The sequence below is a fragment of the Hyla sarda genome, chromosome 10, assembly GCF_029499605.1.
Source record: "Hyla sarda isolate aHylSar1 chromosome 10, aHylSar1.hap1, whole genome shotgun sequence".
NCBI lineage: Eukaryota > Metazoa > Chordata > Amphibia > Anura > Hylidae > Hyla > Hyla sarda.
In genome coordinates this window covers 65,649,179-65,785,578 of record NC_079198.1, presented here as the reverse complement: position 1 = coordinate 65,785,578, position 136,400 = coordinate 65,649,179, and the positions used below count along the sequence as shown (strand labels likewise).

Genomic DNA, 136,400 nt, shown 5'->3' with positions numbered 1-136,400 from the left:
ACCTGATGGCCCTTTATGTGGCGTGCCCTCCAATGGCGCATGAGAGTGGTCCGAACGCCGCGCGGAAGTCGCGCGGCGTTCGGACCACTCTCATGCACCATTGGAGGGCACGCCACATAAAGGGCCATCAGTTCCTCACTCCCATGAGCCTCTTGAGAAAGGGATTGCCCGAAACACGTGTCGAGGTGGTAGGAGCGTGGGGACTTGTTCAGCATGCTACCGACAGGTACAGTACTTGATCTAATTATTACATGATGGCATGCTGATAGGGACTTTGTACATTTCATTGAATCTATATATTGGGTTCCCCACATCCTGCCTTTGTGTGTGTGTGGGGGGGCATTTTTAAGGGTGGGTATTTTTTATGTTGTTTTTTTCTACCTATTGTTATTGATTGTGATTAATAAAGAGATGTTGATTACATAAATAATTCTTCTGGGCTAATTTTTGTAGGTATATAATAGCTTATTGACAACTCCAGGAATCCAGAAATGTAAGTATGAATAACTTGTGATATTGATGTTTGGTTAGGTCACAGGTCAAATCGACTCTTCGAGCAATGACCACAAATATATATATATATATATATATATATATATATATATATATATATATATATATGTATTAGAAACTTTAGTTATTTTGTTATATTTCAACTTGTCTTTTTTTGTTTTAATTACTGATGTGCTTTAAAATATTAGCTTATTAACACATTTGATAAAGTGTGTTCCATAGGTTAGCAGATTCCTCATTGCTAATGGGAACAATTTTGATACATGCACATACACATGAACATTCAGCATGGCCAAGCATTCGTGTTTCCTCTATTGGCAGGGGTAAGCCACAGCTAGACAGCTCTGAAAGGGGCTTATATATTCCTGAAAGTCCAAAAATCAAAAGGGCCAAATTCTCTCCACCGACAGATGATGTGGGGAGGTCGCTATGCACTTTGGAGAGTTGGCCAAACCTCCTGGTAGAGGTGGGTTCAACCGACTTCGGTATAAGCTGTATAGGCTCCTTTATAGTCCAGAGCAGGATAGGTTTGCTATGGGGATTTGCTCCTACTCTGGACAGTTCCTAAAATGGACTGAGGTGTCAGCAGAGAGCACTGTGGTCAGACAGAAAGGAAATTCAAAAAGAAAATAATTTCCTATGGAGCATTCATCAGCTGATAAGTACTGGAAGGGTTTGTCTCAGGAACTGTCCAGAGTAGGAGCAAATCCCCATAGCAAACCTTTAATGCTCAAATTCAGGAGTTAATAACTACTGGAAGGGTTAAGATTTTTTAATAGAAGTAATTTACAAATCTGTTTAACTTTCTGGCACCAGTTGATTTTAAAAAATTTTTTTCTAGTAGAGTACTCCTTTAACCCCTTAAAGACCCAGCCAATTTTCACTGTAGGACCCGGCCATTTTTTGCACATCTGACCACTGTCACTTTAAGCATTAATAACTCTGGTTTTACCTGCTTTTACCTTTCATTCTGATTCCGGGAATGTTTTTTTGTGACATATTCTACTTTATATTAGTGGTAAAATTTTGTCGATACTTGCATCATTTCTTGGTGAAAAATTCCCAAATTTTATGAAAAAATAGAAAATTTTGAATTTTTTTTTACTTTGAAGCTCTCTGCTTATAAGGAAAATGGATATTCCCAAAAAATGATATATTGATTCACATATACAATATATCTACTTTATATTTGCATCATAAAGTTGACATGTTTTTACTTTTGGAAGACATCAGAGGGCTTCAAAGTTTAGCAGCAATTTTCCAATTATAAAAACTGCACCCCTCAAAGCATTCAAAAATGACATTCAAAAGGTTTGTTAACCCTTTAGGTGTTTCACAGGAATAGGAGCAAATTGAAGGAGAAAATTCAAAATCATTTTTTACACTGGCATGTTCTTGTAGTCCCAGTTTTTGAATTTTTGCAAGGGGTAATAGGAGAAAAAGCCCCCCAAAATCTGTAACCCAATTTCTCTCGAGTAAGGAAATACCTCATATGTGTATGTTAAGTGTTCAGCGGGCGCAATAGAGGGCTCAGAAGGGAAAGAGCGACAATGGGATTTTGGAGAGTGAATTTTGCTGAAATGGTTTTTGGGGGGCATGTCACATTTAGGAAGCCCCTATGGTGCCAGAACAGCGAAAAACACCCCACATGGCATACCATTTTGGAAACTACAACCCTCAAGGCACGTAACAGGGGGTATAGTGAGCCTTAACACTGCACAGTTGTTTCACGACTTTTTGTTAAAGTTGGATGTGTAAATGAAGAAAAAGAAAATTTTCACTAAAATGCAGTTTTTTCCCCAAATTTTAAATTTTTACAAGGGGTAATAGGAGAAAATGACCTCCAAACTTTGTAACCCCATTTCTTCTGAGTATGGAAATGCCCCATGTGTGGACGTCAAGTGCTCTGCTGGTGCACTACATTACTCAGAAGAGAAGGAGCGCCATTGAGCTTTTGGATAGTGAATTTGTTTGGAATGGAAGTCAGGGGCCATGTGCATTTACAAAGCCCCCCCCCCCGTGGTGCTAGAACAGTGAACCCCCCCCCCCCACATGTGACCCCATTTTGGAAACTACACCCCTCACAGAATTTAATAAGGGATGCAGTGAGTATTTACACCCCACTGGTGTTTGGCAGATCTTTGGAACAGTGGGCTGTGCAAATGAAAAATTACATTTTTCATTTTCCCGGACCACTGTTCCAAAAATCTGCCAGACACCTGGGTTGTAAATTCTCACTGTATCCCTTATTAAATTACATGAGGGGTGTAGTTTCCAAAATGGGGTCACATGTGGGGAGGGGGGGGTTCATTGTTCTGGCACTATGGGGGCTTTGTAAACACAAGTGGCCTTCAATTCCGGACAAATTTTCTCTTTAAAAGCCCAATGGTGCTACTTCTCTTCTGAGCATTGTAGTTCGCCTGCAGAGCACGTTACATCCACATATGGGGTATGTTCTTACTCAGAAGAAAAGGGCTTACAAATTTTGGGGGGCTTTTTTCCTATTTTTCCTTGTGATAATGAAAAATTTAGGGTAACACCAGCATTTTAGTGAAAACATTATTTTTTTCATTTTCCCATCCAAATTAAACGAAAATTCGTCAAACACATGTGGGGTGTTAAGGCTCACTATACCCCTTGTTACGTTCCGTGAGGGGTGTAGTTTCCAAAACGGGGTCACATGTGGGTATTATTTTTTTTGTGTTTATGTCAGAACCGCTGTAAAATCAGCCACCCTTGTGCAAATCACCAATTTAGGCCTCAAATGTACATAGTGCCCTCTCACTCCTGAGCCTTGTTGTGCGCCCGCAGAGCATTTTACGCCCACATATGGGGTATTTCCGTACTCAGGAGAAATGGCGTTACAAATTTTGGGGGTCTTTTTTTCATTTTAATAAAAAGTATGGGGCAACACCAGCATTTTTTTTTACACTAACAGGCTGGTGTAGCCCCCAACTTTTCCTTTTTATAAGGGGTAATAGGAGGAAAAGCCCCCCAAAATTTGTAGTGCAATTTCTCCCGAGTACGGAAATACCCCATATGTGGCACTAAACTGTTTCCTTGAAATACGACAGGGCTCCGAAATGAGAGCGTCATGCGCATTTGAGGACTACATTAGGGATTGCATAGGGGGTGGACATAGGGGTATTCTACAGTGATTCCCAAACAGGGTGCCTCCAGCTGTTGCTAAACTCCCAGCATGCCTGGACAGTTAATGGCTGTCCGGAAATGCTGGGAGTTGTTGTTTTGCAACAGCTGGAGGCTCCATTTTGGAAACACTGCTGTACAATACGTTTTTCATTTTTATTGGGGGGAACAGTGTAAGGGGGTGTATATGTTGTGTTTTACCCTTTATTATGTGTTAGTGTAGTGTTTTTAGGGTACATTCGCACTGGCTGTGTTACGGTGAGTTTCCCATTAGGAGTTTGCGTTACGGCGAAAAATTTGCCGCAGCTCAAACTTCAAGAAACTTACTGTAAACCTACCAGTGTGAATGTACCCTGTACATTCACATGGGGGGGGGGGGGGGGGGGCAAACCTCCAGCTGTTTCAAAACTACAACTCCCAGCATGTACTGACAGACCGTGCATGCTGGGAATTGTACTTTTGCAATAGCTAGAGGCACACTGGTTGGAAAACCTTCAGTTAAGTTCTGTTACCTATCTCAGTATTTTTACAATCAGTGTGCCGCCAGCTGTTGCAAAACTACAACTCCCAGCATGTACTGGTTGCCGAAGGGCATGCTGGGAGATGTAGTTATGCAACAGCTGGAGGTACGCAACTACAACTCCCAGCATGCTAAGACAGCTGTTTGCTGTCTGGGCATGCTGGGATTTGCAGTTTTGCAACATCTGGAGAGCTACAGTTTAGAGACCACTGCACAGTTATCTCCAAACTGTGACCCTCCAGATGTTGCAAAACTACAACTCCCAGCATGCCCAAACAGCTGTCTGGGCATACTGGGAGTTGTAGTTTTGCAACATCTGGAGGGCTACAGTTTAGAGACCGCTGTATAGTGGTCTCAAACTGTAGCCCTCTAGATGCTGTAAGGCAACTCACCAGCTTCCGTAGAATTCAGGGAGCTGCGTTGCTGTCCTCTTCTGCCGCTGATCTCCGTCACAGATCGTCGCCTCCGCTGCCACGGATGGGTAAGTGGACTTCGGCGCCGGTCCCCGTCGGTTTCGCCATTCTGCCCCGCCTACAGTGGGTGGGAAGAACGGAGAAACCGAAATGTAACCCCCCTGCCCCCGATCTGCTATTGGTCACTGCGTCTATACGACCAATAGTAGGGATAGGAGGGGTGGCACCCCTGCCACCTCACTCCTATCCCTTCAGGGGGACCAGGGGTGTCTTTGACAACCCCGATCCCCCTTATTTTCCGGGTCACCATAGACCCGTATGACCCGTAATTGTTTAAATCGCAGGTGTGTATTCACCTGCGATTTGCCGCGATCGCTGACATGGGGGGGGGGGGGGTCTGATGACCCCCTCCCCTGGGCATTTGCACAGGATGCCTGCTGAATGATTTCAGCAGGCATCCCGGTCCGATCCTCGCCCGGCATGCGGCGGGGACCGGAATTCTCCATGACGTACACGTACGTCATGGGTCCTTAAGTACCAGGGTGTCATGATGTACGCGTACGTCAAGGGTCCTTAAGGGGTTAAAGGCCATAGCTTTTGTGTTGGCCAGTTGCAGGCATCTATGATTAAAGCCATGGATGACGCTTCTAAATATGATTTATGCAGTTTTGCATGAAAACTATTTTGTTGGTGGTCAGTGTTCTCAATTACAATGGCAACTTTAAACCTCATGGACACATACCTGTTTTTTTGCTTTTTGGCATCTATTCTGCTCCACACACTTTCATCAAGGTTGTGGTAGCTGTTGTGGCACTTCATCGTACCATATCTGGATGACTGGCTCCTGAAGGTCTCATCATTATCAGTCCTCACCTAACACCTTCAGATAGCTCCACCAGGTAGGTTGGCTCATCAATTGTTAGAAGTCGAATGTCAACCTATCAACTTCTGTGAGTTATCTAGGGTTCATCATCGATTCCATCAGCATGACACTCCCTCTTACTCCAAAAAAAAAAAAAAATCAACAAGGTTCAGAGCACAGTAGAGTTCCTTTCTGTCCCCTGGAGGGTAACCACAAGGACACTCATGAAGATGTTAGGGCTCACATTAGCAATCACTGGATTGGATCCTTTAGGCTCTTAGGCTCTTTGGCACCTCTGCCTTCTTCACACAGATGTTCTATCCAAATGGAATCACAGCCTGAGGGGGCTTTAAGTCCTGTCCTCCCTATCCTATCAGTCCTGAATTTCCCTCAGGTGGTGGTGTCACCTCAAGGATGGAAAGACAAAATGTTGTTGTTAATTTGTTTTCCCTTAGTCTCCTCAGCAGCACAAACGGGGTTCCCGCCCCTTTGTGAGCCAATAGGACACAGGAATTTTTTAATGAATAATATAAACGAAACACCTCCCCAAGTGTGTATATAATGGCCGTCCGCCCACAGGACAGTGAGTAAATTATAAAGTACAAGAAAGAAAAAACTATAGGGAGGGATGCTTGTGCTGCTGAGGAGACTAAGGGAAAACAAATTAACAACAAAATTTAGTCTTCCCTGTCGTCCCTCAGCAGCACAAACGGGGATTTAGCAAGTATAACCCCTAGGGAGGGCCATCATGCCTTGCAGAATTTAGTACAGACTTAGCAAATAATGTATCTTTAGAAAGAAATGATGTAACTCTATAATGTTTAAGGAATATGACTGGAGTGCTCCATGTTGCAGATTGGCAAATTTGCTCTAGGGGGACAGAACCTCGTTCTGCCCAGGATGTAGAGACTGATCTAGTCGAGTGGGCCTTGGTAAACTGGGGTGCAGTTAATCCTTTTGAAGTGTTTCACAAGTTAATGCAATCACAAATCCATCGAGAAATGGATGGTTTAGAGGCCTTAGACCCCTTCTTAGCTCCGTGAAATAGAACAAGGAGGTTTTCAACAGTACGAAAAGACTTAGTTCTTTGAATATACATTTTCAGGCATCTTACCATATCTAGGGTTGTTAGGTCTTCGTGTGGTGACTCAGGCTCTGGAGAAAACTGAGGAAGAGAAATTACTTCATTAATGTTAACAAAAGATGCCACCTTTGGCAGTAATGATGGAAGGAATCTCATCAGGACCTTTCCAGGCAAAAAGATTGTATAAGGCTCATTGGCAGCTAGAGCCTGAACACGCGTGGCCGTCGTAATAGCTAATAATAGAGATATCTTTAGAGTGAGGAACCTCAGTTCCAACTCCTCTAGAGGTTCAAGAGGATAAATACACAATTGCTGGAGAACCAGAGAAAGGTCCCAAGGGGCCACTGGAGAGATAGCTCTAGGGCGTAGTCTGGTTATAGCCTTAATGAAGGATTTAACATTTGGATCCTGCGTGAAACGTATGTGTAAAGAAGCTGATAAGGCTGCTAACTGTACCTTGATGGAGCTTGGAGAAAAACCTTTATCGAAACCGTCCTGGAGAAATTCTAATATGGCTGGAATGGAAGGATTGTTAGGGTTAATGTTCTTACCAAGGCACCACTTATGAAAGATCCCCTTTATTCTGGCATAAGCTTTGTTGGTATACTCACTCCTAGAGTGAGATAGTGTGCTCAGAATACGGTCCGAAAACCCTCTGGCTTTCAATAAGGACCTATCAACCTCCAGGCTGTCAGATTGTAGGTTCTGAGGTTGTGGCAAAGCTGTGTACCTTGAAACAGCAGATCCTGCCTGAGGGGAAGCTTCCAGTATACTCCTCTGCTCATCTGGATGAGCTGGGAGAACCAGGATCTCTTGGGCCAGAAGGGAATGATCGCTATCAACGAGGCCTGATCCTGTCTGATCTTCATCAATACCCTGGGTATCATGGAAGTTGGTGGGAAGACATAAGCCAGGTTGAAGATCCAGGGAATTGTCATTGCATCTGTCCAGCAGGGGTTGTCTGAAGGATATAGGGAGCAGAAATCTTCCACTTGGCGATTTTCCCTGGTTGCAATCAGGTCTATGTCTGGGACTCCCCAGAGATCCACAATCTGGCAGAATATCTTCTGGTTGAGAGTCCATTCTCCTGGTACTGTAAGATCTCTGCTGAGGTGATCTGCTATGGTATTTTCTATACCCCTTATATGAACAGCTGACAATTTGGCACGCTGGCTTCTGCCCACCTGAAAATCTTTCCTACTTCTTGAAGTAGTATAGAAGATCTTATTCCTTCCTGCTTGTTTAGATAGTATACGGCAGCCATATTGTCCGTTCTTACCTTCACCGCCTCCCCCTTGAGTAGAGGATAAAAATGCAGGAGGGAATAATAAATTGCTCTTAATTCTTTGATATTGGAAGATAGGGGAGTTCTTCTGGACTCCACCTTTCGGCTACTTTCCTTCCCAGAAGATGAGCTCCCCATCCTGATCCTGAGGCGTCTGTTGTTAGAATAAGCCATCTTGGTTCAAGGAGGGACATTCCGTCCCGAGGTGTCCCCCACCAACTGAGGGATCTGCGTACTGGAGGGGAGAGTCTGATGCAAGTATTCAGGGAGGAAATTTTCCTGTCCCAGCATTTCAGAATCTGGGACTGGAGAGGTCTCATGTGCCAGAGGGCCCAAGGCACCGCTTCTGCCGAGGAGGATAGGAGACCTAGGAATCTCATAAGAGTCCTCAGAGAAACACTGCGAGGAACTCGCAGGAATTGATACCCCCTGGAAAATTCTGTCTTTCCTCTCGGGGGAGAGAAAGATGGTCATACTGTGGGAATCTATGATGAAACCTAGAAATCTCTTCAGTTTCTCTGGCGTCAGTTGTGACTTTTCCAAATTTACTATCCACCCTAACTTGTGTAAGAGGCTCAAAGTTAGATTGGTATGGTGGAGACCCTCCTGTTGAGAGCTGGCTAGAAAAAGCCAGTCGTCCAGGTACGGAACTAAGCGTACTCCCTGAATCCTGAGTACTGCCAACATTGAAGAAATTACCTTTGTGAATACAAAGGGAGCTGTGGAGATCCCAAATGGAAGCACTCGAAACTGAAGGTGAAGAAAGGTACCTTTGACCCGAACTGCAATTCGGAGTAGATTCCGGCGATTGACTGCAATGGGAACGTGGAAGTAAGCCTCCTTGAGATCCAGGGATGTTATGAAATCGTCTTGTTGAATTAAAGAGTACCTGTCATCAACAAAAACTTTTAATATGTTTTTCATAATCATTAATGAAGAGATATTGTAATATATCTTCATTAAAAAATATTAATATTTATACCAGTTTTTTCTATTCTATGCCTGGTCTGCAGGCAGCTTCCTATGCTTTTCATAGTAAGTGTACAGCCTTTAGGACTAATGCTGAAAGGGTTCTGGTCCTTCCACCGGAAGTTCAGTACTCTCAGCTCAGGACTCGCTCCCAGCCTGTGAGCTGAGAGTACTGAACTTCCGGTGGAAGTACCAGAACCCTTTCAGCATTAGTCCTAAAAGCTGTACACTTACTATGAAAAGCATAGGAAGCTACCTGCAGACCAGGCATAGAAGAGAGACCCCTAGTGGCCAAAAGTATAAAATGAAAAAACTGGTATAAATATTAATATTTTTTAATGAAGTTATATTACAATATCTCTTCATTAATGATTATGAACAACATATTAAAAGTTTTTGTTGATGACAGGAACTCTTTAACATCTTTACTGATTTTATAGTTTCCATCCGGAACCTTTTCTTGATTATGAATCTGTTCAAGTAGCGGAGGTCTATAATGAGCATCCACTTTCCTCCTGGTTTTGAAACTAGAAATACTGGGGAGTAAACTCCCCTGCCTCTCTCTAGGAGAGGCACTGATTCCACTGCACGTATGGCCATAAGTTCCAGAATGGCTTCTTCTGGAAACTCTTGTTTTGGCAGCTTTAGTACAGTGGATGCAAGGTATCTTTCTGGACGCTGGGAGGTTAGGGGTGGGGAGTACCCTGACTGGATTATGTTTAGTACCCACACATCCTGTATAGTCTGCCTCCATGCAGGAAGAAAGTGGAGGAGACGACCGACTACAGGCAGATCGTCAGAATTCTGGCTTTCTGGCATCCTTTCCTCTAGGTGCTCCTCTTCTGGAGGAGCCAGCACCTCTACCGCGTGAGGAACCTCTACTGGGTCTGGAGCGCTGAGGGGAACGGTCACGCCTAGCTTGACTGTACTTCCCCCGAAAGGACCGATAAGGAACAGGAAGGTTCTTTCCCTTTCTATTAGATAGTTCTTCCATTATCGTGTACAGTTCTGGACCGAAAAGTTTGTCTGGTACGTATTCCAGATCGCACAGGCTATATTTGGAAGAGGTGTCACTGGGCCAGTGCTTAATCCAAAGTGCTCGCCTGGCGGCACAGGATAGAGACATGTTACGTGCAGCCAGCTTAACCTGTTGATTATTTGCATCACCAAGGTAATCCATGCCAAGATTAATATATTTGAAGGATCCTAAGATATCCTCCCTACTAACGCCAGAATCTATGTCATCCTGGATCTTAGAGAGCCAAGACTTCATGGCTTTAATGACCTCCGAGAGCGCACAAGCTACTGTAGTTTGGCTAGTAGCGGTGGTATATGCACGTCTTAATGTCACCTCTATCCTGCGGTCCATAGGATCAGACAAGTTAGATCCATCCTTAGATGGAATAATAGTCCTCCTAGATAGCTTCGCAATAGCGAAGTCTACCTAAGGAGGGGATAACCAGGACTTACACTTTGTCTGATCCAGAGGAAAAAGCATCTTGAAACGCTTGTTCAAGACAGGCGCCTTCTCTGGATTGATCCATTCACCTTTGATCAGATCCATCATAGTGTCATCTATGGAAAATGTTCTGGGACCCCTAGAAATTGAAGGAGCCTCCTCCTGAACTTCTGGCAGATTTTCCGTCTGTACGGCTCTGATAAATCTAGGAAACTTATCAATGGGAAAACTTTCTTTCCCTAGAACTTCAATCTCTTCGAAGGAGGAAGAATTAGCTTCATCCACTACTCTAAACTCCTTCTCAGAGTGGACTGCAGTAGAAGTTTCGCCCCTTCGAGTTTTAGCTGTAGGGGGGGCTACAGTAAGCGAATCCTTCAGCTCTTTAATAGAGGATGCCACAAGATCCTTCACCCAGATATAAATGTCCTGCATGGATGGTTCCTGGTTAGGAGGTAACCGAGCGCGACATGTACTGCAGGTAGAGAACTCGAAGCCATCTGGCAGAGAAACATTGCACACAGAACATTCAATGTGCTTTCTTTTATGAGTGGACTTTCCTCTAGAGTCCCTGCGATCACCAGAGACCCCAGAATCCATTAGGAATATCTGATAGAAACACATGTAAAAAATTATTTAACAAGTAGACAAACTAAACCTGAGAAAGAAACCATAATAAAAGAAGCAGAGAACATACAGCAAGGGTTCTGAGGCCAAGATTAAGAAAATAGCAAAGATTGTTAAAGAATAGTAAGTGCACAGCAATGGGTAGACACTATACCACTCAGAGAGACTGAGCAAAGGCAGAAAGGGGTTTAAATAGAGAAGAATTGGCACCAAGGGATAAGCCACACCCCCTCACTTCCGGTCCGTTAGGGCCGGCAGGAAGAGAAGAAGCTGACTGCAAAAAACTAGAATAACTACACTTCTTAGGCATATATAACATGAGTTGTGTTTAAGACACAATACAAGAGAAACAAACATTTAGAAATTTAAAAGCTCCGTCCCGCTCGAGAACCGGAAGCGACTTCCGGTGACGTCAGCGGAAGTGACGTTGCGCATGCGCACACTCCATCAGTGCAGCCGGGCTCCGGGAAGATGGCGCCGTGCATCAAGATGTTGATAGAGGTTAGTATGAGCGGCTACCAGAGAAAATAATAAGTGCCCTGAAAGGAAAAAATAAACTCAGGGCTGGGAGCGGAAAGAGACAATGCGTCCGGCTCACAGGACAGAAAAAAACTCAATGGCGGACGGCCATTATATACACACTTGGGGAGGTGTTTCGTTTATTTTATTCATTAAAAAATTCCTGTGTCCTATTGGCTCACAAAGGGGCGGGAACCCCGTTTGTGCTGCTGAGGGACGACAGGGAAGCCTCTGATCAAACCAGACTGAAAAATATAGACAACAGAAGCATCCCTAGTAGGCTGGGGAATGCATCTTCTAGGAGTCACTGTATAAGGAACCTGGGCACCTCAAGAGCAGCATCGTCCAATCTCCTCGAGATCTGGGCAGTCGGGCTTGTCCTCTTTTACTTTTCTCCTCTCAATTGAAGGAAAGCAATAAGAGTTCAGTGAAACAACATGATGGCAGTACTCTCTATAAACAAGCAGTAAAGCACAAGATAACAACCCCTCTTGAGAGCCGGATCCCGGCGATGAAGGCAGCGGCGGCGGAGGGTGAGTTCCTCTTCAGCCGCGGTCGGGCCCTTTACAGCAATGCACGTAGCCATAAAGCGACATGCATTGCTGTATTGGGACCCTGTATACTACAACTCCCAGCATGCCCAGACAGCCCTTGGCATCTGGGCATGCTGGGAGTTGCAGTTTTGCAACTTCTGGAGGTCCACAGTTTTGGGACCACTGTGCCCTTCCAGATGTTGCAAAACTACACATCCTCAGCATGCCCTTACTGTCAAGGCATGCTGGGAGTTGTAGTTCTGTAACATCTGGCCCTTCAGATGTTGCAGAACTACAACTCCCAGCATGCCTGGACCATTTTGGCATACTGGGAGTTGTAATTTTGCAACATCTGGAAGGGCACAGATTGGAAACCACTGTATTAGTGGTCTGCAAACTGTAGTCCTCCAGATGTTGCAAAACTACAACTCCAAGCATGCTGGGAGTTGTAGTTCGGCAACATCTGGCTCTAAAGATGTTGCCGAACTACTACTTCCAGCATGCCTGAGAATGTTTGGAAGTTGTGGTTTTGCAACAACTGGAGGCACACTGGTTGGGACATATTGTCTGTTTCCTAACTCAGTGTTTCCCAACCTGTGTGCCTCCAGCTGTTGCAAAACTATAACTACCAGCATGCACTGATAGACTGTGCATGCTGGGAGTTGTAGTTTTGCAACAGCTGGAGGCCCCCCTCCTTTTAATGTACAGGGTACATTCACATGGGCAGGGGGCTTACAGTGAGTATCAGGCTGCAAGTTTGCGATGCAGCAAATTCTGCGCGGCAGCTCAAACTCGCAGCGGGAAACTCGCTGTAATCCCCCGCCCGTTTGACTGTACCCTAAAAACACTACACTACACTAACACAAAATTAAATAAAAAGTAAAAAACACTACATATATATACATACCCTTACACAGCCCCCCTCCCCAATAAAAATGAAAAACGTCTGGTACGCCACTCTTTCCAAAATGGAGCCTCCAGCTGTTGCAAAACAACAACTCCCAGTATTGCCGGACAGCCGTTGACTGTCCAAGCATTCTGGGAGTTTTGCAACAGCTGGAGGCACCCTGTTTGGAAATCACTGGCATAGAATACCCCTATGTCCACCCCTATGCAAATCCCTAATTCAGGCCTCAAATGCACATGGCGCTCTCACTTCGGAGCCCTGTCGTATTTCAAGGCAACAGTTTAGGGCCACATATGGGGTATCGCCGTACTCGGGATAAATTGCCTAACAAATTTTGAGGGTCTTTTTCTCCTTTCACCCCTTATGAAAAGGTGAAGTTGGGGTCTACACCAGCATGTTAGTGTAAAAAAATCAATTTTTTACACTAACATGCTGGTGTTGCCCTATACTTTTCATTTTGAAAAGAGCTAAAAGGGAAAAAAAGCCCCCCAAAATTTGTAATGCAATTTCTCCCGACTACGGAGATACCCCATATGTGGGCGCAAAGTGCTCTGGGGGCGCACAACAAGGCCCAGAAGGGAGAGTGCGCCATGTACATTTGAGGTGATTTGCACAGGGGTGGCTGATTGTTACAGCAGTTTTGACAAACGCAAAAAAAACAAAACCCCACATGTGACCCCATTTCGGAAACTACACCCCTCACGGAATGTAATGAGGGGTGCAGTGAGAATTTACACCCCACTGGTGTCTGACAGATCTTTGGAACAGTGGGCTGTGCAAATAAAAAAAATTTGTACAGCCAACTGTTCCAAAGATCTGACAGAGACCAGTGGGGGGTAAATGCTCACTTTACGCCTTGTTACGTTCCTCAAGGGGTCTTGTTTACAAAATGATATGCCATGTGGGGGGTTATTTTGCTGTCCTGGCACCATAGGGGCTTCCTAAATGCGACATGCCCCCCGAGCAAAATTTGCTCTCAAAAAGCCAAATATGACTCCTTCTCTTCTGAGCATTGTAGTTCGCCGGTAGTGCACTTCAGGTCAACTTATGGAGTACCTCCATACTCAGAAGAGATGGGGTTACAAATTTTGGGGGGTCTTTTCTGCTTTTAACCCTTGCAAAATGTGAAATTTGGGGGGGAAACACACATTTTAGAGAATTATTATTATTATTTTTTTACGTATGCAAAACTCGTGAAACCCCTGTGGGGTATTAAGGCTCACTTTATTTCTTGTTACGTTCCTCAAGGGGTCTAGTTTCCAAAATGGTATGCCATGTGTTTTTTTTTTTGCTGTCCTGGCACCATAGGGGCTTCCTAAATGCGACATGTCCCCCGAGCAAAATTTGCTCTCAAAAAGCCAAATATGACTCCTTCTCTTCTGAGCATTGTAGTTCGCCCGTAGTACACTTCAGGTCAACTTATGGGGTACCTTCATACTCAGAAGAGATGGGGTTACAAATTTTGGGGGGTATTTTCTGCTATTAACCCTTGCAAAAATGTGAAATTTGGGGAGAAACACACATTTTAGTGAAATTTTATTTTTATTTTTTTACATATGCAAAAGTCGTGAAACACCTATGGGGTATTAAGGCTCACTTTATTCCTTGTTACGTACCTCAAGGGGTCTAGTTTCCAAAATGGTATGCCATGTGTTTTTTTGGCTGTTCTGGCACCATAAGGGCTTCCTAAATGCAACATGCCCCCCAAAAACCATTTCAGAATAACATACTCTCCAAAATCCCCTTGTCGCTCCTTCGCTTCTGAGCCCTCTACTGCACCCACCGAACACTTTACATAGACATATGAGGTATGTGCTTACTCGAGAGAAATTGGGCTACATATATAAGTATAAATTTTCTCCTTTTACCCCTTGTAAAAATTAAAAAATTGGGTCTACAAGAACAAACGAGTGTAAATAATGGAGATTGCGAATTTTCTCCTTCACTTTGCTGCTATTCCTGTGAAACACCTAAAGGGTTAAAACACTGACTGAATGTCATTTTGAATACTTTGGGGGTTGCAGTTTCTATAATGGGGTCATTTGTGGGGTATTTCTAATATGAAGACCCTTCAAATCCACTTCAAACCTGAACTGGTCCCTGAAAAATTAGGAGTTTGGAAATTTTGTGAAAAATTTGAAAATTGCTGCTGAACTTTGAAGCCCTCTGATGTCTTCCAAAAGTAATAACACGTCAATTTAATGATGCAAACATAAAGTGGACATATTGCATATGTGAATAAAAAAATTATTTGGAATATCCATTTTCCTTACAAGCAGAGAGCTTCAAAGTTAGAAAAATGCAAAATTTTCAAATTTTTCATCAAATTTTGGGATTTTTCACCAAGAAAGGATGCAAGATACCACAACATTTTACCACTATGTTAAAGTAGAATATGTCACGAAAAATCAATCTCCGAATCAGAATGATAACTAAAAGCATTCCAGAGTTATTAATGTTTAAAGTGACAGTGGTCAGATGTGCAAAAAATGGCCGCGTCCTAAGGTGTAAAATGGATGGGTCCTTAAGGGGTTAAGCATTAATAACTCTGGGATGCTTTTACTTTTCATTCTGATTCCGAGATTGTTTTTTCGTGACATATTCTACTTTATGTTAGTGGTAAATTTTCGTTGATACTTGCATCATTTCTTGTTGAAAAATTAAAAAATGTGATGAAAATTTTGAAAATGTTGCATTTTTTTTTACTTTGAAACTCTGTTTGTAAGGAAAATGGACATACCAAATAAATTATATATTGATTCACAAATACAATATGTCTACTTTATACTTGCATCATAAAGTTGACATGTTTTTACTTTTGACATCAGAGGGCTTCAAAGTTTAGCAGCAATTTTCCAATTTTTCACAACATTTTCTAAATCAGAATTTTTCAGGGACCAGTTCAGTTTTGAAGTGGATTTGAAGGGCCTTCCTATTAGAAATATCCCATAAATGACCCCATTATAAAAACTGCACCCCTCAAAGTATTCAAAATGACATTCAGTAAGTGTGTTAACCCTTTAGGTGTTTCACAGGAATAGCAGAAATATGATGGAGAAAATTGTAAATCTTCATTTTTTACACTCGCATGTTCTTGTAGACTCAGTTTTTGAATTTTTTGAAGGGGTAAAAGCAGAGAAATCACCCTAAAATTTGTAAACCAATTTCTCTCGAGTAAGGAAATATCTCATATTTGTATGTCAAGTGCTCTGTGGGTGCACTAGAGGGCTCAGAAGGGAAGGAGGGACAATAGGATTTTGGAGAGTGAGTTTTTCTGAAATGCTTTTTTTTTGGGGGGGGGGGCATGTCACATTTAGGAAGCACCTATGGTGCCAGAACAAAAAACATGGCATACTATTTTAAAAGCTACACCCCTCAAGGAACGTAACAAGAGGTACAATGAGCCTTAACACCTCACAGGTGTTTGAAGAATTTTCGTTAAATTCGGATGTGTAAATGAAAAAAAAAATGTTTCCACTAAAATGCTGGTTTTTCCCCAAATTTTACATTTTTTGAAATGTAATAGGAGATAATAAATTTTTCATTTTTATTGGAAACTAACTGTAAACCCGCTCTTGTTAATGTACCCTGTACATTCAAACCTCCAGCTGTCACAAAACTACAACTCCCAGCAACAGCTGGACGCACACTGGTTGGAAAGCCTTCAGTTAGGTTCTGTCACCTAACTCAGTATTTTCCAACCAGTGTGCCTCCAGCTATTGCAAAACTACAACTCCCAGCATGTACTGATCGTGAAGGGCATGCTGGGAGATGTAGTTATACAACAGCTGGAGGAACGCAACTACAACTCCCAGCATGGTGAGACAGCCGTTTGCAATTCGTGCATGCTGGGGGTTGTAGTTTTGTAAGATTTAGATGGCCACAGTTTAGAGACCACTGCACAGTGATCTCCAAATTGCAGCCCTCCAGCGGTTGCAAAACTACAAATCGCAGCATGCCCAAACAGCAAACAGTTGTCCGGGCATGCTGGGAGTTGTAGTTTTGCAACATCTGGAGGCCTACAGTTTAGAGACCACTGTATAGTGGTCTCCAAACTGTAGCCCTCCAAATATTGCTAGGCAACAACTCACCTGCTTCAATAGTCAGCAGGATTGTAGCACATCGCACCAGGGAGAGCATCGCTGTTTGCCGCCGGTAAGGGACCTCCACTGCCGCCGCCGGTCACACCACAGTTTCCCCGTTCTGCCCTGACTACCATAGGTGGGCAGAATGGGGGAACCGAACTTTAAACCCCCCCCCCCCACCCCCAATCTGCTATTGGTCGGTCACCAACCAATAGGAGGGGTGGCACCCCTGCCACCTCACTCCTATCCCTTCAGGTGGATTGGCGGTGTCTTGGACACCCCTGATCTCCCTTAATTCCGGGTCACCGGAGACCCGTGTGACCCGGAATCACCGCAGATCGCCGGTCTGAATTGTCTCAGGACCCCCCTCGGCGATGTGCCGGGATGCCGGCATCGGCAGGCATCCCAGAATTCCCACGTGCGTACCTGTACGCCCTACGTCCTTAAATGGGCACTGTCAGGTACAGATACAGATATGTTGTAAAGCATGTATAACCAATAGGTTTTGCAATTGCTTTCATTAGAAAATTTTCAGTATTTCATATTGAAAAAGCCAGTCAAACAACTGCACCCCCTACCTATTTGGACACATACTAATCCTGCTATGACCATGCGTCATCACCTATGTCATTGACACACTTCCTTGGTTGATAGGGCTCACAGCGAGAGGAAAAATCCTCCCACTGTCAGCTTGTGTCCCGCTACTGTCAGTGAGGTCAAGCTGGGAGTTGTAGTTTTGCTAATGCTAGGGGAGATGTGAGCAGACAGCATACTGAGGGAGGGGCGGAGACCTGCACAGTGAGGCCACGCCCCTTCCTTTGAGAGGAATTCAGACTAGTGAGCTAAATTAAAAGTGTAATAAAAAAATAAATAAAGGTGCTAAACACATAAAAATTAGATGTACATGGTCAGAATTAGGTACTGAGTGATATATTAAAAAAATGATTTTTTGTTGGATCTGGCAGGTACGCTTTAAGGACTCAGGGTGCAGGGCGTATGCATACGCCCTGCGTCCTGAAGAGGTTAATGTTACACAATTACTCAATTTATATAATATAATCATGTATACCCTTATGAGAGATTTAAAAAAAATGTAATTATTTCATAATTCACCTTTGTGTCACTGTATATTTTGCATCACGTTTTAGCTGACCGCTTCTCCCCCTTCTTTTTGACCGATTCTATACTTTACAAAGTTTTTCCCTCAGTGGTGAATTCTCCATTTGGAAGTTCTGAATTTTAATATGTAGTTCTTCTATGCAATTCTTTGATCAGTTTGTTCCAGCTTTGTTGTTTAATGCCCAATTTCTCTTGTAGGACCTGTTGTATTGACTATTTCTGAATAGTTAAAATGTTTAGTTTAATTTCTTCCACCACAGCTCTGGCAATTTACATTACAGGGGGAGGTGAGCAAGTATGCCGCAGGCTTTGGAGTTAGCTATTACTGACAACTGCTGGTAATGACAGACATCGGAGATCAGTCCAATGTCCATCATACAATTGTTGAGTAGTGTTGAGCGCGAATATTGGAAATGCAAATTTTGTGAATATGGTCACTTCGAGATTTTGCACATATTTAGAATATAGTGATATATTCGTAATGACGAATATTCATTTTCTTTTGTTTTTTTTTGGCGAATATCCAAATAACCGAATATGAAAATATTTGCGAATATGCAAATATTCGTGAATCTTGGCACTTCCAGTCAGAGGACACTGATCCCTCCCTTTTTTTAGGTGAAAGATATTATCGCATATGGGCACTATGCAAATTTCATTGCAAATTTTCGCATGAAATAAAAAAGAGAACGAACATAGCGAATATGCAAGTTTTACGAACATAGGACAAATATTCGTCCATATATTCACGAAATATCGCAAATTCGAATATGACCCCTGCCGCTCATCACTATTGTTGAGATCCTGCAATCAATAACAATCAATAACAAGTGTAGAGCCACTGGATACTCTTACTGCTCCGAGTGCCCAGACCCGTCTCCCCCCCCCTGGTTTGCTCCGGTTATTTTGGGTTCAGACTCTGGATATATGACCCAGGCGGATGTCTGTGTTGTATGTTTTTCTTTTATTTTGTTACCTAGATTGCAAGCCATGGTGGACTTGGAGGCTGGATATCCCCCGCTGTGTGCCTTCTAACATCCGTGGGTCACCTCCACTGCATTACTCCAGCTGAACCCTCCCCTGTCCCCCTTTCCTTCCCTCCCCCCCTCACTGTTCTGTTATATTGATTGTAAAATGTTCAAAAAAACAAGTAAAAAAAAATATGTGCAGATAAATCAAATGGAAAAAAACAGTCAGTATAAGTTCTTATTTTAATGTTATTTTTTTGTCCTTTTTGGCAAACATTGTTTTGGCGAACAAACACCATTTTGAATGAAAAATTTTTTTTTCAATTTGCACTTAAGAACAGCAAATGTATCTATTTACAGACAAAATTGTCAAAATACATCACATTTTAACCATGTAAAAATAATGTGAGTTTCTGAGAGATAATACTGCAGTCTTTATGGTTTCTTACATATATATAATTTTATACTCTTTTTATCCATTTTATACATGATGGAAGGGGCAGTATTCCCTTATTTACTAAAGCTCTCCTATTCAAGATCTTACTGAATCTAATGAGAAACCAAACAGTGAAAAAAGTAATTCCGGATTTCTGACGTCTGCCTAAAACCTCGTCTTAATAATTGAGAAACCTTGGTAGCATAACATAAAAAAAACGCATAAAATCAGTTAGTGGTGGCACTTACTATAACTTCCAATTACGCTAAACCTTCACTGAGGATGGCCAGTCTGTTTTAGGGTTTATTCAGACGTACAGTATTCTGCGCAGATTTGATGCACAGGATTTCAAGCTGTGTTCAGTCATTCAGTTTACATCAAATCTGCGCAGAATACTGTACGTGTGACTAGACCATTAAGTTACCCTAAATTCGCATGCTATTTACTTTAACATGGAACTAAAGGTGACTTAAAGTCATCCAAAAATATACAGTAGACTACAGTGCCTCACATTCAACAAAGACACATGGGTGGACATTTATGAATACTGTTGCATAGGACAAAGTGCTGTATCCCAGACCAACCAATAGGTGTCTCAACATATGAATATTCCTGGGGGCTATAGCAATGTCCCAGAGTTGATTTGACACACCTAGTCTTCATTTCTGATGACAATATAGGACATGACCATACACATGTGAAACATAGATCAAAACAAGATCTCAATTGCAGATAAAGGTCTGTACACACCTGACTTCAGTACTGAATCCTTCAATCCAAGCACTTTCTGATTTCAGAAGAAATGGTCAAGGTTTGCCTATCTCACCTGAGCTGATGATAATTCATTTATATTTTAAATAAAAAAAGAATAACCCATATACATCAGCTCTAGTTCACACTAACAATTAATATAGGGGAAACATTTCTGTTTAAAGCCTTCATTTATTTCGATGGAATGTGTCTAGAGGCAAACACCAATGGTTTTCATCTGAGAACTTTGTTATTGTTGGGTAGAATAGCACAGCCTGCTACACTATTCAAAACACTAACAATTGAGAAACCCAATGTTCCATTTTTTTCAACCAGTAAAGTCAATAAAAGTGGGATCAAAAAGCAAGAATCCTATTATCAGTGTGAACAGAGTCCATGAGTTGTTCTCATCTGTAGAGGTTTTTCAGTTTAAGCTCATTTTACATTGTTTTTGCAATGTCCATTTTCTATATTCACTATGAACATTCCTAGCCATATGTCAAACATATCCACAGGCCCCTGATTCACCCAAATGGGAGTCAAAGCATATACTTGGGGCTCTATTGGGTTGGAATACCACTGTAAACTTTTGGTATAGGTCAAAGGCACCAATACTAAAGTATATGTCCATTCTTCAAACATAAACCTCCAATGTACACTACAAACATTAACCTTTAGTACTGTTTCTTGGAATGCTTGATAATATGCAAGATGGTTAATATAAGAGCCTTGCTATTTCTCACTAAGCTTCCCTAGAATTCTTAATGGTCATCTGCCAAGGAAAGAGGCCATTCAGAAGCCTAGAAGGTGGTAAGAGGGTCAACATTGGTTAGCAAAATAGTTTTCTCGAATTAGCAAATAGATAAAATTTTCAATGGTTTAACAGATGAGAACAACTTAAGGGCTTCGGTTTCATTTTGATTTTGTTTATATCTATGGGAAAATTATTTACGAGGAGACCCTATCGTCATTTACACCTACAGATTAACATCTATCACTGTGCAACATTTTGAACAATGAACAGACATCTGGTTCAATTTGACTTTTACCACTATTAGGTTTTTAAAAGAAGCAGTACTAGATGATTGTTCATATAAAAAGATTGGGTATAGCAGATAGTGTTCATGTCTGTAAACTGCAATTATACATATACATGCATATATAATATATACACATATATACAGTATATATACATAGTATACACACTTGTAGCTTTTAGCTATATATTTTGATGTCTCAAGCCACACATGTAGGATATAGTATACATATATAGCAAGATATTTTATCTTTGAAAGAATAAAGTGTTAGATCAATCTTATTTCCTATAAACCACATAATAAGGCTTCCTTATATCCCTATTGCCATCAGTGGGGTAAGCAAGATAGAACAGGCAGAGAGATTTTCAGTAATTGGAGACCTACAATTGTTCCATTACGGGGTGGTTAAATGGGTACCTAAGCGCCCTGGCTCTACTCTAGTCATGTACTTAGCAGGGTTGTCTCGCCCGCTCCATGCATTCTCCATGGAAGCATGGGAGACAGCCATGTGCTGCACTTGGACCCCCTGCAATTAAACCCTGGAGTAACCCTTTAATTCTAAATACGGTTTCATTCTAATATCATTTCCCTGGAATTTCAAATGCATTTTTAAAGAGAACCTGTCAAATTAAAAGTTCTGTCTAATTTGCAAGCATCATGGTACAGAGTAGGAGTAGATGTCATATTGATATAAAGTTTTGTTATATACAGGATAACGTGTTATTTATTCATGTAAATCTTTGCCCATTCTGGGGCAACTATATAACTATATATCAGTTCAGCTCTTACTGCTCTATAGCAGGTTGCCTGCAGATTGGATTGCATTTTCAATGTGATAGGCTCCGTTTAAAGTGTCCATATAATTTACCAAAACTTTTGACACATCACATTGTGAACATATGGATGTTTTGATCGTTTGGGGTCTGAGTGTTCAGACTCTGTTGATCATTAGAATGAGCCGCGAAAAGTGCGATAGGTGCTCGCTGCTTGCTTCGGTTGCACTTCATAGGCTCTATAGACTTATAATGGGGTCATCTAGTAAAGCTGAATGGAGATCATTGCAAGAAGGGGAGTAAAGCACTTAGGTGTGCGCTTCTCCTGGCTCATTCCAATGATCGGTGGGGGGGTCTAAGCACTGAGGCTCTGACTGATCAAAACTTTTGACATGGCTCGCTAATATTTAAAAACTTTTGGTAAATGACAGGCTGGGTGCTTGTTTTTCTATATGTTTCCTTCCTTTTGCATCTACTTGTGATTTTGGCTCAAAAACTGCATCTGTGTATAACTGTTGTATTAGTATGGTTCCAGTTCCAGTCTAAGGGAAATGCCCCCAAACATGCCCTTGATAGCTCCCCTATATATATATATATATATATATATATATATATATCACAACAATATGTAGCATGTAAGTGTCAACTAAAAGCACCCAAAAATAAATAAGATCTAACAGAATAGCTGCACCTTAAAGGGATACTCCGCCCCTAGACATCTTATCCCCTATCCAAGGATAGGGGATAAGATGTCTAGTGGCAGAGTACCCCTTTAAATAATAGCTAAATAAATCTCACAGTACAAGGACAGTGAATATGTATATGAGTATTACTGTCCTTATACCACCAGTGTTTTGACTTGATTCATCAAGAACTGAGTTCTGCATAGAGAGATATGAAGCTCTTCAGTCCATCAGAACTTATCATAGAACAAAAGATTTTCCTACTTTTGTTAAACCACATCTGCTAAAAAAAAACAAAAAACGATATGTAGAAATGTTGTGATATAGTCTTATGTTAAACATCAACTTGGGCTCTATTCACACGTGTTCTTTTCTGACACATTATAAATAGGAAAATGCCCATATTAAAGAGGATCATGATGGTTCAGAATAGATCTGTAAAACAGATTGTAATAGATTGTAACTTCTCATTCCTAACTTTCTTGGATCTGTTAAAAACTACATTTGAAATCAGTATTTGAAAGCCCAAACCAGAAATGCAGAGAAAAAAACAACAAAAAGATTTGTACCTTTTTTGTGTTTTTAGTCCCTGTCCTGGTCTTGGCCTACAAGTACTGATACAAAACACTAAGTCTAATGCTGTCATGCAAATCCAGCCTTATACAGGGAGATGTGCAGCAAAAGGCCAAATTTAGTTTGATGAGTCCAAAGTCCTGATCAGCAGATAAATGCGTTAGTCAGCTGACTGCTGTCCCTAATACACAGGGATTGGCCTGTTTGGTCGATAATCGTCCCAAGTAACAGGGTTGCAAATTTTTTTTTTTATGTGGAAGTACTGTATCACTATGATGTCAGATTGTGATCACACAGGAGTGCTAATGTACATGCTTTAAAGCAGCAATATATAGAAATGTATCAAACTAAAATGCATTTTACTAAATGAAAGTCTATGGTCTAGAAAATACCAGTGGTTGCACTTGCTCTATCTAGTACTGCTTCTTTAACAAGGAGAGAAAACATACTGCCTACTAACAATTACCTTTCTTTAGCTCACAGTTGTTATTTAACAAAAAATAAATAAAAAATGAATGATAATAAAAATAACATAAAGTAACATACAAACACACATTCATGAATCCTGGATTCTACGATGCATCATAAAAGCCATCTATATTTTGTGGTAGTCGCCATGATAAGATGCTGGGTATATGCTGTGCCGCTCAACATGATCTCTGGTTAAGGAGTGGATTCAGTGGAATTTTAAAAACACAAACCAAAACTTTAGTATAGTCTTTAGCTTTCATCAAAGAGTAAATCCGGCATGAAGTAGGTAAAACTAGAAAATTCCCCAATATCGGAAAATCTCCTTAAAATGAAGCAAAATTGTTCTGAATGTCTCTGGTAGAGAAGCCAATCTTTTATTTTTCATTGTTGCAGCAACAGTCTTCTAGCAAGGGATTAGCCAGTTCATGTGTTCTGTATTGTTGTCATGTCAGCTTGGCCATAATGATCTAATAAAAAAACCTACCCCCACCAGTCATTGAAAGCAGCCATTTGTATCCCAGTGGCCGATAGCACAGTCAACACTATTATCTATTTATATGCAACTCCAACTATGTTTCACAGTAAAATTCCAAAATCGAGCCTTGTATTTATTTATATTGCCGATTAAGTCTCACTACCAACAGTGCAACAAAAAAACATAGTAAAAAAAAAAATCGTTGTTGGAGTGAGTTATTTCATTGTACCATTTGCTTTTATAATAGTTCTCTTTATACCAAAAGTCACTTATTTCATTGCTTTATCAATAAGGCTCCATTTTGGGTACATTTTGGCACTAGGAGTAAACCAGATTATCACCAGCAGCAGGTTTACAGTCAGCAGTTACTTTGCAGGAAATAAAACAGTGTGGACTATATGCAAAGAAAGATTGATGAAGAACGGAGCAAAGGAAAACAATGACAGTGCACAAAACAACTAATTGAACCTTCCTGCCATTCCTGTAGAACAGTCATAGGCACACATTGAGGAGAGGTGGCATCAGAACAAATATAAAAGGCTTTTCCATCTAAAACTTACTGACTGCCATCAGGATAGGCCATTATTAGTTAATTCAAAACAGAATGACCATAAGTTCAGGAGTTAGTCCGGCGCAAAGAGGAACCATCAGGGAGCCAGATAAAATCAATGGATTATTTAGATGCAATGCGTTTCGCTGCGCATGCCTGATGAAGCTACACATGCGCAGCAAAACGCGTTGCATCGAATAAATCCATTGATTTTATCTGGCTCCCTGATGGTTCCACTTTCCGCCGGACAAACTCCTGAACTTACGGTCATTCTGTTTTGATTCTACTTCCACACAGGAGGGCTGCAGTGGACCAACACATATATTCATTCTATGCTTTACCTTGTTGTGTGTGGGCGCACAACCAACTCTGGTAAGTGGCTTGGGAATTACCTTCCCCTTCCCCCACTAACAAGACCTGCTGATCCTGCATATGAGGCGCCTTCCTCCCTCTCTCTAGATTATTAGATAATTGGCGAGGTGCCGACACCTTGCACCCCAGCCGATCAGTTCATAGGCATAACCGTGGTACCGGAAATAGGCAATGTATGTGAACCACAAGTCTCGGCTTATAACACTATTTTACAAGGTGGTGCTGGGTTTTTGAAGCACAACTCCTATTGAAGTAAACGGGAGCTGTGCTGCAATAACCCTGTTCCACCACTACAATGTATGGAGCCAATGTTCTGGCTCCCATACATTGTTTATTTCTGCTGCCGCAGCTGTGCCGGTCAGCTATTTGGCAGGGGTGCAGGGTATCGACACCCTGCCAATCAACTATTGATGGCCTATCCTGTGGACAGACTATAAATAATTTAAGTTTTATTCTTACACAGAAGGACCCAATGCTACTTTAAAGGGGTTATCCAGGAAAAAACTTCTTTTTTATATCAACTGGCTCCAGAAAGTTTAATAGATTTGTAAATTACTTCTTTACATTTTTTTAACCCTTCCAGTAGTTATTAGCTGCTGAATTTGAGCATTAGAGGTTTACTATGTGGATTTGCTCCTACTCTGGACAGTTCCTGAGACAGACAGACAGACAGACAGGTGTCAGCAGAGAGCACAACTCAACTTCATGGTCAGACAGAAAAGAACAACTCAACTTCAGCAGCTGATAACTACTGGAAGGACTAAGATTTTTTAGTAGAAGTAATTTACAAATCTGTTCAACTTTTTGGAGCCAGTTGTTCCAAATGAGCCATCATTTGTCGAATCCATCACATGTTGAGGGATTCATGCAATGTAAAGTATAGGAAACTGTACTCACCTGTCCCCGCCGCTCGTGATGGTGACCCCAGGCCTCCGCTGGGCTCTCCTGGTCATCTCCGGTCCTCCGCTGTCTTCTCCGGTCCTCTGCTGTCTTCCGCAAGGCCTTACTGGGCCTGCGTAGCGACGTCATTACGCCACTGCGTACGCCATTCCTATTGGATGAGGTGCGCAGCAGTGTATTGATGTCATCGGAGAGGGCCGAGAAGACACCGGAAGACCAGCGATGGACCCGGAGGGCACCCCGGAGCATCGTGGAGGGGTAAGTAATACTTACCGCACCACATGGGGAACATTAAGCTGCTATCCGGCAGCAGCTTAAGCATTTTGCGCTGCCGGATAGCACTTAATGCGATGGCCCCGACATAAAAAAGCATCGTATGTCGATGCTGACATCGACATGCGATGGCCTCTGAGAGGCCATCGTATGTCGATTTGATCATATGCCGGGTCCATCGTAGGTCGGGGGGTCACTATATATATATATATATTTTTTTTTTATATAAATATATACGGTTTTTTTTCCAGGAATCCACCTTTAAATCTCTCCCCACACTTTTGCAGCAAAGAAGGGCCAGCATCTTTGCCCACTTTCTTATGTTGTGTGGGAATGGGACAGGGGCTAAAATGACTCAGGCTGTCCCTCTCCAGGGTACCCCTTTGACATGTAGTATACTTTAAAAAACATATCAAATGTCTGAAGAAATTTTATGGGTATCCCTAATATTTATTATGATGACTTTTCAAAAATGTACCCTAGCACGTGCAAATGTAAAATTAAACTTCTTTAGCAAACACCCCCCCCCAATATACATTGATATGTCACTGCTTTCCCTCAGGACCATTGAAATCTACCTACTTTGAGAATATGATAAAATACACATCAATTTCTTAACTTCACAGTTCTTAGCATTCAATAGTATAGATCAGTGATCTTCAACCTGCGGAGCTCCAGATGATGCACAACTACAAATCCCAGCATGCTGGGAGTTGTAGTTTTGCAACATCTGGAGCTCCGCAGGTTGAAGATCACTGGTATAGATAATATAGATGCTCTACACTCAGCACAGAGCTTTTAAAAGGAAGCCATTGGCTTTTCTTTTCCCATCTCACCTGCACTATAAAATGTCTGTCTATGAATAGATCCTGTACATACACAGCTTACATTCCCCCACTGCATCTGTTCTTGATAAATGTGTCATCCGCTGTCAATTACCGCGCTGACAGTTGTTAAGACTTCTCAAACACCTATGTTATATTTCTATCTAATGCACTTTGCCAGCCCTGCCCCCAGCTGGTAGAAAATGTCTGAAGGTGTCAATTCTCTGCTTCTATGTGAAAAAAAGACTGCAAGGTACAATTCAAATACAAAACCCATATTACGTCATAAAGGTATTACTGTAACCCTCTCATTATAAGCTTCTTGGCCAGGCATAATGAACTGTAAAGGGTTGGATACATCTTTTGGCACTCTGAGAATAAGGCGGATTTCCAACATAATATTCCACAAAAAAAAAAAGTTTCATTTCCCAGTTTTAAGTCCGACTTTCCAACATTGGAACATTTAAACGGCACTGTGCCGATGTGGGACGCACATACATAGCAACATATTGGAGCAAGCCAAAGAAAAATATATGGATCACAAGGCTTACTTGATTTGCATTGTATTGGGAAGTCAATATGACTGGTGCTTTTGTGGCCCGAATACTCATGTATGATAAAAAGGGTCTCTACACTTTACAATGGATTTCAGTTTAGGAAGCTAAGAACTTCAAATAAGATGGTTAAAAAAGCAATAAAAAAGGACTGTAAACTGAAGCTGTAAACTCTGCAGTCCGATTCACTTGAGCCCAACAAGACACTGACGTACAGACTGAAGACCAAAGCTGGAACTGGACATCAAATAAAATGGCGTCAGTTTGGCACATTATTTTTTCAATATGAAGAAACCATCTTGCACGATAGACAAGATAAGAACTGATTATCCAAAATATCTGATGAAGAGTTCCCGTGTCGGCTTGATTATGAAGAGCATGTATAGGACGGCCGAAGCTCTCTTTTAAGCCAGTCTATGTTGCTCGTCTATGCATGGATCTTGATAATCCAGAGAGAACGAACGGTTGTGGAAAAGAGTATATTTGCTCAGGCCTAAAGTTGGCCAAGCAGGAAAAATAACCATAGAAAATGTATAGAAAAGTAGTATGAGGCTTCACTGACTCCAGTATGACAGCCAGATCTCTTAGCAGGAAAAATTTCTTCAGTTTTCAATGGCACCTGCGGAAAAAAAAATATACATATACAATAGTCATGTATGGTTATCGGTTAATAGAATTGTTAAAAAAAAAAATGGTTTAACTGGTAATATGAGTTTTCAGGTTTAAATTCAAGTCTTCATTGAATCAATGTAGGAATGAATATAAGCCAACAAAAATGCTAACCTGCAGGTGGAACTACATCTGAATCGCATAATGGACCATGTGGTTCTACAGCAGGTGAGACAGTGAATCGAGTGAACCTCAGCGAGTCCATCAGGTTTCCGTCCACTCGCTTCCCTTGAAGTGGAGGAGGTACTGATGTAGTAGGACTTATTGGTGACTTGAGAGCTGCACCTTCAGCTGCCATGGGAAGGAATGTGGAGTTTTGGGTCATCAAGGGAAAGTCGTCGTCCCATTCAAAACTTCCACCTATCAGACATAAAGACACAATGTGAAATAGAAGTTCAAAATACTTTAGTGCCACATCAGATGCCATGTCCTTTATGTTAGTAGGGTGATCGTGGCTTTACTTGGGAAACAGCAGGTCAAACCATTGTATTTTTTTAGGACCAGTTAGCCAAGCTCTTTGTGGACTCCAGGGACTAAAGGGGTCTTATGGAGTCCAATAAGTCATTCAATGCTTCATTGAAAAAAGAAAAAAAAAGTATGCAAAGAAGCACTCCAAAAAGGAAAAAAAAAGCTTTCTCCATTACATGTCATTAAGTGAAAAGGAAAGACAGTGCTTACTGAAATCATCAGTTGATGAAAAAGCATCCAAGCTTGACTCCAGTGATGGATTCTGGGAAATCTGATCATTTTCTGGAGTGTTCTGATTACTCAGTTCATTGGTGGGTGTCTCCTAGAATACAAAACAAGACATTACCCGATGGGCATTGGGTATGTGGAGGAAGTTGCGATAGTGGTACCAATAATGTATGTTAATAATACTAAGTCTCAAGACACAAGGCAGTGAAGAGCATCTTTGACATTTATGCCTTGGAAAAAGTCTCTCTATCCACCTGTGGAGGGGACCTCAAATGACTCCTGATGGGGAGAAGCCTATTGGGTTTTTAACCTTAAGACTTGTTATTCACATGGCCTTAACTCTCAACATGAATTTAGCTTTCATTACTGACATGTTGCTGTTCTTCTTGTACCAATTTGTATTTCCCTTTCTATTTTTTGTATTGCCTTTTTCTACGTCGTCAGGCATACTTTCATGTTTTACCTCATCACATGCCCTAAAAGAATTCTCTTAAAATGGAGAAGTGCCTTTAGTAGATAGCCATGGGTGCAGCTTAGGCACCAGAAATGTGTCAGTTTTAGTAAGGTACACACGTAATGTGTCTGATTCTAGCATGATATTTTAGAAATATTTTAATAAAGAATTTTATGTGGCCTTGTCTTCACTAGATCACTTTTCTGTTTTGATAGTAAGGCTTTTCTGGTAATAGGAATCCTTATGAATACAGTAAATGAACTGCACTTGTGAATTTTCCTGTATTTTGATGCACTCAAGTATTTGTTACTTTTAATGCAGTTCTGCTCACCAATGGATTAAAGTGTGCCTTATATACAGTAACAGGATGTTTGCTATAAAATGCTCTTATATATATTTTAAAGGCATGAGCAGCGGCTTAACAGCTCACTTATAGGCACACTGTATCAATTGTCAAGTTATGGGCAGACACCGAGCCCTAGTACAGGTATAAGTCTGCCCAGTCAACTGATCAGAGCACCCTGCCATTACATTGCTGGGGTGATAATCAGACCACTAGACACTAAGGATGTGCAGAAAAAAAATGTTTAAATGCTGCAATGGCTATTGATGTTTGGTCGTGCCGATCATGCCCGGCTTTAATCTTGCCATACTCCCTCGTCTGACCTATGACTTAGATGTATGTCATGGGACAGAAAGGGGTTAAACATATACATTTTTTGGTATCTTTTTCTTGTATGGTATCTGCTAGAGGCATTCATTTAATATATATGCCCCCAAATATATGTTAAAAGGAGGCCATAAATGTGAATAGAGCATGAAAGGGTTGGTCCAGTCTTGTGTAAATAAACATTAGGGCCCCATTTTACATCCCATGTTGGTTCTATAACCAAGGCTTAAAAGGGAAAACTGACAAAAAGATATTTTGATGCACACTGTGGTGTACCTGTAAGGGGCCAATTAACTTTAAAGGGATATTCCAGTTTAAGAAAATTGTATTTAAAGTCTATTACGCTAAGACATGTAAATTATTAATACAGTGTTATCAAAAATTGTACTGTTTCCCCATTTTTTGCGTGATTCACCCCTGACAGAAAGTTGTGTACTCCTTTAGTTTTCAGAGTGGTGTTGTCTCCAGCTCCCCGGCTTCTCCCTTTCTCCTGAAACAACGCATCATCATCTCCTGTCGCAGGAGGCATTGCTGGATCTTGTTTTGGAGCTCTAGCCCCGGCACCTGAGTGAGGTGCAGCCGACAACCTACATCAGCCTCTCCCTGTCATATACACATATATATTTATTAGGACATTCAGGGAGAATAAGGTGTTTACAGCATACTGCATGGGTGAACAATGCCACAGACAGAGGAGCAGACGGGAATGAGTGCAGCAGGTTCTGCAACCTCATTGTGCGATAGTCTGCTGTGACATTAGATATTCTACTAAAGACCTGGACAAGAAATTGGCAAGAGTGCTGTGAGAAGGGAGAAGGCAGGATGAGAGGACTGTGATGAAGAGCTGAGGGAAAGCAATGTATTCTTAGAATTGTAGTACTGGGCAACTGCTCAACCAGGAAGTACAGGACTTAAACCACCAATGCAAAAAGATTTATGGTGGTTCAGGAACTGGTTCAGACAGGTCAGTAATGCCATATGCTCCTGCAAACATTTTTATTTTTTTTACCTGATGCCGCAGTACCCCTCTAATTGGGCAAACATAGTCTACTACACTTTTGAGTCTTGTAAAATAAAAATATACATTTGGAAAATAGACAAAACATCACTAGTAGACTACATTTGATTTTTTTAAGTTTATTGGCCCACCATGGTAATATGGTCAGTATATACCATGGTCAGTATATACTAATGTATACCTCAGACACAGCACCGACACATGTTGTGAATGGGGCCATATACATATTTTTCTACTCATTAAAACTATGTTCACATGCACTTTGGAAGTTCTGTTCAGGGCCTCTGTCACAGAATCCGTTAAACCTCTTCCTGACATTAAACGCATATGTACAGCACGGCCGCCTGGGACCCAACGATACGCATCATGCAGTGCAGGAGGTCTATGAAGTTAGCACATAAGCTGCACTGGCTTCATAGATGGTGAAGGATGGCTGCTATAAGCAATCGGCACTCACAATCAGTGACCGACATCAGCGATTACACTGATGCCTGTCATTTAACCACTTAAGTGTCCCCATGCTCAATAGCTATATATTTTCAGAGTGTTTATTGCTTTCTATGGCAGCTGGAGGCCTTTACTAGGCCTTGTGTCTGCCACAAGGCGCTCTACTAATAGTTTCTGTCTCAGGTAGACTCTACTAACAGAGCACAGATATAACTTATTTATAATACTCAATTGTATAGCTTGATCACTATAAGCAATCCAAGCAGTCCCCTACAGGGTCTTAAAAAGTTAATGGCTTAAACAAAAAACATAGACAGATGCCAGAACTGCTGATTTCTGGCCACATCATATATCAGAATAAAGCAAGATCAAAAACTCCCATCTAAACCAAAATAAACCAATAAAAACTTCACATGACGGCACAAAAAAAAAAAAATTTGCCCTGAAACAGCCATGTAGATTGAATTTTTAAAAGTAGCATAAAGTACAAAAGCTATGTAAATATGACCCAAAGAATCAAAATAGCATGTCAGTTTTATTGTGAAGTGCACTGCGTCAAAATTTCAGGGGTTTCTTTCAATTTACCCCCAAAAATCATATTTTGGGGGTTTTGCCATACATTTCGTGGTAAAATGATAGGATGTTATTACAACATACAGTTGGTCCTGCAAAAAACAAGCCCTATGTGGATGGAAAAAATAAGAGTTATGTCTATTAAAATGCAAGAAAAAAAAAACTAACACCCAAAAATAAAAATTGTCTTGTACCTGAAGGGGTTAAATAACCAGTCCAAAAAAACATAGCCAGCAGTATATTTTTCTGTCCCGTTATAATCCAGTACAATGATGGACACCAGACAGAAACCTGACACACCCCATTAAAGGGGTACTCCCGTGGAAAACTTTTTTATTAAATCAACTGGTGCCAGAAAGTTAAACAGATTTGTAAATCACTTCTATTAAAAATCTTAATCCTTCCAGTACTTTTTAGGGGCTGTATACTAAAGAGAAATCGAAAAAAGAAATGCATTTCCTCTGATGTCATGACCACAGTGCTCTCTGCTGACCTCTGCTGTCCATTTTAGGAACTGTCCAGAGCAGCATATGTTTGCTATGGGGATATTCTCCAGCTCTGGACAGTTCCTAAAATGGACAGCAGAGGTCAGCAGAGAGCACTGTGGTCATAGCATCAGAGGAAATGCATTTATTTTTTGGATTTCTCTTTAGTATACAGCCCCTAAAAAGTACTGGAAGGATTAAGATATTTTAATAGAAGTGATTCACAAATCTGTTTAACTTTCTGGCACCAGTTGATTTAAAGAAAATAAATAAAAAAATAGGTTTCCATGGGAGTACCCCCTTAAAGTCAATCAGGTCTCTCTGGATTTGTTGGACTCAATTGTGCAGTGGATCAGCCTCCATTTACTGCTGCTAAACAGACATTGTGATGGTGGCCCCAAATAAAGTCTACCATTACAGTACCGTACATGTAAAAACAAATAGATACACTCATATACTTATACACACATTTATTTACACACACACACACACACATACACCCAAATCTACTTACACACACACTTTCATAAGCACACTAACCTCTAATGCTGCAGTCTCCTCACTTGGCTGAGGCTAAGTTACCACTTGTTTTTTTTCTGGCAGTTTTTGGAAAAATGCCACTGCAGTTTTTGAGCCAATGTCAGAAGTGGATCCATAAGGGAGGAGAAGTATAAGTCCTTCCTTTATATTTCCCATTCCTTTTGAATACACTTCTGGCTTTGGCTCAAAAACTGCAGTGGCAGTATTCCAAAAACTGCCGGAAAAAAAACCAAGTGGAAACTTAGCCTTACTCTTTCCATCCTAGAGGGGCTGTATGGGGAGTGAGGACTTACATAAGGCTGTTGTCATTATGTAGGGGAGGTAGGTTCAACACAGACAGCACAACACTGCACTACAGAGCTCTACAGCTTTGTGCTTTAGCTCTGCTGGCTGCCATGCTGTGAGTCCTCCCCACTCCAACCTCTCTGACCGTACATTTGGAGGAAGCTCAGGGGGCTCAGGTAAAATAGGACTGTGTTGGGTGTAAAGCGTACAAATATTATGCTGCACTTCCTTCATTCAGGTGCCAGGTGAAGAAGCCAAAAATTACAAAAAGTTTTGTTCTCCTACCTTACATGCTACACTTCTGGGTGGGGTCATTTGGACACTGACTGAGCCCCTTCTGTCCACTGGGCCCCAGAGCAGGTGCGTGGTCTTCCTCTATAGTAGGTACACCACTGGACATGATGTATCCTTCTATTTTGTATAGATTTCCATATATGAGAAGTGTACCATATGTAGACTATCTACTTGAGCACACAGCACTCTTGTGATGTTAATGGGCAACCACCTCTCGTGCCTTATTCCGGTGTATAACTTGATACACACAATAAAATAAACACAGAACACAACCCAGAGGAATTTTTTAACCAAGCAATGAAATGTTACATGAAGGCAGAAACAAAGGTGACAACAAAATACAAGGTTGCGATATCATACACAGTTACAGAGTTAGTACGGTTGAAAAAAGACACATGTCCGTAAAAGTCAACCAAAGACTGGCGGGGATGAATGAAGGAAAGGGGTATGGGAGCATAAAGGGGGGGGGGGGGGGTGATGTGATTCTATTTTATTACATACACGTTTATGTTATCTTTTTGTAAGAGTTTGTCTGTTTTAAAGCCCTCAACTGTTCCTGCTGTGACCAGTTTCTGAGGTAGACTGTTCCACAGATTCACAGTTCTTATGGTAAAGAAGGCTTATGGCCTCTGCAGACTAAACCTTTTTTTTCTCCAGCTGGAGGGAGTGCCTCTTGTCTTTTGAGAGGGTTTTACTTGGTACCACTAATAGTGCTCTTGGTGGCAGTATATGGCAAAAACATTGGTATATGGCCAAAATATTGCTTGCAGTCTATCGGGATATGGAGATGGAGTTGCCGGAAGTCTTATAGACTTGTATGGGACATCCGGGAGCTCCGTCTTCAGATCCCTATAATCTACTAGCAAGTCACATGATCAGAAGAAGCCCCGATATTTTTGGCCATATTCTGACATCGGGAACACCATTAGATGTACCTTTTAAATAAGTTTATCATGTCCACCCTTAAAAGTCTCTACTCAAGACTAAATAAGTTTAATTCTTTTAATCTATTCTTATAACTAAGATGCTCCATGCTAACTAATTAAATTAGTTGTGTGCCTTTGTAGCTTCAGGACATTCTTTCTATCATGACTAATATGGTTGGTGTCATAAATGTTAAAGGGGTACTTCGGAGAAAGTTTTTTTATACAGATGCCCAGGGTGTCTGCTTAAACAAAAAAAAAACTATACTTACTACCTACGCTCAACCACTGCCTCCAGTATCTCTGCTCCTGGTCTCTGCCACATTCCACTTTTTTCAATCTTTAGCAGAGGCAGGACACTGCTGCATCCAGTGATTGACTGATCGGCACTCTGACGAATTGACCACTGACACCAGGAAGTGGAGCATGTCGGAGTCCTGGAGCAGCAATACCGGAGGCAGCATGGGAGGTAAGTATAGTTTGTTTGTATTGTTTAAGCAGGCACACTAGGCCCCTTTATAGAAAAATACTTTTCCCTGGAATACTCCTTTAAAAGATTAATGACGCCCTCAAAGTTTTTTTTTTACCTGGTCAAACAAGTAAACTGTTACATCATCAAAAAAGGACACCATTTTTCTCTTTCGATCAAGCTCATCATCCACTTCATCAGCAGATTTTGGAGACTTCAACAGACTTCGGAGGTTACGTCCATCATCCATCTCTGTTACCACAATAGGGACTCCTGCCACCTCTCCTTCAGCTTCTGACCCTATTCTTTGATGCCCTGGAAGACCAAAGCCTTCATCTTCCTCGTCCTCATCATCTTTGTTGTAATGTGCATCTCTTTTTTCTTCATCATTGTCAAAAAAAGACTTCCGCCCACTGGAGCTTTGGAATGCTTGAAGGTTTAAGGGTGGGAGAGACAGGGAAAGCCTTGCCACTTTTGCTAAAAACAAAACAAAAAAAAATATAAACAACATTTTAGCAATTAACAGTCCTTTCAACCTAACCTCAGTACTAAAAATATATTCATTTTCAGTTATGTCCACATTTTACTCATCTACAAATTGTCATAGAAAAAGAAATATAAAGAAATAAAGAAATACTGTATATGAGACACTAACGAACATGGACAATATGAAAATTGTTTTCAATATTGCTCCTTTTTATCCTGGGTTCACTTATGCCCAGCGATTTGCACCTTTTTCCCATTTTTGTATAAGTTTGGTATCAGTGGCAGCACAAATAACTGAACCTGAGTCACATAATAAATGAGAACCGTGCTTTATCAGTACTCTCATGATAATCAGGTCTTCATGATAACACTTTCTGAATATACTTTTGCTTTTTCAGCCATACCATAGGGACATCATAAATGCAAAACCCTAAGCACATTAGTTTGTACATCCTGGCAATTTACTTAACATCCCTATAACAAGGGCAGAAGACAAAAGGACATTTAACATGTTGCTTTGGGAAAGTACAGAAGATGTACAGCAATAATAAAGTTATCCTCTATCTGGGGATAGGGGATAAGTGTCTGATTGCGGGGGGGGGGGGGGGGGGGGGGGGAGGGTCTTGACTCAGCTACTATGTGTGATGTTTCACACACACAGTAGGTCAGCTGATCCAAACACCCCCCCTCCATTCATCTTTATGGGAGAGGCGGAGACACAGTGTTTGTGTATCTCTACCTCTCCCATAGAGATGAATGGAGGGGGTGTGTTTTGACCAGCTGGCATGCTGGGTATGTAATACGCTCTAACAGAGCATAGTTGAGGTCGAGCCGGGTCCTGTATGGGAAATAGCGGGGAGTCCCAACAATCCTGTGGATAGAGTATAAGTTTAATACCACTGAACATCTTCTTTAATGTGCACAAGGGTCTACTGTTGTGAATGATCAATGTTGATTTACCTTTTATAGCTTCACTTCCACTATTCGCCGTAGAGTCTAGAAACAGTTTAGATTGATCTTCTGACTGGTCTTCTGTTTGCTCGACAGGAGTTTCTTCCTGTTTGTTTCCACAATTTTCAGGGGCTTGTTCTGATGATAGTTCAACAGCATCTTCACAGTTTTCATTTTCACAGACTTCCCCTTCTCCTCCATCTACTTCTTTGTGGGTCTCATCACAGCTTTTCTTATCCGCATCTTTTTGCACCATCAGCTCTGAAGGATTACTATCTGAGGACTCATTCTTGTTGATGTCATCTGTGCTTGGATCACATTTATTAGGCTCATTTTCAGAAGGATCTTTGAAGATAGGTTTATTATTTAAAATTCCTTCAATGACTGCATTTGATTTAGGCTCCATAGACCACAACTTCAAAACAGCTTGGTCCTTTAAGACACATGAGTTCACAGTCCCAGACTCAAAGGTGGATAGTACATTCCTGGTAACATTTTCCCTCAAGGAAACAAGTAGCTGCTCTTTACAAACCTGAACTACAAAACCACTTTCTGGTTGTTTCTTCAGTATATTCTCATTTGAATTTTTGTGATCTATAATTGTTTGAGATATTTCATGTTTCTCTTGCGTTACCTCAGTTGTATTACTGTGAGAAACCGGATTACTCAAGACCTCCTCAGGAATTAAGTTTATCCCACCATTGCAATTCAACACTCCAGCTTCACCACCAGGGACTTCATCTTGAATACACTCTAAGTTATGATGGTTTTCCTCTTTATCCACTGCTTTTAAAGGAAAATCTTCAGGTATCTCCTTGACATTTATATTATTTTCATTATTATCCTTTGTTGTATTTTCATCTTGAAAGTTTGGAATGTCTTCAGCCGTTGATATTACAACTGTTATTTCTTCATTGCTAATTCCATTAAGATTTTCACCATCCGGTTTTTGCCGAGATACTCTGTTGTGTTTATCAGGTTCATTGTCGTAGTCAGAAAAATATGCTGAATCTCGATGTGGTGTGGCAAGATTTAAAGTTCTAAGGAAGCCATCTTCTTCCATAGGTGTAGCCTGTGATTCAGAGAAGTCCTCTGTTAAAGTCAAATCACTAGTTGATTCTGATATAGGGGTCAAAGGTACCTTCAGATCTTTAACACCTGTTTCTTCTTCCTCTTTCACCTCTTTGAAAATAAATTCTGGGGAAAATGTATTTTCTGTTTCATAGCCACTATCCCCAAACTTCTGTCCAGGGGATGAGAAATGAGAAGCTGGGCTACATACATCTGATGAACTTGTGTTAGAGGGAATGTCCAGAGAATCAACAGAGTCTAATGTTGCTCTAGAGACATGTGGTGGCTTTTCGGTTGGCAATGTGCAATGGTTCACAGGGAACCTATTTAGTACATCTGGAATGATTTCTATTGTCTCCTCTTCAATGCTTTCTGCTAAGGTAGAAAGAGGTGGGATTTCAATTGGAACAATAACACTGCAGTTGGCCATTGAGTTTGAAATTCCAATGAAAGGGGAAGGAGGGTGATTAGAAATACTCTTCTGCAATGATTCATAACTTTTCACCTGACGGTTACGATAGTCTTGAATGTCATAACTTTTCACAGCTGCTCCCATTAAAGGATCATAAAATTCTTGGTGCTCTGCTGCACAAAGACTATCTCCAAAAGGACCAGCATAAAGGTCCCCATCACCAAAAGTTCTTGCAGGTATAGAGCACTCTGATAAGGAACCCTGTTCGACTTTTAGAGAAGAATCATCATCCAGGCCATAATGGTCTTGATGCATGGCAACATGTGTGGTCCAGTCAATTACAACATCTCCACGTAGCATTGCACAAGAACATCTCTGTAGACTACCCATCACCCCTCTACTACAAAGGGGACAGGAAGGCATGTTGCGATGACTGCTGTTATCTGTGCTACTACTACTGCTTTCAGTGCTTTGATCTTCCATTAATGAAGGTTCACAGTCCCAAGGTGATGCACGATCATCTAAAAATTCTGCCAAAGACTCTGGATCTCCAGCAAGGGTTTCTCCAGCCCCTCTCTCTTCTAAAGTGTCTGAATCCCAGCTCCTCCTATGATCTTCTATGTCTCTATAAACATTTAAAATTGAATCAGAAGAAAACACATCAGACAGAGAGGGCTCCATTAGGGACGTCTCCTGTACTTGCCTTGATAAGTCTCTATCAACTGGGCCACGGAAAGGATTTACATAGCGAGGCAATTCTCTTCCTACAGTAATAAAAGGATTATTGTTACTAGGTGTCCATCGATCTATGAGTTTAGGAACTTCGTGTAAAATAAGATGAGCAGGGGGATCATCTGGACTAGTTCTGCCACTCTCAAGTGGGTCCCAGTCAGAGGGAAACAGTGGCTCCAGCGGTGAAGATGGACTTCCAAGTGATAAGCGTTGATGTAGTGATCGCTGCTCCTGCATGTCATACTTTCTTTCATAAATGGGACTAGGAGCACAGACAGTACAGTCCACCCCACTACCCCTGTCTGTATGTTCCTCTAACCGTATATAATATTCACTGCTTACTGAAGGGCTACGGGCACTGATGACAGGGACAACACTTGGAGTCTCCAAGCTTTGGCGAGAATGTTGATGGCTGGAATCATAGAAAGGATTGGCAGGTACAGTCAAATTTCCATTATTTGGCACATAGTCTTGACACTGAGATGTTGCTTTCCAGCGTCCTAATCTGGCTTTCTCCCACATGTACTCAAAATTGAGTCCACGACTGCTCTCTGTAACAGTTAAGATGTCATCCATGTCTGCATGAAAACCATCCCCACCACTAAAGTTATCCAGCAGTGGAAATGCCGAGATCTCATCGGAGTGTCTCAAGGGACCCACTGATGACTTTGTTGGTTTGAGGGCATTCCAGCGCCATTCAAAGCTTTCTTCTGTCTGGTTGGAGCATTCATTTAACAAGTAAGTGAGCTGCAGATGAAGTTCTTCTACTGTAGGTCTTTGTTCAACGGAAAGCCAACAGGACTGCATCACCTCATACCTAAGGAAATTAAAAATAATCATAATTATATGTAAAACAACTTGTGCTGCATAGTTTCAAAAAGTATTTTATTCCAGAAATACAAAAAATTAGGGAGATAGAAAACATAATGGTCCAAATTTACCATGCAGACGCACAGTCTTCAGATGCGCCAAATTTACCAAAGTGGCTCAAGCTGATTGATAAATCATGCCCATCTGTAGATTGTCTAGTTTGATCTTGCACTTCTGTTCTAAATTTAAACAACTTTTTTTTGTTTATTTTAGGCCAAAACAGTAAGCCAAAAATGTGATGCATTTGTTGTGCATGGCATCACAGTATCGACCATACCTCACAGTATAGGCCCTACTTTCAGCCACATATCTTTTCTGATAAGCCCTGCCCCTAGCTGTGTGCTACAATTCTTGCATTTAAAGGGAACATGTTATCAGGATTAGGATTATACAACTATGACCAGTAAGTAGTACTTGAAATACTACTACGTCCTTGTAGTGTAGCACATGCAATTCTACCATGTCCTTGTAGTGTGAAATGAGCGATGTAAGTGCCTTACAGGTGCCAGAAAGTTAATCAGATTCTATTTAAAAATCCTAATCCTTCTAGTATGTATCAGTTGCTGTATGCCCCAGGGAAAGTTGTGTAGTTCTTTCCAGTCTGGCAGCAGTGCTCTCTGCTGACACCTCTGTCCATGTCAGGAACTGTACAGAGCAGGAGAGGTTCGCTATGGGAATTTGCTCCTTCTCTGCACAGTTCCAGACACAAACAGAGGTGTCAGCAGAGAGCACTATGGTAAGACTGGAAAGAACTAAACAACTTTTTCTGTAGGATACAGCAGCCGATAAGTACAAGAAGGATTACGATTTTTAAATAGAAGTAATTTACAAACCTGTTTAACTTTCTGGCACCAGTTGATTTGAAAACATTTGTTTTCCACCAGAGTTTCCCTTTAAATAAACACTGGTGTGCAGGGTATACTACTGAACAGCAAGTAGTCCAGGCATAGGGAGAACTAGTCAAGACTCTCTGCCAGTAATCATACTCAGCAGCCATTATTGACAAGCAGAGAGGCCTCTATTTCAAATGCTGCCGGGATGTAAAAGCCTCTTTGCCTGTCAATAATAGCTGCTGAGCGTGATGATAGGTAAAGAGCCAGGACTAATTCTGCCCTGCCTCCCACCCCTTGGACTACTAGCTGTTCAGTAGTATACCTTGTGCGCTGGATTATAAGTGCTTTTTCAGGCACCCACATCTCTTGGTTCACGCTACAAGGAAATGGTAGGAAGCATATTTTTTGATCTGCTCAACACTGGTCATAGTTGTATAACCCTAATCTAAGTCTCCTGGGTATTACATGAGGCGCCCCTCGTTGGTCTCCTTTTTTCTCTAACAACATAATCCTGATGACAGGTTCCCTTTGAATGTCCTTAATAAATATGTGCCAATTTCTATGGAGTCTTAATTGATAAACAACAAAAATTCTTCAATACATTTTTACTTTATAAAAAAACAATTCTGATTTATATTCTTACCAGTAGTCAGAGTGAGGTAGCTTGAGACGTGGTTTGGCCAATTTCATTTGCTGTTCTTTAATTACAAAAGCTAAGACCTCTTCATCTGATAGGTGACGATATGGTTGACTTCCAAATTCAAAGAGTTCCCATATCGTTACTCCTAGAGACCTGTATTGGATTAATAGAAATATTGTTACACTTGTTATTACTTATATATGAACACTTGGCACCTGAGTCTATGTTTATTCTTACAATAAGGAGTTATATAACAGATGGTCAAGGAGAAGATGTGATTTTGTCGGAAGAAGCCATCGCCAACTTGCTACACATGACGGATCAAACCTACCATGTTATTCAGTTTTTTATTTTTGCTTTTTTTTAACCTGCAGACAGCAGGTTTCGGTTTGCCTTTGGAATGGATCCATGATGGATTTTATTTGCATCTGGCTATTTGTGGGGCTTGTGTCTTCACAAGGATATTTAAAGAACCATTTACTTCTGTGCAGGTGCTGGTGATTTTATCTTTCAGTGTCGCTTTGCTTTATGTTCTATTTGATTGGAGTAGCCAGCATCTAGTTTGTTACCCTTGGTCTGCTGCCTGTCTTAGCTGTCTGAATATTACTGTACGGTTGTGTTGTCTTGTATGTAGTTTGCATGAATCATTTTGTGAGTACTACTTGAGTATTTGCTCACTTATCCTGCTCCTGCCTGGTGTAGCCACCCTCGGTCTCTCACAATCATCCTGGTGACCAGTTGCTCAATATTTCCTACTTGATACAAGCCAAGCTTGTATGTATGTCTTGCACTGGTGGGTCTTTCTATCCTGATCTACAATTATGATCTGGGGGCATCTGAATATGGGAGCCATTATTAGGATCCCACACTTTGCACCTTGCCTGACAAATGATCCGCTTTGGACCAGAAACGCATTGCCTTTGTGCTAATAAAATTACTTTTAAGGATTAATACAATGTGTTTTAGAGAATGAACAGGACCAGCACCAGAAATGGTTTCTTTTTTCCTGCCTTGTCAAATTATTAGGACCCCGGAAAGGCAGCTGCTATACATTGGAGCAAAAAAGTATTTCGTCAGCCACCAATTGTGCAAGTTCTCCCACAAAGATGAGAGGCCTGTAATTATCATCATAGGTATACCTCAACTATGAGAGACATAATGAGAAAATTAAATCCATAAAATCACAGTCTGATTTTTAAAGAACTTATTTGCAAATTATGGTGGAAAATAAGTATTTAGTCACCTACAAACAAGCAAGATTTCTGGCTCTCACAGAGCTGTAACTTCTTAAGAGTCTCCTCTGTCATCCACTCGTTACCTGTATTAATGGCACCTGTTTGAACTTGTTATCAGTATAAAAGACACCTGTCCACAACCTCAAACAGTCACACTCCAAACTCCACTATGGCCAAGACCAAAGAGCTGTTGAAGGACACCAGAAACAAAATTGTAGACCTGTACCAGGCTGGGAAGACTGAATCTGCAATAGGCAAGCAGCTTGGTGTGAAGAAATCAACTGTGGGCACAATTATTAGAAAATTGAGACATACAACACCACTGATAATCTCCCTCAATCTGGGGCTCCACGCAAGATCTCCCCAGTGGTGTCAAAATGATCACAAGAACGGTGATCAAAAATCCCAGAACCACACGGGGGACCTAGTGAATGACCTGCAGAGAGCTGGGACCAAAGTAACAAAGGCTACCATCAGTAACACACTATGCCGCCAGGGACTAAAATCATGCAGTGCCAGACGTGTCCCCCCGCTTAAGCCAGTACATGTCCGGGGGCTGTCTGAAGTTTGCTAGAGAGCATTTGGATGATCCAGAAGAGGATTGGGAGAATGTCATATGGTCAGATGAAACCAAAGTAGAACTTTTTGGAAAAACCCCACTTGTCGCGTTTGGAGGAGAAAATATGCCGAGTAGCATCCAAAGAACACCATACCTACTGTGAAGCATGGGGGTGGAAACATCATGCTTTGGGGCTGTTTTTCAGCAAAAGGACCAGGGCGACTGATCTGTGTAAAGAAAAGAATGAATGGGGCCATGTATTGTGAGATTTTGAGTGAAAACCTCCTTCAGTCAGCAAGGGCATTGAAGATAAAACGTGGCTGGATCTTTCAGCATGACGATGATCCCAAACACACCGTCCAGGCAACGAAGAAGTGGCTTCGTAAGAAGCATTTCAAGGTCCTGGAGTGGCCTAGCCAGTCTCCAATTCGCAACCCCATAGAAAATCTTTGGAGGGAGTTGAAAGTCTGTGTTGCCCAGCGACAGCCCCAAAACATCACTGCTCTAGAGGAGATCTGCATGGAGGAATGAGCCAAAATATCAGCAACAGTGTGTGAAAACCTTGTGAAGACTTACAGAAAACGTTTGACCTCTATCATTGCCAACAAAGGCTATATAACAAAGTACTGAGATTAACTTTTTTTATTGACCAAATACTTATTTTCCTCCATAATTTGCAAATAAATTCTTTAAAAATCAGACAATGTGATTTTATGGATTTTTTTTCTAATTATGTCTCTCATAGTTGAGGTATACCTATGACGAAAATTACAGGCCTCTCATCTTTTTAAGGTGGAGAACTTGCACAATTGGTGGCTGACTAAATACTTTTTTTGCCCCACTGTAGGTAATGTCTGGTTCCAGCATTTTTCTGCCACATCTGATGTGAGGCAAATTTAGTATTTCATGATGGCTATTTAGATGAAGAACTGTCCTTCAATACTTGAATGGCTTGAGTCTGACAGAGTTAAAACAGTGGCTTTTAGAGGTTCTATGTTATGATTAAAGAGTACCGGTCATTAAACCATACTTTCTAAACTAACTAAAATTATATTTCCTAACTACTCCTAACACCCCTCCTGCCCTTCATTTTTTTCCCCAAGCTTTAAAAAGCTCTGTATCATACCTTTGCCCTTGCTCACATTGTGTGAGCTCCCAGCAAGAGAAAGTGGGCGTTCCCCAGCAGGAGCGACATCACTGAAGCCTGCAAGAGCTGTGCTTCGCCATGCCCCGCACACACTTCCTCAGGTTGGTCTCCTGCCAGGCCAGGAGGAGACCAAACTAACTGTTTGACTTGTGGCAGGGAACAGAACAGAGCCACCTATTGGCCGTTTTTTCAATCACATTAAAAACATATAATTGCAAAGTGTCTTATAATTACATAAGGAACAATATATTAAATGTATTGTTTGGGACAGGTAGTCTTTAAATAAATACTACTGCAAGTACTGCAACCAGCTTCTTAGAATAGATGAAATTACACAGTATTACACAGAATACAAATGATACATTCTGACAATGAATTGAGAACTATCAGATATTTATAAGATATAAGCCCATACATTGATCTTACACTCTGCTTAGACCTCATTGGTAGCTCCTTTTATAGTTAAATAGTGCAATCTCTCCTGTTATTTTGAAGTGGGTGATGGTATCTAGGGTATCCCAATTACAACATGAGACTCATGTCCCTGTTTCTTCCTTCCAATATACAGTAAACAAAGACAGTTCTGGAACAGCCGGCAGTCAGAGTCATAATAAGTGTGTAAGTTCTGATGTGCTGTCCTAAATAATGCATCACATCTGTGCATATAACTTGTGTATAATGAGCAGATCAGCTGTCTTCAAATAAAGCAAAAGAAGAAATCTAGGACAAAACAAAAGTGTTGAGAAGAAATAAAGAGACTCACCAGACATTGCTTTCTTTGCTTTGGTCTACCACTACTAAGTTCCCGTGAACTTCATCTAAAAGTTCTGGTGCAACCCAGCGCAATGGGATCCAGAGTCGATCCGGAGTAATATAGTAGTCCTCCTACATGCAAATAAATAAAATAATTGCTACAATTTACAAATGACAATGTTAATACTACATGAGACACAACAGGAAAAAGATATACGATCAAATAAAAGCACATGCCAACGAAGACTGGTTTTACATTAGCTGCAAGTCCGAGCTGAACTGTCATCATAGATCACGTGCAACTGATCAGGGACTTGCAGCCAAAATATAGGGAAAAAATTAGTGAGAGATTAGGCTCTAACCAAAAGCTTGTAGACAACTAAAAATTAGAGATGACATTTGCAGATGGGGAAATATGATACAAAATGTCATATAAGAGTTGGATAATGGGCAAAAATAATGGTACTTCTATGCAGGACAGTTTATTCATTAAAGAAAGAAGAGGTACGCTTAAAACTACAACATTCTCTGTCCCAATTTCTGTACCCTTTTGTTACAGCAAGCGCTCCGGGTCCCCGCTCCTCCCGGGAGCGCTCACAGCGTTCTCCTATTCGCAGCGCCCCGGTCAGAACTGCCGATAATGTTCCCAGCCGGGATGCGATTCGCGATGCGGGACGCGCCCTCTTGCGATGCGCATCCCGACTCGCTTACCAGACCCGTTCCCCGTCTGTGCTGTCCCGGCGCGCGCGGCCACGCTCCTTAGGGCGCGCGCGCGCTGGCTCTTTACGATTTAAAGGGCCTGTGCGCCACTGATTGGCGCATGAGGTTTTAATCAGTACCTTCACCTGTGCACTTCCCTATTTATACCTCACTTCCCCTGCACTCCCTTGCCGGATCTTGTTGCCATTGTGCCAGTGAAAGCGTTTCCTTGTTTGTTCCTAGCCTGTGTTCCAGACCTCCTGCCGTTGCCCCTGACTACGATCCTTGCTGCCTGCCCTGACCTTCTGCTACGTCCGACCTTGCTCTTGTCTACTCCCTTGTACCGCGCTTATCTCAGCAGTCAGAGAGGTTGAGCCGTTGCCGGTGGATACGACCTGGTTGCTACCGCCTCTGCAAGACCATCCCGCTTTGCAGCGGGCTCTGGTGAATACCAGTAGCAACTTAGAACCGGTCCACCGACACGGTCCACGCCAATCCCTCTCTGGCACAGAGGATCCACCTCCAGCCAGCCGAATCGTGACACCTTTATTCTCCATTAGTCAATATTCAGACAGCAGAATTTAACCAGAAATTCTCCCTAAATTTACTGCCCATAGACTTTAATGGGATTCCGCTCTCCCATTCAAACAGCTGAATTTCCATTCTTTAACCGCTTCCCTCTTTGACGATTTTTCATTTTTGCACTTTTGTTTTTTCCTCCTCCCCTTCTAAAAATCCTAACACTTTCACCTACAGACCCATATAAGGGCTTGTTCTTTGCGCCAACAATTTAACTTTGTAATACCATTAATAATTTCACAACAAAATCTACGGTGAAACCAGAAAAAAAAAATTTGTGGGGCAAAATTGAAAAAAAAAAAAAAGCCATTTTGTAATTTTTAGCAGCTTCCGTTTCTACGCAATGCAGTTTTCGGTAAAATTGACTACTTTATTTTGCAGGTCCATGCGGTTGCAAGAATACCCAATTTATATAGGTTTGATTTTATTTTAATACAAAAAAAATTATATGTACGAAAATTAATATTTTTAAAAATGTCCTCTTCTGACACCTATAACCTTTTTATTTTTCCGCATATGGGGATGTATGAGGGCAAATTTTTTGCACTGTGAGTTTTTATCAGTACCATTTTTGGTTTTGCTCTGACTTTTTGATCACTTTTTATTCATTTTGTAACTGTATAAAAAATGACCAAAAATACACTATTTTGGACTTTGGATTTTTTTTTACATGTACGCCATTGACTCTGCAGTTTAATTAATGTTATATTTTTATAGTTCAGCATTTACGCACGCGGCAATACCACATATGCATATATTTATTTTTATTTACACCGTTTTTTTTTTTAATTGGGAAAAGGGGGTGATTCAAACTTTTATTAGGGAAGGGGTTAAATCACATTTATTAACCTTTTTTTACACTTTTTTTTGCAATGTTATAGCCCCATAGGGGACTTTAACATGCAATACCTTGATTGCAGACACTGATCAATCCTATGGCATAGCATTGCATTGATCAGTGTTCTCGGCGCTCCACTGCTCCTGCCTGGATCTCAATCACGGAGCAATGAATCGGCGAACGGACAGCAGGAAAGAAGGTAAGAGACCTTCCTCTGTGCTGAGCAGCCCACTGAGATAGCCGGGAGTTAAATTAACCTCTTTTAGATGTCGCAATCAACTTTGATCGAGGCCTCTAAAGGGTTTATGCCGGACATCAGCTTGATCGGTGATGTCCGGCATTAGCCGTGGGTCCAGGTTGCTTATAGCAACCGGGACCCACCGGGTACAATGCGCGCTCACTTGCTGAGCCTGCGTCATACCTCGGGAGCCGCAATGGACATACCTTAACGTCCATTTGCGTCAAGGGGTTAAAGACCAGTCTTTAATTTTGTGGAATTCCACTGCAGAATACCATTGAAGTCAATGGGGCTTTGAATTTCAGCAGAATTATGTGTGTAGAGAACACAGAATTCCGCTGAAATCCTGACGCAATTCCAATCAGCAACCTTTGCGAAAGGGAAATTGTCTGGAATAGCGGAAATTCCATCATCTGAACATAGCCTCAGAAAGACATGATCAGGGCTTGTTTTTTCCTCTAAGTACCATCCCACTTCATAGTGTTCACATAATTATCTAATATTACAATTTCTACTGACCTTATAGTTGTTATGAGATATGCCATAGTCCCCAATTCTGACAGTGAGGTCAGAGGTGAGAAGGCAGTTTCTTAGGGCGAGATCACTATGTAAAATAAGAGCAAAATAAAATCAATTTCTCAAACTGAAAGTAAACAATGAACATTAATTTTAAATTTTAGTAATTATATATAGGTTAAGGATAGATTCACTTTGATAATAATTCATTTTAAATGTGTTTCAGAATTTAGCAATAACAGAGGCACTGTCTCCTTAGCACCCGTGTCAAGCATGAGACCTGTGCACACAGCTAAGCTTAAAGGGGTATTCCAGGCAAAAACATTTTATCCCCTATCCAAAGGATAGGGGATAAGATGTCTGATCGCGGGGGGCCCGCTGCTGAGACCCCCTGCGATCTCCCTGCAGCACCCGCATTCTATGCGGGTGCTGAATCTCCAGTTTTGGAAAACTCCGGGTTTTCGGGACTGGGGACGTGATGTCACGCCACACCCCCTCCATTCATGTCTATGGGAGGGGGCGTGACGGCCATCCCCAGACATAGACATTAATGGAGGGGGCGTGGCGTGACGTCACATCCCCAGTCCCGGAAACCCAGAGGTTTCCGAAACTGGAGATTCAGCACCCGCATAGGATGCGGGTGCTGCAGGGAGATCGCGGGGGGTCTCAGCAGCGGGCCCCCGCGATCAGACATCTTATCCCCTATCCTTTGGATAGGGGATAAAATGTTTTTACCCGGAATACCCCTTTAAGCTTAGCTGTGTGCACAGTGCTGCACGATTTTCATAAAAATTACAAAAACATAACAAGTACACTGTAAATATCATAGACATATTGTATTAGGCATTCTCTTCAGGAGCCAAAGCCATAGGATGACACTGGATTGCATACTGAAAATGGTAGCCTGTGGGGGAGATTTATCAAAAATTGTGCAGAGAAGAAGTTTTCCATAGCAACGAGTCAGATTCCAGTTTTCATTTGTCAGAGGCTTTTTATAAGGGTAAGAAGACATCTGATTGGTCCACTGTTCCTCTGCGCAAGTTTTGAGCCATTTCCCCCTTTGTCTACTACTAGCTAGTTAAAGTGAACATGTTATGTTAAAAATGCTTGGTTATCATATTATATAGATAGACATATATACAGTATTTGTTAAAAAATGCAATATGGATTCTGTCCCCTCTCACTAGTCTTTCTTTTAAAGTAATGTTTGATCTGAGCCTGCAATAAGCATCATGATGGATTAACATGACCTAATAACTGGTTTTCTTGGCTTCGTAAGTAGTGATAGACCATATTCAAATTTGTGATATTTCGTGAATATATGGACAAATATTCGTCATATATTCGCGAAATTCGCATATTCTTTATATTCACTTTTTTTTGCGCATATGCGAAAATGTATGCGCATATTCGCAAATATTGAGCCCTCCCTTCTTTAATGGTATAGGGAACTATGACTAGTGCATTAACTCTGTGATTTTTTGCCAATTGAAACCAATAGGACCATTGTGGTCTATGGGGATCTCATGACATGTAAAACAGTAAGATAAGCAGGACTGTCTTGGCAGCACAGTGGAATGGGAGACCACTGCTGGTTTGAGTCCTGGGGTGGGACAGAGTGTTGCAGTGTTTTGGTTAAACTTTACTTTCCTGGAAAAGCTGCTGAGTTGCCCATAGCAACCAATCAGATTGCTTCTTTCATTTTTGAAAAAGCCTCTGAAAAATGAAGGAAGCAATCTGATTGGTTGCTATGGGCAACTCAGAAACTTTTCCAGGAAAGTAAAGTTTAACCACAACACTGTAACACCCCAGGACTCAAACCAGCAGTGGTCTCCCATTCCACTGTGCTGCCAAGTCAGTCCTGCTTATCTTACTGTTTTACATGCTGTGAGATCCCCATAGACCACAATGGGCCCAATGGTTTCAAAGGGCAAAAAAACCACAGAGTTAATGCCCTAGTCATAGTTCCCTAAACCATTAAAGAAGGGAGGGCTCAATATTCGTGAATATGCGCATAAATTTTCGCATATGCGCAAAAAAAGGTTAATATTCGTAATGACGAATACATAGTGCTATATTCGCAAATATGCGATATTCGCAATTAAAATTCGAATTGCGAATATTCGCGAGCAACACTATTCATAAGGTGGTTACTATTGGGAATTACTGGGCATTGTATCCATTGCTGTTCTAAGCATGCAAATATATGACTGATTTAGAATTCTGGAACAGCTTATCAATTTTCATATAAATCAGGAGAATATTTCAGTAGGATATTATCTAGGCCCATCAGAAAGTCAGGCAGCAATTCAATATGAAAAGCTTTGTTAATCCATTAAATATATGACAGAACATTCTGAAATGTTCATCCCTCTACCATAATCCATAAAACTATTTCAAGCCCCCATGGCAACATTAACGGTTACCTACCTTTCTGCTCAGAAGACCTTAATCCTGTTAGGTATAAGGCATTAAAAGTGTTAGAACACAGAATATACTCTACCTGTGTATGTAATTGTTTTTATGGAGGTGCATAAGTCCAAGAGTTATTTCATATGCCATTCTTTGCAGGGTTGTAAGGTCACATGTTAAGAGGTCAGGGGTCATGCCATCTGCCTTTCGCTGTGCCCTGAGATATCTTTTCAGATCTCCCTACAGAAAAAGCAAGTGCAAAAAAGATAGTGTTGAAAGTCTTTTCTGGCATGTAGCACTGCATAGAAAGACAGAATCCGTGAGCCAATCATGTGTCTAGATTTACTATTCTACATACAAAAGAAATATAGAACGGAATTCGGACGCTACTGTCCCTTTTCTCTCTCACCTCATAGGGTTCACTTCTGGGAGATAATGTTATCCTTCTTGATGACAACTAAAGGTCCTATCACATGGGGTTACTACTGTCTGAACAGGCCGATATTTTCATATGTAATAGGATCAGCAATCGGCCAACAAATGGGCAAATGCTTGACAAATGATCACATTTCTTGTGTAAGCCTAAAATCCATTGTTCATTGGCAGCACATCTTCCCGGGTAAACGGGTATGTGCGGCCAACAATGTTGGAAGTAAAGAGTCACATGAACAATCCAGCGATCATTTGTGTGTCTCTTGCCACACAATAATTAATCGATCCTTACTTCCTAAATATGTACCAATCTGTTAGGTCTGCCCATATGAAAGTACTCTTAGTCTAAGTTTCTACTTGTTTTTTTTTCTGGCAGTTTTTGGATATCTGCCACTACAGAGCCAAAGCCAGAAGTGTATTCAAAAGGAATAGGACATATAAAGGAAGAACTTACACTTCTCCTCCCTTATGGATCCACTTCTGACTTAGGCTCAAAAACTGCAGTGGCAGTATTCCAAAAACTGCCAGAAAAAAGCCAAATGGAAACTTAGCCTAAGGCCACATTATAAAAACTAATTTTTCAGTTACAGAAAATCAATGTGGATTCTGTGACAGAAATCTGTGGCACACCCTTGGAAACTACAATATAGAGGAGGAAGATAGAGTAGATAGAGAACTGGGGATAGGTAATAAACTGTGGGTGGAGAGGGGTTAGAACAGCAATAGGAGAGGTGTATGTATACTAATGCCAGAAGACTTTAACTACCCTGATATAGAATGGAAAGTCTATAAAACTGCAGGTCCAGCAAAGGAAATACATTTTTGTCAATAATAAAGGACAGTTACCTTTCTGAACTAAAGCACTTCTCAACAATACACTTGGTTAAATTGTGGGTGAACAGGAGTCCAACAAGGGGTCACTTACTAAAATACGTCCATTAGGTCCTGAGATATGTCCCCCAGAAGATCCTCTGCTACATTCAGTGAATTGCACGCTAGAGGTGGGTCTTTGCCTGCTCAATTTGCATATTCATAGTCTGTGGCTCCACGTTCTAGTGACGTGGAGTCACTGTTCACGTAAGCGTTCTGCTCATTACGACATGAGAGCTGAATATAGTCATCGCATATGCTCTATGCAAAGAGTAGAGCGCTCATGTGTCCAGCGACTCCACGTCACTAGGACGTGGTGTCACAGGCCATAAATATGTAAATTAAGCCGGCTTGGCCGCTTCACTAGCACACAATTCATGATTTTAGCAGAGGATCTTCTGGGAGACCTATCTCCAGACCTACTGGACATATTTTAGTAAGGGACCCCTCGTTGGACTCCTATTCACCCACACTATGACCCAGTGGGTTTAGTATAGGTGAACCGGCTGACAGTTTTCCTTCAGACTTTAGGAAGACCAATTTTCACCAACTTAGAGGACCTTTTAAAAGTACACAAGTTATTTGGGACATTTTGAAGAGCAAGATCTTGAGAACGACACATACCCTACGGAATTAAATGTGTTAGAAATTGGAGAAAACCATTGTGGTTAACCAAAACAATTAATGATGAAATAAATGATAAAAAGGAACTGTCCAGACTACTGAAACAAGAAGGTAGTGGGGAGTACTACAAAATGTATGGTCTGTGCGGTGGAATGGGGCACATTAAAAAGCCTGATGGTAACTGCAGCAGTCAGTACTGCCGGATAGCGGTTTTGCGTGATGGCCCTGACATACAGAGGGATCCTAAGTTGATGCTGTATATAACTTACAATGCACTCTCAGAGCACATCATAAGTTTAAACTATTGTAAATCTAGGGTCCACTGTATATAATGAATCCATAGCTGGGGAAACAACATAATCCTTTTGTGGGTACAGTATGTGGTAGGGTTATATAAATGGTACAGGGTATGGCAGCATTTTATTCAGAGCACCAGAGGATAATGTGTGTGGTAGGGTTATATTTATAATTGTCTTTACATAGAAGATAAGAATCAATGACAAAATGTGAAACCCATGGCGGTGTGGACTAGATAAAGAAGGAGAAAACGTCACCTGTGAGTCACTGATATTGTGTATTCTGTCTATGTCCCATAAGAACTATAACCACTTCAGTTCTGTAGTGATGATGGGTGAAACAACAGCTCCTAGAATACCCTTTACCACTGCTAAGGGCAAACTGGGAGTTGTCATTTGAAATGGTGGAAACCTCAGTGGTGTTTTATCCTTACTTGACAATTGGCATATTTGATTATTACAGTTGAAAAAAATTTCCGTGATGCGCTACACTTCGCATGTCTGTCACGGCAAGAAGGGAACCTGTTAAAAATATGAATCCCACATCAGGATAACCTTACACTTACCAGCTGGCAAAACTCCATGATGAGGAGGAACGGGATAGTTTCTGTGCACAGTCCAAGGCATTGTAGGATGTTTGGATGTTGCAGGCTTCTTAAAGGTAAAAAATAATACCCTTCAATAGAATTATGCTCAAATAAACTGAACAGAATATTATAATTCTACATAGGAAATCATTTGTGTTCATTTTAAAAATTGTAGAACATAGTGTAGAACAAGCTGATAAACACACTGAATGTTTACTACTTAACCCCTTAATGACCAAGGCCATTTTCACCTCAAGGACCAGGCCAATTTTATTTTAGCGTTTTCGTTTTTTCCTCCTCGCCTTCTAAAATCCATAACTCATTAATATTTCCATGCACAGAACCATATAAGGTCTTGTTTTTTGCGTGACCAATTGTACTTTGTAATGAAACCTCTCATTTTACCCTAAAATGTACGGCGAACCCCCAAAAAATGTTTTTAGGGAGAAAATTTTAATGAAAACCAAAATTTTGCACATTTTGGAGGGTTTTGTTTTCACACTGTACACTTTACGGTAAAAATGACATGTGTTCTTTATTCTGTGGGTCAATACGATTAAAATGATACCCATGGCTAGATACTTTTATATTTTTGTACCGCTTAAAAAAAGTCTAAAACTTTTTGTACAAAATCAGTAATATAAAATTGCCCTATTTTGACCACCTATTACTTCTTCATTTTTCCGTATATAGGGCGGTATCAGGGCTCATTTTTTGCGCCGTCATCTGTAATTTTTTTTAGATACCACATTTGCATAAATAAAACTTTTAGATAATTTTTTATTAATTTTTTTTTGAATAAAATGTGACAAAAAAGCAGCATTTTTGGACTTTTTAAATGTTTACGTTTACGCCATTCACCGTACGGGATCATTAACATTATATTTTCATAGTTCGGACATTTACGCATGCGGTGATACCAAATATGTTTATTAAAAAAATGTTTACGCTTTTTGGGGGTAAAATGGGAAAAACAAACAATTTTCATTTTTATTGGGGAAGGGGATTTTTTCATGTCCCCATAGGGGACTATCTATAGCAATCGTTTGATTGCTAATACTGTGCAGTGCTATGCATAGGACACAGCCCTGCTCAGTATTATCGGTGATCTTCTGCTCTGGTCTGCTTGATCGCAGACCAGAGCAGAAGACCCTGGGAGACGGCCGGAGCCAGGTGAGGGGACCTCCGGCTTTCATGCTGGATGATCGGATCCCCGTGGCGATTCAATCATCCAATCAAAGTGCCGCAATGCCGTGATCTGTATTGATCACGGCATCGGAGGGGTTAGTGGCGGACAGCCGCGCGATCGTGGATGTCGGCCATTACGCTAGCCGCCGGAACCTGCCGTGTATGACGTGAGCACCCTTCTGATGCTTGCGGTCATACACAGGACGTAAATGTACGTCCTGGTGCGGGAAGTCCCGCCAAACCAGGACGTACATTTACGTCCGTGGTCGTTAAGGGGTTAAAGGGGTGGAATTTAACAGATTTGTAAATTACTTCTATTTAAAATCTTAACCCTTCCAGTACTTATCAGCTCCTGCAGCTATGCTGCAGCAGATGTTGTATAGTTCTATTCAGCCTGACCACAGTGCTCTCTGCTGACACCTCTGTCCATGTCAGAAACTGTCCAGAGCAGGAGAGGTTTGCTATGGGGATTTGTCCTGCTCTGGACAGTTCCTGACATGAACAGAGGTATCAGCAGAGAGCACTGTGGTCAGACAGAAAAGAACTATACAATTTCCTTTGTAGCATACATCAGCTGTGAAGGATCTGAAAGGATTCAGATTTTTAAATAGAAGTAATTTACAAATCTGTTTAAATTTTTGGCACCAGTTCATTTAAAAAAAAAATTAGTTCCACGGGAGTACCCCTTTAAAGTTTTGTCTTGAAGAGGAACTGTACAAACATGATCTGTTACCATACAAAAAGATCTGTTATCATACTGTTTTGCCCTGTTTATAAGAAGCATAATTTCTTGCTACACACCTTTCCCCCTTTCCCGAGACACTACAATTAAACATAATAATAGGTTTGCTATCTGTACTTAAAGGATATCTGTCATCAGTGTCACCTTCACTAACCTGTTGATACAGACAGGTAGCGCAGGTGACACTGATGTCAACGATACTTACCTGGTCCTGTCCCCTGCTGTAGTTCTCCTTGGGCAGAGCTTATTGAGGTCACCACTGCTGTTTGCTAGCAGCAGGATCCAGCAGAGAACAGCAGCAGTAACGTCACTTAGTTCTGCTCATGCTCAAAGTTGGCCCCAAAATGGAAGATACGACGGAAGATTGGGGGAAAACCACAGCATGGAACGGGACCAGGTAAGTATCATTGTCATCAGTGTCACCTGCACTACCTGTCTGTACCGGCAAGTTAGTGCAGGTGACACCAATGAAAGATTTCCTTTAACTTTATTGCAAAATGGGGTGTCAATGCTCGACTTAGGACCGAGGGGGCGTGATTCATGTTTGGGGTGTGTGATTATGCAGCTCCTTATCACCCCCCCCCCCCCCCCAGAGCCTAGCATTCACAACTCATTTTGCAATAAATGTCCCATCCATCTGACTATTCAGAAAAAAGTACAGATAGTCAACCACATAATAAAACCTTTATATTTTGCAATAAGGGGTGTAGCATGAAAGTACAAACACATTTAAAATCAGAGCATCTGGTCAATCAGGTCAAAATGGTATAACCCATGTAGTTTCTGAGTTGCACATCCATGGGCTTACTGAATAAGAATAAACGTTAGTGTTGAATATGAATAAGAGACCTTTCTGGCATGTATAAAAAGTAAAACAAGGCAAGGCTAGAGAACTTGAGTAAAGCAAACAAATTTTTGCTTTCAGTGAAGTAAATAAAATGACAAAAGTTATTAAGTTGCCATAAGCAGCGGTAATACTTTTTGTCTAAGCTAATTTTACCCATGATGCCCAGTACAATTCCTCTGACATATCATATAGCTTTTTCAGCAGCTCTATAGGGATGCAGATCCCAAGACTCTCTGTGCATTTATGTGCTGGGAGTTATTTTCTATACAAGGTACAAGGCAGCTCACGGAAATATGATGAAATCTCAATATGATGAAGGTAAGGCCTATGTCAAGAGCGTCATGGCTCTCCATAACATTGGGAACTAGGCAGATATGAAACTATGGAGTAGGATGGACACCCTTTCGATTTTTCCCAGAGGGTCACTTGTACATGCTATATTACTTATATTCTATATGCATAATTCTAATTAAGTCCCTGATAACATGCCTAATGAAGAGTCTGGTACAGACTAGAAATGTGTTGCGGGTGCTTTTATAATAGATTTTTATAGTTCCAGCTATTAATAAACAGTAGCTTTTTTGCCACTCTTCAGAAACATTGTTTATGTTTGCATTTGAGCCCAGTGGTTTTGGAGGGGCCCATGAGGCAGCTGACCTATCTACTTACATCATACAAGCCTTCAGGTTGCTGTGCCCTGAGCACAATTCCATTTGGTAAACTGATAAGCTTATAACTACTACAAGATTGTTTGAATTGCTGCACTAGGAATACGCTCTTCTTTTAGTGCTGAAGTATTATTTAAAGGGGAACTCCGGTACATAGGTACTCATCTCTTATCCACAGGATCCTTATCCACGGAGAAGAGGTTGCGCCATGCATGGGGACAGCTGGAGTTCCCCTTTAATTAAACATATTCTTCACCTTACTAGATCCTTGATGAGCATAGGTTCATTTACTACTGCAAATGTGCTGGAATTCAGGTATAAAAAAATTGGCTTACATTTGTTTTAGACATTTTTAGACACTTTTCTGTTGAATTCAACAAAAAGGTGACTCTTCTAAAAGGAGGGTATAGCTTAAGATTAAACATAATGCCTCAAAAATGCACCAGAAGATTGTAGTGCAGTTCAAGCCAACTAACAGTTGGACTAAACTGAGACTAAACAGTCTGCGATTGTGACTGCCTTTCAACAGATTTTCCATATTCTTGTAACACTCCATAAATAAGTTTGACACTACTCCCCAGTGATCCTAAACCCTCTCACTATCAGGCCGGCACCCTCAGGGCCGGTGTCACGATGCCGGCTGGCAGGTAGTGGATCCTCTGTGCCAGAGAGGGATTGGCGTGGACCGTGCTAGTGGACCGGTTCTAAGCCACTACTGGTTTTCACCAGAGCCCGCCGCAAAGCGGGATGGTCTTGCTGCGGCGGTAGTGACCAGGTCGTATCCACTAGCAACGGCTCACCTCTCTGGCTGCTGAAGATAGGCGCGGTACAAGGGAGTAGGCAAAAGCAAGGTCGGACGTAGCAGAAGGTCGGGGCAGGCAGCAAGGATCGTAGTCAGGGGCAACGGCAGAAGGTCTGGAAACACAGGCAAGGAACACACAAGGAACGCTTTCACTGGCACTAAGGCAACAAGATCCGGCGAGGGAGTGAAGGGGAAGTGAGGTGATATAGGGAAGTGCACAGGTGTAAACACTAATTGGAACCACTGCGCCAATCAGCGGCGCAGTGGCCCTTTAAATCGCAGAGACCCGGCGCGCGCGCGCCCTAGGGAGCGGGGCCGCGCGCGCCGGGACAGAACAGACGGAGAGCGAGTCAGGTAGGGGAGCCGGGGTGCGCATCGCGAGCGGGCGCTACCCGCATCGCGAATCGCATCCCGGCTGGCAGCGGAATCGCAGCGCCCCGGGTCAGAGGACGTGACCGGAGCGCTGCCGCGGGGAGAGTGAAGCGAGCGCTCCGGGGAGGAGCGGGGACCCGGAGCGCTCGGCGTAACAGTACCCCCCCCCTTGGGTCTCCCCCTCTTCCTAGAGCCTGAGAACCTGAGGAGCAGACTTTTGTCTAGGATGTTGTCCTCAGGTTCCCAGGATCTCTCTTCAGGACCACAACCCTCCCAGTCCACTAAAAAAAAATTTCTCCCTCTGACCTTTTTGGCAGCTAAAATTTCTTTGACCGAGAAGATGTCCGAGGAGCCGGAAACAGGAGTGGGAGGAACAGACTTGGGAGAAAAACGGTTGAGGATGAGTGGTTTGAGAAGAGAGACGTGAAAGGCATTAGGGATACGAAGAGAGGGAGGAAGAAGAAGTTTATAAGAGACAGGATTGATTTGACACAAAATTTTGAAAGGACCAAGATAGCGTGGTCCCAACTTGTAGCTAGGGACACGGAAGCGGACATATTTAGCGGAGAGCCATACCTTGTCTCCAGGGGAAAAAACGGGGGGAGCTCTTCTTTTCTTATCCGCGAACTTCTTCATGCGTGATGAAGCCTGTAAGAGAGAATTTTGGGTCTCTCTCCATATGATGGAAAGGTCACGAGAAATTTCATCCACAGCGGGCAGACCAGAGGGCAAGGGAGTAGGGAGGGGGGGAAGAAGGTGACGGCCGTACACCACGAAAAATGGGGATTTGGAGGAAGACTCAGAGACCCTGAAGTTATACGAGAATTCGGCCCATGGGAGGAGATCTGCCCAGTCATCCTGGCGGGAGGAAATAAAATGTCGCAAATAATCACCCAAGATCTGGTTAATCCTTTCTACTTGTCCATTGGACTGGGGATGATATGCAGAAGAAAAATTTAATTTAATCTTGAGTTGTTTACAGAGAGCCCTCCAGAATTTAGACACGAATTGGACGCCTCTATCTGAGACAATCTGCGTAGGCAATCCGTGAAGACGAAAAATGTGTACAAAAAATTGTTTAGCCAACTGAGGCGCAGAAGGAAGACCAGGAAGAGGGATGAAATGTGCCATTTTGGAGAATCGATCAACGACCACCCAAATAACAGTGTTGCCACGGGAAGGGGGTAAATCAGTAATAAAATCCATACCAATCAGAGACCAAGGCTGTTCGGGGACAGGCAGAGGATGAAGAAAACCAGCGGGCTTCTGGCGAGGAGTCTTATCCCGGGCACAGATAGTGCAGGCTCGCACAAAGTCCACAACATCCGTCTCCAGAGTCGGCCACCAATAGAAGCGGGAGATGAGTTGCACAGATTTCTTGATACCCGCATGACCTGCGAGATGGGAGGAGTGACCCCATTTGAGGATTCCGAGGCGTTGGCGAGGAGAAACAAAGGTCTTTCCTGGAGGAGTCTGCCTGATGGAGGCAGGAGAAGTGGAGATCAGGCAGTCAGGTGGAATGATGTGTTGCGGAGAGAGTTCAACTTCTGAGGCATCCGAGGAACGAGAGAGAGCATCGGCCCTAATGTTCTTATCGGCAGGACGAAAGTGAATCTCAAAATTAAATCGGGCAAAGAACAGAGACCACCGGGCCTGGCGAGGATTCAGCCGTTGGGCAGACTGGAGGTAGGAGAGGTTCTTGTGGTCGGTGTAGATAATAACAGGAGAACTTGATCCCTCCAGCAGATGCCTCCATTCCTCAAGTGCTAATTTAATGGCTAGAAGCTCTCGATCCCCGATGGAGTAGTTCCTCTCCGCTGGAGAGAAGGTCCTAGAGAAAAAACCACAAGTGACAGCATGCCCGGAAGAATTTTTTTGTAGAAGAACAGCTCCAGCTCCCACTGAGGAGGCATCAACCTCCAATAGGAAGGGTTTGGAAGGGTCAGGTCTGGAGAGGACGGGAGCCGAAGAAAAGGCAGACTTGAGTCGTTTAAAGGCGTCTTCTGCTTGAGGAGGCCAGGACTTGGGATCAGCATTTTTTTTGGTTAAAGCCACGATAGGAGCCACAATGGTAGAAAAATGTGGAATAAATTGCCTGTAATAATTGGCGAACCCCAAAAAGCGTTGGATGGCACGGAGTCCGGAGGGGCGTGGCCAATCTAAGACGGCAGAGAGTTTGTCTGGATCCATCTGTAGTCCCTGGCCAGAGACCAAATATCCTAGAAAAGGAAGAGATTGGCATTCAAACAGACATTTCTCAATTTTGGCATAGAGTTGGTTGTCACGAAGTCTCTGAAGAACCATACGGACATGCTGGCGGTGTTCTTCTAGATTGGCAGAAAAAATTAGGATATCGTCCAGATATACAACAACACAGGAGTATAACAGATCACGAAAAATTTCATTGACAAAGTCTTGGAAGACGGCAGGGGCGTTGCACAGTCCAAAGGGCATGACCAGATACTCAAAGTGTCCATCTCTGGTGTTAAATGCCGTTTTCCACTCGTCCCCCTCTCTGATGCGGATGAGGTTATAGGCGCCTCTTAAGTCCAATTTAGTGAAGATGTGGGCACCTTGGAGGCGATCAAAGAGTTCAGAGATGAGGGGTAAGGGGTAGCGGTTCTTAACCGTGATTTTATTAAGACCGCGGTAGTCAATGCAAGGACGTAGGGAGCCATCCTTTTTGGACACAAAGAAAAATCCGGCTCCGGCAGGAGAGGAGGATTTACGGATAAAGCCCTTTTTTAGATTCTCCTGGACGTATTCGGACATGGCAAGAGTCTCTGGGGCAGAGAGAGGATAAATTCTGCCCCGGGGTGGAGTAGTGCCCGGGAGGAGGTCGATAGGGCAATCATAAGGCCTGTGAGGAGGTAGAGTCTCAGCTTGTTTTTTGCAGAAAACATCCGCGAAGTCCATATAGGCCTTAGGGAGACCGGTTACTGGAGGAACCACAGAGTTACGGCAAGGGTTACTGGGAACCGGTTTTAGACAGTTCTTGGAACAAGAGGACCCCCAACTCTTGATCTCCCCAGTGGACCAATCCAGGGTAGGGGAATGAAGTTGAAGCCAGGGAAGTCCAAGGAGAATTTCCGAGGTGCAATTGGGGAGGACCAAAAGTTCAATCCTCTCATGATGAGATCCGATGCTCATAAGAAGGGGCTCCGTGCGGAAACGTATGGTACAGTCCAATCTTTCATTATTTACACAATTGATGTAGAGGGGTCTGGCGAGACTGGTCACCGGGATGTTGAACCTGTTGACGAGAGAGGCCAAAATAAAATTTCCTGCAGATCCAGAGTCCAAGAAGGCCACTGTAGAGAAGGAGAAGGCAGAGGCAGACATCCGCACAGGCACAGTAAGACGTGGAGAAGCTGAGTAGACATCAAGGACTGTCTCACCTTTGTGCGGAGTCAGCGTACGTCTTTCCAGGCGGGGAGGACGGATAGGACAATCTCTCAGGAAGTGTTCGGTACTAGCACAGTACAGGCAGAGGTTCTCCATACGGCGTCGTGTCCTCTCTTGAGGTGTCAGGCGAGACCGGTCGACCTGCATAGCCTCCACGGCGGGAGGCACAGGAACAGATTGCAGGGGACCAGAGGAGAGAGGAGCCGAGGAGAAGAAACGCCTCGTGCGAACAGAGTCCATATCTTGGCGGAGTTCCTGACGCCTTTCGGAAAAACGCATGTCAATGCGAGTGGCTAGGTGAATAAGTTCATGTAGATTAGCAGGAATTTCTCGTGCGGCCAGAACATCTTTAATGTTGCTGGATAGGCCTTTTTTGAAGGTCGCGCAGAGGGCCTCATTATTCCAGGACAATTCTGAAGCAAGAGTACGGAATTGTACGGCATACTCGCCAACGGAAGAATTACCCTGGACCAGGTTCAACAGGGCAGTCTCAGCAGAAGAGGCTCGGGCAGGTTCCTCAAAGACACTTCGGATTTCCGAGAAGAAGGAGTGTACAGAGGCAGTGACGGGGTCATTGCGGTCCCAGAGCGGTGTGGCCCATGACAGGGCTTTTCCGGACAGAAGGCTGACTACGAAAGCCACCTTAGACCTTTCAGTGGGAAACAGGTCCGACATCATCTCCAGATGCAGGGAACATTGGGAAAGAAAGCCACGGCAAAACTTAGAGTCCCCATCAAATTTATCCGGCAAGGATAAGCGTATCCCAGGAGCGGCCACTCGCTGCGGAGGAGGTGCAGGAGCTGGCGGAGGAGATGACTGCTGAAGCTGTGGTAGTAACTGTTGTAGCATAACGGTCAGTTGGGACAGCTGTTGGCCTTGTTGCGCTATCTGTTGAGACTGCTGGGCGACCACCGTGGTGAGGTCAGCGACAACTGGCAGAGGAACTTCAGCGGGATCCATGGCCGGATCTACTGTCACGATGCCGGCTGGCAGGTAGTGGATCCTCTGTGCCAGAGAGGGATTGGCGTGGACCGTGCTAGTGGACCGGTTCTAAGCCACTACTGGTTTTCACCAGAGCCCGCCGCAAAGCGGGATGGTCTTGCTGCGGCGGTAGTGACCAGGTCGTATCCACTAGCAACGGCTCACCTCTCTGGCTGCTGAAGATAGGCGCGGTACAAGGGAGTAGGCAAAAGCAAGGTCGGACGTAGCAGAAGGTCGGGGCAGGCAGCAAGGATCGTAGTCAGGGGCAACGGCAGAAGGTCTGGAAACACAGGCAAGGAACACACAAGGAACGCTTTCACTGGCACTAAGGCAACAAGATCCGGCGAGGGAGTGAAGGGGAAGTGAGGTGATATAGGGAAGTGCACAGGTGTAAACACTAATTGGAACCACTGCGCCAATCAGCGGCGCAGTGGCCCTTTAAATCGCAGAGACCCGGCGCGCCCTAGGGAGCGGGGCCGCGCGCGCCGGGACAGAACAGACGGAGAGCGAGTCAGGTAGGGGAGCCGGGGTGCGCATCGCGAGCGGGCGCTACCCGCATCGCGAATCGCATCCCGGCTGGCAGCGGAATCGCAGCGCCCCGGGTCAGAGGACGTGACCGGAGCGCTGCCGCGGGGAGAGTGAAGCGAGCGCTCCGGGGAGGAGCGGGGACCCGGAGCGCTCGGCGTAACAGCCGGCTTTAGGGCAGGGTAAATCAGGCACTTCTCCTGCTTTATCTATTTTTCATATTTTCTTACCTGGCCGCACTCGGCAGGCTCAGGTAACATGGCGGTTCTTATGGCTGTGTGGATAATATGACGAGTGACGTCTCCTGCCGGCTCCTCTGCATGGCGTCAGGGACGTCACTCCTCATTCGCTGCAGTGCCGGCTGCTTAAGTTTAGCAGTCCGACCGCGGCTGCAGGGAATAAGGTGTGACGTCCCTGACGCCACGCAGAGGAGCCGGCAGGAGACGTCACACGTCATATTATCCACACAGCCCACAAGACCCGCTGCATTACCTGAGCCTGCCGATCGTGGCCAGGAAAGGAAATGTGAAAAATAGAAAAAGCAGGGGGAGAGGGGGGACCTAATATGGGAGAACTATGCTACCAATCTAATGTTGGGGAATTATACTGCCTACCTAATGTGGGGGAACTACAACCAAATAAGGGGGAACTACAACCTAACGTGGGGGAACTATACTGCCAACCTAATGTGGGGGAACTATACTGCCAACCTAACGTGGGGGAACTATACCACCAACCTAATGTGGGGGAACTATACTGCCAACCTAATGTGGGGGAACTATACTGCTAACCTAATGTGGGAGGGACTGTACTGCCAACCTAATGTGGGGGAACTATACTGCCTACCTAATTTGGGGGAACTACAACCTAATGTGAGGGAAATATACTGCCTACTGAATGTGGGGGAACATACTGCCTACCTAATGGGGGGGGGGGGACTATACTGCCTACCGAATGTGGGGGAACATACTGCGTACCATTTTTGGGGGAACTATACTGCCTACCTAATGGGGGGAAACTATACTGCCAACCTAATGTGGGGGAACTACAACCTAATGTGGAGGAACTACAACCTAATGTGGGGGAACTATACTGCCAACCTAATGTTGGGAAGCTATACTGGCAACCTAATATGTGGGAACTATACTGCCAACCTAATGTGGGGGAACTACAACCTAATGTGGGGGAACTACAACCTAATGTGGGGGAACTATACTGCCAACCTAATGTTGGGAAGCTATACTGGCAACCTAATATGGGGGAACTATACTGCCAACCTGATCCCTATAACTCTTTTATGTTTCTGTATATGGTGATATTTGAGGGTAATTTTTTGTGCTTTTATTTGTAGTGTTTATCGGTACCATTTTTGTTTCGATGGGACTTTTCAATTGCTGTTTAGATATTTTGGAAGTGACCAAAAATGTGCAAATCTGGTTAGTGCACTATTACGACTTTTGGGGCCCCTCTTTTGATTTTGCCTAGGGCCATGCTAAGCTTAAAACCGGCCCTGGGCACCCTGCCCGTCCTGCAAGAACTCGAAACAGATGACTACAGATGAGTTGTCATGGTTTACATGAAATCCAACATAGAAGAAATTCACCTCGGCACTCATCTGTTAAAACATAACTTTTATTTCCACATCTTCATAAAAACAGCCAGCCTCCGGTGGGATCGGGAAACAGAAAAAAACGCTGCAGCCGAGGCTGCGCGGGTGGTGGTGGGCGGCAGCAAACTCATTTCTCGGTCTGCCCACTTCCTCTGGCCTCCTTGGAGCCGTTTTTTCTGTTTCCCGATCCCACCGGAGGCTGGCTGTTTTTATGAAGATGTGGAAATAGGTGAGAGCCGAGGTGAATTTCTTCTATGTTGCAATAAAGAAGATGTTTGTTGGCTAAACACTGTCTCCATGTGCAGTTGGAGTCTTTACATGATTTTTATATGAACCTTATCAAAAAGTTTAAGTCTTTGTCAGCTAAAAATTAACCAGTAGTCTGATACCTCATTTATATGAGTGGAAATATACATATGTAATTCAAATGTTTTGTTTGATGTTTCTTTCTTTAAAAAGTGTTCTTCAGGGGCTTAAAAGATACATACAGCTACTCCAGCTTTTCTGTATAGGGATTTGGGACTCCATGCACTCACTTTTAAGAAAAGGTATTTGCATGGGTTAGTCCTTAATAACAGATAGAAAGATACTAGGGCGGAAGAAAGATTAGAGGCTGTGTGATGTACTCAAATAAAATAATTTCCGTTGTTACAATAAGTTAATTTTACTTTTCCTGTTGATCTCAACAATTTCAGTTTCTTCTGAATGTTCTAAGAGGAAACAAGTCTGCAAGGCAGAGATCTAGGTCATATTCCTATTATGGATAAGAACATCACAGATCAGTGGTTGACTTTGTGCGCAAGATAATCCTTCACATACATTTTTAAATTGGGAAGATTTTCAACTGGCTCCAGAAAGTTAAACAGATTTGTAAATTACTCCTATTAAAAAAATCTTAATCCTTTCAGTACTTATGAGCTTCTAAAGTTGAGTTGTTCTTTTCTGTCTAAGTGCTCTCTGATGACACGTGTCTCGGGAACCACCCAGTTTAGAAGCAAATCCCCATAGCAAACCTCTTCTAAACTGGGCGGTTCCCGAGACACGTGTCATCAGAGAGCACTTAGACAGAAAAGAACAACTCAAATTCAGAAGCTCATAAGTACTGAAAGGTTAAGATTTTTTAATAGAAGTAATTTACAAATCTGTTTAACTTTCTGAAGCCAGTTGATATATAAAAAAAAAAGTTTTTTCCTGGATAACCCCTTCAATAGTGGTAACTATAGAGCAGATACAAGAGAAAGGAAGAGTAATAAAAACATGAGCAGAGGAACATGAATGGATGGAAACCCTATGTGTATCAAGGTGTAACTGTGCCAATAAATCAAGGTTCTTCTGAAAAGGGTATCAAATGCTCATGTGTTGTCCATATGCATCATCTCATTTATCTTACTGACAAGAAGCACAGACAGTAATATTCCCAGCTGCCCATTTATGGCATATTCAAAGGATATGCCATTAATGTCCGATGTGGGTACCATCTCTAGAACCTCTGCCTAAATCCAAAATGATTTCTGTCACTTAGGGGTTAATATACCAGCGTTATATGTGTTTACTTCAGACATGCATTTAAAATCGACAATAAAAAAAATTACATTTTTGGAAGGATTATTCCAATTTTAATGTGACTGTTAAAGTCATCAAATTGACAGTAACAAAAATAAATACCGTAACAGTAAATAATTAATTAAAAAGGTTTTGTGATTTTTTTTAATGTTCCTTGTTATAAGCTACATAATAAAAAATCCTAAATCTTGAGTTTTCAATCTGAATCCAGAGGGCAGTTCTACTTAGTATATCTTTGTATAACTCTGAAGTAAGGATCGCCCACTAGACGCCTAAATATAGAAAGCAAGGATATAAGTGACTAAAATTTAACATAATTTAAAAGTAATATAACATTATTCCAACAAAACTATACATCAGTCTACTCAGCTCCTTCTGCTCCATAACATGATGCCTACAGATAAGACACCATGCTCAATAAGAAAGGTTCCTTTAAGATCTGAATACAATCCTTATGTTGTCCATTTTTGTACAACTGGTAGCTTAAAGGGGTATTCTGGTAAAAAAAATATGATTGCGGGGGGCCCCGCTGCTGAGACCCCCCGCGATCTCCCTGCAGCACCCGCATTCTACTACCATCACGCCCCCTCCCATAGACATGAAATGAGGGGGCGTGGCGTGACATCACGTCCCCAGTCCTGGAAACCCGGAGGTTTCCGAAACTAGAGACGCAGTACCTGCATAGAATGCAGGCGCTGCAGGGAGATCACAGGGGGTCCCAGCAGCGGGCCCCCCGCGATCAGACATCTTATCCCCTATCCTTTGGATAGGGGATAAAAGTTTTTTTCCTGGAATACCCCTTTAAGGCTGATTATCTTACAGTATTTAAGCAGATGTCATCTAATGTCTAATTCACATCATGTTTTGGGGATACGGCAGCTGGATATGGCGGGAGAATTTGAAAACCTGCTGCAGCCGAATCCCTGCGGACCCGTGTCACACGCCATTCATTTAAATAAGCTGGACAGAGTCAGTTAGTGACTCCAATTGGCAAATTTTTAGATCATATCTGGTTTTGTTGTTGGACTGAAAACCCATGGTCTAAGGCTGATAAAACAAGATATGGTCCAAAAATGAGCTGATCAAAGTCCATCCGACTTATTCAAATGAATGGGGTGCAGAATGGAACGGGTACGGCGGGGATACAGCAGCAGCCAATTTTCAAAATTTCCTCTGGCTGATGTATCCCCAAAACGAGATGTGAAAAAAATGTCATTCTATTAATTACTAGTTGCCAACTTTGATACCATGTGCTATGCGTCTGTGTATAACATAGTTTCCTACACTTATCGCTTCTAGCTGTTAGTCATACCATGATCACAAGCACAAGGTTAGATACAGTTTGTTAACATAAGTACCCTGATAAGACTTTCTTTACATCACTCCCTACCAAAGGTCTCCAACCCTTATTTCTGTCTCACTAACACTATACCATTATGGTGGCATATACGGTACTTAAAATGTTGCATTTTAAAATGTTTCAATATTGTAAGTATTCATTGTGTTTTGAACGTAAAGGCAAAGTTACAGTAAAACAGAATATTAGGACATCTGGAATAATTGCCACAAATCAGTTACCTGTATGGCTGTGCTTCAGACAGAAACTTTCGTTGTTCTAAAGGGCTGGCATTGACCCGCAGCTCTTTAACCACTACCTGTGCAGGAGTGTAGTCTGAGAATATCTCCCCCAAGATGACCTTCAAAGACATTATAGAAAAAATCAGATCAGAAACATCAGGTGAAATGCCCAGTGAATATAGATGCTGTATGGTACGAATAGTCCCCTACAAGCAATGTTTTCAGTGTGCCCCCTATGAACTTAAAGGAAAGCTCTGTTTTTGAACAACAACAATTTATAATTGTCCAGAGTTTGCATGTACATTATATAAGATGGTAAGTAACAATGCATGTGCTTTACTGATCAGCGATTATGCTTGCACGCATTGCTCCCCAGCCCTGGATGCCCCCTCACAGTATAGATTATATTTCTGAACTTTTCCCTTCCCCACTCTTCTTAATCCCCATCCCAGAAATCTGAATACATTCTAAATGGCAAATTGAAAGAATAAAACCAATATCTATACTCACCTTTCCAAACCAGCCATTCCCAATCTCCTGAAGGTAGCTTAGGTCCTGCCGACTAAATCCTGTCTGTTTTACTGCATAGGTAGAAAATTTGGTTAATACAAGGCTTTCCATTAACATGAATGGTACCTGTGTCATCACTAAAATTTTACATATTCTCAAATTTTCTGGGTATTTTACTTTGATGGCCTCTCCTTAGCAAATACACAATAAGGGCCAGAAGTAAATGGCTCAATTCATTGTATAGTGGTGGGGCCGGGTTATTGCAGCACAGTTCCCATACACTCCACCAGTTTACAAGTCAGTGGTTTAAATGGTATGGCCAAGGCGTATGTACAATAGTGGCAGACCATGCAGCTACTATAAGAACCCTTGGAAAAAAGGGGACCCCATACCAGTTGGTACCATTCCTTTTTCAACTGTGCAGAACTCCTTTCTCCAGGGAACTCCATTGTCAACAAATTACTGGAGTGCTGTATTTAGCAGACCTTTCTGCCCTGAGGGGCAAAATCAGGCGCCATAAAGAGGAGGTCCATTTCAATATTTGCAATGGGACCTTTGCAACCCTTTGTTTTATGTACACCACTGAGTTTGGCTGATATATATATATATATATATATATATATATATATATATATATATCTCAAATATAATCAAACAATATCAAATATAATTAAAAAAAAACCTAATTGGCTCTCTTATCACACCTGAAAAGAGTTATAGTACTACCAGTGCTTATTTGAGATGGATACCTGTTTTAGGAGCCTGTGTATTGGGGACGGGTAAAGACACCTCAGAGAGAGGAAGAATGTAGACATCAGGAATAGACTGGGAGGAGGAGGTCTCCTCAGCAGGTGGAGTGTACTCCCCAGAAAACTCTTCTCCATCTGGATTTTCAAACTCCTAAAAAAACATAGCGACATAGTGAGGGAGAAGAAAATGTACAAAAGACATGTTATCTTGTATTGCGATTGGCAATATGCAGTAAGTACTTCTGAAGCACTGCTGTTAGTGTTCTTTAAAGGGGTACTCCACTGGCCAGCTTTCAGAAGTAAAGTGTTTTCGCGCTGCTGGAGTCGGCCACACCCCTCGTGACACCCCTCCTATTGACTTGCATTGGGGGGGGCATGACTGTAACATCATGAGGGGCGTGGCCGACCCCCGCAATGCGAAAACAGAGTTCGGAATATTTACTTCTGAAAGCTGGCCAGTGGAGTACCCCTTTAACCACTTAGGGACCACGGGTATACAGGTAAGCCCTGACACCCTGGTACTTAAGGACCAAGGGCATTACCTGTACGCCCGTAGGAATTTCGGTCCCCGCCGCTCGCCGGGGAGGGACCTGAACGGGATGCCTGCTGAAATCATTCAGCAGGGATCACGTGACAATGCCTAGGGGGGTTTTGAGACCCCCCCCCCCCCCCATGACGGCGATCAACGCAATTCACACCGGCAATTTGCGGTGATTCCGGGTCATACGGATCTCCGGTGACCCAGAAAATAAGGGGGATCAGGGTTTTCCAAGACACCAGATCCCCTTGAAGGGATAGGAGTGAGGTGGCAGGGGTGAAACCCCACCTATCCCTGCTATTGGTCGGTCAGAAGCGACTGAACAATAGCAGATTGGGGGCGGGGGGTTAAAGTTCGGTTGTCCCGCTCTGCCCACCCAATGTAGTTAGGGCTCCCTGGTGCGGCTCCTTGGTGCGGCGATCCCATGGAAGCCGGTGAGTTGTTGCCTAGCAACATCTGGAGGGCTTCAGTTTGGAGACCACTATACAGTGGTCTGTAAACTGTAGCCCTCCAGGTGTTGCAAAACTACAACTCCCAGCATGCCCAGACAGCTGTTTGGGCATACTGGGATTTGTAGTTTTGCAACATCTGGAGGGCCACAGTTTGGAGATCACTGTGCAGTCTTGGCATGCTGGAAGTTGTAGTTGCGTACCTCCAGCTTTTGCATAACTACATCTCCCAGCATGCCCTTCAGTGATCAGAACATGCTGGGCGTTGTAGTTTTGTAACAGCTGGAGGCACACTGGTTGGAAAATACTGAGTTAGGTAACAGAATCTAACTGAAGGTTTTCCAACCAGTGTGCCTCCAGCTGTTGCAAAAGTACAACTCCCAGCAAGCACGGTCTGTCAGTGCATGCTCGGAGTTGTAGTTTTGCAACAGCTGGAGGTTTGCCCCAATGTGCATGTACAGGGTACATTCACACAGGCGGGTTTACAGTGAGTTTTCTGCTTCATGCTTGAGCTGCGGCAAATTGTTTGCCGCAGTGCAAACTCCTAGCGGGAAACTCACCGTAAACCCCTGCCAGTGTAAATGTACCCTAAAAACACTACACTACACTAACACATAATAAAGGGTTAAAAACAACATATACACCCCCTTACACAGTCCCCCCCCCCAATAAAAATGAAAACGTATCGTAAGGCAGTGTTTCCAAAACGGAGCCTCCAGCTGTTGCATAACTACATCTCCCAGCATGCCCTTCGGTGATCAGTACATTCTGGGAGCTGTAGTTTTGCAACAACTGGAGGCACACTGGTTGGAAAATACTGAGTTAGGTAACACTGTCTGTCAGTGCATGCTGGGAGTTGTAGTTTTGAAATGGCTGGAGGTTTCCCCCCCCCCACCCCCACCCCCACCCATGTGAATGTACAGGGTACATTCACACGGGTGGGTATACAGTGAGTTTCCTGCTTCAAGTTTGAGCTGCAGCGCAAACTCCCAGCGGGAAACTCACCGCAAACCCTCACCAGTGCAAATATACCCTAAAAACACTACACTAACACACAATGAAGGGTAAAACACTACATATACACCCCCTTACACTGTCCCCCCCAATAAAAATGAAAAACGTATCGTACGGCAGTGTTTTCAAAACGGAGCCGTCCAGCTGTTGCAAAACAACAATTCCCAGCATTTCCGGACAGCCACTGACTGTCCAGGCATGCTCGGAGTTTAGCGACAGCTGGAGGCACCCTGTTTGGGAATCACTGGCTCAGAATACCCCTATGTCCCCCCCTATGCAATCCCTAATTTAGTCCTCAAATGCGCCTAGTGCTCTCTCAATTCAGAGCCCTGTCGTATTTCAAGTAAACAGTTTAGGGCCACATATAGGGTATTTCCATACTCGGGAGCAACTGCACTACCAATTTTGGGGGGCTTTTTCTCCTTTTACCCCTTCTGAAAAATAAAAGTTGGGGTCTACACCAGCCTGTTAGTGTAAAAAAAAAGTAATATTTTACACTAACATGCTAGTGTTGTCCCATACTTTTTATTTTCACAAGAGGTAAAAGGAAAAAAAGACCCCCAAAATTTGTAACGCAATTTCTCCTGAGTACTGAAATACCCCTTATGTGAGCGTAAAATTATCTGCGGATGCACAACATGGCTCAGGATGGAGCGCCCACTATGTACATTTGAGGCCTAAATTGGTGATTTGCACAAGGGTGGCTGATTTTACAGTGGTTCTGACATAAACGCAAAAAAATAAATACCCACATGTGACCCCATTTTGGAAACTACACCCCTCATGGAACGCAACAAGGGGTATAGTGAGCCTTAACACCCCACAGGTGTTTGACGAATTTTCATTAAAGTTGGATGGGAAAATGAAAAAAAAATATTTTTTTTAACTAAAATGCTGGTGTTACCCTAAATTTTTCATTTTCATAAGGGAAAATAGGAAAAAAGCATAGGTAAGAACATACCCCATATGGGGATGTAAAGTGCTCTGTGGGTGAACTACAATGCTCAGAAGAGAAGGAGTGCCATTGGGCTTTTGGAGAGAAAATTTGTCCAGAATTGAAACCCACCAAAGTGCCAGAACAATGGACCCCCCCCACATGTGACCCCATTTTGGAAACCACACCCCTCATGTAATTTAATAAGGGGTGCAGTGAGAATTTACGCCCCACAGATTTTTGGAACAGTGGTCCGTGAAAAAAAAATGTAATTTTTCATTTGCACAGCCCACTGTTCCAAAGATCTGTCAAATACCAGTGGGGTGTAAATGCTTACTGCACCCCTTATTAAATTTGGTGAGGGGTGTAATTTCCAAAATGGGGTCACATCTGGGGGGATCCACTGTTCTGGCACCACGGGGGGCTTGGTAAACTACCATTACAAACAAATTCTCTTTCAAAAAGCTCAAAAGCGCTCCTCCTCTTCTGAGCATTGCAGTGTGCCAGCAGAGCACTTGACGTCCACACATGGGGTACTTCCATACTCAGAAGAAATGGGGTTACAGATTTTGGGGGGAATTTTCTCCTATTACCCCTTGTAAAAATGTAAAATTTGGGAGAAAACCAGCATTTTAGTGAAAATATTTTTTTTCCATTTACACATCCGAATTTAACAAAAAGTTGTCAAAAACCTGTGGGGTGTTAAGGCTTACTGTACCCATTGTTACATTACTTGAGGGGTGCACTTTCCAAAATAGTATGCCATGTGTTTTTTTTTTTTTTGCTGTTCTGGCACCATAGGGGCTTCCTAAATGCGACATGTCCCCCGTCCAACCCCCCCCCCCCCCCCCCCCCAAAAAAAAAAAAAAAAAAAAAAATTTCAGCAAAATTTGCTTTCCAAAAGCCAAATGTGACTCCTTCTCTTCTGAACATTGTAGTTCGCCCACAGAGGATTTTACGACCTAACATGGGGTTACAAATTTTAGGGGGCATTTTCCCTCATTACCCTTTGCAAAAATTGTAAATTTGGGGGAAAAAAGACCTCTGATATCTTCCAAAAGTAAAAACATGTCAACTTTATGATGCCAACATAAAGTAGATATATGGTATATGTGAATCAATATAAAATGTATTTGGAATGCCTATTTTCCTTACAAGCAGAGAGCTTCAAAGTAAAAAAAAATGCAAACATTTTTTTTACTGTTATGGCATCATGGGGGCTTCCTAAATGCGACATGCCCCCCAAAAACCATTTCAGCAAAATTCACTCTCCAAAAGCCCAATGTCACTCCTTCCCTTCTGAGCCCTCTAGTGCACCCACAGAGCACTTTACATCCACATATGAGGTATTTCCTTACTCAAGATAAATGGGTTTATACATTTTGGGGGCATTTTCTCCTATTACTCCTTGTGGAAATGAAAAGTTTGGGGTAACACCAGCACTTTAGTGTTAAAAATCAAATTTTTTATTTTCACGTCCCACTTTAACAAAAGTTCAGCAATCACCTGTGGGGTGTTAAGGCTCAGCGGACCCCTTGTTACATTACTTAAGGGGTGTAGTTTCCAAAATGATATGCCATGTGTGTTTTTTTTTTTTTTTTTTTTTTTACTGTTCTGGCATCATGGGGACTTCTTATATGGGACATGCCCCCCAAAAACCATTTCAGCAAAATTCGCTCTCCAAAATGCCATTGCCGCTCCTTCCCTTCTGAGCCCTTTAGCGCACCCACAGAGCCCTTTACATCCACATATGAGGTATTTACCTACTCGAGAGAAAAGGAATTACAAGTTTTCGGGGGACTTTTTACCTTTTACCCCATGTAAAAATGAAAACAATGGGGCTACAATAACATTTTAGTGTAAAAAATGGAAATTTAGATTTTTCTCCTCCATGTTGCTGCTATTCCTGTGAAACACCTAAAGGGTTAATAAACTTTTTGATTGTCATTTTGAATACTTTGATGGGTGAAGTTTTCATAATGGAGTCCATTATAGGGGATTTCCAACATAAAGACCCAAAAATACACTTCTAAACTTAACTGGTCCCTGAAAAATTCTGATTTTGAAATTTTCGGGAAAATTTTGAAAATTGCTGCTATACATTGAAGCCCTCTGATGTCTTCAAAAAAGTGAAAACATGTGAATCAATATGTAATTTATTTGGTATGTCTATTTTCCTTACAAGCAGAGTGCTTCAAAGTTAGAAAAATGCCACATTTAAAACATTTTCCTGAAATTTTTGAATTTTTTCTCCAAGAAATAATGCAAGTATCGACGTAAATTTACCACTAACATAAAGTAGAATATGTCACGAAAAAACATTTTCGGAATCAAATTTATAAGTAAAAGCTTCCCAGAGTTATTAATGCATAAAGTGGTAGAGGTCATATTTACAAAAAATGCTCCCGTCCTTAGGGTTATAAAGGGCTTTGTCCCCAAGGGGTTAAGGTGAAAATGGGCTTGGTCTTTAATGGGTTAATAATTGTCAATTCTACTAGGGTATAATTACTGAAACTGGTCAGTATTACAAATACACAGGTTAACAGCAATATATGAGAAGTACTTACTGCATATTGCCAACCACAATGCAACTACATCTTGTGTTTTGTACCCTGAATGAAAACGCTTATTTATAGGTAACACTACAGTGAAATGTTCATATGTGGGAATACATTTATTCCACATTACTGCAAGTGGTAGCACGTGGACTAATAATGGAACATGCACTTGATGGGAGTTATAGTCCAGGGGCTGAGGGGCAGATCACACCGGGTCATTCTCCAGAGACCCGCTGCGATCCGCATTTATTAACTGTAAAAGCCTGCGGCACATGCGGCTACACTGTACTCCCGGCGGGGAATACTGTATACGCTGTCATCATTCATAGTCTCCGCCACCAGGAGACGGAAGCTCTGATTGGTGAAAAGCTATTCACCAGTCAGAGCTCCTGTCTCCCAGCGTCAGAGGTTATGAATTATGAAAGAGTATACAGGAGCCGGCGGGGAGCACAGTTAATAAATGTGGATCGCAGCGGGTTTCTGGGGAATGACTTGCTGCGATCTGCCCCTCTGCCCCTGGACTATAACTCCCATCATAGACAGAGTCTGTTCCATGATGGGAGTAGTTGTAATATTGCAGCGCTGAGGGATGGCACTTAAACATCCCCCCGGCTGCAGGACTTTTAGGACTACTAATCCCATCATGGACAGACTCTGCCCATGATAGGAGTTATAGTCCAGGGGCTGAGGTGCAGATCACAGCAGGTCATTCTATAGAGACCCACTGCGATCCGCATTTATTAAATGTACAAGCCGGCGGCACATGCGGCTCCACTGCGCTCCCCGCCGGCTCCTGTATACACTGTCATAATTCATAATCCCCGTCGCTGGGAGACGGGAGCTTTGATTGGTGAAAAGCTATTCACCAATCAGAGCTCCAGTCTCCTGGCGGTGGGGATTATGAATAATGACAGTGTATACAATATTCCCCGTCTGGAGCCGGCGGGGAGTGCAGTGGAGCTGCATGTGCCGCCGGCTTGTTAACTTAATAAATGCGGATTGCAGTGGGTCTCTGGAGAATGACCTGCTGCGATCTGCACCTCAGTCCCTGGACTATAACTCCCATCATGGATGGATTATGACCATGATGAGAGTAGTAGGCCTAAAAGTCCCGCAGCTGGGGGATGTGCAAGTGCCATCCCTCAGCGCTGCGGTAATACAACTACTCCCATCATTGGACAGACTCTGTCCCATGATGGGAGTAATAGTCCAAGGGCAGAGGGACAGTTCGAAAGGTGGTCTCACTCCTGAGACCTCCGCGACCTTTACTGCTCTGCCCCTAGTGATGACATCATCAGGGGGCGGGGCTACACTGTCCAGTCCTGACTCTGTTCTCATTATGCGTTTTGCATTATAGGAACAGAGCATTTCTGGCAGTGTGTTCCCAAACAGGGAGATCCCAGCTGTTGCTTAACTACAGCCCCCATGATGGGAGTTGTAGTTTAGCAACAATTGGAAGCTCCCTGTTTAGGAACACGCTGCATAATGTGCGCTCTCCCCAGGGGAGAGCGCAAAAAATGTACTAACTTTTTCTTTTCTTTACATTTCAGATATGTGAATGCGGAGGACTACGTCAGATTCGGTGGACTGCGATGATTACCAGCGTTTTTATTGTAATAAAATGGTTAACGAGGGCTGTGGGGGAGTGTTTTTTTAAATAATTTTTTTTCCCGATGTGTAGTGTTTTTTATAATTGAATTTTCAGGCTTAGCAGTGGACGATGTCTTATAGACGGAATCCATTACTAAGCCAGGGCTTAGCGTTAGCCCCAAAATCAGCTAGCATTAACCCCCATTTATTACCCTGGTACTCAGGGGTGTCGGGAAGAGCCGGTACCAACAGGCCTGGAGCATCAAAAATGGCGCTCCTGGGCCTAGGTGGCAACAGGCTGGCATTATTTAGGCTGGGGAGGTCCAGTAACAATGGTCCTCGCCCACCCTGGTAATGTCAGGCTGTTGCTGCTTGGTTGGTATCTGGCTGATACTGAAAAAAGGGGGAACCCTATGCATTTTTTGTTGTTGTTTTTTCTTATAAATAAATAGAAAAATGTGTATGGTTCCCCCAAAAGTTAAAAAGTTAGCTGTGCCCTACAGTTGGGTAACTCCTATAGACATTATTAGGAGCTACACAAAAGCTGGAGCATCAGAAGGTACACGTAACTAGAAGCTACATAAACAACATAGATCACGGGATAACTCGTCAATGGAAGTTACACATATTGTGTCACATATTTTTTTTACTTATTTTACTTTATTTTACTGATACTAATACATGTTATTTTTCTAGTCTGTTTTCTCATTTTTTTCATTTTTAGTACAGTATTATAGGGGTAGCTATCCTGCCTGAGCTGCACAGTAATCAGAGCTAAGCTTTACAGTAAGCCCCATGGACATAGGCAACAATGGTTTGGATGGAACGCTACTGACATCTATAGGAGAGTTTGTAGGCATGCTCAGTGACCTGTGCAGAGGTCATTGTGCAGGGAGGGGGCAGGAGGGAGCTGTAACTATTATCTATACACTGCAGTCACTTTTTTCTGTGACCTAATGATAGGGTGGAGACTGTTGAAAAGATTTATCTACAGAACAGAAAAACAAATACAGCAATATTTTATAATATAGGTAGTTAAATGGGAAATTACAGAAAACATCAACAGAACGTCTTAAAAAAATGTTTCACATAAAAACCTGATTTAAACAATAGATTATTTTCTGATGACACATTCCCTTTATGTAAAGTATTTTTAATTTTAGCTAGGAAGTGGCATGATTATTTTTTCTGGTTTATTGTTCGGTGTTTTGCCTGCTCTCTTAGGACACTAGTTATATATGAATCCGAGAAGCTAAATTTTGGTAAAAGTCCCTAGACATGGATGCTGTAGTCTCACAAAAGTCTCAGGCTAAGCAATTTAAGAGAAAATCTGGTCCATATTCACGTAACAGCATTATTTAGGTGATAAGGTAATGCAGATGTGTGAATATCATTGAATCTGTCTGGCTTTTCTCTTTTGAACTCTCTTTAAGAGTTATTCTGATCCTGCATTGCACATCCCATCACAACTTTTCCATGCACAGTGCTGCCCCTGCAACTTAGGGTCTATTCACACAGGTGGAATTCTGTCTCAAATGAAAGCCCAATAGACTTTTATGGGATTCCACACTTCTGAATTTCCGCATGCAGAATTTTTGCACAAATTAAAGCCCATAGACTTCTATGGGATTCCACACTCCCATTCACACTTTTGAATTACCGCTTGCGTGAATAGACCCTTACCATGAATGGAACTCCAGGATATCTTCATTCAAAGGAATGTGGTCAGCTGCACTTCCCTACACAACCTGGTGGCTAAGAAATCTGAAGGGAACACAGTACTAAACTATTGTTATCCGGTTCATTTTCTGGATTGTGGTGATTACAAGGTAAGGAAACATACTAGCAATTGTGATTGTCAATACAGATAAGAGCTTTTCTTGTGTGTTGATAGCTTGTAGAAAGAATAAATGGAGTAGAAAATGGGGCAAATCCTATAACTTTGAAGTCTACAACTACATGGACCACTACACAGTACTCTAATGGCCCACCCCTGTCTATGGGATTCCATTATATGTAGCGCAGCCAGTCTTACCTTGAATCCAACATCCCCCCTCTTGCAGCAGAGACAGGTGAGGAGCAGGAAGATGAAGGCTAACAGACCAGAGCAAGAGATAAGGACCACAGCGTATGGTGGGGCAAGAGGGGCCCTCTGAGACGAGCCATCTACAAGAAGATTATGGGACAATTGTTATATAAATGTAGTGGATTAGTCATTTAGCATTGACTTAATTCACATAATATATTTGCAAAGCTCCCCAGAGAAACAACATGCATTGATATTGTTCATTGTTAGGTTAATATTATTACACTGCTCCAAAAAATAAAGGGAACACTAAAATAACACATCCTAGATCTGAATAATTGAACTAATCATATGAAATATGTTTGTCTTTACATAGTTGAATGTGCTGACAACAAAATCACACAAAAATGATAAATGGAAATCAAATTTATCAACCCATGGAGGTCTGGATATGGAGTCACACTCAAAATTAAAGTGGAAAACCACACTACAGGCTGATCCAACTTTTATGTAATGTCCTTAAAACAAGGCTAAATGAGGCTCAGTAGTGCGTGTGGCCTCCACGTGCCCGTATGACCTCATTACAACACCTGGGCATGCTCCTGATGAGGTGGTGAATGGTCTCCTGAGGAATGTCTTCCCAGACCTGGACTAAAGCATCCGCCAACTTCTGGACAGTCTGTGGTGCAACGTGGCGTTGGTGGATGGAGCGACACATAACGTCCCAGATGTGCTCAATCAGATTCAGATGTGGGGAACGGGCGGGCCAGTCCATAGCATCAATGCCTTCCTCTTTTAGGAACTGCTGACACACTCCAGCCACATGAGGTCTAGCATTGTCTTGCATTTGGAGGTACCATAAGCCAATCGCACCAGCATATGGTCTCACAAGGGGTCTGAGGATCTCATCTCGGTACCAAATGGCAGTCAGGCTACCTCTGGCAAGGACATGGAGGGCTGTGCGGCCCCCCAAAGAAAGGCCATCCAATACCATTACTGACCCACTGCCAAACCGGTCATGGTGGAGGATGTTGCAGGCAGCAGAACATTCTCCACGGTGTCTCCAGAATCTGTCACGTCTGTCACTTGCTCAGTGTGAACCTGCTTTTATCTGTGAAGAGCACAGGGCACCAGTGGCGAATTTGCCAATCTTTGTGTTCTCTGGCAAATGTCAAATGTCCTGCACGGTGTTGGACTGTAAGCACAACCTCCACCTGTGGACGTCGGGCCCTCATACCACCCTCATGGAGTCTGTTTCTGACCGTTTTAGTGGACACATGCACATTTGTGGCCTGCTGGTGGTCATTTTGCAGGGCTCTGGCAGTGCTCCTCCTGCTCCTCCTTGCACAAAGGCGGAGGTAGCGGTCCTGCTGCTGGGTTGTTGCCCTCCTACGGCATCCTCCACGTCTCCTGATGTACTGGCCTGTCTCCTGGTAGTGCCTCCCTGCTCTGGACACTATGCTGACAGACACAGCAAACCTTCTTGCCACAGCTCGCATTGATGTGCCATCCTGGATAAGCTGCACTACCTGAGCCACTGGTGTGGGTTGTAGACACCGTTTCAAGCTACCACTAGAGTGAACGCACAGCCAGCATTCAAAAGTGACCAAAACATCAGCCAGGAAGTATAGGAACTGAAAAGTGGTCTGTGGTCATCACCTGCAAATCCACCCCTTTATTGGGGGTGTCTTGATAATTGCCTATAATTTCCACCTGTTGTCTGTTCCATTTGCACAACAGCATGTGAAATTGATTGTCAATCAGTGTTGCTTCCTGAGTGGACAGTGTGATTTCACAGAAGTGTGATTGACTTGGAGTTACATTGTGTTGTTTCAGTGTCCCCTTTACTTTTTTTGAGCAGTGTATATTATTTAACAATCCGAAGGCTTTATTTCTGCCTTTAAAGTGTAAAATCAATTGTGGAATGTCAAACACCAAAGAGAATGAACACATACAGAGAGGAGGAACCTAGTGCTTACAGTTCCATGCAGCAAAAACTATTTTTAATACATATTGAAGGAAACAGCACATAAATTAGAAATCAACAAGATAGATTTCAATGTGTAAAGGAACTTTGCTTCCAAATGAGGTTTATTATAACTTCTACCCTTAGGCTATGTTTACACAATTGAATTTCCATGCAGAATTTTAATGGAGAATTGCGCAGCAGCAGATCTCAATAAGATTCTGCTGTGCTGTGCACAGGGTGGAATTTCTGCAGCACATGTTTCTGCTGTGGTAATCCTGATTCCGGATGAGACATGTCTATTCTTTCTGTGGAGTCCGCACGGAAATGCATTGCCACTATGAGACGCATTTCTGAGCGGTCCTAGTCCGGCATATCCAGCCGGCATTGTCTGTGTCAACATTGCCTAAGGCGGTGTTTATAATGAGAAATCTCTGTACGGTCAAAATTGGTCCCACATCAGTTCACACTAGGACCGCACGGACATTGCCGTCCCATTAGACGGCAATGTATTATGCACTGATTTTGCTAAGCAAATAAGGCAAACTACAAATCAATCAAAACACCAATAAGGCTGGCCAAGATAAAACGTAACCTTTACTGCTACATGGAGAAACAGACATAAATACTGTCAAAAAAATTCAAAAAATTAATAACAAATATAACACCTCAATCAGTGTATAGCAGGTAGGGTAGGAAAAGGGGTACAGGTGACCATCCCTATTATCCACCCAAATAATGCTATCCCTACCTAGTCTATATTAACCCTACCTAAATTAAAGTGTGGAGGGGTATAGGGCAATAATTGATAAATAGTATATGATCTCCAAAGTAGCTGTTAGAAATATCAAAACCAACGCGTTTCTCTCATAACACCATTTGAGTTCTCCAGGGATGGAGGAGACATAAGTAAAGATACATGCAATATCATTTAATGGAGAGCACACAGCATAAATTCAGAGAAAATATAGTGGTAGAACAATAAAGGAGGTAGGTTAGTGATATCTGGAAGATACAGAGCTCAAGTCCTGCAGGAATGCATGGGAACTGAGTTCCTGCACTTTTTCCACAGCATGAACACTGTTCCCATTAGCAGGACCAGTCCTTGGGTGGAAATCTTAGGTGAGTTCCAACACTTTTCCCCCCAAGAATGACCCCTGGGAAGATATTAATATTGGTGTACAAACACACAAGACATTGATACCAACAATGTTAGTAGGATTATGATCATACAATGTTGACTCAATGATCTGTTGAAGTTCCTGAATGGGAAGAAACAGCTGTAATCACTAACGCACTAGTGTCATGCACACCGCTGCGGCGTGGAGCCGCTTTACCTGCACGAGCCTAAGAATAAAGATGAAGCATTGAAGAAATGGTGAGTCGCCTGTGATTTTCTCTTTGTATGGACATTGATACATAGATTTGTACATAGATCTACATTATATAAAAAGATTTTGTTGACGACCAATACACTTTAAAATGGCTGTGGATCACATGAGACACTACATTTCATTGTGAGAAATATAAAATGCACATTGAAACAATGCATTTCGAAGGTTAATTTCTTCTTTATTAGGTTTATCATGCATAAAAAGATCAGAGATTTTAATTTAAAAAAATTGTATTCTAATTAAAGGACAATATAGGGATTGCATATAGAGGCAGAGTGCTAAGGTAACCTTTTTAGGTAACGTGCTTCACTAAAGAACATTGGGAGGCAATAAGTAGAGGTGAATACTACTGTTCTTCTCTTCTTTACACAGTACACAGCACCAGATATCCAACAGAACCCCTGACTGACTACAGGGGTACTCCCGTGGGGGGGGGGGGGGGGAAATCAAATCAACTGGCTCCAGAAAGTTAAACAGATAAGTAAATTACTTATATTAACAAAACTTAATTCTTCCAGTACTCATCAACTGCTGTATACTACAGAGGAAGTTGAGTTGTTCTTTTCTGTCGGGACCACAGTGCTCTCTGTCAAGAGCATGGTAGGTTTGCTATGGGGATTTGCCCCTGCTTTGGACAGTTCCTGACATGGACAGAGGTGTCAGCAGAGAGCACTGTGGTCAGACAAAAAAGAACAACTCAACTTCCTCTGTAGTATACAGCAGCTGATAAGTACTGTAAGGATTAATATTTTTTAATAGAAGTAATATACCAATCTGTTTACATTTCTGGCACCAGTTGATTTGAAAAAAATCTTTTTTTACGCCCCCTCCCATAGACTTGCATTGAGGGGGCGGGGCATGACGTCACAAGGGGATGGAGTCGTGACGTCACGATAATCTGTCCCCGTGGTCGGGAGGCAAAAGACTGCAAACCTCCAGCACTTCCGGCAGTACTTACAAGTAGGTGCTGCATGCTAGATTGCGGGGGTCCCCAGCGGTGGGACCCCCGCGATCAGACATCTTATACCCTATCCTTTGGATAGGGGATAAGATATCTTGGGGCCGGAGTACCCCTTTAACATCCTGGTCAATTCATCAAAATGACCATCCTGTTTCTCTCAGTCCAAAAGAGCAGTGGGGGAAGCACTTTTATACTTTTGTGGCAAGACCCAGTGTCTTATCAGACCACACCTGTGATCATTTCAATATCTGCCTGAGACATAACTGCATGCAGAGTTTTGCAGCAATTTGACAAGTCTATCGTTGGGTGCATTACTTTTTTGTGAATAAATGTATTATGTATACTAAGTAAATGCTATGTTTTATGATATGTAATAGAAAAGAGAAGGAGCGCTCCCTGTGCGGTATTGGTGGCGGTACAACCGTGGTGTGAACTCATAGGAAACTTGCTCACCTGTCATGGTTGTGCAGAGAAGGCACAACACTTAGAAGAGCGTGGGTAAAAAGGAGATTGCAGCGGCTTTCCACGCCGACAAGCAGACGTGAAGTAACTGGAAATCGGAGGGAGCAGGTTGGAAATGGAAGCTGGATCGGGCTGCCACAGAGGAGGTAAGTCAAAGATTTTAGGATAAGGTGCTTTATTCTTCAAACATGCAACACGTTTCAAAACCATCCAGTTTTTTCATCAGGCATCATGCCTGATGAAAAAAACGGATGGTTTTGAAACACGTTGCATATTTGAAGAATAAAGCACCTTATCCTAAAAGCTTTGACTTACCTCCTCTGTGGCAGCCCGATCCAGCTTCCATTTACAACCTGCTCCCTCCGATTTCCATGTTTTATAATATGTCATAGTGTCCAAAAACAATAATAATTTACACAGTTTTAGTGGCCAAAGTCATGTTGACCACAGTCATAGTATTATGCCTAATACTATAGTGCTTCATTATATTAAACACACATACAGCACAGCCACTGTGTCCCACGATACCATGCATAGTGCCAAGAACCACAGAACTCCTTATTAGTAAATTAGTGCCCATGATCACAGTGCCCCATAAGGCTTTTCTAAGCAGCTATACTTTACTTTCTAAGCAGCAGTCACTGGTGACCTCTTATTCCTCAGCACTGAATGAAAAGGCTACATCGTGGTTTTACTATTATAAAGTGTCTTGAATGTTGCAGGACAGCAATCCGTCATATGTCCCTGACGTAACATGTTCATTAGATTGCAGAACTAAGATGATCCAAATTGCTAGCCACTGTCCTGAAAATCTCCATTATATCAATCTTTAGCCTACCTACAGTAGGTCTTATATAAGTGCCTCTTGAACATTTACTAATAGACTTTCCTACAGCTATCTCTTATAAAGGAACAATTATTGGTAATTATTTGTCAGCTGGTATCGAGCTCCTAATACTGTACATACATATAGAATTAATCGCAGTTAGAAACAGTAACACTAAGCACCAATGGCTATAAATTCAATCAGTGCCGGTAACAGGTGTGAATGGACCTCGATCGCGGTACACATATAGCTCGTGGGGGGTGCTATCTTGAAAAGCATATAGTACAGTTCAACAACGTAACCGAGTAGAAGAAAAGATGCACTCACTCCGTGTTTGTAGATAGAGCTTCTTTTTATTATGCGGTGAAGATACAGAAAGGACCCATGCAGCTCGTGTGGGGAGTGGATGCAGGACGCTGGAGCGTCCTGCATCCACTCCCCACACGAGCTGCATGGGTCCTTTCTGCATCCACTCCCCACACAAGCTACATGGGTCCTTTCTGCATCCACTCCCCACACAAGCTACATGGGTCCTTTCTGTATCTTCACCGCATAATAAAAAGAAGCTCTTTCTATAAAGACGGGGTGAGTGCATCTTTTCTTCTACTCGGATACATACATATAGAATTGCCATAATTGGTTTATTTACAGCAGAGCTTCTACTGCCCATATTCCTAATTTTCATCACCTGCCATCCTTCTTCTAAGACATCTATATAACAATTCAAGATCTGTTAACATCTATTGCTTTGGATTGGCTGACATTCTAATATTCTTCGTCTGAACACCATAACCACCATTAAAGGCCATGACCACCACATATATGTGAACATGGACTGGACTTGTTTGTCAACCATATAAAAGCAATAAATGATTATATGATATGTAATGTGTATGTTTACATTATTAATGGACAGTGACCAGACAATCTAAAAACAAATATAATAGAACAAATTATTGAAATATTGTTTTAGGCTCAATGGTTTCTTCTGGAAGAAAAACTTCTCCACGAGTGAAAGTACTTTCTGTCAATGTCCTCTAGCCACACAATGTGATCATAAGAGACATAGAACAACCAATTTGAGGAGAGAAAAATATTCAGGGCAGTATATTGATGTGCAGTGGATTGCAAGGGGCATCTGCCAGCCTAGCTCATCACATAGCATATACAGTACAACATATTCATATGCCAAAGTTACTTGTATATTATTTAGGAGGATAAACACTTCTTAGTGCCCACAATGCACTCAGGAGAGGATGTAATACAATGTTTTCTCTTCTAATAGCTCAGCTTGGCATCCAAGTCAAATTGAACTCTGCAGCAGACACCCTCTTAGCCGGGCTGAAAGCTCCCTTGGCTGTTTCTCTACCGCTGTTTTCTAATCTGAACATTTAATCATCATATGATTAATTGTCAGCAGTTAAATATAATATACAGGACTCAAACCAGAGAAGATGAAACTGCAACTTCTGCCTCCTCCGCTAGCCTATAGTCAGCTTTTGGCCTGTCTCTAGGATCAAGTCAAAAGCTTTTTTTTTAAAGTGAAAGGTACACTTTAAGTTTTACTTTTGACAGAATATACAATATAATAAAGCAACACTTCTAATTGATTTGACAAAAATAAAATATAATGAGGATACACCTTTGGAGCCTGTCACATGCCTGTTGATGTAGCTGCATCTAGAAACATCATGTTGTAAAGTGGGAGGAGCTGTATGATAGTTCTAAAGTGGAAGGAGCTGAAGGATTTGGTTATCACTTGTGGAGTCTTCATTGGGTGACGGGACTGCCAGTTATTATTGTGTTCTATATCGGTGAGTTATATATATATGCAGTTACAAGCTCCTGATTCTTAGCAAGATAAACATTTTGGCTAGATTTATTTGTTGTCTAACATTTATTTCCCTCTCAATTATACAATATTAATTGTCTTTGCTTATAAAAGAAATGCATTATGGGAGAACAAAAGTCATCTACAGCCAATCCCTTTGCTGATACAGTAGTCTAAAAGATTTATAAATACCTGTTTATAAATATAACTGTATTGTTTATTGGCTTATGATGTTGTAAACAAGTCGGGTAATGAATGTCTCAAGAGTGGAGGATGAATCAACCATTCACAACACTCCTAAAAGAACTAGGGAGAAGCATTCTCATAGACAGGAAGTATAGGTATGAAGCGGCTTTAGTGGAGAGCTGGAGATAAGATGTGGCCATAAAATGTATTGATGAAAAAAATACATTTGTTTGTGGACAGGTCAGCTGTCAGAGATTGTTACCTAGCCACATGGACTGTACAGCAAATATCACTGAATGTTTGCTAGCAATTACAATTTTTTTTTAAACTTTATTTCGTTTTTATTTTTTAAATAAGAAATAAGTACAAACATGCTCCTGACAAAGGAGCCAATAAACGGAGAATAAACACAGTCCATCAAAGAGAGTTCAAACAAAAGTAGGATTACAAAAATTAGTTACATAGCAGTAATCAAAACGTAATAAAACAAGTACCAGATAATAAAGGAGTTACACACAGATTGGAGAAGCAACCAGCATAACTAAACAATAATATCAGCCCATGCAAACCATTGTTCAATGCGGCTTTTTGGAGCGCCAGCACATTTAGCTATTAACCATTCCATAGAGAGATTATGGCGAACGGTAGCTTTAATGGCAGGAAGATCTGGCACATCCACCGACTTCCAGTTTTAAGCAATAGAAGTTTTTGTCACTGTAAGGATATGATATAGAAGAGTTAATTAACTAGATGGGATCTGTTCCAGAGTTAGAAACAATAACGCTTCTTCAGGACTCCACGGGAATGGAACATGAATCAGTTGGTCCAATAAATGTTTAATTCTATCCCAAAGAGGCGAATGCGTGCACACATCCACCAAACATGCATTAGAGTTCCTTCTGCATCATGACATCTCCAACAGCACAATGAGGAAGTTGGGTAAATTTTAGCAAGACTAACAGACGTAAAGTACCATCTATATAACAATTTCCGTGATGCTTCAAAATGATTGGCACATTTAGAATGTTTCTTGTGCAAGTTAAAGACATACCCCACTGCTCGTCAGTAAATATCTGTGCCAGATCCTCCTCCCATCCAAATTGGAAGGTATATCGCCCAGGGTCGATAACATTGAGCAACTCATTATAACCAACAGTTATACCCTTAGAATATGACCTCCCATTGGAAAAATGTTGTTCGTATATAGTTTTAGGAACAGACTCTGACCAATTGAGAGAGTGCAAAAAGTGCCTTAGTCTAAGATATTTATTAAACTCTTTGTAAGAAATGGCAAACTTAGATGCTATAGTGGAAAATGTCACAATACCGCTGGAATCTATAATATCCGCAACAGTAGAGATACCTGCCACTAACCAGGGATGGAAATCTACATCAGTAATATATTCTCCCACAGCACCCATTGGTATATCTGAGATACGAACCGGGCATAGAATCTTAGTAACAAGTACTTCACTCCACATCTTAACAGCTGCAGCAAAAGTTGAATAGAAAGAAGTGGGAGAAAAAGTTGAAACGAATAGAACCAAGAAAGTTACAGAGAGAAGGGGATCAACGCAACTCAGACTCCATATCTACCCAATGAGGGGTATCAACTTGCGACCACCACTTCTTAAGTTGGTCAAGTACAACGAACTGATAGTAAGCACATAGATTAGGGACTCCCATACCACCATTTTTAACCGGTTGATATAATAAATGAGTGCTAACTCTTGGGCGTTTATCTGCCCATATAAACTGCAAAAAGAGATTCTGTATTTGTGCTATAGAAGTGGCAGGGAGGATAATAGGAAGGCTTCTAAAGAAATACAATACCTTGGGCAATAGCATCATTTTGGTCACAGCAACGCAACTAGCCCATGATACTGGTAATAGGGAAAATTCCTCTATATCTTTAGCTATCAGAGACTTTAAAGCGAGAAAATAACAGCAACCGCTTTGCTTGGCAGAGAGGTTAGGACAATACCCAAATATGGAATCTGGTCATCAGCACAAACAAAGAGGAAGTTAGATTTCAAAACACACTCCATATCATATGGGATATTGAGAGCTAGAATGTTAGATTTGGAGGCATTCATTTTATAATAGCTAACCTGGCTAAATTCCTCTATAATGTCCATAACAGCCTATAACGATGTCTGAGGATTAGTAAGGCATACAATTAGGTCATCAGCAAACAATCCAACAAGATGGTCAGAGTTTCCTACACAGATGCCTGTGATAGCCAACGACATCCTTATACGCTTGGCGAAAGGCTCCATGATCATAGTAAATATAAGGGGAGGGAGGGGACATCCTTAACGGGTGCCGTTACTATGGGTGAACCTCTGAGAAAGAGCACCAGAGGTAAAAATGTTTGCAGAAGGGGGACATATATAGGGCCAGCATAGCATTTTCCAGTCTAGGAGGGACCTGATACTTCAGCAACACCCCTCTAGTTCCAATGCACCCGATTGAACGCCTTCTCCGCGTCCAGAGAAAGGAGCAGAGAAGGTGTCCGATAAGAGTTGGCTTTCGTAATCAAATTGAGGAATTGTCTCTTGCCGTCTAGGGTCTGTCTTCCCCTAACAAATCCAACCTGATCTTTAACAATGAGTTCTGGCAAAATTGTATTAAAGCGTTTCGCAATAAGCATAGCATAAAGCTTGATATCGCTAGTTAAAAGAGATATCGGTCTATAATTGGCTGTGATATTGTGCTGTTTACCAGGCTTAGGGAGAGTGACCATTAGAATAGAACCTCTAACATTTCAGTAGGAGGGTAACTATAGTCTGGTATACAGTTAAAGGTTCTCGCCAGAAAGGGCGCAATAAGTGGGCCAAATTTCTTATAAAAATCATTAGATATGCCATCAGGGCCTGGGGATTTAGAAGCCTTAAGAGCACAAATACACGAGACAACCTCCTCTGCAGAGAACTCACAACTCGATTCATCAGCTTGCTCAATAGACAAGGAGGGAAGGGATACCGAGGAAAGAAAGGAAGAAATAGCATCAGTAGTAGGCTGAGGAGTAGCAGCATCCGATTTAAGGTTATATAATTGTTCATAGTATTTGGCAATGCATTTAGCAATGCCCTGTGGATCCGCAATATTGGAGCCATCTGAACCAGTAAAAAAGGTATCCTAAATTTGTTTGCCTTATTGCCTTGCCAATAACAGGACATTTTCAACTGTTTAAGTGCCAATTCGTAAGTATGTAAAGATAACGAATGTAGTTGAGCAGCCACTTGAGATATTTCTAGTGCTATGGCAGGAGAAAAGGAAGTTTTATTGCGCCTATGAAGTTCAACTAACTTTTTCTGAAGCTCAAAGGCTTTACTTTGTCTACATTTCCTCTCATGAGCTGTTTGGCTAATAACATGACCTCTAATGGTAGCCTTAAAGGTGCACCATAATGTAGGGTCTGATACATCCTTAGTGTCATTAACCTGAAAATATGCAGTAATAGCAGAAGAGGTTACATCTGAATTCACTGGATTATGTAAAATCATTGAGTTAAGTCTCCAAACTGAGAAGGGGTGCTGTGAATAGGTTTCTCTGAAGGTTCCTCCAAAGGAGGGATTGCTAAAATGGGGAATTAACGCCTTTAGCATTAAGAGATACCAGTTTAATACCCATATATAAAAGGCGACAGGGTAGCAAAAAAAAGCCTGATTTGTACCTACATAATAAATGCAAGAAGGCTGTGGAGCCTCCATCTGGGAATTGTCTAACAGTAAAGCAATCCTAACGTACATAAGGACAATGGAGACGGACCAAAAAAATAATAAAAACAGACATACAAACCATAGAACATATAACAAAAGAGAGGTACAATTAAGCCCATGTGGTAAGCCGTAGTGAGGAGAGTAAGGAAAAAAATGCACCCACAGCTAGGCCATCAAATAAACTTGGAAATCTGGCATTATACCCTACAATAGAAACCATAAAGAGCATAGCAGTAAATGATTCCTACAAAAATAAAATCGCGGGCATGCCAGATAGAAAAAATAGCAACCATATGAAAGACATATAGTCAGGTAGCACTGTCATTTCATATTCTTGTGCTTGCGTCCGGTCACAAGATTCCACTCTTCTGCTACTCCAGGCACTGATGAAACTGTAGGAGAATGAGGCAGAGAAGCAGAGACTTGTTAATTCCACTCCGCGCATAACTGCTCCAACTCCTCTGGGGTAGAAGCCACCTGCTTGCTGACATTACGAGTAATGATCATCTTTACAGGAAACCCCCATTTATAGGGGATTCCATTGTCCCGTAATACTTTTGCACTGGCACTGAACTCGCGGCACCTGGCCAAGGTGGCCGCAGACAGATCAGTATACAACTGCAGATCAGAGAATTGCTCAGGCAGATCAGTGGAGGAATGGGCAGCTTGCATCAGCTGATCTTTAATGTGAAAAAAATCAAGAAGTCAGTCAGAAATCCATTCAAATCCTCTGTTTAAACAGACTCAGGTACCCCCCGCACCCGCAGATTGTTGCGGCGGGAACGGTCCTCCATGTCAGCTATTTTCAACTTAAGCGTAGCCACCTCATCTTGAAAGTTATTAGCTAGGTAACCACTGTATTATGGGATGAAGTAGGCTCCACCATCTTATTTTCTATATGCGAGGTGCGGTTCCCCAGAGAAGAGATCTCATGTTGGATAGTAGAGACCACATTTTGTAAGTCCACTTGCAAAGAACTTTTCAATTTGGCCAGGAGCTCTCTTATAGTGTGCTCGTTAAGGGGTACATTAGAAGAACCCACAGGATCTTTCCCAATATGGCCGCCTACACTTGGAAGCATAGGAGCCTTAGGGAACAAATGTACCTGTTGGGATCCAGCAATAGATGGTGACCTTCCCACCTGCTTATTAGAAGACACCACCGGGAACATATAATGGTCACTTGTAGCTTTTGAGGAGGACAAAGCCGGCAATGCACTGCCCGTACCTAAGAAGCAGAGCCGCAGGGAGAAGGCATACCATCCAGATGTTGAGGAGAAGCAGCTGTGCCATCTTGGGAAACCTCAGTTGCTGGAAAAAAGGTTGCTCTTCTTCTTCCCCCTTTTGTGAGCCATAGCCAATGGAGGAAAGATGGTCAGGTACAGGTAGAGATAGAATGTAGGAGATTTGTATGGGTAAGTTCGCTATAAAGCTGCTTTATGGCCTGAGGCACAGCGGAGAACAGGGATAATGCGACCGCCACCATGCACTGCCAGACACGCCTCTTGCAATTACAATTTTAGTGAATGGGTGCAGTATATGAGTTAAGTGAGTGTTAAGGGTTGTTGCCTATTGTTGGGGGGTGGATGGCCATCAAAGTAAATAATACTCCTATCAATGTAGTAATTGTCCTCTATACAGAAAAAAAAAGTATTGTTGTATTGTAAACATCTGCAGTACTTTCTTCCATCATTTCAATGGTGAGAATCCACCCCAGCTTATATCTCACTATCAGATGTCTGAGTATGTCAAAAGTAGTTTTTAATGATAGTAATGCTTTAGTTCTTTAACTTTCTATGAATGTTAATAACTTCATCAAACTTCTATAACTTTTTTGGTAAAGGGGTTATTGTCTAGTTATGCTGGGAAAACCATACATAACAGAAGAGTAGAAATATGGCTGACTAGTAAGGACAAGCATCAATGCTTAAGTTAAAGCTAAAGCAATCCCTTTGCGGATACAATAGTCCTAAAGATTTGGAACTACATGGAAAATAAAGAAACAGCTACTGTGTTGTTTATTGTTTAATTTCTTAAATAATGTATACATTGAAACCTCTCCATAAGACCACCTCTTTGAGAAGTCTACCCCCAAATTCAGACCAGATTTTGTGTAATGGGTTTTCAGTTTACCATACATTACACATAGCGGCTGTTTATTTTTTTTCAACAAGACCACATTCATGGAAGATTACACTCAGAAGACCACACTTATGGAAGACCACACCCATAGAAGACCACACCCATAGCAGACCACACCCATAGAAGACCACACCCATGGCAGACCACACCCACAGAAAACCACACCCATACAAGAGCACACTCACATAGAAGACCACTTTTTATATCATTTTGGGTGGTCTTCTTAGTATATCATAGCTAGTCAGGAGACAAATGAAAGGTATATTAGGAATTATTTTCATTTTTAGAACAGACTTCACCCTCTGGTGGTTAGGCCTTAAAGGGGTATTCCAGGAAAAAACTTTTTTATACATATCAACTGGCTCCAGAAAGTTAAACAGATTTGTAAATTACTTCTATTAAAATTTTTTATCCTTTCAGTACTTATGAGCTTCTGAAGTTAAGGTTGTTCTTTTCTGTCTAAGTTCTTTTACCGCTGGCTACTTGCTGTTTTCTAATTTACAAATTTAACTTTCTGGAGCCAGTTGATATATAAAAAAAAGTTTTTTTTCCTGGAATACCCCTTTAACTTCCCCATTTTCTGGTTAGCTAAGATTTATATATAGATATTTGGATATTTTTTTCATACCACTATGGATATGTAAGTAAAGAACATATGTACAATGTAATGCAATAACATCTGTAAAATGTCTATGGTACATGTGCTTCCGAGCAGATTCCTTTACATAATTTCTCTGAAAAATGCATTTGTATATTCTCTCAATGTTATTAAAAGTAACATCATCACAAACATCAGAGGAAATCAAGTTTCCACATTACCCGCAAGCCTCAAAGTCAATAATTAATCGAATTAGTAAATGAGTAAATGAAGGAAAGAGAATAGAATTTATGGAGATGTAAGATCTGTAGTCTTCACGACGCGGAAAGGAAGTCAAAATGAAATAAAGATATTCATCCATTACATCCGCATTTTCACTTACTGAGCAATAAGATGCTTTTCTGACTACTATATCTTCAGTCTGGAGCATTATAAATTATAAAGGTTTACTAGTGGCACTAAGCAATCTTGCTTGAGTGCAAACCTCGAGTGAGCGGGATAGAAAATCACACTATAGCTTGAACAAGGATTTACTTGTTGCTGTGTCTGTCAGTTTTTAATATTACTTATGCATTTTTAATGTGATACCATCCACATCATTTTTTCTGCACTGTTACAGTTTAAATTCCTGTTCGGCTCTGTTCACATCAGCGTTGTGGAGCTCTGTTATAACTGCAGATAATGGAACTGGGACAGAGGTTGTGACAACGAACACCAACAGAATCCGGCAGGTCCCATTCACTTTGAACGAGTTACGTTGGGGTTCCGTTAGATACTCGTTATTGTTTATGAATTTAGTGGAGAAAAGACCTGACATGCAGGATTTTTTTCTCTGCTAAAGTCCTGTCATTTCAACAGAATCAGCAAACGGAGCCCCTGAACGCTCATGTAAACGTAGCCATAAAGGGGTGCTCCATTCGTAGACATCCATTGTGCCCTCTCCTATAGATTTACATTGAGGGGGCGTGGCCGTGATGTCACGATCGGGGCGTTACCATGACATCACGAGCCTCCGGTGCTGCACTCAATGTTCTAAACGAACCCCGGGTGCAGAAGGGAGATCGAAGGGGTCCCCAGTGGTGGGATCCCGCGATCAGACATCTTATCCCCTATCCTTTGGACAGGGAATAAGATGTCTAGGGGTGGAGTACCCCTTTAACATTCAGATTTATTCATGCATAGAAATGGCAAAAAAAGACAAAGATATCCAATGATGAAATCCAAACTATAGTATTCTGCAATTCCCCATGGCACAGGAGATTATTGTGTGCTTCTAATTGGCCAAAATAACATAATTTACAATACCATTAAGATACCGCTACATCCTCCCAGGCAAATCCGGCCTATGCCAACGGCTGCATCTGGTTTTTAGACAACTGGCCGTTATCTACACTCCAGTAATAGTTCCTGTCCTCTGCCATAGCCCTGGTCTATTGGGCCGCAGCTCTTCTCCTCTGACTACTAAGCAGTACCGGATTACCCCAAAATGATGTCAGGCCTGGAAGACTATGTAAAGAGGACGTCATCTCAACTGCTCCTACTGGACATTGTTAATCTGATATTGATTGACCTTGGCCACGTTCCTGGTCTACGCTCACACCTTTTCCCTTGAATTTTTTTGCCTGGTACCTGTTATTCTACTCCTTTCTCTGACTCCTGGCTATCTCCTGCCTAGCTTTTGTCCGCTGGCCTGTCGCATCCTGACTGCAATTCTGGGCTCTGTTCGTAGCCATGCTCCTGCTTTATCAGCACTATTGTAATTCACGATGAAAAGATTTTTATATATAGGTTCCTCCTGAACAGCCAACCATACTATCACTGACAATGCAGGAACTTACATTATTAGAACATTGCTTTTCTTGAGTATGCATTAAAATAGCCAGACCTTTATTTCATTTTAGTTCATAAAATCAATGAGCTAAACAACTGATTCAAAGGAGACAAACATAATAGACAAGTGTTAGTGAACCCCAACTTAGTTTGTCAGATATTTGACTTACCAACAAAGAGAGAATAAGAACATAGGATAGAACTTTTTACATCAATGGCTGAATGTGGCAATTTTTCCCCATGTAACAATCTTATCGCTGGAATTCTTGGGCACCAAAAATAATTGTCAGTCAGCAGCACATCTCTCCGTGTAAACAGAGAATTTGCAGACAAGAATGATGTAAGTGTAGGGCTGCATGATCGTTGGTGTGGCGCTGCACCCAACATCAAGCAGCTCAAGGCCATGTTCACACCATAAAAAAAGCTACATATTTAGCTTTGACACCGTTTTATTTGCCATTTAAGTTGAAAAACAGGGAATTTGGATGGAATTTGGATTGACAAACCTTAAAAAGGTGTGTGATCAGAGACCCACCACCACCAAGGACTCTATACATGCCAGTAAACTGCCTTTTTAGAAATTACCACAGGTACGTTTTAACTCAGAATACCCCTTTTAATGCCAAACCTTGTCTAGCTAGAGCCAAGCCAATTGTGGCTTATTGAATCCACATCTTTGGTAAGAAACATTTTGCCATAACATCACAGTGTACTACACTATTTCCTTATCAGGGTTCCATGGAATCGTTGGGTTCATTGGGGCATAATTAGCGGATTTCCCTGAAGACAGCAGCAGATTTGTCTCTTTTAGGGTGCATTCAAACATACATACCAAATCGGCTGCTCAGCATCAAATTTGCAGTAGCAAATCCGCAGCGGAGACAGTACGGTATCGATGCACCCTTACAGTACATGTGGACATGTCAGTCTTATTAAAGATGGTTGGAAAAGCACTCTACAAATGTAGAAAAAAAAACTATCAATAGTAACCTGACATTGGAGCACAAGCACGAAAAAAAACTAAAAAAGCTGGAAATCATTATTGTAGATTCTTTATTACATGTTCCTATTGGTCCGATTTATTACAAATCATCACAATTTTCAGTGTATTATTTTGGCCGCGTGATTTTTTAAATGCGAGAAAACCACTGTGTAAAACTGTATCGACTTTTAATAAACCTCATACAATTTTCAGTGTTTACTCGCCGACACGGCACTCTACAGATGTGTGTGAGCCCAGCTTTAGGGTGCGTTCACACTGAGTAATTCAAGAGGAATTTACTCGAGTTATTCCTCTTGAATTCTCCGCTCCAAATTAATTCACATCTCCTCTGCCCATTGACTTTAATGTTTTTTCCGCTGTCCTGTTCACACTGCGGAAATTCTGCTAGCGGAATTCCGACGCTGAATTTCGTTCTGCTTGAAGAAAGAACATGTTCATTCTTCAAGTGGAATCCGCGAGCAGAAATCAATAGAAGTCAATGGTAAAAGAAAAAAATTCCGCTCGACATCGTTTTCGCGTGGAATTTGAGCAGAATTTGCCTGGAGATGGCTGAAAAACCCTTCACTTCTTTCTCCCCCATTCCCGCGTGCAATTCCGCACGAATTCCCTGCAAATTCTGCACGAATTTCGCATGAAAAGAAAATTCTTTTTTCGGCACATAAATTTGTCAGTGTGAATTCCTCTTGATTTGCTCAGTGTGAACGCACCCTTAGAGTTCAACTCTTTTAAATTGTACAAAACCCATAAACATCTAGACATAAAACACAGTCAACAACGAATAGTCCTCACATATCACAACCAGTCCCTGTGCAAAAACAATTCAGCATATAAAAAGAATGACTGATACATATTTTGATACACATTTCATTTACAGTTTGTTTCAGCTTCTAGGTATTTTTTTTTTTACCCAAAGACAGAAGCCATTTCAAAAGCAATGAGAAATATAAAGGACGGATGTATACTTCTTCTTTGTGCTACCTTTACTTCTGGCTTTGGTTCAAAAAAACTGCATCAAAAATTGCTGTAGCAGTTTCCCAAAAACTGTGGGGGAGATTCATCAAAAACTGTGTAGAGGAAGAGTGGTGCAGTTGCCCATAGCAACCAATCAGATTGCTTCTTTCATTTTTAACAAGGCCTTTGAAAAGTGAAAGAAGCAATCTGATTGGTTGCTATGGGAAACTGGGCACCGTTTCCTCTGGACAGGTATTGATAAATATCCCATTGTGTGCGTGACATTAGCCTAAGATGAGAACACGAGTTATCTAAGAGTAGAACACAGTAGAACACACTGGATTCAGGTCCATTTGTGTATTCAGTTCTACAGAGAAACAAAATGACCAAGATTATTTGGGGTAAACACATTGGGGGAGATTTATCAAAACCTGTCCAGAGGAAACGTTGCCTAGTTGCCCATAGCAACCAATCAGATTGCTTCTTTCATTTTGCAGAGATTCATGAAAGAAGCGATCTGATTGGTTGCTATGGGCAACTAGGCAACTTTTCCTCTGAACAGGTTTTGATAAATCTCCCCCATTAATTCCAGAATCCAAAAACCAACCTGGACAATTACTGATGTCAGGTTCTCCAAGATGATCCGGATGCTGTAAACCTCCAATGTATCAGAACCTGGATAGTGGACAAGTGATCATTTATTGTAAAAGCAACACACATACAATGGAGGTTTGAAGTGAAGGGACCTTCTTGCGGAATCTGACATCAGCCATTGTCTAGGCCAGTGGTCTTCAACCTGCGGACCTCCAGATGTTGCAAAACTACAACTCCCAGCATGACGTAACGGCCCGCCCCCTCAATACAAGTCTATGGGAGGGGGCGTGATGGCCACTATGCCCCTTCCATAGACTTGTTTTGAGGGGGCGGGCCGTTACGTCACGAGGGGGCAGAGCCGTGACGTAACGATGCCTTGGCCTCTGTATCGCTGGTTATTACGCACGGAGCGAGTTTGCTCTGTGCAGTAATGATAACGGGGTGCCGCAGCCGAGATCCCGGGGGTCCCCAGCAGCGGGACCCCGGCGATCTGACATCTTATCCCCTATCCTTTGGATAGGGGATAAGATGTCTAGGGGCAGAGTACCCCTTTAAGGTGTACCTTATATCTAACAGCTATGATCAGTGGAGCTCCTTATCTAAAATCTTGTGTCAGCAATGTCAATGATGACAGTCTGTAAACATGCACAGCCTGGTAAAATTGCTAGAGGCCTGATATCACAGGACCTCACTACGCAATCTTCTGGCACATCTATACAAGATGCCAGAATATAGACTATTTTGGAGATGAGATGTGGTATAGCGGAGCTTTGTATTTGAAATATGTTATAACAATCTGATCTGTTACGCACCCTCCCATAGACATGAATGAATGGCCTTTGGATAGGGGATAAGATGTCTATGGCCGTAATGGCCACCAAAAACATATTTCCTTCCAATAAAAGAAAAAAGGAAAAGTGGGGAATTGCCTAAAAATTGTATTGATTGATATGCATTAAAATACACCAAAAAATAATAAATCTGATTCCTAAATTGTGTACATAAACTAATCAATTTTGCCACATCTCACATATGGTTATGCAATATAATACTTCCACACATAGTCATGCAGAGCTCATATAGCTGAGTGCTATAATGCAGTATATATCATTGACATGAGGTATACAGCACCCATACAGCCAGGTACTGTCATATGATGATATCTCATCCAAATGTCACTTATTATGAGTATACCCTGCAGTATTATAATGATCACACCACTGCAATATCAATACATTATATCCCAACGCGTGTTTCTGTCCACCTGTGCAATACCTGCACCAAGGAGATGTCCTCAGTGGATCTAATAAATTTTACTTTTTAGCACAATATATGTATATGGGGTATACCAAGTAGATAATTATATTATCACAGTCACTATATTATAGTCTGTGCCTCACTGCCATTATAACACTGCAATAAGCAGGGTGGTCACACAACATACAGCGGGTCCCACAAAATTCTATGCAGTCCCGCAAGCCAATTAAATGCCACATGGGTGAGATGAAACAGCACAATGGGTAATGAAATTGCACAGGGAGAAGGGGGAGGGTCTATCTCTAAAACCTGGGACAAAATTTAGCAGGAGCAGGCGGATTGGATACACATGTTGCGGGAGTGGAACGCAGCAATGGTCAGAAATCCAGCAGGAATGGTATTAAAAAAAATAGTAATGCGTTGGGGGTTATAATTCCAATCTCATATGAGCCAAGATAAATCTGTTGCTTATGTAAACTTATGAATATACAGTTGTACATGTAAATATCAAATTTTTTTTTTCTATTCTGTACAGTTCATGAGATACTCTCCCCAGCTCTCCACCCTGTATGATACTAAATACTGCTGCATGGGAAGCCTGCACAGAGAAACAAGTGGCACTGTGATGCCTATTACAGCACCACTTGCTGGATAAGTAATATAATTGCTTAGTACTACCCACTGTGCCAGAAAAGCCAGAGATCAAGGAGCCAGACCAAGCAATGAAATCATGGGCACCTAGAAGTTAGAAATGACTATGTAGAGGTAAAACATGTTAACATTTTATTAGGAATGTAAATAAGTTGGTAAAAAAGAGGGAGAATGAGAATACTCTGTTAATGTATCACATAGTGGCTATCACTTAGGTACTAAACTGAGTGTCAAAATGAAGATCAATTGTGTAAGGGAGAAAGTATTTTATATCAGATTTTAGCTATGCACACATGGAAAGGATAAACTACAGACCCAAATGGACTGCTTATTTAGGCCAAGCTTTTGTGTTGAGATAGAAAAGAACATAAAAGAAAAGCGGATTATGACCAGGAATTCATCTGTATGGAGCTGCTCAACTACAGAGGTTAAAGAAAGTCCATCACATTCTGATCTCAAAATCTAACAATTCGACCCAAAAGCAACTGCATCATACTGGACCTAAAGGAGCCAAAAGGGCAGTCAAACTTCAACTCATTTTATTCTCAAAACTATCAGCACTGTTTATCATAAGATAAGCGCCCCTACCTTTTCTGTTTCTATTTAAATTATTTCTATTTAGATGAATGGAACTGATTTTCTGTCATAGAATTTTTGCAATATATCTACAGCGTTTGACCTCCCCTTTAAGGTGCATTTACACACTGGAGCCCTTGCAGTTTTAAGGTTGTAAAATTTGCAGTTGCAGATCTGCATTTTCCGATTTTACAAGGCAATTCTTAAGTATTTTTGTTAATACTTACATCAATAAAGTGATTCCCTTGTCAATCTATCTGCAACGTTAGATTTTACAACTGCGGATCTACAATTGCGGATCAGCAACTTCCAATCCGCAGCAGATCCAGAGAATGCGAATACAACCTTTTACAGATTTTAGAGGCTACAATTCATGTTCCAAACTGCTGACCCTGTTGAATAGCTGTTAATTCAATGAGTAACATGGTATATTTCATATGTCTGTTTGTGATTCCATAATTTAGACAAATGCTTTTATTCTATGGTGCCAAGTGTCACAAAGGTTTTCCCAAGACACTAAAGTGCTGAGGCCTAGAAGGTCTCCTCACTTCCCCTCCCATCACTGTCCCCACTTGTTTGACTGTCAGTTTTCTGTGTTGAGTCCTGTTTCAAGGTCCAAGATTTGGAAACAGGACTCGGCTTCCACCTGACTTCCAATCAATCGTCAACTCCAGGCTCCTCCTAGACTGATGTACAGGGCTCTGCTTACAATCGAGGAGGGGCAGGGAGTTAAGAGCAAGCGAGAAGGTAGGCTGTGGCATTTGAACAGCTCTGCTCCACCTTCTAGACACTTGATTGAAAAATAAAAAAGCAATTTTATAAATTTGGCAATTATCATCAGCTCCAGGGAAGGCACAATTTGCTTTTACATACAGTAGTAACACAGTTCAGGTTTAAAAAAGACCAGAATCCATCAAGCTCAAGCTATAACCCTAATGAGTCCCTACTGAGTTGATCCAGAAGAAGGCAAAACACCCTCCTACTCTCAACCTTCTGTCCCTATAGATCTAGAATCCATAACCTGTAATGTTATTATTCTCCAAAAATGCATCCCTTTTAAATTATTTTACCGAGTTAACCCTGACCACCTCCTCAGGCAGAGAATTCCAGAGTATCACTGCTCTTACAGTAAAGAACCCCTGTCTGTGCTGGTGTGAAAACCTTCTTTCCTCTAGATGTAGAGGATGCCCCCTTGTTATAGATACACTCCTGGGTATAAATAGATTATGGGAGAGATCTCTGTACTGCCCCCTGATATATTTATACATAGTTATAAGGTCGCCCCTAAGCCTTCTTTATTCTAAACTAAATAACTCCAATTCTGATAATCTTTCTGGGTACTGTAGTCCTCTGATTCCCCGTATTACCCTGGTTGCCTGTCTTTGAACCCTGTCTAGCTCCTCTCTATCTTTCTTGTACACTGGTGCCCAGTACTGTACACAGTATTCTATTTGTAGTCTGACTAGTGATTTGTACACTGGTAGAATTATTTCCTTGTCGTGGACATCTATGCCCCTATCGATGTACCCCATGATTTTATTTGCCTTGGCAGCAGCTGCCCGATACTGGTCACTACAGCCAAATTTACTATTAACTAAGACTCCTAAGTCCTTTTCCACGTCAGTCGTCCCAAGTGTGCTCCCATTTAATACATAATCCCAGCCCGGATTTTTCCTCCCCATGTGCAGAACCTTATCTGCCACTTCCCAGCCCAAACCTCCAACCTATCCAGATCCATTTATAACAGTGCACTGTCCTCTATAGTGTTTACCGCTTTACAGAGTTTAGTATCATCTGCAAAGATTGCTACATTACTGTTCAACCCCTCTACAAGGTCATTAATAAATATATTAAATAGAACAGGACCCAAGACTGACCCCTGTGGTTCCCCACTAATAATAGTCACCCAATCAGAATAAGTACCATAAATAACCACCCTCTGTTTCCTTTCAATGAGCCAGTTACTTACCCATTTACACACATTCTCCCCCAGCCCCATCCTTCTCATTTTATGCACCAACCTTTTATGTGGCACCATATCAAATGCTTTGGAAAAATCCATATATACGACATCCAGCGATTCCCCCTGGTCCAGTCTGGAGCTCACCTCCTCATAAAAGCTGATCAGGTTAGTTTGACAGGACCGATCCCTCATAAAGCCATGCTGATACTGGGTCATACATTTATTTTTATCAAGATGCTCCAAAATAGCATCTCTTAGAAAACCCTCAAACAATTTACATACAACCGAGGTTAAACTAACAGGCCTATAATTCCCGGGGCCACTTTTTGACCCCTTTTTAAATATTGGCCCCACATTTGCCATGTGCCAGTCCTGGGGAACAGTCCCTGTTACTATAGAGTCCCTGAATATTAAAAATAGGGGTCTGTCTATAACATTAGTTAATTCTTTTAGAACACGTGGATGAATGCCATCTGGACCTGGTGATCTGTCTATTTTGATTTTTTGTAGGCGGCACTGTACTTCTTCCTGGGTTAGACAGGTGACCTGTACTGGGGAGTTTACCTTATCTCGCTGTATTTCACCTGCCATTTCATTTTCCTCTGTGAATACAGTGGAGAAGAATTTGTTTAATGTATTTGCTTTTTCCTGATCCCCATTTATAATTTCTTCTTCATCATTTTTGAAAGGGCCAACACTTTCATTTTTGCTATTTATATAGTTAAAAAACGTTTTGGGATTAGTTTTACTCTCTTTGGAAATGAGTCTTTCTGTCTCTATTTTTGGGGCTTTTATATGTTGTTTACATATTTTACATTTTTCTCTATAGCTTTTTAATGCTTCTTCACTGCCGTCCTGTTTTAGTAGTTTAAATGCTTTATTTTTGTCATTTATTGCCCCCTTATCATTTTAATTAATCCTTATTGGTTTTCTTTTATTTCTGACCATTTTATTCCCATAAGGTATATACATCTTACAGTGAGAATTTAAGATATTTTTAAAAGTCTCCCATTTAGTGTCAGTATTGTTATTTTTGAAGACATTATCCCAATTTATATTGTTAAAGGCTTCTCTGAGTTGATCAAACTTTGCCTTCTAAAGTTCATTGTTTTCATGGCCCCTTGCGAGGTTCCCTTATTACAGAACACGTTATAATATATTATATTATGATCACTTTTTCCTAGGTGTCCTTCTACTTGCACATTAGTTACTCTGTCGGGTTAATAATAAATCTAGTAGGGCGTCCCCTCTGGTCGGACCCTGCACCATTTGGGACAGATAATTGTCTTTAGCTATAGTCAGAAAACTGTTTTCTTTATGAGAAACATGTTTCCTTTTATACCCTAACAGCTATTCATTGGTGTCTGCAGCTCATAGCAGAAAATACAGGGGAAATATTCCCTTTAACCCTGGTTAGAGTAACACAGCTTATCTTTTTTTTGTGTGTGTGTGCTTACACCGGGTGCACAAAATGTCACACGTGCACCTAAGCACTTTTTTTTTTTGCAGTTGTAGTGGAGGTGTTCTGAAGTGATTTATTGTTTTTTGCTTATGTGCCCCAAATTTATCAACCCCCTTGATAGTATGATAAATATGTCACACGTAAGCAAAATCAAAGCAAAAAAAAATTACTTCAAAACTCAGTTTCCAAAGACAACAATGATACATTTCCCCCATAGTTCAGAGTCCATCAAGTTTAACCAATATCCCTACTGTGTCCCTACTATGTTAATGAAAGGAAGGCAAAAAAAAAAACCTTATGGGGCTTATGTCAATGGCCCCATAACAAGGGAAAAGAATCCCCCCCGACTCCAATATGACAATCAGAATGAATAACTGGATCAACGTCTTATTCCCATAAATATAGAATCCTTCAATTGTAATATGTCCCATTCAAAAATAAAATAAAAATAAAGGAAAATAGATAGGCCCTGCTGACCATTCATGGTTGGTCATTAAGTGGACATACAAACATGCAGTGGGGGCTGTGTATGGACAAACAGGGGTGCTACCTGGGGCCAGACATTTTGTGTGTCAGCACGCACTTCCTCTGTACAAGTTTGCACGACTGTCGCTAGGTAGTGCCCCTGTTTGTCGTTTCATAGCCCCCCACTGCATGTTCATATGTGCACTTATGAAATAAATGACTAAGAAGTTTTAATGGATGGTAAATTCTGGTAAATGAATGAGACATAGTTGCTTGGCATTATAGGGGGGGGGGGGACACATATTTCCTTTAACCCTGGTGAGTATAACATAGTAACATTTAAATCTCAGGTGTTCAACCAAGTCAGTTCTCTTAGTAAAGAATCCTTTTCTGTGCTGGTGTGGAATGTGTTTGACATAGGGAAATTGGACTGTAAGCCACTTTGGGCTGATGTGACTGGTAACAATCTCTGTATGGTCCTCTAAAATATTTTGGTGATCTAAACGCAACAAGAGATAAATAAAAATAAAAGTTCTAAAGCTAAATTCACACTTGTTTAGTGCACTACCTTCGGAAATACATTGACTTAATGGCAGAAAGATATGCTAATGTATAACACTGGGCTCACTGAGTTCCATAGACTGGACAAAGTCTACCAGTGACTACTTTGATCCTTTTTTAAGAGGATGCTGTTATTTGAAGGGGCTCAAAAGCATGGCTGTCTGCATATTGAAGTCCTGCAAAATAACACGTGGGCAAATATAGCCACAAGTTAACTGCATTAGGTTCCTTGAACTCAACAGCATTTCTCAAGTGTTATAATATAGAGTTACTGGAGAATGGGTCATTGACCGAGGGATTAAAGATTGTCAGATTTGGAGTCAGGATGGATTTTTTTTTTTTACCTTAGAAGGGGAAAATTGGCTTCTACCTCATGTTTTTTGCTTTCCTCTGGATAAGCAACACAGGATAATCTGCTAAACTGAATGAATTAAATATTTTTTTTCAGCATAGCAACCTAAAATACTATGAAATTATGTCTAGTGGGTATGTTAATGACATAGCCAATTTTACAATAGGCACCTTAAGGGTGGAGCCTGACAAGAAACATTACATGAAAATGTCAGTATCCCAATATAATACTATATATATATATATATATATATATATATATATATATGAGCGATATTTCCTCTAAACTAAATGCAATTTTCTTTAAACATTTGTCTTATTTAGTTTCCAACCGATACAAGACAGCTACTGCTTTAAGTGGTGTCATGCTCACTTTAATGATTTTACTTTTGATAAAATTGTCATATATGTGCATGGAAGATTCTATACAGGCGCCTCCAAAGAACATTGGGATGTACTGCTCTGCATTAAATAGCCATTTTCATTTAATTTCACAAACATAGACACTAAATTGATCACTGCATCCAATGGTTGAGTGGTTGCATAGCTACATCAACGTTATTATGTTTTTACCTTGATAAAGTGCCTCTACAAGGGTTGTATGTATAGTTTTGAACAACCTTGTTTCTTCGGCTTCTTTATATGTGAGTCCTACTGCTAGAAGCTTCCGCTTCCCATTCAGCTATTTATTACAAAATGAGCCTATACACATTTAGGGAAAGATCGTTTAATGATGACTCAGACCCCCGAGCCCGACCCAAGTTCTCTCTATGATTACTATGAAATGGCTCAGTCATTCAGAGAGCATCATAGATAATGGTGTTTCATGCTGCCTGTGGCTAGGGGTGCCGAAAAATTTGTGACAGGTTCACTATATAGGGGTTGTCCCTATAATAAAAAGAGCAATAATTTAATATAAAAAAAAAAAAACTCTAAAAACTCCTCACCTCTCTAATCTCACAGTGATCCAGTGTAGAAGCTTCGGCAGTCATGTCGGTCTTTGTTTACTAGAAACCGGCACATGACTGCTACAATCAGTGGTCTGGGTTGTCATGTGTCATATTCCTAACATCACCCTTCAACGATGGCAGCCATGAGGCCAATAATATGGTATGTGACAGCTGAGGCCACTGATCTGCTGTAGCGTTCACACTCTGCTAGTAAGTAAAGATCAAGGATGAATGCTGGAGCTTTTATGCTGGATCATTTTGGGACTTAACAGTGGAGTAGAGTTATGTTATTACACTTTTTTTTTATTTAATTTTTTTCAAGATTTGACAACTCCTTCTTTAAATAAAAAGGCTATTAGAGTTGTGGAAACTGTTAGCACATGGGTAAGGGTAGATTCATATCACAACTTGCCTCTTCATTGCATGGATACTTAGGCATTCTTTCAAAATGGGTTACTGACCTGTCTGCACAGAGAGGAATTGGTCCCATAGACTTTAACGGGGTATTTCCAGTTATCTTAACTTATCTCCTATCCACAGGTGTCAAATTGTCTGGGGGGGGGGGGGGGGGGGGGTGGCGGGTACAACAGTCGGGACCACTGTGATCTCCAGAACGGGACTTCAACTCCATTGTTTTGATTGGAGTTTCAACCCGCTTATGTGTGCTGCCGCTCTATTCCATGTCTATGGAGCTGCCAAAGGGAGACAAGCATGTACTCGGCTCTCTACGGTAGCCCTATAGACAAAATTTGGATAAGTTCAGAAAGTAACCCAAACCTAGTAACTTGCTGACTATGTTCAGGACATTATAGTCAATGGGGCCCATGTCTCTTTATGCACGGATACATCCGCATCCACTGTTGACAGGATGCTGGTGTATTCCGTGCAACAGAGAGGCAGATTGTGATGTGAACATACCTTAAAGGGGTATTCCAGGATTTTTTTTTTTTTGACTATGCAACAGGGGCTGTAAAAGTTAGTGTAGTTCATAATATAATGTCTGTACCTGTGTGTGACGGTTTTCTCACAATTCTTCTGTGATTTTCTCCCCAATATTTATTTTTAGCAGCATACAAAATGACTGTTGTCTCAGATTTTTCCCATGTTGCAATGTGGCCGAGACCTGATTCACTATTCAGCTGATGACAGGGAGCCTGTCTGCTTCAATGGGTGGAGCGATCGCTTGGTGGGAGAGAGATCAATTTGCAACTAATGCAACAGCTGTAGGCACCCTGATTGAAAACCACACTGATTTGAATGGATGCAGCTCATTTATGTTTCAATGGGTGGGGTAGCCCTAAGACAAGCACAGATCATTCCTAAGCATGTCCTTTACTGTCTGGCAGGTACGTACTAAAATCACCTTATGGCGGAGAACCCCTTTAAGACTGAGGTTTGGTACTGTAGGAATAGCTGCATATTTCCCTAAATGTACATGTAGAACCTTATGTCCTATGATTGCTCTTTTTTTTCTTCTCACTTTGGTGCATGATGTTAATAAATATAATTAACTGCATTTCCTCTGACTTTTTTCCCTCTGAAATTTACATGGAAATCCAATAGCAAATGATGTCAGTAATGTTACTTTATAGGACGTTGGCTTGAGGCACTGGTCAGCTATGATACATCACTTTGATCATGAAGCAGGGCAATATCCAATCCACTTACATGACTAATCGAGCACTGTTTATGAGGCAGGCAATCAATGAGCTTATAACAATTTACAATAGTCCATTTTAAATAGTTAAGTATTAACTGTCATCACTTGCTGAGGTCACGGATTCACGGATATAGTGGCTAAGAATTACCGTATTTTTTGTCCTATAAGACGCACCGGCGTATAAGACGCACCCAATTTATAGGTGCAAAATCTAAAAAAATTAAGATTTTGAACCCAATAGTGGTCTTCAACCTGCGGACCTCCAGATGTTGCAAAACTACAACTCCCAGCATGCCCGGACAGCCGTTGGCTGTCCGGGCATGCTGGGAGTTGTAGTTTTGCAACATCTGGAGGTCCGCAGATTGAAGTACACTGCATAGAAGGTAATACTCATGTGTCCCCGCCGCTCCGGACCCATCACCGCTGCCCTGGATGTTGCTCCATCGCTGTCGCCGTGTCCCCGTCGCTCCGGAACGTCTCTGCTGCCGGCCGGGTATCCTTGCTCTCCGTCGCCGCCATCATGTCGTTACGAACGCCGACGCACGTACACGACGTGATGACGAGGAAGGAGAGCGCCGGCCATACAGGGGATCCCTGAACGGAGAAGACACCGAGGAGGCAGGTAAGGTCCCTCCCGGTGTCCTGTAAGCACTAGCCCGGCTATTCAGTCGGGCTGTTCAGGACCGCCGCGATTTCATCGCTGCGGTCCCGAACAGCCCGACTGTACAGCCGGGTTAGTATCACTTTCCTTTGAGACGCGGTGGTCAGCTTTGATAGCCGCGTCTGAAGGGTTAATACAGGGCATCACCGCGATCGGTGATGTCCTGTATTAGCCGCGGGTCCTGGCCGTTGATGGCCGCAGGGACCGCCGCGATAGGGGTGTATTCACCGTATAAGACGCACCGACTTTTTCCCCCCAGTTTTGGGGAAGAAAAAGTGCGTCTTATACGGTGAAAAATATGGTAGTATTTTTGGAAATAAACCCTTATTTACAACCATTTTCTCTAAGACTGTGCTGACCAAGTATAAAATGACAAGCAAAAAAAAACAGGTTGATAAAGTTTACAAAGCATAAGAATTTTTATTTAATAATGTGTTCTATTAAAGTATATGGAAAAGCATCCATAGATGTAAGAAATGCTGTATTTTTTTAGACCGATTTTACAGTTGTTTTTTGTTGTCATTTTACAATGTGTGAACCCAGCTTGATGGAGCCAAAATATGGTAGAAGTTTGTCTGGATTCTAAGGAAACCAATCCACAAGTGTGCGCACCCAAGCTAAAAATAATTATGGTAGACTGGAAGCTCCAATTGGGCCGATATGGGGCAGACATGTATTAATTCATTATCTGCAAACCAAGATTGTATATAGAAATACATTATTCTGATGGTTTATGAACTCTTTTAGGGAATATTTAACCCTTACATATAAGATTTTGACAACTATAAGTGACAGTGCACTTAATAACCATAAAATGATTTCCATTATTTGCTGTGTAGTACATTACACTGCATTGTGTGCTGTCCACTGCTCCACAGAATGATATCATTTTCTGCTGATACAAAGTACAATCACACCCATGTATACCATGGGGAGCCTTAGAGGTAAACACTTGACAGAGCCTCAGGGATTTCTTGAAGACGAGCACAAATGGTGAAGTGCATTTCATTTTCACAAATGCAAATGCAACCACCATGTAATCTTATTTTACATTCAGTTAACTTGGGAGGCCTCAAAGGTTAACCCCTTCGCTGGAGAAACAGCACATGCCAATAATCTACCTAATAGATCTCAACAGTCTTAAAAGGAAGCAATGACCGACGAGCGGCATTAAATATCTAAATTGACTATATCACCACACAGGGAATTGTTTTTTAATGACTGTCTCATAAAGGGATCCAATATAGATAGCGTGGCAAAGAAGGTGCAATCTGTTGGTAAGAATCTTACAGAAGAGCGCTTGGAAAATAGTGAACAAACAAGGGGATTAAGGGGTTAAAAATGGCTGAAGCAAGGATAAATGAATGGCTAGTGATGAGAGAACTGGGATGCTGTGTGCAACCCTAGTCTAAAATGGGAGAAAGGCGAGCAGCGTCTAATAGGAACAAAGGTTTGCAGATGCTTGAGATCATGAAAAGTCCAGGTGAAATAGCAGCACATGCAGTCCGGATGAAATAGGGTGCAATAGGAAAAGACACAGGACAAAAGGAAAAAAGGGGGGTGGGTAGCTCACCGCTTTCTGCTGGGGCTGCCAAGGCCTTTTCTGGGTTGAAATACGACATGGAAACCACCAGGATAAAGAGGGGGTCCACTCTCAGCATCTTAGGGGGACAAATTCCGTGGTCTTGGAGAGATCACACTCTGCTACAGCACAAGATATCGTAAAGAAAACAAAAAACAAAAACAAGAATGCAATACACATCATGAATGCAGATAGCATGCAACCACGTCTCCCCTCCAACATAAGCTAACATGAGAGTCTATGCACCCTGCATAATGAAAATCCCCCCGGATCACTAAAGGAAACAGCAGAACGATGCGGAGGATTGTGTGCACTTGTTTGTCTGTATAAATTATGTCAGTGTCCCTATTGTGCCTGCCTGAAATCATCATCATCATCATCATCATCCTCTTTGCAAACAGAGATGGAGAGTAAAAAAATAAAAAGGGCCATTGCATTGCCTCATCTTACCTGCTTCCCCATTGGTATGATAGCATTGCAGAACGGAGGGATCTAGGTCTCATGTCAAAAACAAGACTCCCCTTGTCTGAAGGATAAAAAAACACACACATGGACGTACGGATGAGTAAAAAAAATAAAAACATATAAAAAAAAATCTTCTCAGACGGATGCAATGTGGCTAAGGATGATGTTATTCAAATACTACGGTCGGTGTCTGCTATCGGTCACAGCAAAAAATGCACTCAGCCATAGGAACGCGGACATGTCAATCGGCTGCAGGAAAAATAAATGATGTATCAAATAAATATAATGAAGCTGAGATTGATATTTTTTTCTGCTCTGTATGTAGCAAGGGCCCCCTTCTATGTGATGGATAGGAGACCCTCCTATTGTCCCGCCTGCCCGTCTTTAGATATGGGGATAGTGATTGGTGCTCGGGTCTGTCTTTTAGGATCTCGGGTCCAGGAGATGCTGTAGAGGGGAGGGAGGAGGCTGTTGTCATGGAGACCGTGTGGTAGCAGCCTCAGCAGCAGCTCGAACGGAGAATCTGCAGAAGGACTGAAGCTAATTTGGTGGAAAGGCAGAGCCGACTTAACCTCCATTGTGATGATGGCTGAGACCATTTAAGGAGGCTAAAAAGCATATGAGCCATTAGGTTCTTCTTGTCAATCCTATAACTGGGAAAGTGAAAGTAACAGATACAAGGTAGACCAAAGGCTGCTAAGACTCTACCTAATGATGACCCCCTCCCTGCCTTTACATACAGTCTCTACAAAAGCTATGTTCACACTGAAACTTTACACTATAACTAGGGTCGCCACCTTTCTTGCCCCAAAACACCGGCCATGCTCATTTGCATAATTCATTATATATGTGTGACATCACAGGATACACATATGCGGGGGAAACTTTGTCCTATTCGGACCCCTATAACTTTTTTATTTCTCCTTATATGGGCCTGTATGAGGGCATTTTTTTTTGCGCCTACTTCTGTAGTTTTTAACAGTACCATTTTTGTTTTGATGTCACTTTTTGTTCGTTTTTTTTTTTTTTATTAAATTCAAGAGTTGCAGTTAGTTACTAACTACAATTCCCAGCATGCCCTGATACAGCCTGTGGCTCATCAGCTGCACCAAACGAAAACTACAACTCCCAGCATGTATATAGTATAGGTCAGTGTTTCCCAACCAGGGGTGTCTCCAGCTGTTGAAAAACTACAACTCCCAGCATGTATATAGTATAGGTCAGTGTTTCTCAACCAGGCGTGTCTCCAGCTGTTGCAAAACTACAACTCCCAGCATGTATATAGTATAGGTCAGTGTTTCCCAACCAGGGGTGTCTCCAGCTGTTGCAAAACTACAACTACCAGCATGTATATAGTATAGGTCAGTGTTTCCCAACCAGGGGTGTCTCCAGCTGTTGCAAAACTACAACTCCCAGCATGTATATAAAGTATAGGTCAGTGTTTCTCAACCAGGGGTGTCTCCAGCTGTTGCAAAACTACAACTCCCAGCATGTATATAGTATAGGTCAGTGTTTCCCAACCAGGGGTGTCTCCAGCTGTTGCAAAACTACAACTCCCAGCATGTATATAAAGTATAGGTCAGTGTTTCTCAACCAGGGGTGTCTCCAGCTGTTGCAAAACTACAACTCCCAGCATGTATATAGTATGGGTCAGTGTTTCCCAACCAGGGGTGTCTCCAGCTGTTGCAAAACTACAACTCCCAGCATGTATATAGTATAGGTCAGTGTTTCCCAACCAGGGGTATCTCCAGCTGTTGCAAAACTACAACTCCCAGCATGTATATAGTAAAGGTCAGTGTTTCCCAACCAGGGGTGTCTCCAGCTGTTGCAAAACTACAACTCCCAGCATGCCCGGCAGTTGTAGTTTTGCAACCACTGGAGGGGCTCTGGTTGGGAAACACTGGTATAGGTTATGGTGCAACATTCTGGGAGTTGGTGTATTGGTTGGATAAATTGCATTGCCAGTATTTTTATATAAAAATAACGGCCAGGTGGCCAAAATACCGGCTTTGAGGGTAAAATACTGGCCCGGTGGCAACCCTGACTAGAAAATGTCCAATATGTGCTATATGAATGAACAGGAATTTATAAAATTCATGTTTGCATACTGGATTTTCTGTTTTCTGCTGCATTTGTTTTATTCTGTAAATGAGTTTGTGCTCAGATTTAATATGTATTTTTCTTCTTCACTGATTTTAATAAAGAAAAATGCACAATAGTGAACAGCATATAATAAATGCATTCATGATGTTGGCATCTGGGATTTGTCGAGCACTGATGTATTGTACATGTAAACGTACACTTAGGACAGTGTTTCCCAACCAGGGTGCCTCCAGATGCAAAACTACAACTTCCAGCAGTCCCAGACAACCTTTGGCTTTCCAAGCATGCTGGGAGTTGTAGTTTTGCAACAGCTGGAGGCACTCTGTTTGAGAAACACTGCCCTAAGGGTATGTTTACACGTATGATATATATAAAGGCTCGACAAATCCCAGATGCCATGTCACCATGACGACTTAAAATTTTAAATAGGGCCTAGGATTTGGCAGCCTGGGCAGCGGCATATAGCGATTACGTACAACTGGCAGCTGTTACCTTTTGAATCCAGTGCTAAGCTACCTGTGCCGAGAGTGACGCTGCTGGAGAAAATCACACTGCACTGCCACCGTAAACCAGGTGGGTGCTGGGTGCACTGCCACATGTTTGTGGAGGGGAGCTGTACACCTGCTCTTGCCCTGCAGCTTGCCACATGTAATAACTCTGCCCAGCCTACCCTGGACTCTTGCTGCACCTCTTGTCACCCTCCCTCCTGCTGCATCTCCTGTCAGCATCCATCCTGCTACCCTTCCTGCCATCCTCCCTCCTGCTGCAGGTGCTGTCACTGCTGGCACCCACCCTCCTGCTGCACCTTCTACCACCCTTCCTCCTGCTACACCTCCAGTCACTGCTGGCACCCACCCTCCTGCTGTACCTTCTACCACCCTCCCTCCTGCTACACATCCAGTCACTGCTGGCACCCACCCTCCTGCTGCACCTTCTACCACCCTCCCTCCTGCTACACCTCCAGTCACTGCTGGCACCCACCCATCTGCTGCACCTCCTGTTACTGCTGGCACCCTCCCTCCTGCAGAATCTCCTGTCCGTATTATAATAATCCTCTATTTTTATATATATATTTATAATACTCTAGTAAAATAAATTCAAAATAATACACTAATACAAACTGTACACCCTAAAATGAATCAAAATACACACTGTACCCCATGACATTAATTGTAATAGATGCTGTGCTAATAAAATTAATTAAAATAAATACTCTCCTGAAATGTATTTTAATTACAATATACACAGCGACCCCTCAATTAATTATAAAACATAGTACTGTGCCCCATGATTAAGCTATAATATACTATGCCCCCTGTAAGTATAATAAACTGTGCCCCTACCCCTGTAATTACATAGTTAATAAAGTAAAAAAAAAAAAAATTATACTACAGTATAATAACTAATTTCAATACACTGTGTTCTCTTTAACTAATCATAACCTACTCTGCCCCCTGTAATCAATTTTAATACAGGGTGGGCCATTTATATGGATACACCTTAATAAAATGGGAATAGTTGGTGATATTAACTTCCTGTTTGTGGCACATTAGTATATGTGAGGGGGGGAAACTTTTCAAGATGGGTGGTGACCATGGTGGCCATTTTGAAGACGGCCATTTTGAATCCAACTTTTGTTTTTTCAATAGGAAGAGGGTCAAACTTATTGGGAATTTCACAAGAAAAACAATGATGAGCTTGGTTTTAACGTAACTTTATTCTTTCATGAGTTATTTACAAGTTTCTGACCACATATAAAATGTGTTTAATGTGCTGCCCATTGTGTTGGATTGTCAATGCAACCCTCTTCTCCCACTCTTCACACACTGATAGCAACACCGGAGGAGAAATGCTGGCACAGGCTTCCAGTATCCGTAGTTTCAGGTGCTGCAGAATGGGCAAAACAAAAATTGGAACAGGACCCTCAGTTTACGCAGAAGATTTTGTTCAGTGATGAGGCAAACTTTTATGTGAATGGGGAAGTTAACAAACAAAACCAGCGCTATTGGTCTGACACTAACCCACATTGGATAGATCCCTCCAAGACTATTGGAACACAAAAATTGATGGTATGGTGTGGTATATGGGGTACAAAGATAGTGGGGCCATTCTTCATCAATGGAAACCTCAAGGCCACTGGATATGTGAAATTGCTACATGATGATGTGTTTCCCTCTTTATGCACTGAAGCTGGCACGTTCCCTGAGTTTTTCCAACAAGATGGTGCACCACCACATTATGTGTGTCAGGTCCGAGCATTCCTAGATCAACAGTTTCCTGGAAAGTGGATTGGTCGTCGTGGGCCACTTGAATGGCCCCCAAGGTATTTTGATCTGACCCCCTTAGACTGTTATCTTTGGGGCCATCTGAAGGCAATTGTCTATGCTGTGAAGATACGAGATGTGCAGCACCTGAAACTACGGATACTGGAAGCCTGTGCTAGCATTTCTCCTGCGGTGTTGCTATCAGTGTGTGAAAAGTGGGAGAAGAGGGTTGCATTGACAATCCAACACAATGGGCAGCACATTGAACACATTGTATAAGTGGTCAGAAACGTGTAAATAACTCATGAAAGAAAAAAGTTACGTTAAAACCAAGCACATCCTTGTTTTTCTTGTGAAATTCCCAATAAGTTTGATGTGTCACATGACCCTCTTCCTATTAAAAAAACAAAAGTTGGATTCAAAATGGCCGACTTCAAAATGGCCGCCACAAACAGGAAGTTAATATCACCAACCATTTCCATTATATTAAGGTGTATCTATATAAATGGCCCACCCTGTATAATGTGCCCCCCCTGTAATTTATTCAGGTACACTGTGGCACCCATTCAAACTAGTTTTAATGCACTGTGCCCTCTGTAATTAATTTTAAAACAATTTGTCCCCTTTGTAATTAATTAATTAATTAATACACTGTAATCTTGCAATTAATAGCAATACACCCCCCCCCCATCAATTATTAATGCACTGCCCCCCTGGTTAATAATAATAACATACTGCCCCCCCCCCCCTCCAGTAATTAATCATAATACATTGTGCCCCCTGTAAATAATGATAAAACACTGTGCCCCCTATAAATATAATACACAGTTCCCCCTGTAATTAATTAATGGGGGATATTTATCAAAACCTGTCCAGAGGAAAAGTTGCTGAGTTGCCCATAGCAACCAATCAGATCACTTCTTTCATTTTTGAAAAGGCCTCTAAAAAATGAAAGAAGCCATGATTGGTTGCTATGGGCAACTCAGCGTCTTATCTTCTGGACAGGTTTTGATAAATCTCCCCAAATATGCTCCAGTAATTAATTATTATACACTGCCATCCCCCCACCCCTCCATAATTAAAATGTTCCTTTCACTTAAAAAAAACCTCCCTGGCCCTCAACAATCTTTGTTTCGTTGCTTCATTATGAGTCTATGGTGCAGCAAGACATAGATCACCGAAAGCCAGTAAAGCTTGCTACCACGCCCTTATTCCCGCTGGTTCACCTGTTCACCTGATCGAGTCCCTGACCAATAAAAACTTTTGATATGTGTCTATGACATGTCAAATATTTTTTTTTAACCCAGTCTTAATGCCCGAGGTCATTTTGGTCTTAAGGACTAAATCATCTTTTGCACATCTGACCACTGTCACTTTAGGCATTAATAACTCTGGGATGCTTTTATTTATGAATTAGATTGTTAACACTTTAGGTGTTTCACAGGAATAGCAGCAAATTAAAGGAGAAAATTCTAAATCTCCATTTTTTACACTAACATGTTCATGTAGATCCAGTTTTTGAATTTTTACATGGGGTAAAAGGAGAAAATGTCCCCCAAAAGGTGTAACCCAATTTCTCTAAAGTAAGGAAATGCCTCATATTTGAACGTAAAGTGCTCTGTGGGTGCACTAAAGGGCTCAGAAGCGAAGGAGCGACAATGGGATTTTGGAGAGTGAATTTTGCTGAAATGGTTTTAGGGGGGCACGTCGCATTTAGGAAGTCCCTATGGTTCCATAACGGCTAAAAAAAAAAAAAAACACATGGCATACTATTTTGGAATCTACACCCCTCAAGGCACGTAAGAAGGGGTACAGTGATCCTTAACACCCCACAGGTGTTTGACAACTTTTTGTTAAATTCGGATATGTAAATGAAAAAAATAATGCATTTTTTTCCCAAAATTTACCATTTTTACAAGAGGTAATAGGAGAAAATGCCGTCCAAAATTTGTAACTCAATTTCTTCTGAGTATGGAAATACCCCATGTGTGGACGTCAAGTACTCTGCGGGCGAACTACAATGCTCAGAAGAGAAGGAGCCACATTTGGCTTTTTGAAAGCAAATTTTGCTGAAATGGTTTTTGGTGGGCATGACACATTTAGGAAGCCCCTGTGGTGCTATAACAGCAAAAAAAAAAAAAACACATGGCATACTATTTTAGAGACTACACCCCTCAAGGCACGTAACATGGCGTACAGTGATCCTTAACACCCCACAGGTGTTTGACGACTTTTCATTAAAGTCGGATGTGTAAATAAAAAATAAAAAAAATTCACTATAATGATTTTTTTTCACAAATTTACTATTTTTACAAGGGGTTATAGGAGATAATGCCCCCCAAAATTTGTAACCCCATTTCATTTGAGTAATGAAATACCCCATGTGTGGGGACGTCAAGTGCTCTGCGGGCGAACTACAATGCTCAGAAGAAAAGGAGCTTTTGGAGAGAGAATTTGTTTGGAATGGAAGTCGGAGGCCATGTGCGTTTATACAGCCCCCATGGTGCTAGAACAGTGGACCCCCCCCCCACATGTGACCCCATTTTGGAAACTACACCCCTCACAGAATTTAATAAGGGGTGCAGTGAGCATTTACACACCACTGGTGTTTGACAGACTTTTGGAACAGTTGGCTGTGTAAATGAAAAATTACATTTTTCATTTTCATGGACCACTGTTCCAAAAATCTGTGTGACACCTGTGTGGCGTAAATGCTCACTGCACCCCTTATTATATTATGTGAGGGGTGTAGTTCCAAAATGGGGTCACATGTGGGGGGAGGTTCCACTGTTCTGGCACCAGGGGGGCTTTGTAAACGCACATGGCCTTTAATTCCAGCCAAATTCTCTCTCCAAAAGCCCAATGGTGCTCATTCTCTTCTGAGCATTGTAGTTTGCCCGCAGAGCACTTTACATCCACATATGGGGTATTTATATACTCAGAAGAAATGGTGTTTCAAATTTTGGGGGGCTTTTTTCCTATTACCCATTGGGAAAATGAAAAATTTGGGATAACACCAGCATTTTAGTAAAAAAAAATTTTTTTCATTTTCAACAAAAATTCTTCAAACACCTGTGGTTAGTTAAGGCTCACTATACCCCTAGTTACGTTCCTTAAGAGGTGTAGTTTCCAAAATGTGGTCACATGTAGATGTGTTTATTTTTTTGCATTTATGTCAGAACTGCTGTAACGATCAGCCACCCCTGTGCAAATCACCTCAAATGTACTTGGCACTCTCACTCCTGAGCTTTGTTGTGCGCCCGCAAAGCATTTTACTACCACATATGGGGTATTTCCGTACTCAGGAGAAATTGCGTTACACCAGCAAGTTACTATAAAAAATTTAATTTTTTTACAATAACATGCTGGAGTAGACCCCAACTTTACCTTTTCATAAGGAGTAAAAGCCCCCCAAAATTTGTTAGGCAATTTCTCCCGAGTACGAAAATATCCCATATGTGGACGTAAAATGCTCTGCGGGCGCACAGCAAAGCTCAATACAACAGGGATCTGACGTGAGAGAGCGCCATGTGTATTTGAGCCCTAAATTAGGGATTTGCATAGGGATGGACATAGAGGTATTCTACACCAGTGATTCCCAAACAGGGTGCCCCCAGCTGGTGCAACAGCTGGAGGCTCCGTTTTTGAAATTTTCTGCATCTCAAACTTGCAGCGAGAAACTCGCTGTAAACCCCCGCCCGTGTGAATGTACCCTGTACATTCACATGAGTGGGGGGGTCAAACCTCGAGCTTTTGCAAATCTACAACTCCCAGCATGCCCTTTGACTGTCCTGGAATGCTGGGAGTTGTAGTTTTGCAACATCTGGAGGGCGACAGTTTGGTCTCCAATCTGTGCTCTTCCAGATGTTGCAAAACTACAACTCTCAGCATGCCCAGACAGTCCAGCATGCATGGTCTGAATGGGCATGCTGGGAGTTATAGTTTTGCAACAACTGGAGGCACACCGGTTGGGAAACACTGAGTTAGGAAACAATGTTTCCCAACCAGTGTGCCTCCAGTTGTTGCAAAACTATAACTCCCAGCATGCCCAGACAGCCGAAGAGCATGCTGGGAGTTGTAGTTTTGCAACAACTGTAGGAGGACAGTTTGGAGACCGCTAAGTAGTGGTGTTCAAACTGTAGCCCTCCAGATGTTGCAAAACTTCAACTCCAAGCATTCCCAGACTGCCCAAGAATGCTGGGAGTTGTAGTTCAGCAACATCTGAAGGGCCAGATGTTACAGAACTACAACTCCCAGCATGCCTGGACTGTCTGGGCATGCTGAGAGTTGTAGTTTTGCAACAGTGGTCTCCAAACTGTGGCCCTCCAGATGTTGCAAAACTACAACTCCCAGCATGCCCGGACAGCAAAAGGCTGTCTGGGCATGCTGGGAGTTGTAGTCTTGAAACTCCTAGAAACAGCAGTGAAGATCACTTTAGAGCGACTTTCACTGCTGCCTCCACTTACCTGCCGCTACTGTCTCCACGTGTGCCTGCCGCTGGTCTCCACTGCCGTGCCGGTCCCCCCACAGGTATAGGCCACGGTCCCCCCACAGCTCTAAGGATCCTCTTCCCCCGCTCTGCCTGACTTCTAGGGGCAGGCAGAGCGGGGGATCTGAACTTTAACCCCCCCAGTCAGTGATCACTGTGATTGGTCCACAGTGATCACTGACCAGGACCATCCACAGATGGTCCTGGGGGGGGCTTGCAGAAGTTTTCACCTGCTGGTAACTGAGGGACTTCTGCCAGTTAACCCGTGCGATGCCACGCATGGCCTGGTTAACTGAATGACTTACATAAACGTCATGATGCACGAACTACCTGCACATCATGACGTTTATATAAGTCGTTCTGCAGGAAGGGGTTAAATGACAGGAACACTTTCAAAGTAACATCATAAAATAATTTGTAAGTTTGAAAAAAGACTCTGCTGATCCAGAGTCAGACATCACATATGACAGAGTTCCATTGTCCTACTGCTCCAACAGTAAAGCATCCCCATGTGTGATGATGCTGAAACCTTCTTACCTCTAGATGTAGAGGATGCCCCCTTGTTATGGTTACTGGCTTAGGTATATAAAAAGATCCCTAAGAACTATGTACTGTCCATTCATATATTTGTACATTGTGATCAAATCCCCCTAAAATGTATTTTCTCCAAACTAAATAACCCCAAGCTTGATAACCTGTCTTGGTCCTGTAATCCTCCCATATCATTAAAGGGGTTATCCACCATCAGGTGATTTTAGTACGTACCTGGCAGACAGTGATGGACATGCTTAGGAAGGATCTGCGCTTGTCTTGGGGATAATGGCTATGTTGTGAGGTTACAATAACACTGTGGCTAGCTTTTTGTGAACTGGTATTTCCTATTTGATTTTTCTTTTTTGGACTACAAATCCCACAATTCCATTTTCCTCCCTCTCAGACATCAGCTACCCCACCAATTGAAACATAAATGAGCTGCATCCATTCAAAAGACCTGTGGTTTTCAATCAGGGTGCCTACAGCTGTTGCATTAGTTGCAGATTGATCTCTCTCCCACCAAGCGATCACTCCACCCATTGAAGCAGACAGGCTCCCTGTCATCAGCTGACTAGTGAGTCAGGTCTCGGCCGCATTGCAACCTGGGAAAAATCTGAGACAACAGTCATTTTGTATGCTGGTAAAAATAAATATTGGGGTGAAAATCACAGAAGAATTGTGAGAAAACCATCACACACAGGTACGGACATTATATTATGAACTACACTAACTTTACAGCCCCTGTAGCATAGTCAAATAAAAAAAAAAAAAATCCTGGAATACCTTGGCTGCCCTCCTCTGCACCCACTCTAGTTCAGCCATGTCCTTCTAATACTGTATATAGGTGCCCAAATTGGGCACAATACTCCATATGTTTTCTTAGTCAAAACTATGTTCCTGCCCTAAGCCTCTATCCCTCTCTTAAAACATCCAATGACTTTGTTAGCCTTGGCAGCAGCTGCCTGGCACTAATCTATAAAGTTGAGTTTACTGTCCACCAATATCCCCAATATCTTTCATTATAATACACTACCCCCTTGTGAATATAATACATGGTGCCCTCCCCCCCCTGTAATTACCTATAATACATTATGTCCACTGTAATTAGATGTAATACACTGTGCCTCCCTAATTAATTATTATATACTGTATATTATTTGTAATTGATACTACTCATTTTGGATTAACATAGGGCCACACTGTAGTATGGATTAATACATCATATAAAATTGTAACATTTCTGTAGGATATTATACAAATAGTTGCTTTAGGAAAATTAAATTAGTACTGTACAGAATAATTTAGGAACATTATGATAGTATAAAACAACACCACAAGTTATGATCTGACCGAGGTGATTTAAAGCTTTAAACTATAATAATTAAGAACTTTTGTGTAGTGATTCAGAAATGTAATAAGCAAGATAAAAACTTGTGCATTCAAGGAACAATTAAAAGGAGTAATTGATAGTGATTAGCCTAAATGACTGCAGAAGAGCATATCACAATAGAGGGGCAGCACGAGAGAAGTCTTGAAGACACAAGTGGGAGATTGTCCTAAACTGGTAAGATGGCATGAAAAGAGATATAGGAGGGTGAAGCGGTATTGTTTAATGGAAGTAATACCATGCATATACCCCAATTTAAGTATAAAACAAATCATGAATTACACACATAAGCACTAATAAGAAATTCCACACAAAGGAACATCAAAGATTTGATTATTTTCTTTGAGCATAGAAAACCTATGGCTCCGATCCACCTGCTGGAGGTCCAGTATGATTGGCTGCCCATGTCCTATTATACTGTGTGAGAGTGTGTGTTCATTGTGCGGACCTATTGAAGAACAGAATTTATTAGGTCCTGTCGGATTGAATTTGTGAAGAAATTTACAATCAGGATCAGGCGGGCTTGACTGCAAAGGGCGGATTCTTCCTTCACATATAATGTGGGGTTCCTGATTCTCATTAAGAAAAGTATGATTTAACCACATTTCATTAAAATGCTTTTATTATTCTTGCAGTTTAAGAGGTTCTCTGGTCAAAAAACATTTTATTTTAATTTTTTTATCTGTCTGACCACATTGCTCTCTGCTAACACCTCTGTCCATGACAGGAACTGTCCAGAGTAGGAGCAAATCCCCATAGCAAACCTCTCCTGCTCTGAACAGTTCCTGACATGGACAGAGGTGTCAGTAGAGAGCACTGTTGTCAGACAGAAAATAAATTCAAGAAGAAAAGAACTTCATCTGGAGCATACAGCAGCTGATAAGTATTGGAAGGTTTAAGATTTTTAAACAGAAGTAATTTACAAATCTGTTTAACTTTCTGGCACCAGTTGATTAAAAAAAAAAGATTTTCCACTGGGGTACCCCTTTAAAGTCAATTTTTCCATGTCTCTAGAAAGTGGGACACCCTGTATTAATAACTCTACTAGAAGTAACAAGCAGATCTTGGGGTTCCATGGTAAGCCTAATGTCTATTCCCCTCATTCTAAAATCTCAGTCTAAATCCTTTGAACAGTAGGACGGGACCAAAACATAAGTAATGGTGCCCTCAGCTTGGAGACACTAAGGACAAGTAGGAAACCCAATTTTATTAATTTTGAATATCTGATGAAATAATTAAACCTGACAGTCTCTAGCTGATATTAGTGGGCCGCTTAAAGGGGTTTCACCTGCACATGGCCTCCCAGTTACCTGCCCATGGCCTCCCAGTCACCTTTTAGCTCTTGGTGCAATGCCATATAGGTAAATAGGATTTAGGCTTACCGACCATCTCTGGACGCTGAATACAGGCCAAATTAGGCCAGGATGTCATGCTTAATGCCTAAAGCCTAATGGGCAAACCCCACAAAATTATTTTTGCCCTCAGAGGCCATAGATGGGGTTCTTCAAGGCCTGTGTTAATTTTTTTTTTTGAGAAAACATGCAAAGGCTGTCTGTATAGCGTAGAAAGGGGCTTTATCAAAATGTCTAGAGGTACTCAGTCTCAGAGACTATAATGTGTGGAGTAATTGAAGATATATAAACTTTAAGGGGGATTTTTCATCTCTATGTCTGGTGTAAACTTCAAAGAGTCACAAAACATTTGCAAAACACCTGCTTTGCCCAAAAATGTTGTTACTTTTAAAACTTTGTGCTCATCAAAAGTGTACAGATGTGGCTACTTTACCCCGACCCTAAAGGCTTACATTAGAAGGGTGGATTCACATATGATAGAATAAATACTCATGGGGGCGCCAGTTGGTGGTAGTGCCTAAGGTATATAAAGCGGTCCTTGAGGGTAACGAGGAACATTACTTTATTTACACATGACCTGACGAAAAGGAGAGATGCCCCTTGAAATGCGTTGTCCTTTTTGTAAATAAAGTAACATTATTGATTACCCTCCAGGGCTGCTTTATATACCTTATGTACCACTGCTCACACGGGTATCGATTTTCTATTGGTGGTCTTCAGATCCTGGCTCAGACTACATCTTTTGATGGATTTACACACCCGTACTTGGCTCTGGGAAGATACTGGCAACCATCGACTGATGGATGAACATGTAATGTCATTTTTACATGCAAGTGGTGGTGTTTTGCTTGTAGTGTAACAACACCCGGTGAGTGCATTGCGCACCTCACACTACATACTTTCTGGTACTAGGTAACAGCACATAGAGCACCAATCTGTTATTTTTATTGTCTGTGCATAATTAGATTTGGATGTAACCTATGAAGCCTCCCAGTTATACCTCACGATCGCAGTGGGTCTCAGGACTGACACCCATTGTGCTATTTTGGCATGTCTGGACAACATATGAAAATTACACTAACGTTTTAATCTAAACAGTCTACTATAAATAACCATGCAAACATATCTTATCCTGCAATGGTTTCTATACCATACTGCATTGAGAGTGCTCAGCATTCTATTGGAATAGGACCCGGATAAATATGGTGACAGATCAGTGACTCCGTTTATATTACATCATTCACAATTTTTTAAATACTATGCAGGTTTTTTTTAAGTGGATACATGTTGAAAGAGGAAACAATACATTTCTTCATATACTACAGTGTTATGGTATCTGTTGTGGCCGTTTGCTGCATAATACAAAACCATATGTTGAGCCACTTGCCAGTCACAATAGCGCATAGAACATAAACACAACAGAATACGTTACATATGCTCATTGACAGCTTATCTGTAATTGTATTCTGAAAATAAGGTAATCGCACGTGACGTCTCTGACAGGTGTTTTGACACGGTGACAACAGACCTCAAACACGAAACTTCATATCAATCCAGTTAGAAAGACTTTATACAAATTCATATGAATTACACAACCTTCTTAGTAATATTTTGTATGTTGATGGATTGAGTCATATACATTAACATTGATAAGTGCATGTATTCTTTAGATATGTAACATGCACAACATGAAAAAACAAATATACTGTAAGGGCTCTGGTACGAAAATGTGTCAGGTATCCTGTGCGCCCCTATGTGGGGAAAGCCTATGATATAGGAGGAGACAGATAATGGATACACACACTCACTGATCACTTTATTAGGTACACACATTCAATTGCCCGTTACACAAAAAGCTAATCAACTAATCACATGGCAGCAGCTCAGTGCCTTTAGGCATGCAGACGTGGCCAAGACAACTTGTTGAAGTTCACACCGAGGATTTAAGAGGATTTAAGTGACATTAAATGTGGCATGATTGTTGGTGACAGATGGGCTGGTCTGAGTATTTCAGGAACCACAGATCTGCCGGAGTTTTCCTGCACAACCATCTCTAGGGTTCACAGAAAATGGTACAAAAAAGAAAAAAAAAAAGTGCCAGATGTGTGGACCAAAATGCCTTGTTGATGTGAAAGGTCAGAGGAGAATGGGCAGACTGCTTTGAAATGACAGAAAAGAAACAGTAACTCAAATAAACACTTGTAACAACCAAGGTATGCAGAATACCAACTCCGGACACATAATTTGTCCAATCTTGAAGCAGATGGGCTACAGTAGCTGAATTCAACACTGGATGTGAGTCCTGGCAGCTCAGAACAGGGAAATGGTGCAAAAATTTGCACAAGTCACCAAACTTGGTCAATGGAAGACTAGAAGAATGTTTCCTGATTTAATGAGTCTCAAGTCCAGTAAACAATTCAGATGGCAGGGTCAGAATTTGGGTGTAAATAACATGAAAGCATGGATCCCTCTTACCTTGTACCAACGGTTCATGATGGAGGTGGTATAATGGTGTGGGGGATATTTTCCCGGAGAAACTTTGGGCCTTTTCGCAGCAATTGACCATTGTTTAAATATGTCCGCCTGCCTGAGTATTGTTGCTGACCACGTCCATCCGTTAATGACTCCTGTATTCCCAGCTGCTGATGGCTACTTCCAACAACATAGTACACCATGTCACAAAGCTCACATCATCTTACAATGGTTTCTTGAACATGACAAGTTCCCTGTGCTCCAATGGCCTCCACAGTCACCAGACCTAAGCCCACAGCAAACAAATCTGCAGTCACTGAGTAATGCCATCATTTCCATATAGACCACAATCTCTAAGGAATCTTTCCAGCACCTTGTAGAAAGTATGTTAGGAAGAATAAAGGCAGTTCTGAAGGCAAAAGGGGGTCCAACTCGGTACTAGCAAGGTATACCGAATAAAGTGGCCAGTGGGTGTAGTTTTCAATAGTGTATAAAAAAAACACAGCTTGAAGTGAAACCATCTGAACACTTTAATAAAATAGACAAATTAAAGGGGTACTCCGCTGCTCAGTGCTTGGAAAAAACTTCCGAACGCTGGAGCCGGTGCCGGGAGCATGTGATGTCGTAGCCCCGCCCCTCAAGCCATCACACCCCACCCCGCCCTCTCAATGCAAGTTTATTCTTTACTTTTTTTATTTCTTTTTTGTGTTGACCACAATGTTCTCTGCTGACACCTTGTCCGTGTCAGGAACTGTCCAGAGCAGGAGAGGTTTGCTATGGGGATTTTCTCCTGCTCTGGACAGTTCCTGACACGGACAGAGATGTCAGCAGAGAGCACTGTGGACAACACAAAAAAGAAATTTAAAAAATATTTTCCTCTGTAGCAAACAGCTGCTAAAAAGTACTGAAAGGATTAAGATTTTTTAATAGAAGTAATTTACAAATCTATTTAACTTTTTGGCACCAGTTCATAAAAAATAAAAATAAAAAAGTTTTCCACCGGAGTACCCCTTTAATATTTCTTTAACTATAAGCACGGTTAAAGCTGGGGAAGAAATGCAGGGTTTAGTAAATGTTCAGCTACTTTGGCTGTCTGTCTTCACAGGAATGTTCATATTGTATTATAATGTACAAGGGAGATTTAATTTACTCTTCTGTACACGAAAGCTAAAGCTTATCGGTGGTGACTTCAATGAAATCAACTGGCTCAAGAAAGTTAAACAGATTTGTAAATTACTTTTATTAAAATATCTTAATCCTTCCAATAATTAACAGCTGCTGAAGTTGAGTTGATCTTTTCTGTCTGGCAACAGTGCTCTCTGCTGACATCTCTGCTTGTCTCGGGAACTGCACAGAGTAGAAGACGTTTGCTATGGGGATTTGCTTCTACTCTGGACAGTTCCCGAGACACGTGTCATCAGAGAGCACTTAGACAGAAAAGAACAGCTCAACTTCAGCAGCTCATAAGTACTGAAAGGATTAAGATTTTGTAATAGAAGTAATTTACAAATCTGTTTAACTTTCTGGAGCCAGTTGAAATATAAAAAAAAAGTTTTTTTCCTGGATAACCCCTTTAAGGACCAAGCCCATTTTGACCTTAAAGAGGTACTCCAGTGGAAAACATTTTTTTTTTTAAATCAACTGGTGCCAAAAAGTTAAACAGATTTGTAAATACTTCTATTTAAAAATATTTTTCCTTCCAGTACTTATTAGCTGCTTTATACTACAGAGAAAGTTCCTTTTTTTTTTATTTCTTTTTTTTTTTTGCTCACTGCTGACACCTCTGTCCATTTTAGGAACTGTCCAGAGTAGAAGCATATCCCCATAGCAAACCTATCCTGCTCTGAACAGTTCCTGACATGGACAGAGGTGTAAGCAGAGAGCACTGAGGTCAGACTAGAAAAGGAATCCAAAAAGAAAATAACTTCCTCTGTAGTATAAAGCAGCTAATAAGTACTGGAAGGATAAATATTTTTAAATAGAAGTAATTTACAAATATGTTTAACTTTATGGCACATGTTGATTAAAAACAAAATGTTTTCCACCCCTGAGGACCAGGCCAATTTTATTTTTGCATTTTAGTTTTTTCCTCCTCGCCTTCTTTAATCCATAACTCTTTTATATTTCCATCCACAGACCCATATGAAGGCTTTTTTTTTGCGTGACCAATTGTACTTTGTAATGACACCTCTCATTTCACCATAAAATGTACGGCGAACCCCCTTAAAAAAATTCACACTGTTCACACTGAGGAATTGGAAAGGAATTTATTCGAGGAATTCCGCTCGCTTATCCCTCTCCAATTCATTCAGCATTGCAGACCCCATTGATTTGAATTGAATTCCGCTCCTCAGTTCACACTGAGGAATTTCTGCAAGCAGAATTCCGTTCTGCATGAAGGATGAACATGTTCCTTCGTGGGGGGAAAAAAACAGAAATTCCTCTGCAGAATTTTTAAGCAAGAATTCCTCTCCAATTCCTCAGTGTGAACATACCCTTAGTGAGGAAATTAAAATGAAAACCACAATTTTGCTAATTTTGGAGGGTTTCGTTTTCACACTGTACACTGTACGGTAAAAATGATGTTTTCTTTATTCTGTGGGTCAATACAATTAAAATGATACCCATCTTTACATACTTTTCTATTATTGTACTGCTTTTAAAAAATATCAAACTTTTTATAACAAAATCAGTATGTTTAAAATCTCCCTATTTTGACAAGCTATAACTTTTTTATTTTTCTGTATACGGGGCTGTATGAGGGCTCATTTTTGCACCATGACATTATATTTCGATAGATCGGACATTTACGCAGACGGCAATACCAAATATGTTTAATAATTATAATTTTTTACGTTTTTTTCCCCATAGAGGACAATTCAAGGCAATCATTAGATTGCCAATACTGTTCAGTGCTATTATATCCAACAAAGAAAAACACAAGTGGCACCGATACCTTATCAACGCAGCACCTCGAGATGGACAATGGAGATATTCGGGCAGTAACCAGAAACTTCAGATGCGGTGGTGCTAGGACAAATATGTCCTAGCATCAGGGAGGCCGGAAGAAGCACATACCTGTGCGCGAAACCGCCGGCAGTCGCCTCTGAGCGCCCCACGCGTTCGCCAGCCCCGGTTCCTGAGGAGCAGCCCGAGATGGGAGCCGTTTGAACAGAACTGAAGCGGTGAGTGCAGGACACCTGTTTTATGTCTTTCTTGGTTATTCTGTTCAGTGCTATGCATAGGTATATCACTGCTCGGTATTATCGGCGATCTTCTTCTCTGGTCTGCTGGAAGGCGACGGAGGCAGGTGAGGGGACCTCCGGCTGCCATCTTAGCTGACCTGATCCCCGCGGCCGTGCCGCGGGCGATCAGCGATTTCAAGTGCCGCACTGCCGCAAATGCCGTGATCTGTATTGATCACAACATCTGAGGAATTAATGGCGGACATCAGCGCGATCGTCATTATTGGCGGGTGCCCGGCTGCTATCAGCCTGCCATGCATTATGTGAGCACCGCTCCAATGCTCGCGGTCATGTACAGGACATAAATGTACGTCCTGGTGCGCAAAGCACCTCCGCACCAGGACATGCTTTTACGTCCGTGGTCATTAAGGTGTTAAGCTGGACGACAACTGACAACCAGTTGTCATGGCTTGACCCTAATGGTTCTGTAAGAAGATACTGCAAATTTTGTAACAGCACTGTCTAATGTTTTATTTTTCCCTGTGTTGGTGCTTCAGTGAAATTTAGTGAAAATGCGGTCCATGATTACCAATGTGGTCCTGGTGAAGAAAATGATCATGTGGAGTCTCTATGGGTAGAAATACGGGGAGGGGGTAAGAACAATATATTACTGATAGGTGTTACGCCGAGCGCTCCGGGTCCCTGCTCCTCACCGGAGCGCTCGCGGCGTCCCTTTCTCTGCAGCGCCCCGGTCAGACCCGCTGACCGGGAGCGCTGCACTGACACTGCCGGCGGGGATGCGATTCGCATAGCGGGACGCGCCCGCTCGCGAATCGCATCCCAAGTCTCTCACCTGTCTCGGTCCCCGGCTGTCTCGTCCTGGCGCGCGCGGCTCCGCTCCTTAGGGCACGCGCGCACCAACTCTCTAAGATTTAAAGGGCCAGTGCACCAATGATTGGTGCCTGGCCCAATCTGTCTAATTAGCCTCCACCTGCTCCCTGTCTATTTAACCTCACTTCCCCTTCACTTCCTGGCCGGATCTTGTTGCCTTTGTGCCAGAGAAAGCGTTACAGTGTTTGCCTTACCAGTGTACCTGACCTCTTGCTATTGCTATTGACTACGAACCTTGCCGCCTGCCCTGAGCTTCTGCTACGTCTGACCTTGCCTCTGCCTAGTCCTTCTGTCCCATGCCTTCTCAGCAGTCAGCGAGGTTGAGCCGTTGCCGGTGGATGCCAGTAGCAACCTAGAACCGGTCCACCGACACGATCCACGCCAATCCCTCGCTGACACAGAGGATCCACCTCCAGCCTGCCGAATCCTAACAGTAGATCCGGCCATGGATCCCGCTTAAGTCCCGCTGCCAGTTGTCGCTGACCTTACCACGGTGGTCGCCCAGCAGTCTCAACAGATAGAGCAACTTAGACAACAGTTCGCCCAACAAGGACAGCAGCTGTCGCAGTTGACCGCCATGCTACAGCAACTTCTGCCACAGCTACAGCAGCAACCATCTCCTCCGCCAGCTCCTGCACCTCCTCCGCAGCGAGTGCCCGCTCCTGGCCTCTGCTTGTCCCTGACGGACAAATTTGATGGGGACTCTAGACTTTGCCGTGGTTTCCTGTCACAATGTTCGATACATTTGGAGATGTTGTTGGACCAATTTCCTACAGAACGGTCGAAGGTGGCTTTCGTGGTTAGTCTCCTGTCTGGGAAGGCCCTGTCATGGGCCACACCGCTCTGGGACCGCAATGATCCTGTCACTGCCACTGTACAGTCCTTCTTCGCTGAGGTTTGTAGTGTCTTCGAGGAACCAGCCCGAGCTTCTTCTGCCGAAACTGCCTTGCTGAACCTGGTCCAGGGAAATTCTTCTGTAGGCGAATACGCTATCCAATTTCGTACCCTCGCCTCAGAACTATCTTGGAACAACGAGGCCCTCTGCGCGACCTTTAAAAAAGGCCTATCCAGTAACATCAAGGATGTGCTGGCCGCACGAGAAATTCCTGCCAACCAGCATGAACTTATCCATTTGGCCACCCGCATTGACATGCGTTTTTCTGAAAGACACCAGGAGCTCCGCCAGGAAAAAGACCTTGATCTCTGGGCACCTCTCTCACAGTATCCTTTGCAATCTACCCCTGTGCCTCCCGCCGAGGAGGCTATGCAAGTGGATCGGTCTCGCCTGACCCATGAAGAGAGGACTCGCCGCAGAGGTAAAAATTTATGTCTGTACTGCGCTAGTACCGAACATTTCTTGGTGGATTGCCCTATTCGTCCTCCATGTCTGGGAAACGCACCCTGCTCACGTGGGAGTGGCGTCTCTTGGTCTGAAGTCTGCTTCTCCACGTCTCACTGTGCCCGTAGGAATTTCTCCTTCTGACAACTCTTCCTTCTCAGCTATGGCCTTCTTGGACTCTGGTTCTGCGGGAAATTTAATTTTGGCCTCTTTTGTTAATAAGTTCAACATCCCTGTGACCCGTCTCGTCAAGCCGCTCTACATTTCCTCGGTCAACGGAGTTAAATTGGACTGCACCGTGCGTTACCGCACAGAACCCCTGCTCATGAGCATTGGACTGCATCACAAAAAAAATTGAATTTTTTGTTTTGCCCAACTGCACCTCTGAAGTCCTCCTCGGTCTGCCATGGCTCCAACGCCACTCTCCTACCCCTGACTGGACCACCGGGGAAATCAAGTGCTGGGGTACTTCTTGCCACAAAAAATGCCTCACGTCTGCTCCCAGTCCCGTCAGGCAAGCCTCAGTGCCTTCTCCTACACCTGGTCTCCCCAAGGCCTATCAGGACTATGCTTTGCCTCCTCATAGCCCCCGTCCTGGTAACACTCTGCCCCGTACCAAGCTTCACCCTCTGCTCCCCCTCCCCATTCCCATTCCTTCTGAACTGCCTGCCGTTGATGACCATACCCAGGACTTCACTGTCCTCCAGAAGGAGACTCTACAATCGCTCCTAATGTCCTCGTCCCATGTGGAGCGACATCCGGACAAAAGGAGGGGGAGACCTAAGGGGGGGGGGTACTGTTACACCGAGCGCTCCGGGTCCCTGCTGCTCCCCAGAGCGCTCGCGTCGTTCCTCTCTCTGCAGTGCCACGGTCAGACCCGCTGACCGGGAGCGCTGCACTGACACTGCCGGCGGGGATGCGATTCACATAGCGGGACGCGCCCGCTCGCGAATCGCATCCCAAGTCTCTCACCTGTCCCGGTCCCCGGCTGTCTCGTCCTGGCACGCGCGGCTCCGCTCCTTAGGGCGCGCGCGCGCCAGCTCTCTAAGATTTAAAGGGCCAGTGCACCAATGATTGGTGCCTGGCCCAATCTGTCTAATTAGCCTCCACCTGCTCCCTGTCTATTTAACCTCACTTCCCCTTCACTTCCTGGCCGGATCTTGTTGCCTTTGTGCCAGAGAAAGCGTTACAGTGTTTGCCTTACCAGTGTACCTGACCTCTTGCTATTGCTATTGACTACGAACCTTGCCGCCTGCCCTGAGCTTCTGCTACGTCTGACCTTGCCTCTGCCTAGTCCTTCTGTCCCATGCCTTCTCAGCAGTCAGCGAGGTTGAGCCATTGCCGGTGGATACCAGTAGCAACCTAGAACCGGTCCACCGACACGGTCCACGCCAATCCCTCGCTGACACAGAGGATCCACCTCCAGCCTGCCGAATCCTAACAGTAGATCCGGCCATGGATCCCGCTTAAGTCCCGCTGCCAGTTGTCGCTGACCTTACCACGGTGGTCGCCCAGCAGTCTCAACAGATAGAGCAACTTAGACAACAGTTCGCCCAACAAGGACAGCAGCTGTCGCAGTTGACCGCCATGCTACAGCAACTTCTGCCACAGCTACAGCAGCAACCATCTCCTCCGCCAGCTCCTGCACCTCCTTCGCAGCGAGTGCCCGCTCCTGGCCTCTGCTTGTCCCTGACGGACAAATTTGATGGGGACTCTAGACTTTGCCTTGGTTTCCTGTCACAATGTTCGATACATTTGGAGATGTTGTTGGACCAATTTCCTACAGAACGGTCGAAGGTGGCTTTCGTGGTTAGTCTCCTGTCTGGGAAGGCCCTGTCATGGGCCACACCGCTCTGGGACCGCAATGATCCTGTCACTGCCACTGTACAGTCCTTCTTCGCTGAGGTTTGTAGTGTCTCCGAGGAACCAGCCCGAGCTTCTTCTGCCGAAACTGCCTTGCTGAACCTGGTCCAGGGAAATTCTTCTGTAGGCGAATACGCTATCCAATTTCGTACCCTCGCCTCAGAACTATCTTGGAACAACGAGGCCCTCTGCGCGACCTTTAAAAAAGGCCTGTCCAGTAACATCAAGGATGTGCTGGCCGCACGAGAAATTCCTGCCAACCAGCATGAACTTATCCATTTGGCCACCCGCATTGACATGCATTTTTCTGAAAGACACCAGGAGCTCCGCCAGGAAAAAGACCTTGATCTCTGGGCACCTCTCTCACAGTATCCTTTGCAATCTACCCCTGTGCCTCCCGCCGAGGAGGCTATGCAAGTGGATCGGTCTCGCCTGACCCATGAAGAGAGGACTCGCCGCAGAGGTAAAAATTTATGTCTGTACTGCGCTAGTACCGAACATTTCTTGGTGGATTGCCCTATTCGTCCTCCATGTCTGGGAAACGCACCCTGCTCACGTGGGAGTGGCGTCTCTTGGTCTGAAGTCTGCTTCTCCACGTCTCACTGTGCCCGTAGGAATTTCTCCTTCTGACAACTCTTCCTTCTCAGCTATGGCCTTCTTGGACTCTGGTTCTGCGGGAAATTTAATTTTGGCCTCTTTTGTTAATAAGTTCAACATCCCTGTGACCCGTCTCGTCAAGCCGCTCTACATTTCCTCGGTCAACGGAGTTAAATTGGACTGCACTGTGCGTTACCGCACAGAACCCCTGCTCATGAGCATTGGACTGCATCACAAAAAAAATTGAATTTTTTGTTTTGCCCAACTGCACCTCTGAAGTCCTCCTCGGTCTGCCATGGCTCCAACGCCACTCTCCTACCCCTGACTGGACCACCGGGGAAATCAAGTGCTGGGGTACTTCTTGCCACAAAAAATGCCTCACGTCTGCTCCCAGTCCCGTCAGGCAAGCCTCAGTGCCTTCTCCTACACCTGGTCTCCCCAAGGCCTATCAGGACTATGCTTTGCCTCCTCATAGCCCCCGTCCTGGTAACACTCTGCCCCGTACCAAGCTTCACCCTCTGCTCCCCATTCCCATTCCCATTCCTTCTGAACTGCCTGCCGTTGATGACCATACCCAGGACTTCACTGTCCTCCAGAAGGAGACTCTACAATCGCTCCCAATGTCCTCGTCCCATGTGGAGCGACATCCGGACAAAAGGAGGGGGAGACCTAAGGGGGGGGGGTACTGTTACACCGAGCGCTCCGGGTCCCTGCTCCTCCCCGGAGCGCTCGCGTCGTTCCTCTCTCTGCAGTGCCCCGGTCAGACCCGCTGACCGGGAGCGCTGCACTGACACTGCCGGCGGGGATGCGATTCGCATAGCGGACGCGCCCGCTCGCGAATCGCATCCCAAGTCTCTCACCTGTCCCGGTCCCTGGCTGTCTCGTCCTGGCACGTGCGGCTCCGCTCCTTAGGGCGCGCGCGCCAGCTCTCTAAGATTTAAAGGGCCAGTGCACCAATGATTGGTGCCTGGCCCAATCTGTCTAATTAGCCTCCACCTGCTCCCTGTCTATTTAACCTCACTTCCCCTTCACTTCCTGGCCCGATCTTGTTGCCTTTGTGCCAAGAAAGCGTTACAGTGTTTGCCTTACCAGTGTACCTGACCTCTTGCTATTGCTATTGACTACGAACCTTGCCGCCTGCCCCGACCTTCTGCTATGTCTGACCTTGCCTCTGCCTAGTCCTTCTGTCCCACGCCTTCTCAGCAGTCAGCGAGGTTGAGCCTTTGCCGGTGGATACGACCTGGTTGCTACCGCCGCAGCAAGACCATCCGCTTTGCGGCGGGCTCTGGTGAATACCAGTAGCAACCTAGAACCGGTCCACCGACACGGTCCACGCCAATCCCTCGCTGACACAGAGGATCCACCTCCAGCCTGCCGAATCCTAACAATAGGGGTTTGTTATATTTCCCAAGTGTAATGAAAGTATGCTAACTACCTCAATATAAACTGGGAAGCTAAAACCTGTAGGTCTAGCAAAGGAAACAGGTTTGGGGCAATAATAAAGTACAACAGGGGAGATTTATGAAAACCTGTAGAGAGGAAAAGTTGCTGAGTTGCCCATAGCAACCAATCAGATCTCTTCTTTCATTTTTTAAAAGGCTTTTGAAAAACGAAAGAAGCAATCTGATTGGTTGATCTGACCAACTCAGCAACTTTTCCTTTGGACAGGTTTTGATAAAACTCCCCCAATTACCTTTCCCAACTAGTGCAGGACCAAACAATAGGGTGCAGACAATATACACTGCTCAAAAAAAAAATAAAGGGAACACTTAAACACCACAATGTAACTCCAAGTCAATCACACTTCTGTGAAATCACACTGTCCACTCAGGAAGCAACACTGATTGACAATCAATTTCACATGCGGTTGTGCAAATGGAACAGACAACAGGTGGAAATTATAGGCAATTAGCAAGACACCCCCAATAAAGGGGTGGTTCTGCAGGTGGTGACCACAGACCACTTCTCAGTTTCTATGCTTCCTGGCTGATGTTTTGGTCACTTTTGAATGCTGGCGGTGCTTTCACTCTAGTGGTAGCATTAGATGCAGCCTACAACCCACACTAGTGGCTCAGGTAGTGCTGCTCATCCAGGATGGCACATCAATGCAAGCTGTGGCAAGAAGGTGTGCTGTGTCTGTCAGCGTAGTGTCCAGAGTATGGAGGCGCTACCAGGAGACAGGCCAGTACATCAGGAGACCTGGAGGAGGCCGTAGGATGGCAACAACTCAGCAGTAGGACCGCTACCTCTGCTTTTGTGCAAGGAGGAGCAGGAGGAGCACTGCCAGAGCCCTGCAAAATGACCACCAGCAGGCCACAAATGTGTATGTGTCCACTCAAACAGTCAGAAACAGACTCCATGAGGGTGGTATGAAGGCCCGACATCTACAGGTGGGGATTGTGCTTACAGCCCAACACTGTGCAGGATGTTTGGCATTTGCCAGAGAACACCAAGATTGGCAAATTCGCCACTGGCGCCCTGTGCTCTTCACAGATGGAAGCAGGTTCCCCAGACCTGAATCCGATTGAGCACATCTGGGACATCATGTCTTGCTCCATCCACCAACGCCATGTTGCACCACAGACTGTCCAGGAGTTGGCAGATGCTTTAGTCCAGGTCTGGGAGGACATCCCTCAGGAGACCATCCTCCATGTCATCAGGAGCATGCCCAGGTGTTGTAGGGAGGTCATACGGGCATGTAGAGGCCTCACACACTACTGAGCCTCATTGTGATTTGTTTGAAGGACATTGCATCAAAGTTGGATCAGCCTGTAGTGTAGTTTTCCACTTTGATTTTTAGTGTGACTCCATATCCAGACCTCCATGGGTTGATAAATTTGATTTCCATTGATAATTTTTGTGTGATTTTGTTGTCAGCACATTCAGCTATATAAAGACGAAAGTATTTCATATGATTAGTTCATTCATTCAGATCTAGGATGTGTTATCTTAGTGTTCCCTTAATTTTTTTGAGCAGTGTATATTAAATAGAGGTAGGGGATCTTGGTTATAGAACAGTCAGACTCTGATCAATCAAGCTAAATGGGACATTCTTAAGAGCATCCTGAAAAGATCTTGTGAACCACACATACCCTACAAGAATAAAAGTGTTAGAAATAGGAGAACACCAATGTGGTTAACCAAAACAGTCAGGGATGCTATAAATGATAATGGAACTGACAATGTTGGCCCCCTAAGAAATACTCTGGGAGTAATGGTGAAAAAGGCCAATCTACTAAATGCCTTTGCTCTGCTGTATTTATACAGGAAAATGTCAGATGACATGAGAAGGGATAATTTAATTTCCCCATCAAATCTCACCTGTTTAACCAACAAGAAGTGTGGCGTCGCCTTATTAACATTAAAACACACGTCACTGGGCGCAGATGACATCCATCCCAGGGTTTTGCCAGAAATAGGTACAGTGCTAGACAGATCCTTATCCCTTATATTTAAAGATTCTATAATGAAAGGAATTGTTCCACAGAATCAGTGTTTAGCAAATGTGGTGCCAATATTCAAAAAGCGGTCAATAAGGGATCATGGAAACTATAGGCCTGTAAGTCTAACATTTGTTGAGGTTAACAATTTTGAGGGTTTTCTGAGAGATGCAATTCTGAAGTATCTTAAAGAAAATAACCTTCAAACACAGCACCAACATGGGTTTATGCGGGATTGGTCCTGTCAGACTAATCTGATGAGATTCTAGAAGGAGGCCAGTAAATAGATTGGAACTGGGTGAAACTGTGAATGTTGTGTATCTGGACTTTTGATACTGTGTCACACAAAAGGTCAGAACATAAAATGAGGATGTGGTACTAGTGGAGAATATATGTTAATGGGTTAGAAAGCAGAGGGTGGGTATAAATGGACCTTACTCTAGTTGGGTGACAGTTACTAGTGGGGTACCACATTGGTCAGTAATGGGTCCACTTATCTTCATTATGGTTTTTAATGACCTTATAGAGGGATTACATAGAATTTCTAGACCCTATAGTTAGTTTACCCCTATTAGGTAGGACCCATGTAGTTAGTTTTCAATCTATAGGTAAGACACCTGTAGATCATTTGCTACCTTCAGGTAGGACCCCCTGCAGGTAGTTTGTCCCCATTAGATGGAAGCCACTCACCAAGATTTGAAAGAAAAAAAAATACTCACCTTCTCTTAAAGGAAATCTGCAGCTAAACAGGATAGGGGATAGGGATAGGGGAAAAGTGTCTGATCGTGGGGGGGTCTGACTTCTGGGACCTCTGCAATCTCCTGCACGGGGGACCCCCGAATTGACACGGCTCTTCCGTGCAGGAGACGTGTCGGCCTCAGCATGATGTTGTGGCCGACACGTCCCCTCCATGCATCTCTATGGGAGATGCTGGGAGGCAGCGTTTGTGCCTCTCCCATAGAACTGTATGGAGAGGGGCATGTTCGTCGAGCTCAGTGAGCTACGCTGTTTAGCCGGCGCACACTGCGGCAATGCCGGGCTCTGTTCGGGAGATCGGAGGGGGGGGGGGGGTCCCAGCGGTCGTACCCCCCGCGATCAGACACTTTCCCCCTATTCTTCCTGTGGATAGGGGATACATTTTTTTCGCTGCAGATGTTCTTTAACTCCCCACAGTCACCAGTGTCTTTTCCTGCTATAACTTCTTCCTCTTGCCACTAGAGGCCAGGAGCATCTCTTCCTTAGTGATGCACATGATTGATAAGCCATCAATCTTATTTGCCTGGAAAACCCCTATATTTAGTGCTAGAAAGGGACAGTTTGGTGCACAGAGCTGCATTTTAAAGGAAAACTGTCAGCTTTCCCCCCCCCCCCCCCCCCCGCACTAACCAGGGGTACTGGCTGGTAGTGCGGGGGATGCTGATCAGTGATGCTAACCGTGCCCAGATCCGCCGCGCCGTTCTGCCTTAATCTTCTATTTTCGGTATATACTAATGAGGTGCTAACTGGTACTGGCCGGGCTAACTGGCACTCTGACGTCAGTGCCGCCTGCCGCAGTGCCACCCAGCTCATCAATATTCCTCCCCTCTCTCTTCCTTACAGAGCGGGGAGAAGAAGGAGAGGCGGAGGGAGGAATATTGATGAGCTTGGCGGCGCTGCGGCAGGCGGCACTGACGTCAGAGTGCCAGTTAGCCCGGCTGGTGCCAGTTAGCATCTCATTAGCATAAACCAAAACTAGAAGATTACGGCCGAACGGTGCAGCGGATTCGGGCACGCTAAGTATCAA

General features: G+C 42.5%; 1 protein-coding gene across 3 annotated transcripts; it reads right to left on the bottom strand.

Moving 5' to 3' along the window:
* Positions 1–19,237: 19,237 nt before the first annotated feature.
* On the bottom strand, positions 19,238–109,160 carry LMTK3 (lemur tyrosine kinase 3). Of its 3 annotated transcripts, none has more exons than XM_056544471.1 (16): positions 108,687–109,160; positions 108,228–108,358; positions 77,639–77,769; positions 68,521–68,671; positions 67,772–67,842; positions 67,262–67,380; positions 52,961–53,048; positions 50,264–50,412; positions 47,764–47,848; positions 44,901–45,022; positions 41,200–41,349; positions 36,648–39,670; positions 35,320–35,678; positions 29,026–29,137; positions 28,462–28,707; positions 19,238–28,297 (listed from the first exon to the last, which is right to left on the bottom strand). In XM_056544471.1, the coding sequence occupies exons 2-16, from the start codon at positions 108,313–108,315 to the stop codon at positions 28,281–28,283; spliced, it is 4,911 nt and encodes a 1,636-aa protein (XP_056400446.1). In that variant the 5' UTR covers positions 108,316–108,358; positions 108,687–109,160; the 3' UTR covers positions 19,238–28,280. The 3 variants fall into 3 exon arrangements, with proteins under 3 accessions (XP_056400446.1, XP_056400448.1, XP_056400447.1); XM_056544473.1 differs by having other exon boundaries at positions 52,961–53,045; XM_056544472.1 differs by having other exon boundaries at positions 108,228–108,355.
* Positions 109,161–136,400: the final 27,240 nt, after the last annotated feature.

Excerpts from the sequence above, each read along its gene's own strand:
- LMTK3 (XM_056544471.1), bottom strand. The coding sequence starts at position 108,315 with ATGCTGAGAGTGGACCCCCTCTTTATCCTGGTGGTTTCCATGTCGTAT. Across the intron at positions 68,672-77,638 it reads GGGGGGATGTTGGATTCAAG|GAGTTTGAAAATCCAGATGG; the intron begins GTAAGACTGGCT and ends ATGTTTTTTTAG. Across the intron at positions 50,413-52,960 it reads TCATGGAGTTTTGCCAGCTG|GGAGATCTGAAAAGATATCT; the intron begins GTAAGTGTAAGG and ends CTTTTTCTGTAG.